The following is a 144179-nucleotide window of genomic DNA, read 5'->3' as shown; positions in this document are numbered from 1 at the left end:
TGTCACTTTTCCATGTGTTAGTTGTGTCTTCTGAGCAGTTTGTCAGCTTTTGGACACCTTTGAAGGTGTTTTCTATGTGTTTCTATGTATTTTTGTTTGCCTGCCATTGGTTTTAACGGTGTTCGAAGGTGTTCGACGAACAGTTCGGCGAACACACGGGTGTTCGACGAACCGAACCGAACTCGAACACTACGGGGGTGGCTCAACACTAATCTCTTCAACAACTGTTAAGAGGAGACTTTGTGCAGCAGGCCTTCATGGTAATATAGCTGCTAGGAAACCACTGCTAAGGACAGGCAACAAGCAGAAGAGACTTGTTTGGGCTAAAGAACACAAGGAATGGACACTAGACCAGTGGAAATCTGTGCTTTGGTCTGATGAGTCCAAATGTGAGATCTTTGGTTCCAACCACCATGTCTTTGTGCGACGCAGAAAAGGTGAACGGATGGACTCTACATGTCTGGTTCCCACCGTGAATCATGGAGGAGGAGGTGTGATGGTGTGGGGGTGCTTTGCTGGTGACACTGTTGGAGATTTATTCAAAATTGAAGGCATACTGAACCAGCATGGCTACCACAGCATCTTGCAGCGGAATGCTATTCCATCTGGTTTGCGTTTAGTTGGATCATCATTTATTTTTCAACAGGACAATGACCCCAAACACACCTCCAGGCTGTGTAAGGGCTATTTGACCAAGAAGGAGAGTGATGGGGTGCTACGCCAGATGACCTGGCCTCCACAGTCACCAGACCTGAACCCAATCGAGATGGTTTCGGGTGAGCTGGACCGCAGCGTGAAGGCAAAAAGGCCAACAAGTGCTAAGCATCTCTGGGAACTCCTTCAAGATTGTTGGAAGACCATTTCTGGTGACTACCTCTTGAAGCTCATCAAGAGAATGCCAAGAGTGTGCAAAGCAGTCATCAAAGCAAAAGGTGGCTACTTTGAAGAACCTAGAATATAAGACATATTTTCAGTTGTTTCACACTTTTTTGTTAAGTATATAATTCCACATGTCTTATTTCATAGTTTTGATGCCTTCAGTGTGAATGTACAATTTTCATAGTCATGAAAATACAGAAAAATCTTTAAATGAGAAGGTGTGTCCAAACTTTTGGTCTGTACTGTATATATAGTCATGGCTGAAAGTGTGGGCACCCTTGAAATTATTTCAGAAAATGAAGTATTTTCCCCAACAAATTATTGCAATTACACGTTTCATTATACACATTTTTGTGTGTTAAAAAAAAAAACCCTGGAAAAAAAGGCAAATTGGACATAATTTCATACAAAACCCCAGACAAAATTGTTGGCACCCTCAGTTTAATATTTGCTTACACACCCTTTGGAATAAATAACTGCAATCAATCGCTTCCTACTACAATCAACAAGCTTATTACAACTCTCAACTGGAGTTTTGGACCACTCTTCTCTTGCAAACTGCTCCAGCTCTCTCATATTTGGAGGGTGCCTTCTCCCAACAGAAATTTCAAGATCTCCCCGCAGGTGTTCAATGGGATTTAGATCCGGACTCATTGTTGGGCACTTTAGAACTCTCCAGCGCTTTGTTTCCATCCATTTCTGGTTGCTTCTTGAAGTATAGAGAAAAAGAAACAGAAATGGTTTAACCGCTTTAACGTGGTTACCAGGTAGACATGAATTGGCCAATTTATGCACTAAGATTTCTCATTTATTTCTATTTTCTAGAGCAGTCATGCTATTCAAATTTCATATATTTCATGGTCGCATACATTACGTTGCAGTGTGCTACTTTGTTTGTTATATATGGAGGTAGCTGCTCCTAGTAAGCACCTGTACACACCTATTTCTTGTTTTGGAAGTGCCGGACAGTTTTTTCTGTTTCTATGTATAAGCTTTGACTGAGCACTCTGTCTCTAGGCCACAGGTGGTTTTAATTGCAATTGCTTTCCCATACATAAGCAGGCTTATGTCTCTTAGAGAGGAGTTCACACAGGCAGGTTCCTGATATAACGAGAGACGCCTTAATGTGGCTACCAGGTACACATGAATTGGCCAGTTTATGCGCTAACATTTCTCATTTATTTATATTTTCTAAAGTATTAATGTTGTTCAATTTTCATATATTTCATGTTTGCATACTTAGCGCTGCAGTGTGCTACTTTGTTTTTTAGTTGCTTCTTTAAGTATGCTTGGGTCATTGTCCCGGTGGAAAACCCATGACCTAGGATGCAAACCTAGCTTTCTGATACTGGGCACTATGTTGCAACCCAAAATCCTTTGGTGATCTTCAGATTTCATGATGCCTTGCACACAGTCAATGTCGACGGATAGTTCGCGCTGACACTGATGCACCCTGAGCCTGCAGGACAGCTTGAATTTCTTTGGAACTTGATTGGGGCTGCTTATCCACCATCTGCACTATCCTGCGTTGCAACCTTTCATCAATTTTTCTCTGCCTTCCACATCCAAGGAAATTAGCTACAGTGCCATGGGTTGTAAACTTCTTGATTTATGTTTCACACCATGAACAAAGGAACATCAAGATCTCTGGAGATGGACTTGTAACGTTGAAATTGTTGATATTTTTCAACAATTTTGTTCTCAATTCCTCAGACAGTTCTCTTCTCCTCTTTCTGTCCTCCATGCTTAGTGTGGCACACATAGACACGAAATGCAAAGAGTGAGTCACCTTTTTCCTTTTTATCTGGTTTCAGCTGTGATTTTCATATTGCCCACACCTGTTATTTGCCACAGGTGAGTTTGAACGAGCATCACATGCTTGAAACAAAGTTGTTTACCAACAATTTTGAAATGGTGACAATAATTTTGTCCTACCCATTTTGGGGGTTTAGTGTGAAATTTTGCCTTTTTTCTCTGTGTTTTTTGTGTCATTCCAATACACACAAAGGAAATAAACACGTTTATAACAAAACATGTGTGAATATAATAATTTCTTGGGAGAAATACTTCATTTTCTGGAACAATTTCAAGGGTGCCAACACTTTCGGCCATGACTGTGAGTGCGTGTGTGTGTATGTATGTATGTATGTATGTATATATATATATATATATACAGTACAGACCAAAAGTTTGGACACACCTTCTCATTTAAAGATTTTTCTGTATTTTCATGACTATGAAAATTGTACATTCACACTGAAAGTATCAAAACTATGAATTAACACATGTGGAATTATATAGTTAACAAAAAAGTGTGAAACAACTGAAAATATGTCTTATATTCTAGGTTATTCAAAGTAGCCACCTTTTGCTTTGATGACTGCTTTGCACACTCTTGGCATTCTCTTGATGAGCTTCAAGAGGTAGTCACCGGAAATGGTTTTCACTTCAAAGGTGTGCCCTGTCAGCTTTAATAAGTGGGATTTCTTGCCTTCTAAATGGGGTTGGGACCATCAGTTGTGTTGTGCAGAAGTCAGGTGGATACACAGCTGATAGTCCTACTGAATAGACAGTTAGCTGCTGTTTTCTTGCCATAATACAAATTCTAAGTAAAGAAAAACGAGTGACCATCATTACTTTAAGAAATGAAGGTCAGTCAGTGCGAAAAATTGGGCAAACTTTGAAAGTGTCCCCAAGTGCAGTTGCAAAAATCATCAAGTGCTATAAAGAAACTGGCTCACATGAGGACCGCCCCAGGAAAGGAAGACCAAGAGTCACCTCTGCTTCTGAGGATAAGTTTATCCGAGTCACCAGCCTCAGAAATCGCAGGTTAACAGCAGCTCAGATTAGAGACCAGGTCAATGCCACACAGAGTTCTAGCAGCAGACACATCTCTTCAACAACTGTTAAGAGGAGACTTTGTGCAGCAGGCCTTCATGGTAAAATAGCTGCTAGGAAACCACTGCTAAGGACAGGCAACAAGCAGAAGAGACTTGTTTGGGCTAAAGAACACAAGGAATGGACATTAGACCAGTGGAAATCTGTGCTTTGGTCTGATGAATCCAAATTTGAGATCTTTGGTTCCAACCACCGTGTCTTTGTGCGATGCAGAAAAGGTGAACGGATGGACTCTACATGCCTGGTTCCCACTGTAAAGCATGGAGGAGGAGGTGTGATGGTGTCGGGGTGCTTTGCTGGTGACACTGTTGGGGATTTATTCAAACTGAAGGCATACTGAACCAGCATGGCTACTAGAGATGAGCGTTGTTCGACTCGAACTGTTCGCCAATCTCAAATTCGAGCTGTTTTGGGCGGTGTTCGAGCCGTTCGGCGAACACGAACGATTTGAGAAAAATTCGGCTGTTCGAGGTTATGTTCGATAACTGTTCGTGCACCAAAATCATAACTGGATTTTTTCTCAGTAATGATGAAAATTAATGTTAATACGCAGTTTGAGTGTACAGCGGGGTGGGGGGAGGGGCAGGGGATGGATCTCTGCAGGAATAATGAAGATCTCCATTTTTTTTTCTCTTTCCCGCATTTACAGTGGGGAGGTGCAATCTGTCAGTCTATCAGCAGCGCACACACGGAGCGAAGTGCTTTTTTTCACACAAGCAAGGGCATGTGTCATTGGCAGTGTATGTCACATGTCCTTGCCCTATAAGACCAAGCCATTTTCCCCGTCGCCACCATTTTCTCACTGCTGCAGCTGCGTGTTAGACGGCACCGCTGTTGCTGTGTGCGCTATACCTTGTTAATTTCAAGCCAATTTTCGCACAAATCTACAGATAGCTTGGGAGTAGGGAATAGTTGTGATTGCAGTCCTTTTAAGGACTAGGTTACAGCATTTCCTACGACTTTTATCAGGCAGGTCTGTGCTCTTAAATAGATAGATTGTGGGAGTAAAGACTAATTGTAATTGCAGTCCTTTTCAGGACTAGGTTACATCAGTTCCTATCAGTTTTTGCCAGGCAGGTCTGTGCCAGTGCTGTGCAAGTTTTTTTCACAGCATTGGGCTGAATCTAGCAAAGCTAATCCTTTTTGGCCTATTGCAGAGTGTGTTAGTCAGTGGAGTAGCCTATCTGTGTTGCAAGATATACCACCTGTGTATAGAATACCAATTTTTTTAATGCACCTAGTGAAGTAAAATCTTTTGGGCATAGCATCATTCTATTAGTCCATCTATACTGACCTCCATCAGGTTGCAAATTGAATATAATTTTTTTCTGCATCTAGCTCTGAAAAAATATTTGGCCTTCTAGCAGTGTGTGGGACTTGTTCTATTAGTCCATCTATACTGACCTCCATCAGGTTGCAAACTGAATATAATTTTTTTCTGCATCTAGCTCTGAAAAAATATTTGGCCTTCTAGCAGTGTGTGGGACTTTCTCTATTAGTCCATCTATACTGACTTCCATCACGCTGCAAATTCAAAATAATTTTTTGTCTGCATCTAGCTCTGAAAAAATATTTGGCCTTCTAGCAGTGTGTGGGACTTTCTCTATTAGTCCATCTATACTGACCTCCATCAGGTTGCAAATTAAAAATAATTTTTATCTGCATCTACCTCTGAAAAAATATTTGGGCTTCTAGCTGTGTGTGGGACTTGTTCTATTAGTCCGTCTATACTGACCTCCATCAGGTTGCAAACTGAATATAATTTTTTTTCTGCATCTAGCTCTGAAAAAATATTTGGCCTTCTAGCAGTGTGTGGGACTTTCTCTATTAGTTCATCTATACTGACCTCCATCAGGTTGCAAATTAAAAATAATTTTTATCTGCATCTAGCTCTGAAAAAATATTTGGCCTTCTAGCAGTGTGTGGGACTTTCTCTATTAGTCCATCTATACTGACCTCCATCAGGTTGCAAATTAAAAATAATTTATATCTGCATCTAGCTCTGAAAAAATATTTGGCCTTCTAGCAGTGTGTGGGACTTTCTCTATTAGTCCATCTATACTGACCTCCATCAGGTTGCAAATTAAAAATATTTTTTTGTCTGCATCTAGCTCTGAAAAAATATTTGGCCTTCTAGCAGTGTGTGGGACTTGTTCTATTAGTCCATCTATACTGACCTCCATCAGGTTGCAAACTGAATATAATTTTTTTCTGCATCTACCTCTGAAAAAATATTTCGGCTTCTAGCTGTGTGTGGGACTTGTTCTATTAGTCCATCTATACTGACCTCCATCAGGTTGCAAACTGAATATATTTTTTTCCTGCATCTACCTCTGAAAAAATATTTGGGCTTCTAGCTGTGTGTAGGACTTGTTCTATTAATCCATCTATACTGACCTCCATCAGGTTGCAAACTGAATACAATTTTTTTCTGCATCTACCTCTGAAAAAATATTTGGGCTTCTAGCTGTGTGTGGGACTTGTTCTATTAGTCCATCTATACTGACCTCCATCAGGTTGCAAATTGAATATAATTTTTTTCTGCATCTAACCCAGCCAATAGTTTTGGCCTAATACCACAGTTTGGCCACTCAGCTCTGCTCGGTTCCCATCCATTGTTTTTTTGTGCAAACAACTCCAGAGTTGTGAATTAGTTAACCACCAAAATGAGTGGAAAAAGGCCTGCTGCTGGTGGAAAGGGGAATAGGCGTGTTGGGAAGGGGAAAAAAGGTTGTGTCCGTGGGGTAGGTGTTAAAGCAACAGTAACATCTGCAGAAGAAAGACCATCTTCCAGCCAAACTAAAATGTCTACTTCTTTTAGCGGACAATGTGATAAGATCCCTTTCTTACGGCCACGCCAATCGCTACAAATTCCAGATGAGGCACAAAAACAGCAGGTGCTTCAACGGATATCAAGTGCTCCTTTAAGTGGGCTCTCCTCCACATCAACTTCAACATCACAAATACTCCAGTCCTCAAAGGTGTCACCCCAATCGCACTTGCATCCTCACAGCTCCCAAATCTCCAGCTGCCCTTCTGATTATGAGGTAGAACAGATGGTTGAGTCTGCAGAGCTGTTTACTCATACTATAGCCTGGGAATCAGAGGTCGACTCCAGCGCCTCTGTGAATCCAGACGAGGAAATGATCTGCACTGATGCCCAGAATCTTTATGAGTCGGATCCAGGACCAGACGCAGAAGGTTCTGACCATAATGTAGACCCTCGTTCCCAAACTGTAACTCCTGTTGGTGGAGACAATGAGGAAGACGATGATGAGACTCAAATACCTGATTGGAGCGACAACTTTAGTTTTTTGTCAGGGCAGGAACAGGTTGGCTCTGAGGACGACGGGTGTGATAACGCACAGGGTGATGATGATGAGGTTGGAGATCCCACTTACTGTCAACCCACAGTCAGCCAAGAGATGAGGTCAGCAGAGGAGGTGGAGGAAGATGCTAGTGACGACGAGGTCAGGTTGCGCCTTCCTGGACAGAGACGTAGTACTGGAAGCACGTCAACAACTGCATCCTCAAACACAACTCTGCCTCTCACCACAAGTCGTGGTGGCTCTTCAGGTCGCATGGGTGCTAAGCCTTGCATAGCCTGGGCATTTTTTCAGATCGATAAAGATGACCCAACTCGTGTTATCTGTAACATTTGTCAGCAAAAGCTAAGTAGAGGCCAAAAAATACATAGTTTGAGTACTTCATGCATGAACCGGCACATGGACATGAAGCATAAGTTGCAGTGGGAAGCTCAGTGTGCTACAATGCGGCCTAGCCGGCCGGGCCAACCACCGTCTGCCATATCTTGTGCATCTGCGGCCTCTTCATCCTCTGTGACTGGGGGGACAGCAGTCACACCTGTTTTGGGGCGCAGACCTGCCACCTCTTTACCCGCAACAGCCAGCGTGATTGGCAGGTCATCATTTTCTTTGGAGGTGGTAACACCAGCTGGTGTTGAGCGCTGTCCGACATCGATAGCACCACCTTTGGATCAAGGCAACCTAACATGTCCGCCTGAATCTTCCTCACAGACCGGCAGTTTGCCGGGGACACCCTTATCAACCCCGTCTAAGCACAATAGCCAGCCCTCGGTCCCTCAGATGTGGACAAGTAAAAGACCATTTCCTCCTAGCCATGAGAAAGCTAAGAGGTTGAATTTCACCATCTGCAAGCTCTTGGCTACAGAAATGCTGCCTTTCCGCCTGGTGGACACAGAGGATTTTCGAGACCTTATGTCCGTCGCAGTGCCCCAGTACCAGATGCCCAGTCGGCACTACTTCTCAAAGAAAGGTGTGCCTGCGCTCCACCAGCATGTCGCACACAACATCACTGCTTCTTTGAGAAACTCTGTGTGTGACAGGGTGCATTTCACCACAGACACTTGGACGAGTAGGCATGGACAGGGGTGTTACATGTCGCTGACTGGGCACTGGGTAACTATGGTGACAGCAGGACAAGGGGCTGCTGTCCAAGTCTTGCCGTCCCCACGAGTTGTGCGTCAATCCTCTTTATGTCAAAGTTCCTCCACTGCTTCTGCCTCCTCAACCTCCTCTCGGTCTTCCACCTGCACCCAAAGCCTGTCTGGTCATGCCACAAGCTTTCTAACTGCGCAGAAGGGATCCTGCACACCTCCTTACTATGCTGGCAGTATGGCTCAACGTCATCAGGCGGTTTTTACTTTGAAATGTCTGGGAAATGTGAGTCACACAGCGGAGGAGTTGTGGTCAGCTCTGGAGAACCAATTTCATGAATGGTTGTCTCCACTGGACCTGAACCCAGGGAAGGCCGTGTGCGACAATGCTGCAAACCTGGGTGCGGCCCTTCGCCGGGGCAATGTCACACACGTGCCTTGTATGGCTCACGTGTTGAACCTGGTTGTCCAGCAATTTTTAGCCCACTATCCCAGACTAGATGGCCTTCTGCAGAGGGCACGGTCGCTGTGTGCTCACTTCCGCCGTTCGCATCCCGCAGCTCAGCGACTTACATCTCTACAGAAGTCGTTGGGCCTGCCACTTCACCGGCTAAAATGCGATGTGCTTACCCGGTGGAATTCAACTCTGCACATGTTGCAGCGACTGTGGCAGCACCGACAAGCCCTGGTGCAATACGTTCTGACGTATAGCCTGGGCCAACGAGATCCAGAGGTGGGGCAAATCACGCTGGAGGAGTGGTCTCAGATCAGGGACCTATGCACCCTTCTGCACAGTTTTGAAATGGCGACGAAGATGTTTAGTGCTGACGATGCCATTATCAGCATGACTATTCCGGTGATTTACATGCTGGAGCACATGTTAAACAGAATTCGGAGTCAGGTGGTGGCACAAGAGGAGGTGGAAGAAGTAGAGGAGGAGGAGTTGTATGCGGAAGGGCTAACATCTGCAAGGTCCACACGGTCGGCATCACCAAGGCGGCAGGCATGTGAGGGTGGGGGAGATTGTTTTACCAGGGCGCATGGTAGCAGCCAAACTAGTGAGGAAGGTGCAGAAGCCCAGGAAGAAGTGGAGGACGAACTGATGGAAGACTCATCAGATGAGGGAGACCTTGATCACATTTCTGTTGTGCGAGGTTGGGGGGAGAGGACAGAGGAAGGAAGCATGATTGTTACCTCGCCACCAACACAACAGGGACTTGGTGCTCCTGGATGCGCAACACACATGAGTGCCTTCTTGCTGCACTACCTGCAACATGACCCTCGAATTGTGAGAATTAGAAATAATCCTGACTACTGGGTTGCCACACTGTTAGATCCCCGGTACAAAAGTAAATTTGCAGAAATTATTCCTGCCATAGAAAGGGATGCACGCATGCAGGAGTATCAGCAGAGACTGTTGCAGAATCTTACATGTGCTTTTCCACAAAACACCAGTGGTGCACGTAGTGAATCTCACAGTTCCAACTTGCCAACCGTGGGACCGTCAAGTGTTCAGCACTCAAACCGTAACAGAACCACAGTATCTGCTGGTAACATCAATTTTGCGGAATCATTTCACCACTTTTTTAGCCCATCCTTTGCAAGGTCACAGGAGACAAGAAGTCTGACACATAGTCAACGCTTAGAGACGATGGTACAGGAGTATCTCCAAGTAAACATTGAAGCCATGACTGTGTCACTGGACCCTTGCTCTTTTTGGGCTTCCAATCTGGATAAATGGCCGGAGCTAGCCACTTACGCCTTGGAGATCTTGTCATGCCCCGCAGCCAGCGTTCTGTCTGAACGTGTGTTCAGCGCTGCTGGTGGTGTGCTGACAGATAAGCGCACGCGGCTCTCCACTGATAATGTAGACAGACTCACGTTCATAAAGATAAACAAATCATGGATCCGAAACGACTTTTCTACCCCTGTGTCATCCTGGGGAGAGTAAAAGCTTGATGATTGGTTAAAATTACCCTACCAACCGTTTTAAGCTTTCAAATTACTAATCATGTTTATCTGTATCTTGGCTGGAAAATAATTTGGGCTTTGTAGCAGTGTGCGGCACTGATTCTATTAGGCCATCTATAATAAGCTCCACCAGATTTAAAATTACTAATCATGTTTATCTGTATCTTGACTGGAAAATAATTTGGGCTTTGTAGCAGTGTGCAGCACTGATCCTATTAGGCCATCTATACTAAGCTCCACCAGATTTAAAATTAATAATAATTTTTAGCTGCATCTAGTCCGGAAAATAATTTTGGGGCTCCGAGATGCGCAAGACACATAAGTGCCTTCTTGCTGCACTACCTGCAACATGACCCTCATATTGTCAGAATTCGAAGTAATCATGACTACTGGGTTGCCACACTCTTAGATCCCCCAAACTTTTCGATCAACCTTTTCATTTTAATAAAGACCAAAAAAATGGTCATTTTTGAAATTATAAGCATTAGCAGGTTATTAGAAACTGAAATCAAACAGTTTTCAACTCAAAACTTTATTCTAGGTGATGTTACATTTTCACATAGGACCCCTTGTTCGAAAGGAGCTTCTGAACTCTCTCGTCCATTGAATTTGTCAGGTTTTGGATGGTTTCTGCTTCAATTGTTTTGCATGAGGACAGAATACCCTCCCAGAGCTGTTGCTTAGATGTGAACTGCCTCCCGCCATCATAGACACTCCTTTTGATGATGCTCCAGAGGTTCTGAATGGGGTAGAGGTCAGGGGAGCATGGGGGTCACACCATAAGTTTGTCCCCTTTTATGCCCATATCAGCCAGAGATGCAGATGTTTTATGTGCAGCATGAGATGGTGCATTATCATGCAAAAAAATGATCTTGCTTTGAAATACACGGTTCTTCTTCTTGAACCATGACAGGAAGTACTGTTTGAGAAAATCCACATACATTATGGAGTTCATCTTTAGCGCCTTCAGGGATCCTAAAGGGGCCGACAATCTCTCTCCCCATGATTCCAGCCCAAAACATTACTTCACCTCCTCCTTGTTGGCGCTGTAGCCGTGTTTGCGTGGGGTGTCCATCAACCAGCCATCCTCCACTCCATCCATCTGGACCATCGAGCGCTGCACGGCACTCATCCGTGAACAAAACAGTTTTGAAATCAGTCTTCATATAATGTTTGGCCCACTGGAGCCGTTTCTGCTTGTGTGAAGTGGATAGAGGAGGTCGACAGGATGGCGTATGCACAGCTGCAAACCTCTGAAGGACCCTGCATCTTGTTGTTCGGGGGACGTTGGAGGCACCAGCAGCTTCAAAAACTTGTCTGCTGCTATGACAAGGCTTTTTTGCCGCTGCTCTTTTAACCTGACGTAATTGCCTGTAGGAAAGAGTCCTCAATTTGCCCTTATCAGCACGCACACGTGTGTACTGTGAATCAGCTACATACTTCTTGATTGCCAAGACACTTCATCCTGATCATCGCACAATGTTGATTGTAGTCATGCCTTGACCTAAACACTCCACAATTTGTTGCTTCTCAGCAGCCGACACATCCTTTTTCTTTCCCATTTTGGCAGAAAATGTAGGCTGCTTAATAATGTGAGACAGCCTTCTTAAGTAGTCTTGCCTTTCATTGGACACACCTGCCAAACTAATTAGCACAGGTGTCTGCAATTGCTTACAGTGATATAAAGAGCCCTGACACACATCACCATCAATGAGTTTAACTGACAAACAAACAAATTCTTCCCTTATCACTCCTAAACACTTTTTGCATAATAATTTGGAACACAGTGTACATGTGCTTTTCCACAAAACACCAGTGGTTCACGTAGTGAATCTTACAGTTCTAACTTGCCAACCGTGGTCTGTATGGAGTTGTTCAATAAAGGGCCCAAAATTAAGATAACATAGATGGGAGAGGTCTCTATGAATAGGAATTCCTAAGTATTTGATACCCTGTGAGGGCCAGGCAAAGGGAAAGTTGGACTGGATGGAATCCTATATGGATTTGGGGAGGGAGACATCGAGGGCCTCAGACTTCGCTGCATTGATTTTAAAATTTGACCATGTAACAAAGTGATCTATTTCAGCCATAACAGCATGGATGGATATATGTGATTGAGTGATATATACTAGGACATCATCAGCAAATAGAGAGCACTTGTACTCGATGCCTCCCACCTCAATCCACCTAATATTGGGGTTATGGCGAATTGATGAGAGCAGGTGCTCCGTCACTAGGATGTATAAGAGAGGGGACAGAGGACATCCCTGCCTTGTCCCATTGGTGATTGTGAAAGGTGATGAAAATGTTCTGATGCACCCCCTGGGCCTTGGGACACCCGGAGCCGGACCCTTTTTGGTGGATGCTGGTGGTTGTAGTCTTCGTGGCGGCGACCCGGTTCCGTGACTCAGGGTGGTCAAACCAGTGGCGGAACTATTTATGTGGTTTTGATGTTTAAATGTGCGACTACGCCACCCGTGGATTGCGGTCAGAGTAAGACCGCAGGGCAGACCGCTGAGGCTGGTGTTGTGGGTGCAGCAGAGCATAGCATAACTCCCCACGGGAGGAGTATAGCCTCAGGGCAGTGTATGCAGAGGATGGGGGTGATGGTGCAGGGCAGCAGCAGTAACGACACGGAGTCAGTGATGCAGTCCAGGGCCTTTACTCACAGTTCTTATTATCCAGACCACGTCTGCAGGTAACGGCTGCCCACGTCGTACTGTGCTCACCAGGTGAGGGGCTCAGACAACTCCCAGATAACTTTGGAGCGCTTCACAGGACCCCCTTTGTGTGTCCTTTGTCTGGCCTTTCTTACCAACCCTTCTGTCCGGCTGCCTCGGGCCTCCTCTTGGTAAACTTGGCGCCAGTTTCCCTGACCCTATGTGGTGCCTTCCTAGCGGGTGTAGCGAGGGGCTGCGCCACATAAAATGTCACAGCCTCCAGTTTCTAGCTGAGGGTCGTTTCCTGCCTCCACTAGTTTCGGGGACCGGTCTCCCCCTTTGGCCTGACCCCTCCACGCAGGAGGATTCGGGCGTGCGGTGGCGACTCGCCCGTCCGCACCCCTGGGATCCCTTCATTCCTCGTTCCTGGAGCCTTCTCCGCTCCTCTTTCTTCCTTCTCCCTCTTCCAGGCCTGGGCCTCTGTTACTAGGCCCGCCTCCGGAGCAGAGCTCATGCAGAGCCCCTGCTCCCTGCCACTTCTGCTCAGACTTCTCTGCACTGAACTAAGATGGTGCCCACCTTTTATACTCCCTTCTCAATGCACCCAGGAACTGCTTCCTCCCTGCTCCTGCACTACAGGGTTCCCCTTCCTCAGTGTTCCCTCCCCCCACTCCAGCCAGGGACAGGGACTGTCGTGCCCATCTCAGAGGCATATTGGTCGCCCTGCCCCACGGCAATGTGGTGTAATGCATGCAGGTGTCGGGTCCTGATCCACACTCCATCCTTACCTGAGAGTGAGATATCACACCTCTGGGTGAGGTGCAATACCTCTCTAGCAACCGAGCCCTCAGGGTGCTACAGTTCCATTTATCTTCAGCCTAGGTGACGTATTGTGATACAGGGCCCTGATTTTGGCTATAAAAGGGTCCCCTAGACCCCTACCCCAAGCTTTTTAAGAGAATCATATATGGCGTGCCAGGAGACTCTATGGAATGCTTTCTCAGCATCCAACGAGAGTATCTAATTACAAATTTTTAACTGCATCTAGCCCAGGAAATACTTTGTGCCTAGTAACAGTGTCTGCTAGTCAACGGATTATCCCGGCTGTTAAGCAAGCTACACTACCTTTAGTTTGGACACTTAATTTTTTCAAAGGAAATGCTTCGGGACCACGGGATACTCAGTGAAGAGCATCAGGAGGCACCCCAAGGCATAGGGGCTGGGACTGGCAGTAGGATGCCTTGCGGTGGACAGCCGAGCTCGATCCTTATAAAAGCTTTTTAACTGCAGCAGCTTTAGTGGACGCTACTGGAGCTGGAATTACGCGGCTGCTGGCATGAGACTTGCCCTCCAATAGATCCTTGTAAATGGATTTAAAGTGTATTCATTCAAATTAGAGAGACAATTTAAATGAAAAAGCTTAGAGCTGCCTCCACCACAGGGGGGCTCGCTCGACCCACCAGCGGACAGGCACCAGTATTGGGAGAGGGGGGCTGGCCGTCAGGGTTCACCGCGGCTCTGGCACAAACCCGGCGACACGGAGGTGGCACGGGCAGGAGCGGACTGAACGTGTCGGCTTCTCACTTTTTGGATTTTAGAAGGGCATGACATGCCTATATCTGTGTCTCCCCCTCCTTTTACTCCTCCACCTCTTTTCTTTTCGCATGACTATATGTACTTGTCACTTTTCCATGTGTTAGTTGTGTCTTCTGAGCAGTTTGTCAGCTTTTGGACACCTTTGAAGGTGTTTTCTATGTGTTTCTATGTGTTTTTGTTTGCCTGCCATTGGTTTTAACGGTGTTCGAAGGTGTTCGACGAACAGTTCGACGAACAGTTCGGCGAACACACGGGTGTTCGACGAACCGAACCGAACTAGAACACTACGGGGGTGGCTCAACACTAATGGCTACCACAGCATTTTGCAGCGGCATGCTATTCCATCCGGTTTTCGTTTATTTGGACCATTATTCATTTTTCAACAGGACAATGACCCCAAACACACCTCCAGGCTGTGTAAGGGCTATTTGACCAAGAGGGAGAGTGATGGGGTGCTACGCCAGATGACCCGGCCTCCACAGTCACCAGACCTGAACCCAATCGAGATGGTTTGGGGTGAGCTGGACCGCAGAGTGAAGGCAAAAGGGCCAACAAGTGCTAAGCATCTCTGGGAACTCCTTCAAGATTGTTATAGGACCATTTCCTGTGACTACCTCTTGAAGCTCATCAAGAGAATGCCAAGAGTGTACAAAGCAGTCATCAAAGCAAAAGGTGGCTACTTTGAAGATCCTAGAATATAAGACATATTTTCAGTTGTTTCACACTTTTTTGTTAAGTATATAATTCCACATGTGTTAATTCATAGTTTTGTTGCCTTCAGTGTGAATGTACAATTTTCAGTCATGAAAATACAGAAAAATCTTTAAATGAGAAGGTGTGTCCAAACTTTTGGTCTGTACTGTAAATATATTTGTTTATTATTTGGTATATTTGCTTTTTTGTTGTGCTTGTTCATTTTAATGATTACATAGTAAAGGTTATGTTTTAATAAACACATAATAGCTAATCAGTGAATTGGATAGACAAGGTAGACTGCAGTTTCAGCAGGCTCTCCTTAGTTCAGCACTCCTGGTAAGTCCAGTTTTATATAAAAAAAAGATAAGGTGGGCAACAGTATCAGTGACCTCATGTTACCTCAGCACTTCTAGTATCTCAAGTATTACATTAGAAAGACAGGGTGGACAGCAATGTGAGCAACCTCTTCTTCCCTCAACACCCCTGGTATTTACAGTATTTTATCAAAAAGACAGGATGGACTTTTTCTTACCTAAGAACTCCTGGTATCTCCAGTCTAAGGTTATGTGCCCATGTTGCGGAAATGAAGCATATTTTTTACGCTTCTCCCTGACAGGAAAAACGCATACGGATTTTACCTGCGTTTTTCCCGCCAGGTAGAAGCGTTTGTCAAGCGTCTTTGCATGCATTTCTGCATGCGGGTTATCAAGCGCTTTTCCAAGTGATTTTAGCATCACTTGGAAAACTGCTTGACAACTTGTTCACACTATATAAATCCATGCAACCGGCATGGATTTATAGTAGTGTGACCAAGTTAGTTAAAAAAAAAGAATAAAATGGTAAAAAAAAAGAGAGCGGACGCGGCGGAGAGAACACCGGGAAGACACCGGAAGGTGAGTATAAACTTTATTTTTTATTTTAAATTCTTTTTTTTACAGTTTCTATGGTACCTAGGTCTGGATGAGAGTCTTCTCTCCTCCAGACTTGGGTACCATCCGCACACAGTGTGATATCCGCTTGTGCACATGTAGTGATGCGGATGTCACGCGGTCCAATGCAAGTCAATGGCGGCGATTACGCTGCGTGTCCGCAAAATTAATGGACATGCTGCGGATTTTTGAGCGCAGCATAAACGCTGCGGAAAAAAACGCAGCATGGGCATTGACAGTGCGGCTTGTCATTGAGGACCATGGGGGGCGGATTACCATGCGTTTTTGAAGCGTTTACGTTGCGGAAATTCCGCAGCATGTACGCTTTTAAAACGCTACGTGGGCACATTGCTTTCCACAATTTTTTTTTCATATAAGGCTGTGTGAGCAACCTTGCTATTTTCAGTATTAAATCATATACACAGAGTAGACAGCAGTATGATCAGCATCTTCTTATCTCAACAACTCCTAGTATTTCCAGTTTTATATAAAAAGACAGTGTTAGATGTGATCTGAAGTACCTCTTCTTACCTGTGCATTCCTGATATATTCTGTATTAGCTCAAATAGACAGGGCAGACAGCTGTTTCAGCGGCCTCTTCTTATATCAGCTTAGCTGATATCTGCAGTGTGACTGGCCTCTTCTTACCTCTGGACTCCTAGTATCTCAAGTTTTAGATCCGAAAGACATCATGGACAGCAGTGTGAGCGGCCTCTTCCTACCTTAATATCCCTAATATTTCCATTATTACATCAGAAAAGCAGGGTGGACAGCAGTGTAAGCATTAGAAGACAATAGGGTGAGCAGCCTCTTCTTACCCCAACACGTGTGCTATCTCCAAAATGAGATTAGAGAGATATTGAGGACAGCAGGGTGAGCAGCCTCTTCTTGCCTTAGTACCCCTGCTATTTCCAGTATGAGATCAGAGAGACATGGAAGACAGCAGGGTGAGCAGCCTCTTCTTATTTCAACACTCACCCCTGGATTCTCCAGCATCAGATTAGAAAGACAGGGTGGACAGCAATGTAAGCAGCCTCTTTTTATCTCAGCACTTCTGGTATCTTCAGTGTTAGATCAGATTACTCACTGTGAGAACATCTTTATACACATGAAGGGTGCGGGAGGAGCTTCCTACTGCACATGCTTACTAGCACCTAACCTACAGTGATACCATTAGTGGCTGAGTCAGGGATTTTGGTATACACGCTGCCCAATTATTGTACCAATATGACATTCATCACCTCTAGAACTCTTTTCTACTGGTTCTATTTGCACAATGCAGTTTCTAATGAATGTGGGTGGAACAGTTTTCAGATCCTTTGGATAAAACGGTACTCTGCATAATAAGCAAGTGGGATTGAGTCCTTTCAGAGTCTCCTTCAAATGAACATATCATAATCCTCTTAAATTGTATTTACAGATGAGTGGATCCATCTGTGGAGGATTGAGTTTGAGTTGAATTTCCTGAAACTCGAGGTTTCACACAAGTTCAAACACTTTGAGGTTTGATTTACTGTTTACAAAAAAAACCTTGCCTGGCACCATTTCCTACACAGCTCAAGCATCAGACAGCATGCTAATGTCTTTTTGTGTGGCCACGTGGACTTCCCCATAATGCCCTGCAGCTATCACATTTTATGGATTATCATACCGTGTACATTGGTGGTCAGTACCTGGGCCATCACAGATCAGCAGTTCCCTATGGAGCGCAATTTGTACAGCAGAGTCATTTTCCATCTCCAGAGTCACTGGGTAAGTCTTTCTCATCAGTAGAGTGTAAGCTCTTATGGTAAGTGGGGTTCTCTCTCTACTTTTTCCTACGTGTTTTTTCTGAGGAATTCTAAGTAGTGATGGGCGGACCCATGGATGTTCGGGTCCATCTGGTTTGGCTGAACATTAAAAAAAAAGTTTGGTTTGGGTACCAGAACAGTACCCAAACTCAAACCTGAACCCAATTAAATGAATTGGGGGCCCCAAACATCCACCATTTCCAACGCTGTCATCTGTGTGACAGCGCGGGAAACACTGTCTCTGATCAGCGGTATGTTCCTTACTGCCGGTCAAAGCACTGTGATTCCCACACTGTCACACAGATGAGGGCGGTAAAAAAGTTACTGCCGGTCACAGGTGTTAGCTGATCAGAGTACTACTCTCATCATCATACACCTGGTCTTGCTGATAGCAGCGAGAGCAGGTGTACACTCATAAGAGTATTCCCCAGCCGGCGCCTGTACAATAAATAAATAAGATTAAAAAATGGCGTAGGTCCCCTCAGCCATCAGCTGTCAGGTTTATCTTGTCTGGTTATCAAAAATAGAGGGGTCCCCATGCCGTATTTTTTAATTATTGAAATAAATAAGATAAAAAAACGGCATGAGGTCTCCATTTTTCACTACCAGCTGAAAATAAAACAGGCAGCTGAGGGCTGATATTCTCAGATTGGGAAGGGATTTTTAGGCTGGCCCTCCCCAGCCTAAAAATAGCAGCCTGCAGTCGTCCCAGAAAAGGCGCATCTATTAGATGCGCCAATTCTGGCGCTATGCCAGTAGGCTCTTCTCACTTGCCCTGGTGCGGTGGCAAGGGGGGTAATATTTGTGGGGTTGATGTCAGCTTTGTAATGTTAGCTAACATCAAGCGCAGGGGTTAGTAATGGAGAGGCATCTATAAGACATCCCCATTACTAACCCCATAGTTAATAGCCAATTAACTTCTGTCTACTTTCTGATGTCAGCGTTTGTTAGAAAGTTCTCACGCAGGAAGCGCTGACGTCAGTAAGGTGAGCGAAGTTCATAGCCAATGTACTCCAGTCACCGCTCGGCACTGAAGCTGACTTCTCACGTGCAGCTCAGTGTCTCCTGGATGCAGGGCTGAGTGGTCGCACCACTGAGGAATGCATCCAGATGTAGCTGAGTTGGGCTCTTTGTGGGATATATGGATTATAAGTGAACAGGTGAGGAATACTGTGTTCTTTTATTTTTAATTGGAAAATAAATGGGTAAAAGAGGGTTGGGAAGTTTTTATTTTAAATAAAGGACTTTACTCTGTGTGTGTTTTTTTTAACTTAAACTTATGGGGTTAGTAATGGGGGTGCCTGATAACCACCTTTCTATTACAAACCCCTGGGCTTGATGTGAGCTGACATTACAAAGCTGACATCAACCCCAATACTATTACCCCACTTTCCACCGCACCAGGGCAAGTGGGAAGAGCTGGCATCTAATAGATGCACTTTTTCTGGGGCAACTGCGTGCTGCTATTTTTATGCTGGGGAGGGCCTATATTCATGGCCCCTTCCCAGTCTGAGAATACCAGCTTCCAGCTGTCTGCTTTAGATTGGCTGGTTAACAATTATTTAAATAATTTTAAAAAACAGCGTGGGACCCCTCTATTTTTGATAACCGGCCAAGATAATGCTGACAGCTGGGGACTGCAGCCCGAAGCTGTCAGCTTTACCTGCGCTGGTTAGCAAGAATACAGGGGACCGCAAGTCTTTATCTATTTTTTTAACTATTTTTTTTACACAGCTCTCCCGCCAATCACAGCTATGCGCTGGACAAGCTTTGTTTGAGCTTCCGAGCCCAAACAGTAACACGGACATCCTGGAGAAGTCCCTGTTCATGGTCTGCACACGGACACTGTGTTCGGTACGGACCCCAAACTTTACCGTTCGGGTTCGTCCATCCCTAATTATAATCTTTCCAGTATTGAGATTTGCACAAGTTTATTCACCACAAATCGAACTGTTTGGGAAAATTTGGCGAAGCTGATTAATTCAAATTTCAAATGATTTGCACATCTTTAATTGTATGAAGCAGCCATCTCCCCACTTTCTTGTGGCTCGCTATTGGTATGGAGTCAGTGACAAATACACTGCATTATGACTTTCATTCGTTTCTTGCTCTCTCGTTTCCAGTAATTAAACCTGATGGACCTTTTATAATTCAATGGAGGAATGGAAATGAATAACTGATCAGTCATCAATCTTGTTAAAACAAAAGTCATAATGCCACTGTAAACAAGTTAATAAAAGTAATAAAAGAAAAAACCACACAATAGTTCCATTAAAATGTATGCAGTCACAAATAAAGATATACGGTAGTTTGTAAGCTAATGAATGTTAACACTCATAAAAAACTATTGCTTTAGTGTTTTATGTTCTTTATTAGAAATGTTATTTCAAAACAACAGAAACCATGCATACAGAACATGATCTAGAACAATTCTACACTTTCTTTGCTGTTCTTAACCATTTCGTTTCCACAATATATAGTATACAAAGTACAAAATACATGAAAAATTACTATAGTGAATGAAGTGTTACAGCCATAATACTCAATACCATTGAATTAAAAAGATGGAGCGGAAGACTTCTATAAATCTAATGTTGCACACTGTTCAGACAGTAACATGATACGCACAAATTGTTCCCGTTTTATACACTGTTATCCTCCTAATAGACTTATTTTCCTGAATTTACTATGATAACCTGCATTTGACGATCACTGGCCGTTCTAGGAAGAGGAGTCCAGCTGTCCGGTCTTCTGTATTAGGTAGAAACCGGGTTTATACCAATGAGATGCACATATACACAGTATACAAATGTCTGGCATTGTTACCTATGTGTTAGAACATACACTAATGTAACATTAAAAATCTGGTAAGATTGTCTTTATTTGGTTACTTAGCATTGGTTAAAGGGGTATTTTGGCTTAGCGACGAGCTTCAGAGCTTCATCATTGTGAATAAAAGGGATTTTATGCAACATTCTAATTCCGTGTTTCTGCCCAGCAACACAATGACCTGTTAGGTTACAAAGAATTAACAGGATTAAAAAGCGATTTCCCAGCTTATATCCATACATATGTCTGCAACATATGTCCGTAAGGGGAAATGCCTGCAGAATTTATTACATTTTTCCAAAAACTATGATCATTAATGTAATGTTAATTCAGTGTGTATTATAAATCTGGAAGTAATAACTGTATTATGCCATCTTCAGGGTGGATACCTCCTTAGGTCATCTTTAAAATACCTAATAAGTGCTATGTACTATACATGATGGGATCCACCCTGTAACCCAAAGCCATATGACAGCTCATTTTGTGGATCCACTATGTTCCAAGGGTAATACAGCCTGAAGCTCACTTCTGTATTACCATCCATTCTCCATTTAGGTCCTTCATTCTTTTAACTGCCATGATCATACTCCACAAACTGAAATCTACACTTCTTGTGAGCTGGTATAGATCTTCATTATAAATTCTGCCATCTTCTAGAGTAAATTATAGTAGATCATTTTATTGGAGGTTGAATCCCCTCTGTTTTATAAAATATTAAATAATATTAAATTAAATTATATTTTAGGGGTCTAATTTATTTTCGGTTTTTCTTATGCAGAACAATAATAAGATAGTGTGCACGATCACTTAGAGCACAGATGATTTTATAATCAACCTAAATCAATGGAATTTTTATGAAGAAACATAAATAGTAAGAGAATGCTGTAAAGCAAAATGTAAAGAAAAACAATAAGAATAAAAAAGAATGAAAACTAATTTGCAAAACTTTGTTTTGTGCAAGCAGAAGTTTCTTTGAAAATCTAACACAATGCTTTTCCATTATACCGATGTTCAACTAAACAATCCACTAGGAATTTGTGACACTGGTGGAATAAAAAATAAAAAGGGGTATTTTGTACTGCAGCCTTGATCCAAGGTGCATTAAAGTAAAATGCACCAAATTAATAAAGAGGCGTCCACCTCATAAAAGGAATCTGTCAGCAAGTTTAATCTTCTCTTAAATGCGCAATTAGGTCATTGAAATATGACTGCATTGATACTTTTCTATTTGTTGTCCGTTGAGTTATTGTAGAGAATTCTATGATATTATCAATATGCAAATTAAGCGTTAAGTGCTCTGAGTAGGATGAAGCACCAAAACGAAAGTCTACCTCCCCCGGTCATTTACATCTTTAGCGCCTGCCTTCCTACACTGAAGGCAGGAAATCTCACACCTGCTCACATCGCTTTGTGAATGTGCAGCATTGATGCACGATTTATGCACAGTACCACACTGAAGTCAGTGCCTTCAGAAGGCCACTTAAAAGCACAGGTGTGAGGACTGCGGCGCTGTGAGCAGGCACAGCATTTCCTTCCTGATGTCAGCTATTGATCAGTATAGCGAGGCAGATAACCTGGGTCAGCAGACTTTCATTAGGTGCTCTGGATAGAAGGAACTAGAGATGTAGATGACCTGGGTCAGCGGGCTTTCGTTAGGTGCTTTGGATGGAAGTCGCCAAGGATGTAGATAACCTGGGTCAGCAGACTTTCGTTAGGTGCTTTGGATGGAAGGCGCTAAGGATGTAGATTACCTGGGTCAGTAGACTTTAACTAGGTGCTCTGGATGGAAGGTGCTAAGGATGTAGATAACCTGGGTCAGCAAACTTTCATCAGGTGCTCTTGATGGAAGGTGCTAAAGATGTAGATGACCTTGGTCAGCAGACTTTCGTTAGGTGCTCTGGATGGAAGGCGCTAAGGATGTAGATTACCTGGGTTTGTAGACTTTTGTTAGGTGCTCAGGATGGAAGGCGTCAAGGATATAGATTACCTGGGTCAGTAGACTTTCATTAGGTGCTCTGGATGGAAGGCGCTAAGGATGTAGATAACCTCGGTCAGCAGACTTTCGTTAGGTGCTCTGGATGCAAGGCGCCAAGAATGTACATAACCTCGGTCAGCAGACTTTCGTTAGGTGCTCTGGATGCAAGGCGCCAAGGATGTAGATAACCTCGGTCAGCAGACTTTCGTTAAGTGCTCTGGATGGAAGGCGCCAAGGATGTAGATAACCTGGGTCAGCAGACTTTCGTTAGGTGTTCTGGATGGAAGGCGCCAAGTATGTAAATAACCTGGGTCAGCAGACTTTCGTTAGGTGCTCTGGATGGAAGGCGCCAAGTATGTAGATAACCTCGGTCAGCAGACTTTCGTTAGGTGCTCTGGATGCAAGGCGCCAAGGATGTACATAACCTGGGTCAGCAGACTTTCGTTAGGTGCTCTGGATGCAAGGCGCCAAGGATGTAGATAACCTCGGTCAGCAGACTTTCGTTAGGTGCTCTGGATGGAAGGCGCCAAGTATGTAGATAACCTGGGTCAGCAGACTTTCGTTAGATGCTCTGGATGGAAGGCGCTAAGGATGTAGATGGCCTGGGTCAGCAGACGTTTGTTAGGTCTCTGGGTGGAACAAACTATCTAATGCCTCATTTACACATTGATAAAATCATGGATTTTTCCGGAATAAAGCAACTGATCGCAAAATGAAAGGTATCCATGCATTTATCTTTCAGTGACTTGCATGAGCATACAAAAGGTTAAGAGGGGTTAAACCTGCTGATCAGCTGAAGTGCCAGAATCAGAAAATTTAAACATTTTTGTCTTCATTTATGTCACTTTTGCAGCGTAAAATTGTGATGAATTTGGCGGGCATGCACGCCCACGCCTCATCACCATAAAGCTCTGCACCCTTTTGAAAAAGTTGATGAAATAACACCAAAAGGAGAAAAATTTTGCGTAACTATGAGCTGTGCAAACATTTTGTAACATTCCAAACAGTTTGATGTCACATTTCTGGCACAAAATGTTTGATGACTTAGCCTCATAGAGTCTACGTACTGTATAGGGGATATTTATAAAATAGTCTTAAAGGAAAACTGTCTTTCTCACCCATAGCAAGCAATCACAGTGTAGTTTTCAATTCTTTTTGTCCCCCTAAAAAAATTAAAGCTGTGTTGTAATTGGCTGCTTTAGTCAAGAAAGACAGTATTTCTGTTAGACAATCTTCTTAATGTTCCCCAATTGTTGTCATGTTTTGTCAAGACCACTGCTGTGATATGTACAGAGCTTTATGTATGATCTTCACGAGAGCCCAAAACCTTCATTGTCATTTGCCCATTCTGTAATACACAAATGGTGTCTTTGTACATTTTAGATGAGGGACTTGCATGGAAGCTAATTATGAACGAAATGTCAAATCTAATTGTGGACAATTTATAGGTCTTTATTTTGGTTGCTCTCACTAAGCTGCTCATAGGATAACTCAAATAACTAAGAGTTCTTTCCATTATGTGTGTATCTAAATTTATGTAGCCATCTTATGGTAAGTGATGCATGCCTCAGGAGACATTGGCTACTCAAGTGCTCGATCAATAAGTGCTGCAGTGATCATAAATAAAGGCTGCACATAGCTCCGGGTACTCTATATCACTTTCACTCATCAGAATGCATTGTATGACCTCATGTGCAATAATATATACCCTCATCCAATCCATAATAATCATTGATTAGCTGTTTCCTGATATAAAGTTCACCGTGTTATGACAACCATGTATAACCACCTAGATTAGAATTGTGGACATGTATTCTTCCCATTCACACACTCATGTCTCTTGATCCTTCCAGGAAGCACGAATTAGGCATGATAAAGTTATTTTTTTTACTTCACCTATTTATATACCTGTGGACTTTTTTATTCTGATTGTTCCGCACTGCTAAATAAAACAATGATTTCATAGTCCATGATATTTTACATACTGATAATTTCATAAGGGCAGGATATTATTTTTTGATGCATTTCTACACTACAAAATATATTGTTTAATATATTATGTTTCTATATTTGTGCCAAGTATTATGATGGGAAATAAAATATTAAGGTGACATTCATACATTGATATACATAGAATGGAGGGTGCCCCATTAGGGTGCTGGGATTCTGCCACCAAGGAGGGAAGAGTCTAGTGTGTGTTTCCCCCTCCACCTCCTTTAAAGAAGCACTCCCATCAAAGTAGAATTGTAGTTTTAATGATGACTCATGCAGGGAAAGGAGACTTCCTTTTTCTACATAAAGCTGAGAAGGATTCAGCTAGTCAGTATTTAATCACGTAATGTCATAGACCTAATGGAAAAGAGAAGAATTAACTGGGTAGAAAGGCAAAATGAGCAATTGTAAGTGCACAGTGCTATATAATATGATGATTGCAATATATTAAGAGGATATAAACCTTGATGAGAGTGCTTCTTTAAATTACCTTTAAGTCAGTTCACTAACCTTTCCTTACTAACAATTAAGTTGTTCTGGAAAGTGAATTCCTAAGGTCCCCATAAACATTAAAGGGAGTCTGTCACGTTGGATTATGCTGTTGACTTGAAGATATAGGGTTGATCTGTTGAATAATAATATTAGGAAGGCGCTCAGCTGCAGTACTGAAAGTGGGCACCCGGGAGAAAGTTAACTTTATTCCTCCGGGTTGCAGTCGGCGTTCATTTATATAGGTGTGCCAACGCGGCTACAGTCACCAGTCACAGCATTGTGAGCATGCATCGGCACTTTAAAGGGGTTGTCTGGTCAAAAGTGATAAGTCTGCAGTCACTCTGTGTGACTACAGACTTATGAATCCCCCCAGTGCACGCACTGTGCGCTGCAGGGATTCAACGGTATCAGACCCTGTAGCGGAGGGTATGTATGCATTATACATACCCCGGCATGGCCTCGCTCTTCATACACTTGTACTGAGCGAGGCCGTGCCTTCTAGTCGGAGATGCCCACTGGCCGTCCATGTCACTAGACAAAGCGTGGCCTCGCTCAATACAAGTGTATGGAGCGAGGCGGCACTGAATGGCCGGGGGTATGTATAACATATACATAGCCTCCGATCCCGGGTCTCATACCGGCGAATCCCCGCAATGCACAGTGCCTGCGCTGAGGGGATTCATAAGTCTGTAGTCATACAGAGTGACTGCAGACTTATCACTTTTGACTGGACAACCCCTTTAATTGATTGACTCGTTTTGCAGTGCATCTAATATTATATCTGCAGGTTAATATTGTTATTCAACGTAACTGGTTCCCTTTAAAGTCGGCCGAACCTACAGATTTTGACAGGATTGTCCAGCTATCTAATGTGTATTGGAATCTCCAAACTGTCCCCCGATAAGATTATGGATCAGGCAGGTGGAATGCAAATCCTTTTATTCGGCAGGGAGATAAACTGCTGCCAGATAATTCTGGCAGTGGCTCTCTCAAAGAGTACACAGTAATGTGTGGCCGAGCTAAGCACTCTTATGCATAAGGAAGTCAGAAGAGACAGTAGTCGGTCAACAATCATTTGGCCGACAGGTATCTATTGAGTATGACCACTCAATGGCAAAAGGGGCTCGAACTAACCAGAACTTGACTTCTCTCTCCAAGAGACCCATAGCAGCTGGCTCTATGGTATGTACAGTAATTCCTTACTTCTATGCAGGTCGGAGGAGGAGGTAAAAAAATATTTTTTTAATTGTGTTTGTTACAAACAACTGTTTTACATATAAATATTGCTGTCTGTAAGTGTGCAGAATATATTGCACCCTGCAGGCCCTAAATATGCTTCGCTTTAGCTACATGCCCATGATAAACAAATATAATGGACCAAGCGTGCTCCCTGTATCCATTAGATAATAGTAGTATAATGCATTGCATTGTATACTGGCCACATTACCAAAAAGGAGGTCTTTCATATCATTTAGATCTATAACAGACACCTTTCATGCATTGTCTATAGTTCCCCTGCTGTATAGTTATGGGATCATTGTAATGTTTATGAATAACTGCCTTTTGCAAGACTTTAAAAAGGTCTAAAGGCACAAAGTTACAGCAGAGGCGGAGAGGCGGTCTGTGATCTACTATCAGTGTGGCATCAGTTTTCTGTGTCTGGTTTTCAATAGACTGAAACCTAAAAGCTGTCTAAAAACTACATGCCTGCCTGCCAAAACCTGAATGTCAAGGTTAAAATCAAAGAGCTACTAAGCTTACTTAAGAATTCCAAAGACCCTCTATAATTCTTATTTGTCAGTATCTTAAGATGTGGATATGTTTGATCACAGATTTGTTCTAAATATTTGGAATCAATGCCTTTTGCTCTGATAGTGTACTAAGGCAGACTTTTCTGCTTCTCCAAATACGTATATTCATCTATGGCTATGATCACACAGAGATTGGTTTAAACAAATCTAATAATTTGAGTATTTAATGGATTTAATCATTTAATATCTCTGTCCGCATTTTCCACTCTTACTGTAGGGAATAGAAAGAAATAATGAAAAAAATAAATAAATACATTTATATAAATACCTAATTAACAAATCACAATTGTTTTTTTAAAGGACATAATCACTGTAGACCAACAAATTTAATGTTAAAGACAGGTCCTTTTGAGCATGTGCAGAAAGAACTTCTTCCCCCACCCATCATGTGTAGGACGTTGTGCTCCCAGTAGATAATTTTACCTAATACTGGAGACACCATGTCTGCTGAGGTAAGAAGAAGCTGCTCACACTGCTCTCTACCCTGTCTATCTAGTCTATTACTGGACATACCAGGGGTGCTGAAGTAAGAAGAAGCTGCTCACACTGCTCTCTACCCTGTCTATCTAGTCTATTACTGGACATACCAGGGGTGCTGAAGTAAGAAGAAGAAGCTGCTCACACTGCTCTCTACCCGGTCTATCTAGTCTATTACTGGACATACCAGGGGTGCTGAAGTAAGAAGAAGCTGCTCACACTGCTCTCTACCCTGTCTATCTAGTCTATTACTGGAGATCCCAGTGGTGCTGAGATAAGAAGAGATTGCTCACACTGCTCTCTACCCGGTCTATCTAGTCTACTACTGGACATACCAGGGGTGCTGAAGTAAGAAGAAGCTGCTTACACTGCTCTCTACCCTGTCTATCTAGTCTATTACTGGAGATCCCAGGGGTGCTGAGATAAGAAGAGATTGCTCACACTGCTCTCTACCCGGTCTATCTAGTCTACTACTGGACATACCAGGGGTGCTGAAGTAAGAAGAAGCTGCTCACACTGCTCTCTACCCTGTCTATCTAGTCTATTACTGGAGATCCCAGGGGTGCTGAGATAAGAAGAGATTGCTCACACTGCTCTCTACCCGGTCTATCTAGTCTATTACTGGAGATTCCAGAGGTGCTGAGATAAGAAGAGATTGCTCACACTGCTCTCTACCAGGTCTATCTAGTCTACTACTGGAGATATCACAATAGGCAAGCTTCCTGATGCACATGCTTGAAAGTACCTGTCCTGTTAACATTTTAGGATTTGATTATCTCGTTGAACAAAACAAGTCTTTGTTAATTAAAGGTATTTAGTAATTTGTTTATAACATTTTCTTTCTTTCTTTCTCTTTCATTCTTCTTTTCTTCCCTTTCTCTTCCTTCCTTCCTGTTGTTTTTCTTCCCTCTTTCCCTTTCTCTTTCTTCCTTCCTTTCTTCCCTTTGTCTTTCTTCCTTCTGTTTCTCTTTCTTCCTTCCTTTCTCTTTCTTCCCTTTCTCTTTCTTTTCTTTTTCAGGTCACTTTAATGTGAGGAATCTGAGGGAGTTAATACCCTCCTAAATGTTGTAGGCATCAGGAATCCGCTAAACCAGGCAGAGCAGTCAATCCATGTAGGTTATATTCTCTGATATTACTGCTGAAACTAACTTTTTAGTGTCACAAAACATTCACATTCATACCACCTTGTTTTTCTCCTTTTCTGTATTCTATAAATCATATTACTAGTTCTTGGCAACACAAAACAATTCACTTTGAAGGCTGAGCCCACCTTATATATGCTCAAGGTTGACTGTGACTTTTGACTTTGCTATCAAGAACAATGTAATTCGGTTTTTCCTGTGTATGGTATTGTAATAATGAAATAAAAAAATAAGGAAAATTCAAGAAATTATATAACAGTAAAAAATGGTATAAATGACATTTAATATGAATATTTTGTGAAACAGAATAATATCCAGTGGAGAAAAGTGAGACTTGTTTAAGGTCACATTTTAGGAGGTGTTAATGCAGAACTGGATTCTGCAAAGGAAACACAATCTAGTCTACCAACTGCTGCCAAGACAAAAAAGATAATTCTGCCAGAGATGAAGTCGGCGTACAGTTGTTATAATTTACAAAGACACCATTCGGCCAGAAATCTGAATATTTATGATTATAAAATGTGAATAACAGAAATATGTCAGAATAGTATTAATAATGGAATTAAATACAGCTGTCTACACAAAAAAGCAAAAACGTGAGGTCTGATTATTAACCTGGCCAGAGAACCGAACCACAACAAAATGTACTTTAATCTTCCAGGTTAGTACATATGGGAAATAGTAGTGTTCATGCTACACTTTTTAACAGGTTGGATTATTTTAATGTACTGAACTAATATTCTGTTAGAATATTACTCAGGCCTCCAAAATAAGTGTTAGCCATTCAATAGCAACACTGTCCATATCCTAGACATGTACAGTGAAGGAAATAAGTATTTGAACCCTTGCTGTTTTTGTAAGTTTGCCCACTGACAAAGACATGAACAGTCTATAATTTTAACATTGAGAGACAGAATATCCAAAAAAAATCAAGAAAATCACATTGTATAAATTAGATAAATTTATTAGTATTTGATCCCTCTGGCAAACAACACTTAATACTTGGTGGCAAAACCCTTGTTGGCAACACAGCAGTCAGACGTTTTTTGTAGTTGATGATGAGGGTTGCGCACATGTCAGGAGAAATTATGGTCCACTCCTCTTTGCAGATCATCTCTAAATCATTCAGATTTTGAGGCTGTCACTTGGCAACTCGGAGCTTCAACTCCCTCCATAAGTTTTCTATGGGATTAAGGTCTGAAGACTGGCTAGGCCACTCCATGACCTTAATGTGCTTCTTTTTGAGCCACTCCTTTGTTGCCTTGGCTGTATGTTTTGGGTCATTGTCTTGCTGGAAGACCCAGCCACAAACCATTTTTAATGTCCTGGTGGAGGGAAGGAGGTTGTCACTCAGGATTTTACGGTACATGGCTCCATCCATTCTCCTATTGATGCGGTGAAGTAGTCCTGTGCCCTTAGTAGAGAAACACCCACAAAACATAATGCTTCCACCTCCATGCTTGACAGTGGGGACGGTGTTCTTTGGGTCATAGGCAGCATTTCTCTTCCTCCAAACAGGGCAAGTTGTTTGTCTCATCTGACCACAGCACCTTCTCCCGATAACTCACAGAATCATCCAGGTGTTCATTGGCAAACTTCAGACAGGCTTGCACATGTGCCTTCTTGAGAAGGGGGAATTTGCGGGCAATGCAGGATTTTAAACCTTTAAGGCGTAATGCGTTACCAATGGTTTTCTTGGTGATTGTGGTCCCAGCTGCCTTGAGATCATTAACAAGTTCCCCCCGTGTAGTTTTAGGCTCATCTCTCACCTTCCTCATGATCAAGGATACCGCACGAGGTGAGATTTTGCATGGTGCCCCAGATCGATGTCGATTGACAGTCATTTTGTATTTCTTCCATTTTCTTACTATTGCACCAACAGTTGTCTCCTTCTCACCCAGCATCTTACTTATGGCTTTGTAGCCCATTCCAGCTTTGTGCAGGTCTATGATCTTGTCCCTGACATCCTTAGAAAGCTCTTTGGTCTTGCCCATGTTGTAGAGGTTAAAGTCTGACTGATTAATTGAGTCTGTGGACAGGAGTCTTTTATACAGGTGACTATGTATAATAGCTGTCTTTAATGCAGGTAACGAGTTGATTAGGAGAGTCTAACTGGTCTGTAGGAGCCAGAACTCATAATGGTTTGTAGGGGATCAAATACTTATTTCTCACTGCAAAATGCAAATAAATTTATCTAATTTATACAATGTGATTTTCTTGATTTTTGTGGGATATTGTATCTCTCAATGTTAAAATTAACCTACCCTTAAAATTATAGACTGTTCATGTCTTTGTCAGTGGGCAAACTTATAAAAACAGCAAGGGATCAAATAATTATTTCCTTCACTGTATATACGGAGGAGATTTATACAGAGCAACACAACTTGCAACTCCATATCTTCGGATTTTGATAAGAGTTGAAAAGTCAATCAGTAATTTGGAGTTTGGAGAGGGGTGAAATGCAAAGCTCATAACCTTGGTCTTCAATCGTGGGGATGGGCATTTAAAGACCTTGTAACCGTTATAAAAGTACGTAGTCATACACTAAATACAGACAGACATGCTATATCATCACTTAAGTGGACAAATCACACTTTACCAGAAACCGATATAAAAATCTTAATACTCCGTATTATTAATGGCTGCATTTAACTATTTCCACAAACCTTTATGAACTAGAGACAAAGTATACTAGTAAATCCCACTAATAAGCCGATACCAGTTAATAGTTACCACCGCTATATAAATACTCTCTAGTTGCACATTACTGCCCTACATTCACCAGTAGTCACCTTCAAAGACACCATTTGGTTTTCCTTCACATAAACCAGACAATAGTGATAATTTTTTTTACTATACTGCCACAATTACAGAGTACAACACCAAAGCATATACCATTAACGGTCATTACTTTCTTCATAAAACATCGTCCTATACGTCCATATCATGATCCAGTTCCATTTTATCTTCATTTCTATTTTATTTTTGTGTTTTTCAATCCAAAATGCTTTTACTGTGTCATGCATGCCAAAATATGTCCATCTTTGATTAGAATGTATATATACAATTCTACAAACTAACAGCTTGTAATGGTGAGGTAGCCAAAACTTGAAAAATTGAGTTTTCTTTATTTTTATGGGAAACATGTAACACAACCCCTGAGGGTATGAAACACATAAATGGGAGGTAGAAAGAACAAATGATTGTCATGTCCATTGATCCCAAAGATTTAATATTTAAAACTGTACAGTATTAATTAAATTAGGTTATCCAAATATATATTTCACTTTTTTCCCATTGATAACGGTAGTATAATGCATTTATTTAAATTGTTGTAAATGATTATTGCTTGAAAGTGCGTATTTCAGAAAAGTGTACCCTGTAATGCAAATCTTAGCAAAGGAGAGCAATGTATCCCTGCATGATATACAACATTATCATTATGGGAAAGAGAATAGTGTGATTTATTGTGATTTTGTATTGTGGTGATGTCTACAGGAGAGAACTGGTCTACATGATTCAATAGGGAGAGAATAACAATCACTCTAAAGCAATTGTGAATTTCCTAAAACCATGTACCATAAGTGCTTTCAAGCTTCAGGTTCACTAAAGCAATGGATGGTTTCCTAGGCTTCTCCATTTGTAAGCTCTGCCACTTTTGGAGCTCCCAAAGATATAATTGGAAGAGCTGTGCATGAGCGATCTCTCCGTTCCTTGGATAGATCGGGCTTCCAGAGGTGGAACCTGCATCTATCAGACATTTATGTCCTATCCTGTTGATACGCCTTAAGTATACCAACGTTCATGTTTCTGAATTCTAATTAAGAAACATACCCACTTACTCACTATACGGTATGGAATATACAAAGTTCACCTACAATGATTAAACTATGGAAATGATCCAGTAGGAAGTGTTAGGTCTGGTAATGGCTTATGTTCCTTCTGTAAAGAGTCTAAATATGTCATGGCACATACAATCCTAGGGTCATTATAGAACATTGGGACAACCCTCCTTGGTGGAGACGATAAAATGGATGATAACCCACTGGAGTCCACTGCTGGGACACCCAGTAATTAGCAGCGATATCTGATAAATTATTCTGTAGAGCCACGGCACAGAAAATGCAGTATTACACAATGCGCTCATTTCCAGAATTAAACAAAAATTCAACATAAAACCTTTATCAACTTGCTAAGTTTTAAAGGTCGTTTATATAATGAAGAAATATAGCAGAAGATTTTGATGGAGGAAGTTCTCTTCCGAAACTCATCCAACTACACTCACAGCTAATACGATGGAGCGTGACCCTGTGCTTTTTTGGCAATAGTGGTCTCAAAGTGATTTTACAGGGCTTTTACCAGAAAAATTAGGGTAATAAATAGTTGTATTATGCCAGAACTACTGCACTTATCCTTGGTAATGAGTCTGTCTATGTCTTGGTCCATGCATTTAATATGACCTTAAATCTCCATGCAGATGGGAGCTGAGCTTTTTATTGGCATTCATGCGTTTGTTCTATACCTATAACCTTTTTTTTTGAAAATTCATTTACTTTTTATATTTACTTTAGCATTACAAGACAATTGTATGGGACTTCTCCTATTGCTAGATAATTATCATCTATCTTTTACTTAACAATGGTAGATCATTTATTACTAAAAAGAAATGAGCCCATGTATGAATGTACTAAAAAATAAATGTCCTAAGCAAAGTTGTTAAAACTAGATATATTCCAATATTTCATCAAGATATACAGACTACTGCTAAAGCAATGGATGGTGGTGTTCGCCTAAAAGAGTGTAATGATCATTCATATATTCTGCCTAACCTAGTGCATCCCTCTATATCACTGTATTTTACTGACATATCTGCTGATTTATCTTCTTTTTTTTTCCAAGACTTTTAGAAAAAATAGATGGAGCCAATGCTCATTATTCCATGATACAAATATGAAGATATGAAGGAGATGCAGCGCTGGTATATGGCTGAGTCCCCTTTCTTTTTTTTCCCAAGAATTTTTTGGCCCATCCCAGAGATCAAATCCCCACCATTCATAGCAGTGACATACCCTAAAAATATGCACCGTTTAAAGGTAATCTGTGAGGAGTGGTTTACCACCTAATCTGAGAGAAGCATAAAGTAGTGACAGACACTGATTTCAGCGATGTGTCACTTACTGGGCTGTTTTATAAAATCACAGTTTTATCAACAAGAGATTATCATTAGAGGACTAGTAATCCTGCTTCCAGGTAGTCATCCATATTAATGAGCTCTGTTAAACCCCACCACCAGTGATTGGCAGCTTTCTGTGTATACTGCACATAGGGAGACAGCAGCCAATCAGTTATGTGGGCGGGGTTATACAGAGCAGATCTGTAGCAGAGAAAACTATGATTTTATCAAAACTATAGTAAACAGCCCAATAAGTGATACATCGCAGGAATTGGGGTCTGTGTCTACACTATGCTGCTCGCAGATGATCCTGCTGACAGATTCCCTTTAAGTTCTTCTGGTGGAATAGGCTAGGAATATACCAATGTTTTATGTAAATGAACTGAAAAACGTGGATATGTTTTTGCTTCGTAAGGAGTGGCGGACAGTAGTGTATATCTAGCACCCCAGGATTAGTCAATCGCTCCTGTTGGCTGCACTGCTATAAAATCATACAATGGCTAGGAAAGTTATTCTATTTTTAGTCTGATTTGTACATTTTTTGATGATGATGATGGGCTACCCTGCAAGCTGCGATTATAAAAAATTAAAACCTTATAGTGTTATAACGTATCATTCAATATTGTATAATGACAGCCTTGAAATGACTATTGATGAATAAAATGAACAGCCAATGAAGTCACCAAGCAAGATAAGAGTTGAAGAAATAAGCCTGGCTATACATATTAGAGACCTGTTGGCCAAATGCTTCTTCTGACTGTAGCCATCTCTCTCGAATACCCCATACTTATGATTGCATGTGCTCTCATTAGGAAGAAGGCCGGGCTTATCTCATGGAGAACAAATATATCTGGTGCCCAATCTTTCCCAATATCTGTTGTCATGGGAGAGTTAGGATGACCCTATACATATTCTAAGGGTTTGACTGATGTGTATGACAAGCTTAAGAATGTTCTCAAGCTTAAACGTAGCAATGTCTGATCAGTAGCTTCTATTATTTTTGGGAAAGAGGTAGTAAAAGTCTATTAGAACAGTCTATTAAAGGGTTGTCCTGTTCGGACAGACCTAGCTCAAACATCCTGATCCATGCAGGTTTGAGTTGCTGGGAATCCCAGTGATCAGGACACCAATTCGTCATTAACGTGTGTCTATTTTGTAGTAAAGTCTCGTCAAGCGGAGGACCCACTTCTAGAAATTCAATAAGATAAGACCGAAGAAGACATCCCCTATAAATATTCCCCCTTCACAAAAAAATAAGAGGTGATTTGAATGCCCATGTGAATGAAACTAGTTTGTTCCCAACATACAGGTATACAGACACATATAATATAAACAATAATGTATGGCGATTTATGAAATAAAATAAAAGTTAATTCAAATTAAACATAAAAAGGTAAATAACAGTATGAACAAAAACAACAAGCCATTTTTTGTAAGACTGTGCATAAAAAGTACTTTTATTAAATGAAGAAATCATAAAACTAAAAATGAAAACCTAAAATTATATAAAAATGAAATAGTATACATTGCATAAATCTTAATATGAAAGGACTTGTTATAACACAAAAAAAGATGAAAATGTAAGTAATACATGCAAAAAAAAATTACAAATTATAACTATACAAATGACTCCTAACTTAGGATCACTTTATTATTTTTACAAAAACATCTTAAACTGCAAAATTATAACTTTTATCACCCAAAAGGCAGAAATTCAAGGATATATGCAAAAAATTCAAGTTTATATCAAAAGTATACAGGTATACTGTACAGTGCTGATGAGTATGTATAGAAGAGGGATTTGGCTTTATTGAATTTGTATATATATAGGGGGGTAATATATTCATGATAAAAGGAGGGGATTTAACAAAATGGTTTATTAGACCTAGTTAGATTAGTAAAACATTGTGAATTTCTTCTGCGCTGATTCCCCAGTAACAATGGGTATAACGTATGCTGTTAGTAAATCATTCCCAAGTGTAAAAATAATTAATTTGGCTTTATTCATTTCTAAGCATAATGCCCATATAGCAGAAAACCAATATGTATGTTTTAATTCAAATAGTATGGATTAAACTTTTTTTTTCTTTTTATGATGTCCAGCATTGCATGGATCCAATTTTATGTGTTTTAGTTTGGTGCATTGTTACTGTTGTTCACTATGATTTTATCTTATTTTTCCCCCAGTTCACAGTCAACTGTTTCTGTGATGGGAAGAGCCACATTACAGTCTTTAAAGGATCAGACCGTCTACATACAAAGTCATTTATAGTTCTCCATTATATATCAGAACCTAATGACTCTTTGCTGCCATCTCTGAAATCAGTTAGACTTTATAGTTATCATCCGATGGAAGAATATTCATGAAAATATTCAATGAAACGTGTGTATCGAGTTATTGAGATCATTTAACTTTCTTGTCATCGAAGGTTAAAGTGAAGCTCCATCTGATCATGGCAGCCTATGTATACATTGCATAGAGAAAAAACAGGCTGTCATAAATAGAGGACAGTAATCCTGTTGACAGATCCTCCAGGTTGACAATGGGAAATACCCGGTAGCCCAGGATTGCTCCCATCGGAGATTGAAGTTATTCCTATTATATTAGGGTTTTACCTAAAAACTCTCAAATGACCATGGTATCCTAACACTAAAACCATTAGCCTTACACTTGACTTTAAAGCTTTTACTTGAAATTTGTCTTTTCTTTCTTAATACATGTAAAATCTGCTTGATTGTCCAGAAATTTGTGCATTTTTTATCTTTTTACCACTAGCCGTAAATATCCCTATAGGCTTATTAGCCAGGGTTTCCAAGATTATAATTAAACCTTAATACCAATAAATGATATTTAAAGGGGTTGTCTCATCTTTTACATGGTTTAAATTGCAAAGTGCTTGTTGAAAAAAGCATATTGGCACTTTACCACTTGGGGTTATGCGGTCCTTGTGAATCTTCACATTGTGAATATTCTCCGGTGTGGGTGGACGCGTGGCCGAAACTATGTGATTTGCATACATGCGGTCTTGTGCTGACTCGATGGGCACAGCCTCGCTCAATTCAAGTGTAGTGAGTGAGGCCAGACACAGTCTAGTCGGAATGTGGCCGGAAGTATGCAAAGCGCATACCACCCACTGCCAGAGCTAAAGAATCCTCACAGCATGCAGTGTGCGCGCTGCGAGGATTCACAAATCCACAGTCACATAGAGTGGCTGCGGACTTGTAGCTTAAGAAACCCTTTAAAAACCCTCTCCTATTAATTGTATAGTTTACTGCTTGCTGCATGGGTTACCAGCCTCCTCTGAAGTCTATCAGCTGCGGGTGGGCTTCTAGGAAACCAGAACCAGCAAGTGCTGCTCTGGAGCTGGCCAGATTGCCGAATCCAGCCAGCTTCAGTGGCCCTGCACTTCTCTGATGCAAAGATGCCTCTGCATGCAGTATCGGAGAGCCCACAGCTCAGGTCAGACGCTTAACCTTTAGTCCAGACTGTCAATCATGAAGATCACACCATTTCTGGACGGCTGGCAACCCTGGGAGGGGATCAGAGTGCACCTGAAGATGTGACAAACCCTTTAATGAGGCCTTAAAGACATTCTGATATGTACCTTTATGATGCTGTACGGATAGCTGCTTTGCAGAAAATCTTAATGAATTGCTTATTAAACACATTTTTTAAGTGGAGTTACTCTCATTAGATATATGACTTAAGGCCCCCATACACTTTAGACTAATGTCAACTGCACCCGTTGATATCGACTAGTTCGGTTAACACTAATGTGTAGGGGGCACCGGCCAACTGATCATTGGGGGGAGATGTTGATCAGGCATGTCCGATTTCGGATTACTGATCATATTGATTTCCCAGAGATGAGCAGAGGTGTCTCTCTCATAGAGAATACAGGCGCGCTCCTGTTATGGGAAAGACTGCCGAGATGGCCATTAGTTGAACAATTGGCCAAAGCATCGTTCAGCAAACAGTCATCTAATGTGTATGGCCAGCTTTAAAGTGAACCTGTCATGCTGACCTCCTTCTTATCTGCTGTCTGACCCCATTCCCAAATTTGCAAATTTTACAATCTGTAATCCGCTCATGGGTATAGTTGTAGGGGTGCAGAAGCAGAGGAAGACCCCATTATTACATATGACACATTGTAGCTGGGAAAACAAACATTTTATGCATTTGGCCCAGAAATGTCCAGTTACAAGTTTGTAGATTTACCAGCTCAATAATATGCTGCCCACGTTTAGTACAGCACTATTAATGTTATGGGCTTACTTTATTGGGTAGCTGGGGAAAGCTTGAATTGCCATTGCTCCCCAGACCGGCCTGGAGTAGAATTGGATGGCTCACATAGCTAATGAGAGTTACTCAGTAATCTATAAAATAGTCTCCTTACCAGAAGTACAGTCTGTGTACTCGTTATATACGTGAAAAGCGAGAAGCTAAATTCAAGTGATGAACCTTTTGAGTTAAATATTCCGCCAAATAGCCCATACATTGTTCTTAAAGGGGTTGTCTGCCCTCGTGATATTGATGATCTATCCTATGGCTCTGTTCACTGTGTAGTGGCCGTTTATAAAACCTGCAGCTCAGCTCTTATTCCATTTAGTAGGAGCTGAGCTGAGCAATGGCCACCACACAGTGAACAGAGCTGGGCTTTTCCGCCACATCCAGGCAGAAGTCATAACAGGTGATCGGTGGAGGCGCCAGGAGTCAGACCTCCACTGATCTGTTCTGATGACCTAAGCTACGGATAGGGAATCAATATCCTGTATAAGGCCGGACAACACTTTTAATAGAGTTTTACAGAACTGCTTCCACAGAGCCTGTTATAACGCTATGGACAGCTGTAAGGCATTCTGCCCTGAAGATATATCCATATTTACGCCTGTGGGGACAACAAATTTAATGGCATAACAAAGGGTTCTTATAGTGAAGCCCACAACTATATATTACAGGACAAGGACTGTTTGATATTATTGTCCACCAAATATGAGATTAGGACTGGTGGTGGGGGGTTCCCAAATTTAGCATTTCTGACCTTTCATGTTGTAAGTAAAACGGATTGAGTCTACAGTTAAGACCATCGATGATCTCAAGAATGATGGAGTCATGAACCTTGTTTTTTACTGTAATTACAGTTTCTTCTATCTCGTGGAGGATTCATTATGAAAAGAGGGCATCTATTAGATGCTATAATTCTAAAAAGCCAGATAGATACCCCCTCAGTAACTATATTATTTTGGTCCACGTGGACCAGAGTAGTGCTAATTGTATGGTAGACAAGTTTCAAATATGTATGAGATGTCCACTGGCTCTGCCAATCTCTTACAGTGGCATAACAATATGGGGTACAGAGATATCACTCATACCCAGGCTCCTAGGCCTGACAAGCCTACCAGGCTCTTTGCTACATAACAGAACAGTAGTACTTTAAGTGGGTGGTGTAGTCCCTGAAAAAATGGATTTGTTACCAGGTTGTAAAAGTGATCAAACTAATTCTAGGAATGTGTACAACATTGTGCTGAAAAAACCCTATTTCTCAAGTGCTATGGAATCCAGAAGGAAGAAGATGTGCTGGAGGGTTCTCAATATCTCCAAGTAAACAATATATACAAGGTATAGTCATTACGAAAGATCTGAGATTACTGTATTTATGTACTTGAATTTCCTAAATCAAGACAGTAAAATACAAATACTGTATATGTCGGTTGTGTTTAGGCAATAAAGGGATAGATGGACTACATTTTAGATGCTTCTAAAAGGGAGTGTTTTCTTCAAACCTCCGTAGTCGGCACCCTGATCTCTACACCAGTAGTCAATCAGGCTATTAATTTCTTTATGGCAATGGTGTGAAATAAAAAAAATAGTGATTGAGCAGTCGAATGACTAGTTCTAGAAGGTGGTATGGATGGTCCACAATCTACCGCATGATTGGAGCATGTTGTAATTTTTTTTTTTACATGGGACATCAATGTTGTATTCCGAACAGCCCCACAATCATGGGATTTTTTTAGGATCATGACAAGGCAACTGTTGAAGCCAACAGTGTCCGCTGTGTTCCTGCAGTCTCGAGACCTGCCAATAAAGCGACTGTCTGCTTTAGTTATCAGATCAATATCGCCTATATATGCCCGACCGGGGCATATATCTAGTAGAGAGGTTTATTTTGTAAATTACCCCTTTAAGAAATGATTTCATCTATGAAAGATCTTTTTTTTCTTCTGGAGTAATATTGCACTTATGGATTTCTTTGAAAATATCATATTAGACTGTTTAAACTCGATAGGATGACTGTATCGACCAATCAATCTATCACTGTGGTATGCTTACCATCAAACTATGTACACATCCTATATATGGATTCATTTGTCATTATCCGATAGAAAAACAGGTAGAATTCTGCTAAAAATTACCTATATATTTCACAAACATTTCTGATGACATTTAACATTACTGTGCCTACTGCAAACAACGCTTTTTTTTTTTTCTTACAGATTTATATAATGCAAAACTACAAGCCTTTCAAGACAGTCACTGACGACCTAAATAAGTAAAGAGGAATGTCTTTTACTATATATATGTAAGAACCCAAACTAGAACATCAACAAAAAAAGAAACCTAAAATGCTACACATGCGGCTTCAATGCAAGACTAAACCAGAATATTGTTGATGCCTTAAAATAAGTACTTCTTAAAAAAATTAATAATAATAATAATAATACACAAGTATACATATATTTTCCCTGCATGCAATATTCCCTGTCTGTTGGAATGTCATATAGCCACATACATTTTGCTACCACCATGGTTCACTGCTTTAGACAGACCTAACAGCTCCCTTTTAAAGAGACGAAACAAACGCAAACCGTTAACAGGAGAAATACTGCTGGAAAAATAATCAAAACAGTAACTTAGAATAAATCACAAAAAAAACCCATAAAAAAACCACAGCAACTTATCTTATAATAAAACAATCTGTATTAAAAGGAAGGGATAATAAGAGCGAGATTGCACAAATTGCCTGCTTTGATAAATACAAATGGAACCTGAATGCCCAAATATAAAGTCTATGGAATGCTAGGTATCAATGCCCTAATATTGGTTATTTATTGTTTCTTTGTAAAATATCTCTCTTTAGAATTGCTTTATATACGTAAAATGGCCACTCTGCAGAATATTTCACTTTCAAAGGAAAAAAAAAAAGGTTATACATACTTTACAACATATATCGGCATGCAAGTTAGGGTTTCTTACTTGTAAAATATACATTTTTACCCCTAAGGGCCCTTTAAGAGAAGCATTTATTTAGATTGAGTGGTAATACTCAATGAAATAAAAGAAAATCAAGGTAAATATATAATCGGATTATTACAGCCAGCGACTACATCTATGTCCAGTGCTCAAAAGAGCAACTTCTGGAAAAAATGCTGTTCCAAAAGAGTCCCAACAATTGGGTTATAAGGGTATTTTTCACTTGTTCAATGCAAATATTACATTTTTTATTTATATTGAACAAAATTTCCCATGTGACGAGTGGGATAGTAAGTTCACGTTATGCCTATTTTCTGGCATGTACATGCATAGAACGAATATGGAGAAATTTTATTGGACAAAACTCATATGGCTTTATTAATACAGACCATGTTGTGCGCACCCAAAAAACACACCTATAAATAAGTTTAGACTTTTGTCTTCATTTCCTGATGGACTCATTTTTGTTTTACAATAAATAGGTAGAACTGCTGTACTTTGTGGACTAAACCATTTTTTGGGGTCAAAAACAATTGAACTAAGGTTAATCAGTTAAACTACACTAAGAAAAAGTCAAGCATTGTTAAGTACGATGTTCAGTCAGGGCTCCAAAATAAATGAATTACCTGTAGGTTGCAAACCGTAAAATGCTGATAATTTATGCCAAAACTAGATTCATCCATATTAGTGGATCCGTCTGTGGCTATTTTATTTCTACTGGTGCAACTTTTCATTTCGGAGCCTTATTGATACATTTGATGTGTATGTTGGGACCTTTCCCGGTGTGTACTACAAATGTAGGGCTTAAAGAGGTTGTCTGATCTTGTCCTCACATTACGCAGTGATTCTCTGGTGTTGGGAGTGGCGGGAGCATGATTGCAAGTATGAGATTTACATACATGCGGTCGTGTGCCAACTAGACGTGAGCAGCCTCGCTTAATGCAAGTGTATTGAGCGAAATTGGGCACGTCTAGTTGGAATGTGGCCGGAAGTATGCAAATCGCATACTTGCAGTCACATGACTGACCGCTCCTGGTGTTGAGGGTGACTGCAGATTTGTACACCAAGACCAGGTAACCCCTTCAGACCCAGAGTAAATAGACCTTTAGTCCATCACTTTGCTATCGCAGTATACTGATGAACAGTAGTAATAAACAGGTCTTATAGGAGACCAGTGCTACTACTAACTGTAAAATATTGGTGACTATTAAGATTTATAAGGGAATGTTCACATTGAGTTTTTAGAGGAGTTCTTTGAATCTGATCTGCTCCAAAATCCTCCACCAAAACCGGTTTCAGAAATGCTTGCAAACTCTTCGTATTCATTTCTATGGGAATTTTACTTTGCTATTCATATTTGGAGTATTTTGAGCATTTTTTTCCAGAAGAGGTTTTGAAAAATGCCTGGTGAAGAAAAAGAAAAGTTCATGTCACTTCTTTAAAGTGGATTCCTGATGGAATCTGCGACAAACTAGGCGCTGTCTAGTCAAAATACTGCAAAAAAAATCTTCAAAACTGCTTCAGGAAAAGAAAACTCCTCCTAAAACTCTTCTGTTCAGTGGAGCTGTTGAAAAACTACACAGATTTTTTGTCCACCTCCAAAAATTCTGTGCTTTGCATTTGTGAGCAGTTCGATTTTTGGAAACCTAAAAGTACATGGTCTCCTGTTAAATTTGGGTGTGAATAAAACACCAGGTATGGATTAAATCAGCCAAGAACTTTGTCAAAATTTCTAAGTGAAGATGAGGTCAGGTATGTACAAGCATGGGGTTTCTCATCAATTCTGAAATATGGTACTGACGAAAAGTAAATTATTGCTAAATTTGAGATTTTATTAAAGAAGCTTGTTCTAGTACTGTCACTATTACTATGGTATTGGTACTACCACTATGGTACTAAGCGAAGAGGAGAAAATCTAAGGCAAATGTAGGTTAAGGTAGGTCTGGTATTCCGAACTGTGTTATTTTTTTTGTCTCAAGCATTTCAGATAATAAACCCCCATACCTGTATATAAAAAATATTCATTCAAGTAGAAGTCGGATAATTGTGTAAAATATCTCTTAATAATCAGCTAAGATTTATCGGAAAATCTTTAATTATTTGTCTTCTTGTTTTTGTTGGTAATCCACTTTGAAAGATATATTCCCAAAATCGAAGATTATCCCATATCCATATAGAAGATAACTTACTGACTGCTGGGGAGCGGGATCCGACCCTAGGTCGCCCAAGGATCCCACCCTAGGTCGCCCAAGGATCCCACCCTAGGTCGCCCCAGGATCCCACCCTAGGTCGCCCAACGATCCCACCCTAGGTCGCCCAACGATCCCACCCTAGGTCGCCCAACGATCCCACCCTAGTTCGCCCAACGATCCCAATCCCACTCTAGTTCGCCCAACAATCCCACCCTAGGTCGCCCAATGATCCCGAGAACGGGGCTCTGCTGAGAAAGCCCAGTTCAGAACTTGGCTATTTCTGGCAGTCTTGGGATCACTGAGGGTCCAAGCGGTCAGACCCCCATGGATAGGGGATAACTTTAGACTATGAGAATACCCTTTACATTTGCTATAGTAGACGTCCATTTCATTTCTGTGCGACTATCCGTATAGTCTTAGCGATGACATAGTAGTATGTACAGGAATGGTGAAACATTTTGGATACATTACAACGCTGTGATTGATAATATGTGTTCCCTGCACCCAATACACAAATCACAAACATCTCCAACAATAAGACATTAAGGCTCGACGCATTTCACATGATCTATAGATTAGTTTTTATACTTTTTCTACCACATTATAAAACAAACATAAAGTGAGCTCCTGATTTGTTAGACTACAGAGTGGTAAAATGCAACGGGGTAAGAGAAAACCAGAGAAGTAAAAGTGTGGCTTCATAGATCCTGCTACAAAACCATATTGCAGTTTACTGTTGTATAGATATGTATAGATTTATATAGATTTATATATATTTATATAGAAACACACAAACACACTCAAAAGCCCAAAGTGCAATACCTATTAGTAGTGAAGCTGAAGCAGTTAAATGCATATAAACCATTCGAGACAGAAGTAATCAGCCCTCGGCTAATCTGTAGGGCCCGGGCTACATAACTTGTTCTGGACAAGTGGTTGCGGGAGGTTGGGGTCCAGACTCTTACATCCCACCACAAGACGCAAGTGACAACCACTAGCAGGCGATATTTCAGCCAACGCCATTCAGATCTACAGATGGGGTGCCCCATTGTGCAGTAGCATTTCCAGATGCCACCTGATGCCATGAAAACATGTAGCCCGGGCCTAGTCCAAGTAAAGTCCACATAATGATGCCCGCCTTGTGTAAGAAAGCACTGCCTGCGTCAGTACACTGATGCTCCATAAGTGCTGCCTTCCTTGACACATTTGATTACACTTGTGAGTAAGCAGCACTACTTTGTGAGATAATCTCATACCAATCAGGTACTGTGTAGTCTTCTAAATGAATGGCATATACAGAAAGCAATCGCAATCATAACATCCAATCAGCAGGCGGCAGCTCATAAAAATCAGACTTGTCGCCACATTCGCTGGACTGATAGGATTGCTTAGTAAGGGCTTGTTCACACTGTGCTGCGTTTTTTTTTAGTTCAGAAAAAAAGGCAGCAGTTTACAGTAGCTTCAAAATGAATGAGATTTCCAAATCTCATTCACATAGTGCGTTTTTTTCTTGCATTTTTTTGAGCTCCAGTGCTTTTTTTTAAAACTGAAGCATGCCATGAGCTTTTTGCTGCTTTTTTACCCATTCAATTGAATGCACAAAAAACGCATCACAATGTCATCACTGCGTGAAAAAGCATCAGAAACACTTGAAATGTATGCAGAGTTTTTTATGCGAAAAAAAAAAATGCTGCAAAAAAGCACTATGTGAATAAACCATTAAGGGAACATGTGACTCATTGAGAGCAGCATTAAGTAGTGACAGCCACTCCGATTTTAGCCCTGTATCACTTATATGCTAATTTTAAGTAGTTTTAAGTGGAGTAGATTACTCCTTAATCCTTGCTGTGTGTAGCCAGATTGAAGTCACACTTATTCTTGAGCTACCACTCAAGGGACAGCTCACAAATAAGCATTACTCTTCTCTGGCAATGTACTGCAAGTATTAAAGAGTAGCTGCTCTTAAACTACTTAAAGGTTCAGAGAACAGTAGGGGCAGAGGCCCTGATTGCAGTGATCTGTCACTTACAAGGCTGTGTTTTGCTGTTTCAATAAAATCAGTGTTTTATCAGCAGAAGATTATCACTAGAGGACTAGTTATCTTGTGCCTTCTGGTCCAACCACACCCCCACCACTGACTGGCAGCTTTCGGTGTACATTGTACATTGACAGAAAGCTGCCAATCAGTGGTGTAGGCGGAGTTACACACAGCCCAGCATTTACAACTGCTGCACCCAGTAATCGAACTGGAGTCAGGGTCTCTGTCCCTACCTCATTCTGCTGTCAGATTACCTAGCAAAAACCTGCTGACAGATACTTTTTAATGGGAATCCATTGGCATAAAATGACTGTTCAAACCAAGCATTGTTGCCCAGTGCACCCTTGGCCGGTTTAGTGAATCTTCCCACAAGCTTGTTTTCCATCTATATTCCCTCATCTATGGCTCCTGTAAAATCAGAACTGTCAATTAAGGTAAAAGTGGGTGGAGATAAATGGAAAACAAATAGGAGGGAAGGTTCTCTGAACTATTTGGCTCTGCCAAGGGTGCAATCAGCATCTGCTTGGTTTGTACAGTCATTTTGTGCTGACAGACTCCTTTTAACATTAATACATAAGTGGTAGATCACTGAAATCAGATTGTCGCTTTTTTATGCTGCTCGAATTAAGGAGTCTGTTTAAAAACAAAACTCTGTCACATTGTAAATGATTTTGCAGTTGACTAATACAATTGACTTTTCTTTCTGATTTTAATGTTGCCAGAGGTATTTTATACAACAATTATTAATTAATCATTGTATCATGAAAACTTATGAACTTTCTAATATCCCTTGTTTTTCCTGTTCTTCACCATTTTCAAGATTTTTGCTTGCATGGGATGAATGGAATCACGGTCTGCTCTGCCGTCCAGACAATCGTGTATAAAGCCCCCCATACACATTAGACTGATGTTGGCCGAACCCACTGATATCGACAGGATCGGTCAACACTAAGGTGTATGGGGTCTCCGGCTGACTGATTGTGATCTTGATTGGGCATGTCTGATTTTGCACTGCCGATAATATTGCTTCCCTGGAGATAAGCCGTCGACAGAGATTTCTGGCAGTGGCTTTCTCATAGAGAACATAGGAGATCGGCCGAACGGGCGCTCTTGTGTATGCGAGAGGCAGCCAAGCATCATTCGGCGAACAGCCATCTAATGTGAATGTCGGCTTTAAGCTAAGCACAATAGCGGCACAAGTCTGCTTCCAGTATAGGGCTCTAGGCTTATGGCCATTACCCTATAACAAAATCCAGCTCTGTAAGACTAGGGCTGGCTGGATGTTACTACCTCTGCGTGTAAGCAATGAGGTTTCCATTTACCGTCAGCAAGCAGAAATCTGAAAATGGTGATACGTTGAAGCACAAAGTGAGTTAGAAAGTTGAAAAGTTTGTTATTAAAACTTGATTATGTTTTATTCATATAACTTTGGGCAACATCTTATATCTGAAATACAGTGGGACCTCTCCGAAAGACCACTTAGCCCATATTTTCAGTTCCATTATATATTTTGCATACGGACCATCTCCTTTGATGAGACCGGGGCTCTAGAAGACCATTTTCAGATGCAATTATGGGTGGTTGTCTCAAAAACGTTTCACTGCATTTATAACAATGTGAAAAAGAGTTAAAGAAACTAAATAGTGGTGTGTGATCGGGAGGATCAGCCACAAATCCACAAGGGCGGTGCTGCCAGTAAATCAGCTGACGGCCGGCACCAATGTGGCTTTCCTACCGGCAGTGCTGCTTTCTCAGGCACTTATCACTAGTGACTTGGTAAGAGGCTTTATTTCTTTATGACCCGATGAGAGGAAAAAAAGTGCACGGAATCTAAGAATCTGTAAAACATAATGCTCGTGTCGAGATTACAGTACAGCCCTTGAGCATTAAAATTAATATTTTTGTAGAAAATATTCAAGCGAGACCGATAACGATACATTGAACGAAATCCTCCACACAGGACACATACTGTATATATATATATATATATATATATATGTGTGTAAAGTGTGGACAGGACTGGGAGTGACGTACACAGAACGGCAATGTAAGACAAAAGAAGAATTACCACAACACAAAATGGGCACGGTATCCTACGACTGGCACTTCCCATTTGTGCACATACGAAATGAAAATCTGAGTGCAAAAAAAAAGAAGTAGGACCTCACACAGTATAAGGCTGCAGGAAAGGTGTGACTTCATTGTACTCTTAAAACCAATGGACAATCCCTGAGAGGGGGCAATATTGAAGAAGAGGTGAGAGTCAACATTGTAGAACTGCAAGCTGTAGACCAATGCTCTTGTGCAAGTATTCGGAGTCCTGAGGTGAAGAGAATCATTTCATATACCATTCTTTGTCCTTTTGGAAGAATATATTCAGCATTTGATGAATTTCAGACAAACATGAGATATAGCAGATAAGAATGTGGGTTGTAAGAAATGGGCTTTGGAGATATTCCACGTAGAAAAAAAAAAAAAAAAGAGTTTAGAACTTGTACAGAGACTAATAGCGGTGGACACAGAGAAGGTATGAGATTATAGGTTCATAGAGATACGAATATAGTATAGTATAGAAAATTTATGGAAATCTGGAGGTAGACAACTGAGGAAGTACTGAATTCTGAAGATCCAGGACAGAGTAACCTGTATAATTCTGGAGATCCAAAACAGATTTGTTAAGAGAATTTTGGAAATCCAATAGAAAGGCAGCCAAGAATGTTTGGAAAGGTAAGAGTAAGGAAATCTGGAAGTTTATCCTTAGATTTGTAACTGGGGTTTGTTCTAGTCATCTTAATTAAGCCATCTTAAAACCACTTATAAACGGACAAACACAAAATAATAATACAAAAAAAAAAGTTAAATGTTGGTAAGAAAAAGTTCATTTCCCAAAGTGTTCCACATTAGCAGAAGCAAAGTGCTAATGTCCAGTGCAAGTAGTTTTAAGGGGAGCTTGCTGGGCTTATAGCAGGGCTGGATGCATCAGAACGGCTGTAGTCGCTGACGGAGCCATTTCTGGAGCTGATACCACCTCGCCCTTTAAGCATGCTGGGCTGGAAGTTGGCATGGCGTCGGGCATGCTTAGTCAGGTGGTCACTGCGCATGAAACGCTTTTCACAGATAGGACAGCCAAACTTCTTCTCTCCGGTATGAGTGCGGTAGTGTCTGGCGAGCTCATCTGACCTGGCAAATTTCTTGTTGCACTCCTCCCAGCTGCACTCAAAAGGCCTTTCACCTGAGGAAACAAGTAGAAGGATGTCATTACTATAGAGAAACACTATCAGGCTCAATCTACATAATGTCATACAGAATTGCACATTATACATTCAACTGAATTCACAAAATTCTAATCAGTCATCACCACTGAAGACATGCAACCAACTAAGATTCATGTATCCGATCTGATGGGCACATCAGCGTACAGGCTGCTAACTACCCTCTAATAAAAGGTTCACAATGCTCAGAGCCCGGCATACAAATAGTACACTTTCGAGTGGTACAAGGAGTAGCAATATTTACCTTGATCCCCTGTCACTTCCCGATCCTCTGCTGTTCTCCGCTTTCTGCTGCAGAGAACATTCCATTACAGGGACATGTGATTGCTGCAGCCAATCACTGCTTACAGCGGTGACCCACCACAGCCAGTGTTTGGCTGCTTTAATCACATGTCCCTGTGAGGGGACTTTATGGCTGCAACAGGAAGTGGAGACCGTCAGGGGACTGGGCTGTACTTGAACTGGACGGGCAGGTGATCAGTAAAGTGAGTATTGCTTCTTTTTATTCTTTACACAGTCTATACATTTTACAAAAAAATCACTCTCCAGACAACCCCTGTACAAGTATATGTGGGGCTTGTGAAGGTAATTTTAGCAATTGTTCCATACAGTTGAATAGAGCTTGTTGAAATCCGTGTACGCAAGGCAGAAACAACCCCATGGAATAGATTTCTCAATCTCAGAAATTTCTGCAACAAACCTGCCATGTGTGAATTTACCCTTAAAGAGGTATTCTCATGTTTGGAAATTATCCTGTATCCATGAGAGAGTGGATAACTTCCCGACCACTGGGACTGTGACCCCCACAATCCTGATAACTGGGGCTGTGAAGGGCCCCGTGTAAATGGAGTGGTAGTTGATCATTCGCGCTGCCGCTTTAATCATTCTTAATGGGACAGTCGGCAATAGGACTGCTGATTTTTGATACTCCCATAAGAATAAATGGAGCAGCAGTGTGCATGACTGACCACAAGGGAAGTGCCCCAGTTATCGGGATTGGTGAGGGTCCCAGCAGTCAGACCCTCAGTGATGGAGAAATTATTCCACCTCCCATGGATATGGGAATAACTTCCAAACTTGAGAGAATACCCATTTAAGTTGAATAAATAGGTTCATTCTACTCACAGTAATAAAACTGTGAATGCTTTGTAGGGGTTCATGCTCTCAGGTAGCCTCTTGGATACACGTAGCACAGGAGTTTATATCAAAACAACATGTAGTTTATTGTCCGTCATAAAAACATTCTTCAGCATCAATAGATAACATAAATGTAGCAGCCTCACCAACCTCGGTATTCCCAACAGCAGCTCACACTAGTATTCAACGCGTTCACCAAACAAACACCTCTCTGGCTCTAGCGCACCTCTCTTTGCAGATCAGACTAACCAGCAGTACGGCCTTTCCCCAGTCTCAACACACTCCACACTGCTGAGCTATCCCAGCTGCTGTTAATAGGTCTGTAAACCCCAGGTTGGATCATAGGGTAGACTTTTCCCAGTCAGGTTCTTTTGGTTACTCAAAAAATCCAGACCCCAAATCCAGTCACATTAAACCCTCTCAGTAACCTAATGTTACTGGTCACATTACTGACACATATCTACCATCCAGCACCTTACCTCCTGCTTTCCTACAGATTATATTTTATTTACTAATTTTCTGAACAGGTAGAAAGACTGAGCCACAAGTGACATACTGTCAACACATCGTAGCACTTTACTATGTCATCATTTATTATAGTCATAGTCTAAATAAAAAATGATTTTCTGTATTTTTAACTTTGGCGCTTGTGCCATGCCACAAGTGAACACGAACACACCTTAAGGAAACAACCTCATCTGCTGACTGCACATTCTGCCCTTTCTAATGACCATGAATAAATCTCTTGGTATAACACCTAAGCAAACACATTATGCAGTCTTGGGTAACTCCTATCCGGTTCTGTTCAGTTACATTTGTAAACATAGGTGAGATGCCAGGAAAGCAGATTATTAGGTGGCATTTAAGAAATATGTCAGATCCTCTGCATTCAAAGTACCCGTGCGACTTCCTATAATGGTACAGATAGCACTGACTGTCTCTAAAAAAGGATGTGGTTTCAGTTTACTATCAAAGTTTTCTCTAAGTTTCCCCATATCACTAACTGTAATTGCTACAACTGAAAAGTACAAAATGTAGAAATGCCACTTAAAAGCAATAAGATTAAAATATTGTTAGGCCTCATTCACACGTCAGTATTTTTGCATCAGTGTTTGTATGTCAAAGCCAGGAGTGGAAATTAAAGAGAAAAACTATAATTAAAAGGTTGACACCTGCTCTGTGTTTTGGAGACACTCCTAGTTTTGGCATAGAAATACTGATGAAATACTGATCCAAAAATACTGATGTGTGAATGAGACCTCAGACACTGATCACACTGAATTTTGAATGCAGAAAAGGGTCCAAAAAGACCTGAAAATAGAAGTCTTTTTATACTATCCGAATAGCACCAACAGCTCTGGGGCAAAGAGGAGAAAAAGAAATAGCCGTTTCCCTGCGAGATTAAGTGCAGCAAAACAATGGAAAGACTGCTCCGGCACAAGGTTGTGGCGGTTTTCAATTGCAGCGTGACCACTACATGTGAACACAGCCTGGGAATTTGCATCTAAAAATGAAGCAAAAACATATATGATGCCTGCCATTTTCTTATCCAAAAAACAAAAATGTTGTTTTTAATTTAATTTTGCCTGTTGATATTAGATTTAACCCGGGCCATTCCATTTCCCCTAATATTGGGAGATATAGATTGGCCCCATTCAGACTTTTAAGTGGTACCTGCATGGCAATCTTTTAAGTCAAATTCTCTCTATGATATCACCCCAAAAGGTAGAGAGGACAGGATATGATCAAGTCATGTGTACAAAATTGCCATGGTGAATAACCCGATGAGTGCAATTTGAAGATTGTACTCCGATTTTATGTACTGTAAATAAAGTAGAATATTAAAGTCTGTGTGTAAGTATAAATGGTCACTGTCTATGATCCAGGGAGGGTGAGATCATGTGAATTGTCTCCAAAATTCCCTCCTACTTTTCATTGGTGAATCTCCACGCATCACGTTCCTAGTGGAGTCTAAATTTAAAGGGAACCTGGCAGGAGATTGATGCTGTCTGAGCCACAGGCACTGGCTACTGCTGCCTTGTATGTGTGCTCTGGACTATGTGTCTCGGATGACTAGTCAGAGTTAGGTCCCTGGTGGTTTCTCCCTGTGCCTCTTCCTGAGAGAGGTCTCTCCCTATAAAATACTTTTCTCTCCCCCTCCAAAAAATGCAAAAAAACCAGCTAAGTGCGGTTTGCTCCCCTAGGGTATGTGCACAAAAAGTCTTTCAGGCGAGTATGTCCCTGACTACAAAAGGAGAATTTAAAATTCAGTCCTAGTTTCCGCAAAATCTTAAGAACAGTGAAGGCATATAATAATAGGGCACGAGGTAGACAACGTGCAGGACATGCTCCAAGACACAGCTGTTGCACCCTTCAACTAAACTTCCATTTTTTTCTACTAGATCGGGATTGGTGGAACTCGTAGACCATGTCAATTAGCGAGAATGCAGCTGTTTCTATCATCAATTCCAGTAGCCGTTCAGAGGCCATGAAATATACATTAACTGGTATTCATGCATATTCCATTATCCATGTGATCTAATGATGCCATAACTGTGTCAAGAAGAGTTATTTGCTGGACAAGCTCACTGTGGATACGATACAGTGATACATTTCTATGTGAAACTCCTTGGCAGCAGTAAAGGCTTGGCAACTTAATTAGTTCTCCTCCGGCCGTAGGCAACTTAGGAGACAATAGCTCCTTATTTGGGAGATTTGCTGCTGCAATTATGTATCAACGTGATCACTTGCTATGTCTATAGGGCTCGGGCATACTCTGCAAATGCACAGCTGGTAAAGCAATATTACACCATTTTCATAAAAATGCTAGTGAGATTTTATTGTGCAACCCGCGGACTTATAGGTTGTACTGGAGAAAACTACACGGAAATTGACAAAAGTCTATAAGACGTGTTTGTTCAGCGGATCTACAGCTAATAATCATTGTAACAGCACTCTTCATGTATTGTAAACTAGAATGTTCCATGCAAAGACATCAATCACAGATCCCTAAATATCGAGGATTCAAAACAAAACAAAAGTCCAGTTTTACACATCCATGAAATGCGGACCATTCTGACATCAGAAGACCCGGCCAGACCGTTGAGTCTCCTGACTTAAAGGGAGCCTTTCACCCGGTTTCTGCTATACAAAGTCAGGCCAGCACCTGTAAGCCCTCTGTTACTGCATTCTAGAATGCTGTGTATATGTCCTCAATGTGTCCTGCATAAGGCCACGTTCACACATTCAGTATTTGGTCAGTATTTTACATCAGTATTTGTAAGCCAAAATCCAGAGAGGAACAATCAGAGGAAAATTGTAATAGAAACGTGTACCACTTCTGTATTTATCACCTACTCCTGGTTTTGTGTTACAAATACTGATGTAAAATACTGACCAAATACTGAACGTGTGAACGAGGCCTCACAATTTTTTTTTACTATACTCGGCTATGCCACCGTCCGGTCCAATGGGCGTTTTTGGTTTTAATCCAGCACCTCCTCTCTTCTTGAGATCGGCGTCCTCCTTCTTCCTTTGTGTGGATGACTCGTCCTACATCATCCACACAGTGTCCTCCATCATGCTCCTGCATCGGCGCCCTACCTAGGGCAGAGCACAGTGCTGTAGTGCGCATGCACCGACTCTTTGCCTTTTCCTCGCGCATGCTCATTACAGTACTTTGCTGTGCCCTAAGGTTGGGCAGAGAGAAGCAAGCCTGCGCAAACTGGAGGACAATGTGTGGATGACGTAGGACATGTCATCCACACAAAGCAAGAAGGAGGACGGCGATTATAAGAAGAGAGGAGGCGCCGGATCAAGACCAGCAACGCCCGTCGGAACGGATGGTCCCGTAGGCGAGTACAGTACAAGCTATTTTTTGTGTCATGCAGAGCGGATTGGAGACATATATACAGCATTCTAGAGTGCTGTAACAGAGGGCTTACAGGTGCTGCATGTAATTTATATGGAAAAAAATCTGGTGACAGTTGCCTTTAAGCTCAATACTTTATATATGCCTATGAACCAGTGCGCTTAGGTTTGGGTGGTTCTATCAATGAGAGAACAGTACACCAATGTGGCCTAATTTGAAGCTGCAAATTTTATTAAGGGGTTATCCAGTACTATTTTTTTTTCCAATGGGCCTAAGAACTTACAGAATGTAGCTGCTAACTACCTGCCTGTTGTGCCCGGTGCTGATCTCTGCCAGCTCGGAGCGGTCATGGACCACCTGCTGTTAATTCTGCAGTTTCCAGTGATGCCATGATGACAGAGCAGCTGCTTCTCTTTCACTCTGCTCTCTTGACGGGACGTGACTGATGACGTCATGCTGATTGAAAGCTGGCTGGTGAGAGGTAAAAATATCTAAATTCGGAGTGTTTCTTTAAAGGGAACTTGTCAGCGGGTTTTTGCTATGCAATTTGAGAACATCATGATGTAGCAGCTGAAACACAGATTTCAGCAATATGTCATTTATTAGGCTGTGTGCTGTTGTTTCCAGACAATGAAGGTTTTATCAGCAGGACATTATGACTGCCAGGACTGGTGCTCATATGAGCAGTTGTCCGACCACGCCTCCTCCTCTGATTAGCAGCTCACTGTCAATGGAAAATGTACACACACAAAAGCTGTGGTGTGGGCAGGGTTAGCTTTCTCAGCTCTGCTACATGCTACATCTAAAAACTCTGCATTACAACTGCTACACCCAGTAAGCTAAGTGATGCATAGCAGGATTCGGGGTCTCTTTTCCTTCATTATGCTGCTCTCATATAAATATGGACATTGTAATGAGCTACACAATTTGTCACCTTATGGCTACAATGTTTCTCAGCAGATCATGAAATCCAGCTTGACTGTATTACATAAAAGTGGAGGAAGAATAAACGCTGTCCCTATTTGACACCAAGTCAGCAAATTTTTAAATAATTCAGTCCACGTGTAACTTCAGACTATGTGTAAAATGTCTGTATACCCCTCACCATTTCAAGTGGCTAGAAAGGACACTTATTGTGTATCAGGCACCGGGTGAGTCTTGGCAGACGTTCAGATGTGAGATAATATGAAATCAATCTTCTATTAAAACTGCAAGGGGAACTCTTTTACCAGCAATTTATCAGGGAGCAGATTATAATGGAATTTCTACTTTATAGAGCAGCAGTTGTAGTCCTGACAGATTTTTATCTAATGTCTAAAAAGATACTTTAAAAGCCGCCGGGGACCAAGCTGGAGACTAGTCAGGCAGGCGGGTCCCTGGTGGCTTCTCCACGCGCGCTTCCCTGGAGTGACAGGTCCCTCCCTATACATGTAATCCATGGCAGCGGGTGGGAAGAAGCTTGGAACCTGGCAGCTTTTAAAGTATGCTTTTTCTATGAAATGTTGCAGCATTTCACAGTCAAACATACCTGGCTGAGATCGTACAGCCAGTGCCTGACACATGCGGCCCATGGATTGGGCACCATATATCAGCTGTAAGGACTGAGTCCAGAATTTGTTTGGAAGCTCTGAAATCTTTTGACCCCCTTCATGCAGCTACATGTATAGAAGAAATAACTTCAGGAATTGTTTAAAAGTATCCTGTTCCTTTGAGTATACTTTAGTGCAATAATACCCCAAATTTTTCCTTCAATACCCAAAGCCATTTATAAGAAAGTAAAAAGTTTTGCCCCCACATCTGTAATCTAGTAGGAGCTTGTTGGGATCTCAGCTGCCATATACAGCTGAGGACCTAAGGGTTTATCAGTGTTTCCGTCCTTTCTTTCCAGACGATATAGCGCTCAATTAGGGCTAAGTAGTGAAAAGATCCAGGCAATGATTGCCAGGTACCTTCTTAGCATAGGAGGGCTTAGCAGACCCAGATCAGCTCTGTCAATGACTTACGCCATGGCAGAGGGTTCATTTTTTCTCTATAACTGGGGTTCCCCGAGAATTAATAAATATATATAAAATATATAAGTAAAAATATCTAATAAAGCTAAGTAAAAAATACAGTACAAATTTGAAAATTCATTACAGCCTATCTAAAAAATACAAAAAAGGATCATTTGCACATATATAATAAATACATAAATAAATAATAATATATTAGAGGAAAACAAAAAAACTCTGCAGATATTAAGTAAGTTAACCTGTTTAATTGATTCTTCGGGTTTTATTTAGTGTTAAAAGTAAACAGCATAAAAAAAACAACTAAATAATACATATTTTTTATGCATTTGCATTCTGAAAACAATTGTATGTATGTCACAGAATAATATATATAAGTACCCCCCAAACTGTGTGGAAAGATAATATAATTTCTCTCCCATAAAACTAGGCCTGATACAGTGATGTCTGTGAAAAAATAAAAAGGTTATTCATGTTTGAAAGGCAGAGAGGCAAAAAAAAAAAGTTTGGTCGGTAAGCTCCTTTGTGTCCTGGTCAATAAATTAATGGAAATGCCCCTGTTGTGACTGGGTCCCTGTATTGTTACTCAAATGAGAAAAGAACTTTTAGCCAATTTTGGTGTAATTTTACCTAGGCTCGAGAAACACAACTTTAGTGTATGATCTATTATATCTAAAAAATGTTACAATAATGCATAAAACATAATGCGTCAGCGACGACTAATGTTGAAACTAGTAACTTTTCACGTTAAAGGGTAAGCGATTGAAAATACACAAAACGATGGATCCAAAATTTTGTGTAAGGAGTTCAGCAAGCATTGATATTGTCTCCTAAATATGCTGAATCATTAAGAAAAATAACAGTAACAAAAAATATAATGTGATTGTAATTAATCTGTTGTCCAGTAAGACATCTGGGCTCTGGAGCGGGTGGATCGCAATATTTTCACAGAATACTGAAAGCTGTGGCCCAACAAGAGCAGTGAAGACATGGAGCCGGCGCGTTTTAGGCTGTTAAGTGCCATGCTGCTCACATGAAGCATGTGGTATTTTTATTGCACTTTTTATGCTCATGGAGCAGTGATTGATGTTCTTCACACATTTGCTTCATTTATGGAATGCTTTATTGCGGAGCTAAGCAGACATCATGTGCCTTGTGCAACGCCAATAATCCCAGGATTATGGGGAGCTCTATTAATAAGTATATAAAATAAAAAAAGTCATTGTCACAGGGACTTAAAGCTCCTGGTGAAAAGTAAGTTTTCTTTATTGGTTACCAGTCTGCACACTAAATAACTTGTTCAGACAAGAGCCTGAGCCACAGGGAAGACATTACACAACACGGGGGACTAAGTTACCAACCAAGCGAATACTCCACAGCATACATATAGGTAACGAGTCGACCTCAACACATGTCTTTATACATCCCCTCCTTCAGATTTTAGAGATAGTACATGTAGATGAAAAGTACTTCTAGATCATACTTTTAAGAATCTCTTACACAAAGTCTTAAAGGGGGTTATTCTCATGTTCGCAATGGGTTAAAATCACAAAGTGATTGTAAAATAAGGCAACTTTGCAGTTTACTTCTTATTAAAAATCCTCCCTATTCTCAAAAACGGGGGGATTTTTAATTGTATAGATTACAGCCCGTTGCCTCAGCAGTGGCCGGTTTCCTAGGCATGGAGTCCACACTGGAAAGTTATTTGCTATAAAACTTGCAAGCGCTCAAAAGCTGTCGTGATCACTGGATCCGGCCAGCTTCAGAGTCACAGTGCTTCTTTGAGGCCACGTGCACACGCTGAATATTTGGTGAGTTGGCGTGCACGTAACCGGGGGTGCATGGCAGTGACGTCATGCGCACCCATCGCACGCTGAAGTCAGCTGCTGGCTTCCGAAGAGGACACCACGCGGTGGGGGAGCGAAGGGAAGGTGAGTATTTATTGATTTATTTTTTTAACTCAGTGGCCATACTACTATGGAGGACTATGGGCTGTGCATTATACTTTATGGAGACTATGAGCCATGCATTATACTTTATGGATGACTATGGGCTGTGCATTATACTTTATGGAGGACTATGGGCTGTGCATTATACTTTATGGAGACTATGAGCCATGAATTATACTTTATGGATGACTATGGGCTGTGCATTATACTTTATGGAGGACTATGGGCTATGCATTATACTTTATGGATGACTATGGGCTGTGCATTATACTTTATGGAGGACTATGGGCTATGCATTATACTTTATGGAGGACTATGGGCTGTGCATTATACTTTATGGACTATGGGCTGTGCATTATACTTTATAGAGAACTATGGGCTGTGCATTATACTTTATGGAGACTATGAGCCATGCATTATACTTTATGGATGACTATGGGCTGTGCATTATACTTTTATGGAGGACTATGGGCTGTGCATTATACTTTATGGAGACTATGAGCCATGCATTATACTTTATGGATGACTATGGGCTGTGCATTATACTTTATGGATGACTATGGGCTATGCATTATACTTTATGGAGGACTATGGGCTGTGCATTATACTTTATGGAGGACTATGGGCTGTGCATTATACTTTATGGATGACTATGGGCTGTGCATTATACTTTATGGAGGACTATGGGCTGTGCATTATACTTTATAGAGGACTATGGGCTGTGCATTATACTTTATGGATGACTATGGGCTGTGCATTATACTTTGTGGATGACTATGGGCCGTGTATTATACTTTATGGAGGACTACGGGCTGTGCGGTATATTATATGGAGGACTATGGGCTGTGCACTATATTATATGGAGGACTATGGACTGTGCGGTATATTATATGGAGGATTATGGGAAGTGCATTATATTATATGGAGGATTATGGGCTGTGCATTATATTATATGGAGAACTATGGAACGCATTATACTGTATGGAGGAGTATGGGGAGCGCATTATATTATATGGAGTACTATGGACTGTGAATTATATTATATGGAGTACTATGGACTGTGCATTATATTATATGGAGGACTATGGACTGTGCATTATATTATATGGAGGACTATGGACCGCGCATTATAATATATGCAGACTATGGAATGCATTATACTGTATGGAGGAGTATGGGGAGCGCATTATATTATATGGAGTACTATGGACCGTGCATTATATTATATGGAGGACTATGGACTGTGCATTATATTATATGGAGGACTATGGACTGTGCATTATATTATATGGAGGACTAGGGACTGTGCATTATACTGTATGGAGGAGTATGGGGAGTGCATTATACTTCTGCTATGGAGCCCCAGGACTTCTATGTTCGCCCCTGCTGAGTATAATGTTTGTTTTTTTCTATACAGTAAAGAACAGCAGCAGAACAGGGGACATATATACCAGGATGGGGCCTCGAATAAGGGACAAATACCAGATGGGGCCAGGATGAGGGACAAATACAAGATGAGGCCAGGATGAGGGACATCTATACTAAGATGAAGGGCGCATATATACAGTTGAAACCAGAAGTTTACATACACTATATAAAAAGACACATATGCATGTTTTTCTCAATATCTGACATGAAATCAGAATAAACCTTTCCCGTTTTAGTTCAATTACAATTACCATCATTTTTAATATGTGCCAAATGCCAGAATAATGAGAGAGAGAATGTTTTAAGGCATTTTTATTACTTACCGCAAAGTCAAAAGTTTACATACATTTCATTAGTATTTGGTACCATTGCCCTTAAACTGAATGACTTGGGTCAAGCGTTTGGGATCTTCTTCCACAAGCTTCTAACAATAGTTGGTCAGAATTTGGGCCCATTCCTCTTGACCAAACTGATGTAGCTGATCCAGATTTGTAGGTCACCTTGCTCGCACCTGCCTTTTCAGCTTTGCCCATAAATTTTCAACAGGATTGAGATCAGGGCTTCGTGATGGCCACGCCAAAACACTGACTTTGTTATCCTTAAGCCACTTTGTTACCATTTTTTCAGTATGCTTCGGGTCATTGTCCATTTGGAAGATCCATTTCCACCTAAGCTGTAACTTCCTGGCTGATGTCTTGAGATGTTGCTTCAGTATTGCCACATAATCTTCTTTTCTCATGATGCCATCTATTTTGTGAAGTGCACCAGTCCCTCCTGCAGCAAAACAACTTCACAACATGATGCTGCCACCCCCATGTTTCACAGTTGGGATGGTGTTCTTAGGCTTCCAAGCTTCTCCCTTTTTCCTCCAAATGTAACGATGGTCATTATGCCCAAAAAGTTAAATTTCAGTTTTATCAGACTACAGGACAAAACATTTTTTTTTCTCCAAAAATTAAGGTCTTGTGTGCATTTGCAAACATTAATCTGGCTTTTTTATGTATCTTTTGGAGTAATGGCTTCTTCCTGGCAGAGTGGCCTTTATGCCCATGTTGATACAGTACTCGTGTCACTGTGGTTATTGACACAATCTTACCAGCTTCAGCCATCATCTTCACAAGGTCTTTTGCTTTTGTCCTTGGGTTGATATGCATATGTCGGACCAATGCACGTTCATCTCTGGGACACAGAACCCGTGTCCTTCCTGAGTGGTATGATGGCTGGACATTCCCATCTTGTTTGTACTTGCATATAATTGTTTGTACAGATGAACGAGGCACCTTCAGGTATCTTGAAATTGTACCCAAGGATGAGCCAGACTTGTGCAAGTCCACAATTCTCTTCCTAATATCTTGGCTGATTTCTTTAGATTTTCCCATGATGCTACACAAAGAAGCAGTGTGTTTCAGGTGTGCATTAAAATACATCCACAGGTGTGTCTCTAATTAACTCAGATGTTGCCAAAAAAACTATCAGAAGCTTCCAAACACATGACATCATTATATGGGCAGTCCAGAATTGTTTAAAGGCATAGTAATCTTAGTGTATGTAAACTTTTGACTTTGCAGTAAGTAATAAAAATGCCTTAAAATATTCTCTCTCTCTCATTATTCTGGCATTGGGCAAATATTACACATTATGTTAATCCTAATTGACCTAAAATGGGAAAGGTTTATTCTGATTTCATGTCAAATATTGAGAAAAACATACATATGTGTCTTTTTATATAGTGTATGTAAACTTCTGGTTTCAACTGAATTTTTTTTTTATATTCAGGATGGGGGTGGGGGGCGGTCTAAATCTTGCACCAGGGCCCATGAGACTCTAAAGTACGCCACTGATACTGAGGTAAAAATCTCACCAAATATTGAATGTGTGCACTTGGCCTTATGCTGCAGAGGCAGTTCAGACTAGCAGCTCAGCCATGCTGTCGGCCTGAACTGTCAATCTTCAGGAACATACCATCCTCCCCGGGAAGCAAGAAGAAGGAGTGGCATGCCTCTGAAGAACAAACATGAGACAACCCCTTTAAGATTTATTGTGCATTATTTCACTGCTTATCTAATCTAGTGAATATACCACCGCTCCACCATACCGCTGCACGACCAGCCCTACCCTCAGCTACTGTATCCTCACCCATCCCTTGTAGACTGTGGCCCTCGCGGGCAGGGTCCTCTCTCCTCCTGGACCAGTCTCTGGCTTGTATTGTTCATGATTATTGTACTTGTTATTTGCTATGTATACCCCTTCTCACATGTAAAGCGCCAGGGAATAAATGTTGCTATAATAAATAATAATACCTGCTGTTTCATTACGGATTTTCTACTGGACTGATTTCTTGGAAATCAAGGACCCTGCTCACATTATTCTTTATCTGTATTAGGTGATGAGCTATCTCCCACGTCTACCCAATGTTGTAGTGTAGTGGGTTTTTACAATTATACTTATAGTTGTGCACCAGATCTGATTCACACTATCCACGGTGACAGGTTCCTTTAGGGTACATTCTCAGGGGCATTCCCACACCCTATGAATTGCAAAGGGTGATATCCACGGGAACAAATCCAAAGTGCGGATTAAAGCTATGGTCCCAAATTGAGCTTTTGGTTAGTTTTTGATGTCGCATATATTTTGTGCACCTACTAAGTAAATTAGTAAAAAAGGGCAGCAGTATTTACCTGCCCAGGTCTCACAACTAATGCACTATTAGGATGCAGTAAACCCATATATTAAAGATGGCGGCAACACAGGTGCAAAATACTGATGAGACAACCACTCACAACATACCAGTTCATGGAAGGGGTGATTGCTTAGTATTAGGATTGCACACACAAAAAAGCTACTATAGGGCACTGGTCACACACAGGTAATGCAGTGTTTGACTTACTGCCTATTAGTGATGCCCATACTATTAGATTAGGCGGGCTGTCAAGCACTATATAAGACTTTTTGTTTTTAACTTCATTCAAAAAATAAGAATTCTAACTGCTTTTCAACCAAAAATGCTGACAAAACACTAAAAAAGACGCCCAAGCATCTTTTGAGCCTTCCCATTAACTTGTATTGTAAGTATGGAGTGCTTTTTTCAAGCAGAAAATGCCAGAAGAATGGTAAGATGACTTCTTTTAACCGCTTGGTATTTTTGGAAACCTGAAGGGGGTAAAGGACCCTCCAAAAGCTTAAATGTTTAAATAGATATGAATCTAAGGGGTAACATTTTTGCTTGTGGAGAGGGACAAGCCAGGCCTGGCATGTCTGAGTGAGTAGACTTATATGCCATGCAATGCTCCTCTGCGAAAATAAATATGCAAATTGCCTCTTCAGAGAGGAAGCGGACCAGATCTCTAGTGCCACCTATTGGAAGTAGCAATCCTAAAAGTCAATATCGAGCCTTGCTATATGACTTAGGATAAAAGCCAAACCAGAATCTCAATTTGCAGACACAGTGTTTCGGGGTTTTGCCCCTCGTCAGTGCAAAGTATGAGATCTGATTTGGCTAGGTGAGAGGCTTAAGACTGGAATCTAAGAGGTAACGTTTCTCCTTGTGGAATAGATATGAATACGTTCATTATTTTGAGCATTTTCTGTGTGCATTTTTAGGAGGTTTTTGGGGTTGACCTGCAACAAATGCACCTGAAATAAAGATTGTATGAACATGCCCTAACTATTCCAAGCTGTATCAGTAACTTTGAGTTTGCTGCAGTTTTTACTTCAGTTGGAAAACAAACTGTGGCATTACACATGAGCATTGTGTAGCTCCCGCTGCGCTGTCAATGCTGCGGAAATGTGAGAGATTTTATCTTGGTAAAACGGACCTCTGCAATGGCACCAAGGGCTGAAGAGAGTTCATTTTTACACTCACCCAATTTATTTCTTCTTTTTTTTAGGAAGGGTTAAACTATTTGCGTGGAACAAGGAAAAATAGAAGAAAAAAAACAACATAACCTGCTGAACTAGAATGATGGACACATTATATCAACACAGAGTTTCTAGCTAGGTCTGGTCTAGATCTCGCTCCCATTCAACTCAGGAGTTTTTTTTTTTTTTCTGTGGGGGAAAGGGCTAGACAGACAGATGGGACAGTGAGAATAACTGCAGAAGGTGGGGGAGGGTAAAACAGACAAGGGTGGGGTGCCTTTCCTCTAAAAGCGAAATGCTTCAACCAAGAATAAAAAAGAGAAAGAACAAGCTGCTGTCTGATTTCAGAGCCCCGGGACTGTGGTTTGCATAAGTGAGTCAATAGTCTGTCAACAGGGCCCTCATTGTGCAAAACCTATACGTACTCCAAAGAAGATGACTAACAATATAAAGGTATAAAGCAGTATACAGCAGCTGGCTCCTAGAACGGATGGACGGCTCTGAAGAGATATTCATTCCTAGCTGGTAGTTACTACACACCGCCTACTTATCTGCTAGATATCCTTGTTACTCTTGACAATTGCATGAACAGCCATTCCCCAATGTAATGAAGTAGAACCTCAAATTAACCTTTTATTTTCTAATTTGAATATATTTTTGTCTAAAAAAAATGTTTGCAAAAACTCCCTAAAAACCTCATTATGAATTAGTCCAATGCAATGTGCCTCTGCGGCATGCGTACAGCCCCATGTAAGTGAATAGGGTTTCACAAAACGTCATCCACACACGGCAATTAATTCAGATTTGAGGGTGACTTTATTAGTTGCTATTTTTTTTCACAAATTTTGACCACCGCTACAGCGTTTGAAAAGAATACCCCTATAAACAGTCCTCCCCATACTCAATGCTCCATTCAGAAAGTGGAGCCATACGTACTGCCTCATAAACAATGAAGCAGTCAGGAAGTGGTCCCATAAACAGAGCCCCATCAGAGAATACCCCTGTGGGACAGAACACCGGTGGTAAGCTTTGGAGTTGATTTTTCTTGAGCCGTATCGGAAAAAAAAGGATAACACAAGGATGGCTCATTAATGAGAAAGTCTGTCTTCACTGAACACAGATTTTATCTCAGAATTGAGAATTTTGGCAGAGAAAGAAGATTTTTCTGATAAGATACAGCGGGTGAAATAAGTATTGAACATGACACCAATTTTCTAAGTAAATCTATTTCTAACAGTGGTACTGACATGAAATTCTCACCAGGTGTCGGTAACAAGTCATACAATGCAGAGACAAAGAAAATGACGGCACTTCCACTTCAAAGACTAGGTGTGAACAGGTGCTTACTAAGAGCAGCTACCTCCATATATAATGAACTAATAAAGTAGCACACTGTAACACTGAGTATATAGATATGAAATATGAATAGCATAACTGCTGTAGAAACTAGAAATGAAAAAAAAATTCACATTGATAGGTCCTGACATCGAGAAACGCCTTACCGCGGCTGTCAGGTACACATGAATTGGCCAATTTATGCGCTAAGATTTCTCATTTATTTACAGCAGTAATGCTATTCATTTTCCATACTTCATATTTACATGCGCTAAAAAAAATTTTCAAAATTTTTTTTTCATTTCTAGTTTCTACAGCAGTTATGCTATTCATATTTCATATCTATATACTCAGTGTTACAGTGTGCTACTTTATTAGTTCATACAATGCAGAGAGGCAAAGAAATCAAACCATAGTTGTCCATAAATTAAGTTGTGTAATAATGAGAAATGACGCAGGGAAAAAGTATTGAACACGTTTACTGAAATTTAATTAATACTTCGTACAAATGCCTTTGTTGGTAATGACAGCTTTAAGACGCCTTCTGTATGGAGAAACTAGTTGCACACATTGCTCAGGTGTGATTTTGGCCCATTCTTCCACACAAACACTCTTCATATCCTGAAGGTTCTGTGGGCTCCTTCTATGAACTCTGAGCTTTAGTTATTCCCATAAATTTTCTATTGGATTCGGGTCAAGTGATTGGCTAGGCCATTCTAGCAGCTTTATGTTGTTTCGCTGAAACCAATATTGAGCGTTTTCTCAGTTGTGTGTATGGGATCATTCTCTTGCTGAAATGTCCACCCACATTTCATCTTCCTCATCCTGGTAGATGGCAGCAGATTTTTATAAAGAATGCCTTGGTACATTTGTCCATTCATCCTTACTAAAATCACATGGCGTTTGCCAGCACCATCTGCTGAAAAACAACCTCACACCATGATGTTCCTACCTCCAAACTTCACTGTTGGTATGGTGTTTTTGGAGTGATATGCAGTGCCTTTTGGGCTCCAAACATGGTGTGTATTATGGCATCCAAAGAGTTCAATTTTGGTCTCATCTGACCAGAGTATATTCTCCCAGTATTTCACAGGCTTGTCTAAATTGCGTGGTGAGAGTGAATACGGGCCATAGAGGTTGAGTGCATTACTTATAGTTTTCTTTGAAACACCTGCTGATTCCAGGGCTTTCTGTAGCTTTCCACAGGTGGTCCTTGGACAACTCTTCTGATAATTCTTTTCACTCCTCTGTCTGAAATCTTGTGGGAAGCACCTGGTTGTGGCCAGTTTATAGTGGAATGATGTTCTTTCCACTTCCGGATTATGGCCCCAACAGTGCTCACTGGAACCTTCAATAATTTAGAAATTCATCTGTAACTAAAGCCATCAGTATGTTTTGCAACAATAAGGTTGCAAAAGTCTTGAGACATCTCACTGGATTTAACCATCATGATGATTCTTGTGTGGCACCTTGGTAATGAGACACCTTTTTATACGCCATCAGTTGAACCAGCTGATATTATTTTCACTAAGTGGCAGGATTGCTTTCTAATTACTGATAGATTTCAGCTGGTGTCATGACTTCTCATTGCTTTTTCAGCCTCTCTTTCTTCATGTGTCATTTCTCATTATTTCACATAACTTAATTTATGGATATCTATGGTTCAATGTCTTTGCCTATGTGGATTGGATGGATTGTTACCGACATCAGGTGAGAATTCCATGTCAATAGCACCTTTAGAAATATACCCCTATTTTTCGGACTATAAGACCGGACCATAAGATGCACCTAGGTTTTAGAGGAGGAAAACAGAAAACAAATTAAGCAAGAAATGTGGTCACGACACACTGTTATGTGGTGGATCTGCTGCTGACACTGTTATAGGGGTAATGTATCCCAATTCTGTACTAATATCCCCCATCCTAGTATATATATATATGTATGTCCCCATCCTGGTATACATGGCCCTCCATCCCAATCCTGGTATACATGGCACTCAATCCCCATCCTGGTATACATGGCACTCCATCCTCATCCTGTTATACATGGTCCTCCATCCCCACCCTGGCATACATTGGCCCCCCATCCAGGTATACATGGTCCCCTATCTTGGTCTACATGGCCCCCATCCCCATTCGGGTATACATGGCCCTCAATCCCCATCCTGGTATACATGGCCCCCATCCTGGTATACATGGCCCCCATCCCCATCCAGGTATACATGGCCCCCATCCCCATCCAGGTATACATGGCCCCCATCCCCATCCAGGTATACATGGTCCCCATCCCCATCCTGGTATACGTGGTCCCCATCCCCATCCTGGTATATGTGGTCCCCATCCCCATCCTGGTATACGTGGTCCCCATCCCCATCCTGGTATACGTGGTCCCCATCCCCATCCTGGTATACGTGGTCTCCATCCTGGTATGCGTGGTCCCCATCCCCATCCTGGTATACGTGGTCCCCATCCCAATCCTGGTAAACGTGGTCCCCCATCCCCATCCTGGTAAACATGGTCCCCCATCCTGGTATGCATGGCCCCCTCATCCCCATCCTGGTGTGCATGGCCCCCTCATCCCCATCCTGGTGTGCATGGCCCCCTCATCCCCATCCTGGTGTGCATGGCCCCCTCATCCCCATCCTGGTGTGCATGGCCACCTCTTTCCCATCCTGGTGTGCACGACCCCGTTAGAATCTATGTTGTGGTTTCCTGGCTTCTAGTCTTTTCCTCTGGTGCTGGGTTTCTTAGTCACGTGATCTCTGGACTCTTTATTACCCAGCACCTGGCCCCCATTCCCTGCTGGACATAAGTGTTGTAACGCTCGTGCTCTGGCTAAGTAGCCTGGTTTAGTTCTTCTTGCTTTGGACTATTGTTATCCTGGGACTTCTTGTTCCACCAGTTTTGGTTCCTTTAATTTTCGTTTCTGCAACTAACTTTTCTGTTAGGAGGTCTCCTGCTTTTGCTCCCAGTCCTTAGATCTTTTAGGGACCCCTTTCCCTTTCCTACAGGTCTTCGTTTGAGTTCAGTGCAGGAGTTTTGGTGGGGCTATTCATAAGGAATAGGGGACCCACTCCAGCGTAGGGTAAAGCTGAGTCTCAGTGCAGGGACAGCTTTTCCCTCCTATTCCTTAGCTCTAAGTTGCAGAACATAACACCCCCTCATTCCCATCCTGGTGTGCATGGCCCCCTCATTCCCATCCTGGTGCGCATGGCCCCCTCATCCTCAAATGCATGGCCCCTCATCCCCATCCTTGTATGCATGGCTCCTTCATCCCCTTCCTTGTATACATGATCCCTCATCCCCATCATCCCCATCCTTGTATGCATGGGCCCCCCATCCTAATCCTGGTATACATGGCCCCCCCCCATTCTGGTATGCCTTCCCTCTGCTCCAGCAGCGTCCTGTTCTGATGCCAGCAGCTGATCTCAGCATGTAAACAGCGCATAACGTCACTGCCATACACCCCTAAACGCCGAGGTCAGCTGCCGGAATATTCACTGTTCCCCACGCCCGGGACAATGGGAGTGGAGAGCAGTGAATATTCATTTTCTTTAATAGCACACACACCGTTAGCCGCAGCCGCAGGCTCCTGCAGCTGCTGAGCGATCACGTGTGCCCGCTATTAAAGAGAATGAATATTCACTGCTCTCCACTCCCATTGTCCAGTCCACCTCTTGGCACCGACTTCAGTGCATAGAGCTGGGTGGGACTATGGGCATGGGGAGCAGTGAATATTCATGCTCTTTAATAGTGGGCATATGTGATCGCCAAGCCGCTGCAGGAGCCGGTGGCTGCGGCTAACAGTGTGCCCGCTATTAAAGAAAATTAATATTCATTGCTCCATATGCCCACAGTCCCTCCCATCTCTCGGTGCTGGCTTCGAAACATAGAGGTGGGAGGGACTAAGTGCGTGGGCACACGTGAGCGCCCAGCCGCCGGCTCCTGCCCTCAGTGGCCCGCTCCTCTGCCACTTCCCTACCATCCACAGCCACAGCCGCACTATTATAAGACTATAAGATAAGGTACATCCGGATTATATATTTATGAAATCAGAATTAAAACGTTACTCTTTAACAATTTTCAGAAAAAAAAGCCTTCATAAGAGACTTAGATTTTGACGTTCTGTTGTAAAAACATGGGTTACCATGCCAAAATGGCAAAATAATGTTTTTGAAGGCACATTGGTTTCTCATTTGTCATAAACCAGAATGTTTTTGGAAACTTATTAAATGCAGATGTGGTTAACCAGGCAGAAACTGAAGTTCTTCTTGACTTCTTCGCTGTATGTAATCACTTTGTCTGTAAGCCCGCTTTATATTATAGTACTGATGCCTCCTACACATATAACTACTATCTGCATTCTTTTACATTACACCATATAATTAAATGTAGTTGATTACAAGATCATTTTTCCTAAGTAGAAAGTTAAACTATATATACATACCCCTCCCTCAATTAGACACACACCCAATAATTATTTACCTAATGCTCTCAGCTTTGAATTTATATTCAGTAACTTTGCAGGGACAGGAAATTTGTTTCTTTCACATCAAAATAAATTCCTTTTTGATGCTTCTGCACCCTCATCATCACTGCAACCAGTCCCTCATTTCATATAAACTCTATGCCAGGTACTGCTGAACCATCATCATCACTGCAAGTCCCTCACACCATCTAATCCCCACACCCAGCACTGCTGAACCATCATCATCACTGCAAATCTCTCGCACCATCTAATCCCCACACCCAGTACTGCTGAACCATCATCATCACTGCAAGTCCCTCGCACCATCTAATCCCCACACCCAGTACTGCTGAACCATCATCATCACTGCAAATCCCTCGCACCATCTGATCCCCACACCCAGTACTGCTGAACCATCATCATCACTGCAAGTCCCTCGCACCATCTAATCCCCACACCCAGTACTGCTGAACCATCATCATCACTGCAAGTCCCTCGCACCATCTAATCCCCACACCCAGTACTGCTGAACCATCATCATCACTGCAAGTCACTCGCACTATCTAATCCCCACACCCGGTACTGTTGAACCATCATCATCACTGCAAGTCCCTCGCACTATCTAATCCCCACACCCAGCACTGCTGAACCACCATTATCACTGCAAGTCCCTCGCACCATCTAATCCCCACACCCGGTACTGTTGAACTGTCATCATCACTGCAAGTCCCCTGACAACAAATCTAAAGATCTTTCACTGGATTTTTTCCATTTAAACTGAGTGTCTCCTTCAATTAATGCTATTCCACTAATTGTGGAACAGTTTTTCTTTTTTTTGTCTCTATGCTTCTCAGCCCCAAAGTTATGCCCGCCGGTAATAAAGAAGCAAGTTTTCCATTCCCGTATAGCACAGAACGCTCTGTGGATGCTGCCGTGTGTCATACAATGATGAGAGTAGCAGTCCAACAATACTACAGTATTCAGAATGGAGTTCCTGGAGCTCCCGACACCTACACAGTGCTGAGTCAGGAAACCAGATTGCAGCCGGTGTCATGTACCCAGCCCATTGTGATACTACTGTAGAATGCCAGCAGGACTTTGAAATTGATAGCCTATCCTATGGATAGTTAATCAGTATAAAAATGGTGGGGATTCCACTAGGAGCACCCCCCAATCGACTGATTGATGGAGCCTCAGTACTTCAATAAGCTGCTAAAAAGGAGGGCTGAGAATAGTTTCCCCTGTCTTGTGTTGATGTCCTATCTGGAGGAAAATATTACAATTTGAGAGTCCTCAAATGATACGTTTTAATGGCTAACTGAAAAGATGGTAATAAATAGCAGCTTTTGAGACTATCTTGTCTATCTGGAGGATATATCAAGCCCTAGAAGACCGCTTCAGGACACTTCTGAGTGTAAACTGCACAAGTTTTAAGGAATGGATGAGCACCTGAGAAAGCACAAGGTCCGTATCTTCTTCTATTAAATACAAGGGTGTGGAAGTGCTGATATTACACATCAATGTGCATCACTAGCCTGTATGCAATACACACGTCACCGGCAGCAGCATGCTTTGTCTCACATGGGAAGCTCTTCCTTGTTTCTACTTACCATTGGCGTAATTGTAGCACTAAAGATAAATGACTGATAATGGCTTATTGGTGTCGTGTATATGGGCATATAAAAAGATCTCAAAATCCACAAGCTGAACACAGCTATAAAATAGGGCCATAGTGCACTTCCGTATGCATCTGGGAAAAAATATCTCCACATCATACCACCTAAGGATCTGTTTACACCTGCCTAGCGGCGGCACTAAACGTCTGCTGATCAGCTACTTGTCTGCCGATCGGCCGTTGTTTAACTGCATGTTTACATAGGCAGATCGCGCTTCCGACATTAATGATAGAGAAGACACAATTAATAGTGTTGTTTCTATTTCTGTAGCTAAAACAAACTATGTAGTATAGTGAGGGTTATGGAAAATGTTCATAAGTTACAAGCTGACTTGGACATACTGAATGTTGGGGCATCCACTTGACGGATGAGGTTCAATATGGATAAATATAAAGCTACGAACCTGGTCACTATATGCTGCACCATATATGTTCTAGAGCAGTGTTTCCCAAACTCCAGTTCTCACGGACCCCACAGGTCATGTTTTCAGGATTTCCATAGTATTGCAGAGGTGAGAGAATTCCTGATGCCTTGATGATACTTCCATCACCTGTGCAATACTAAGGAAATCCTGAAAACATGACCTGTGGGGGGTCCGTGAGGACTGGAGTTTGGGAAACACTGTTCTAGAGGAAGTAAAACTAGGAGAGTCACTAGTAGAGGAGGATCTGGGTGTACTTATAGATCACAAAACTAAATAACAGCATACAATTTAAATTAGCTTCTTCTAAGGCAAGCATGATATTATCATGTATTAAAAGAGGTATAACTCGCGTACAAAGACATAATACTACCACTTTACAAAGCGTTAGTTCAACCCTATCTGGAATATGCAGTTTAGTACTGGGCATCAATTCATAAAAAGGATGCCTTGGAGCTAGAAAAAGAACAAAGAAAAGCCACAAAACTGATACGAGGCATGGAGGATCTTACTTATGAGGAAAAATTAAAAGAACTAAATGCATTTAGTTTTGAGTAGAGATGACTAATACAAGTACATAAATGGCTCGTACAGAAAGTATAATCAAAAGCTGTTTCATGTAAAGCCCCCTCAAAAGACAAAAGGACACTCCCTCCGCCTTCAGGAAGAAAGGTTCAATCTCTAGAGGAGACAAGCATTCTTCACTGTAAGAACTAATCTGGGAATAGTCTGCCTGAGGAGCTGGTCACAGCAGGAACCATTGATGGTTTAAAAAAAGGAGTGTATGCGATTTTAGAAGAAAATAACATTAATACAGTATGTAAATGTGTAAAGCTGTTTTCTGAATATTTGGTCCAGAAGATCAACAATTAGGATCAAGAGGGTAAAATTACCTCTTTTAGGTCAGACTGCATCATGCAATATGGTTGACGATTTACTCCTTCCTTTTACAATTTCCCATCCCTAGGTTGAACTTCATGGACATGTGTCTTTCTCTATTTGTACTAACTATGCAACTATGGATCATGTGCACTGAACAATCCATAAGGCTATGTTCACATGTTGTGTTTTTTATGCAAATTAAAAGCTGTTTTTTACAGTACCAGCAAAAGCTATGAGATTTCAGAAATCTCATGCACACGCTTGTTTTTTTCTGACTGAATTGGAAAACTGCTACGTTTTTAAAAACGGCAGCATGTCAATTCTTTCAGCATTTTTGCAGCGTTTTTTCACCAATAAAAAGCAATGAGTAAGTGGAAGAAAACAGCAAAAACGCTATCAGTTTTTGCAGCGTTTTTGGTATAAAAAGAAAGCACGTACAGCAGGATGTGAAACCCATTAATTTTTGTGATTTTCCAATGTTTAAATCATTATGTCTTGGTGTCCTCACATGAGAAGTGATGTTAGTATTAGTACAGTTTAATTAAATTAGTGATATGTGTAAAAGCAAACAGTGCCCTACCAATGTTAAAATGTAAACAATGCTCTACCAATGTATGAATGTGAACAATGCCCAACCAACTGAATGCCCTACAAATGTGATAGGTAAACAATGCCTGACCAATTCAACTTTCTCTGCTGTTTTTACATTTGTACTTGTTTTTTTTCATGAACTCATGTAACCTTATTTCACAGCTGTGCTTCATTCATGAATCCAGCTTTTTTTGTTCAGAATAGTCACTATTTTTTCAGACATAAAAACTTTTTCCCTTAAATAATTTGATTAAATTGCCCTTTTTACAAAAATGTTTCACTTGCATTAGTGGCCTAACACCTTTGCATTGCTCCTGCTTACAAGTTGGAAGCAAAGCTGAACTTTGGTATCCTGAAAAATGCAGCAAAAAACGCAACAAAGCCTCCCCCAGCAAAGGTTTTGCTTGCAGACAAAAAGCAGCAAAAAAAGCAATGTGTGAACATAGCCTAATAGTTTGTTTCAGTGTAATAGATTGTTCAGTGTATTCACTCCTTCAGTGTGCATCGTCTACCATTGTTCTTGGCAATGCAGGTCCTGTTTACACAGGATGGTGTGCTTCCATGAAAGATGATCACTGTGCAAAGCAAAAAATCATTTCACGAGACGAATGAGAGTTTTGTTTGTTCGATGGGTGATCGGTAGCTTGTTTAGACTGCATGAACACTTGTTCATGATAATCGTGCAGTAGAAATGGACCACTGTTTACACTAGCTAACCAGTGACCCTAAAGACTGCTGGTCAGCTACTTGTTTGCTGATCGGTGTTCACTTAATAGCCCATTTACACAGGCAGACCCTGCTTCAGAGGCACATTAAATGATCTGTAATAGATTGTTCAAAGTGCATAAGCCATTTTTTCAGCAACGTGAGCCCTGTTTACACAGGATGATGCACTGCCGAGAATAAAGATGTTTTCTGCAGCACAAAAAATTATTTGATGAATGAATGTCTTTCCTAATTTTTCACGTCATCAGCAGCTGGTTTAGACTCCATGATTATCATGAAACAAGCATTTTTAGGAGCGCTAGTTCAAGATAATCTTGCAGTGTAAATACATGTAAAAACTATACCAGACTGTTAAAAGTAAACATCAATGATGTAATACATTTTCAACAATCTAACCTTTCCCATAGTCATAAAGATAATTATTGTACTTTCCAAGAATTGGCTTTAGAAGGAAAAAAGGCAAAATGAGGGTTTAAGTAAAAAATCCATTTTATGGTAAATATACAGTAATTTAAACATAGTTGTCCATTAGCCAAAAAGAATTCCTTGCTGTCTATGCATTTTTTTAGATTGCTGCAGCCTGTCTTGCCTATCGTGAACTAAATGCATAACATATAGCCATTACCTATTACATAATGTCCTTCAAGTTCATGAAAATAGCCTCAATTTTCCTGGAACAGCTGTTGGGTTATATTTGACTACTGCGGCACGGTAAATAGTGCACATTTGTAGGAATAATCATTGCCAGATGGGGCAGTTAAAGAGCTTTGGAGAATGGGAGACTAAGGAGAAATGCCTGGGAACATAAGGAGGGATAGGTATGTGATGGGGGGAGCAGCGTCGGGTTAGGGGTGGTATTTTATACAGTATTTAGCCTGTGTGACATTTCAGGAACAAGGTTGTTAACAATTAGTTTCTCCGCTTGCCAAAATTAAATTTCACCAGCTTATACAAGCAATCCATACATAAAGCAAGCGAAAGGGCTTGTTTTCACATTCATAATGAATGCCAAATGTACAGGTATCAAAAGGCTACTAAGGAACGCCGGTGATCATAACTATAATAATAACTATAATGTGGGTTTATTTTATAGCTATCATAACAACCAGCTCACATTCACATGAAAACAAATCACTGGATCATTGACTCCGGCTTACCTAATCTACCCTACTCAGATCTGTGTGTATAGATGGCTATCGATGTAAATGTTTGTAAAATCGCCAGAAATTGCTACTTCATTTTTAGGGATCTTATTTTAAACTCACCTATAAGTAATTATATTGCCAAGCAAAATCACCTCAATCTCCAAGGCCTTGTAAATAACATAAACATTTTATTAAAAAGGAATTTCTCAACTTCTATCTACTTTTTTATTTAATTATCCTCCAGGCATTGCAAAGTTATAGAATTCAGTATTATGTATTACCTTATTTTGCTACCTTCTCTCCCAAACGCTATGGTGCAATGCTGTTTCAATACACAGTTCAGGCTCTTTTAGTAGTTCTTGTCAACTGCTGCTCAGCAAACATCCAAACACTACATTCAAACAATCAGAGTATTGCAATTCCCCTGTTTAATTATTAGGTTGAGGACCAGAGAGGCTCAGACAGGGAGAGTACTGTACTCTATTGTTTGAATATAGTCTAAGGATCTTGATAAGTAGCAGTTTAAAGCATCTTCTAAAGGAGTCTGAACTGGGCATCAAAATAGTATTGCAGCTTAGTGTTTGGGGGGAGAAGGAAGCAAAACTGGGTAATGAAGTTTATTACATACAAAAATTAATAACTTTGCAAAGCTTTGAAAAAACTAAATAAAAAAAGAATACTCTCCACAGGTACTGGCCTAGCCACATGACTGCTAGTGATTGATTGGCTCAAGTGACTAGATGTCATGGGATCAGTTGCTGGAAAGCTCAAAAGCCTTCAGGGGACTGGGAAGCATCAAAGCTTGAACAGCTGCGGATTAGTGACTTTTAGATTTATTTTATAACAGTCATAGGTCGGTTTGGGGATTCCATCCAGTGACCTGTTGTTAGCTCGGTTTGGGGATTCCATCCGGTGACCTGTTGTTAGCTCGGTTTGGGGATTCCATCCGGTGACCTGTTGTTAGCTCGGTTTGGGGATTCCATCTGGTGACCTGTTGTTAGCTCGATTTGGGGATTCAATCCGGTGACCTGTTGTTTCGTGGTCGGTTTTCTGTCTGCTGGGCTATTGCCCTTTTCTTCCCTGTCCAAATGCGATTATTCCTATTGTCTTTATTCTACCTTTTTGGTTTACTCCTCTACAGGTGTTTTCCATTTTGTTTTGCCATATCACATTCTGGGTGGGGCTTTATATATTATCCCTTCACTGCACTTCCTTGCTGGCTATACTTCAAGGAGGATTTGTGCTGAGGAGTTTCCAGCCTTCAGTTTCAGGATTTTCCCTGCTAGGCAAACACTGTTTGTATTCCTGCTGAGTGTCTGATTGTCTACCTTTCCAGCACCTTTTCCTTTAACCACAGTTAGGGTTCTAGGAGGTTATTCTTGTTTCATTTATTTTTGGTTCTCCTTAGTTTTCCCTCTCTCCCCTTTTTGAACATGCTTTAAATTTTCTTACCCTGGGTCTTAGTGTCCACCTGCAAACTTTCCTCTCCCCTTGTTACCAGTGTAGCGGCCTCCCCTCTGGTTCCACAGGCGATACGAGAAACCCCTTGACGGCCTTTTAGGGAGTCAGGTCAGAGGTGGTGTTTTTAGTTGAGGCTAGGGATTGTCTAGTCTGTACAGGGACCAGTAGGGTGTGGGTGCAGCTTCTCTCTGTAATAAGTCTTCCTTGTTCCTGTTACTCATGTATGAGTGTGTCATGTTCATGACAATACCATTCTAAGATGGACAACCCCTTCCTTAAATGTATCTGAAGATTGTCATACATCTACAGCAGCTACGCCAGCTATTCAACTTTCTCCATAAGCATGCATGCTTAGACTTGCAGGTTTATTATAACAGGGAAAGGGAAAAAAAACTCAACTTGCTCCATGCAGTAGCAGGTTATTGCCCACAGAAACAAATGATTCGGTCTGCTTAAATCCAAAATGTCCAAATCTTTCAGCACTTCAGTCAAACAGCAGCCAGTAATTGAGGGCAAATGGAACCTATGTGATGCACTTTGTTCTACCAGTTAAATACTTACAACGAGAAATGATTGTACTGGTAGTAAATTAGTTCACAACTATTAACAAGATATTCAGCAGCTTCCATAGCTCCTGTAGACTTGCAGAGGGCAGGCTGAATGCATAATCAGCCATCACTCCATACCAATTCCCATAAAAATCATCCTCAGGAAAAAAAACAGGGGTTGCAGTAGTCAAGACACCATATGATGGTAACAGTATGAGCAAAGTAAAACTGAGGAGGTATCTCCCATATAAGTTAATAGGACTCGTCTTAATCTAAATGTGAAATATAACATCACAGGTTTACTATGTTTTAGGTTTATCCATAAATGTATACTTTCTATAGTAGAAGGGACATCACATCCCAATTCATACATTTGTATAGTAGAGAGGACATCACAATTCTGACTATATTATAGTGTGGATTTCTCAAGTTTTCTTAAGAAAGGTCAAGAGGCAGAGAACAGTTCTAATTTGAGTGAAACCAAGGCTGTAATGATCCGGGACAATGAGATGCAGTTGCTGCCTGAAGCGGACACAGATCCCAGTGTGCTGTGAATTAGTAGCCCACAATAAAAAGCTCTTGGCATGTCTCACTCCCTCACTCCTAGCAAAACATGACATTTGCAATTTGTGAGGAGAGCAGGACGTGTCTGGACTGTTCGCCCCTCCTTGTACTCGGCTTTTGTTTTGTCTTAGGCAGGTAGGCTTGTTTTCTTTGGGTTTCGGGTTATGCAATAACAAAGCATTTTATGAAATATTACAGAACGTATCCTTTTGTTCTTAATAAAACATTGACTTTTTAGTATTTTAAACACAGTATTCACATTCACAACATGCACTTTAATCCAGAATTATCAGCCCCACTGTGTGCTTTTCTCCATTCTAGGCCTCATTCACATGTGCGAGTGCTATTCCTGCTTTTCACAGATAGCACTTGTACCTGTACTTGTAACAGTCTATGGTGCTTTTTTTCTCAGATTGAGAGCTCAATGCAAAATTGCGGCGACATGTCTGATATTGTTCACTGACTAATAGATAAGAGAAGGTGGAGAAACTTTTTTTTTCTCATCAAAAAACGGATGAAACTTGCAAACATCTTGCAATTGTGCACTCCTTACCTAGGAAAACCATCACTGCTACTATGATACAATGCAGGGTGGTCGGTAACCTAGGAAACAAGCTGTAAACAATAGAAATAAAAATCCCTTTGTTCTTGAGAACAGGGAGGATTTTCAATAAGAAGTAAATTGCAGAGTTGCTCGTTTTCACAAGCACTTTGCACCATTAATGAGCATAAGGCATCCCCTTTAAAACACCCTTTAATAATAGAAAATATCAATAAATATTTCTTATGTATATAGAAGGAGTGCTTTACTTGCTGGTTTATTTTGATATTTGCATAATAAGGTTTATTTGGGTATTAATTCTAACCAGTGTACTCATCCCACCGACCCGCTGGTGTGCCATACTACAAGTTAGCAACCGTTATACATTTTTTACATAGCTAATTTTGCTTACTGTATGGTTTTTCAGAGTTACCAAAGTTTTCACCTGTTTAGTGTATAAGGCTATGTTCACATATCTGATTGAATTTCTGTTTTTATGATGTTTGGAATTTCAGTTACAGGACCCATTTTTAGCTTTATCGCACCAATATTTATTTGCTACCTTACTATCTGCTGTTTTTTTTGATGGATAAAAAAGAACAATCTGCGCAACCTTTTTTGAATGGTACAAGGTAAGGACACTTCCTTTTTTTGTTTTTAAAGATCCAGCTGATCTGTTTAAAAACAAAAATTTTTGGTTTTCATTTGCATCTGTTTTTTTTAACATTTCCATATTTTTACCTGGATCCATTACAAACCGACCCCAAATAGACATGTGGATATAGCTTAAGAGGGGTTATCATCATATTCCATCTCACATAGTAGGAATATGGGTTTTTATGGGTGTAATGCTATTATTACCATCTATGTATGCTTTGTAAATGATGCATATATTGTGTTGTACCACACTATGAACCTAATAGTTCTTGCTTTGGTGGACTTGTGGCCACAGCAGTCACCATAGAGGTGTACTTATGGTGTGACTATATGAGGTGCATGAAGAACCTGCTGTTGGCCTGTGAGCGCAATAGGTCTAGGCTCGTCTATTGAAAAGTGTCAAATGTCAAAATGATATCACATACGCCAAAATGTTGTCACAGAGGTGAAAATGGTGAGTTGGCAGAGAGAAACTCTTACCATTAAGAGTGGCGTTCTGCAAATGAGAGTGGTCTGTGTAAAGTTAATATTGACCGGTGCAAAGTTACTTGCACTACTGCATGGCTACTGCAGGCTGATGGTGAGCCATCCTCTAAGAGGCAGTAGGCTTGGCCTACAAGGACTGCGTTTATGACCATGCTGACCACTTTGTGCTCTGGACCGTAGTTCTCTTGCGCAGGGAGCTATGCATCATGCAGGTTAACAGCTGAGAGTGGTTGGGAGTTGTTCCATGAATGGTAGTGGCCTTAGCAGTCACAAAGAAGCTGAGAGGAGTTATAGACCATTTTAACGCCTAGGCTGGGCACGCTGTGGCAAGGAATAGACAATTGTGTCACTGAAGTACTGGCAAAAGCCAGCAGCCACTGTAAGTGCAACCTGACAAGTGATCATATATCACACAGTTCCCCAGCCCTAGTACAGGACGCAACAAAAGTGAACATAAATTTAGGTTCTGTAACTTTCAAGTGTATTGTATCACCGTGTGTGACCTGCAACTATCAAGTTCATTGTGCCACACTGTTTATTTTAAAAGATGCACAGTCTAGTGGTTACTTAAAGGCTATGTGCCCACGTTGCATTTATGAAGCAGAAAATTTCTGCTGCATAAATGCAAGTCCTCTCCCGGAAAAACGCATGCGGAATTCCGCACGCGTTTATCGCGCGTTTTTCGCGCGTTTATCACGCGTTTTCCACATGCGGAATTGCCTTGCGTTTTTTATGCATTGGACAAAGGCAATTCTGCTTGCGGAAACGCAAAATTAATTGACATGCTGCGGATTTTTGAACGCAGCATAAACGCTGCGGAAAAATCCGCAGCATGTGCATAGAACTTGCGGAATCCCATTGGGGACCATGGGGTGCGGGTTACCAAGCGTTTTACAAGCGTTTCCGCTGCGGAAATTCCGCATCAAAAACGCTTGAAAAACGCTACGTGGGCACACAGCCTTAATATGGGACCAATACACCACACCCAACAAGTGGACTATAAACTTTACTTCCCCCAGGCAGGAGCAGGCATATCTGAATAGGACGTAAAGCAGGAAGACCATCACCATCAGCGATGTCAGAGGAACCTTATAGCCTAATGTAGTTAATGGTTATATTATTTCCTATATTGACTCCAGAATTGCAGAGCTGCTATTGTCATGGGCAGGCCGGACTTCAGTGGCAGTTCAGCAGAGGACAGTGACTGATCTCCAGGACTAACCCTATCCAGGAAACTGAAACTTTAGGAAACAAGTAGAGCTCAATAAGTCAAAAAAAGAAGTTAGAGCAGCATTCTTCAGACCAACACCCGTAGTGTAAGCCGCATAGAAGAAAAGATTTGCATATACATTGACAGAGTCCTAAATCACCACTTTTATATATAGAGTGCCCCATACTGTAAAATAACGACATTATATTTATTTAAATGCCATGTGCTTATATTATTACGATGGCATTACCACTTTAAGGAAGTGTATATACCGGTACATTAAGATGCCCACCACAGTGTTTTAAGTACTTACAAAGCAAAACTACAATTACAAACAATGTACCCCAAGCCATAAACATATAATCAGGGACATATCTTTGGTGGAACTGCACAGGGGATAAGAGGTAAGGGGGCCACCATCACCTCCAAAGCAGGTAAAATTGTGCATTATGATGAGCTATTAGACTGCATAGGGCCATATATTGTTCTTGCACAGGGGCCTCTTCTGTCTTTGCCCGTTGTTGCATAAATTAAACCTATCCAAAGTACAGATACATATTGCTACGATACACTCCTTTGGGCGAACCAAACTGACTACTAGCATCATTAAAGGGAACCTGTCACTAGAAATAACGCTATTAACCTGCAGATATGGGGTTAACCTGCAGATATGGGGTTAATTTGCAGGTTAACCGCGTTATAATGCTGCCCGGCGCCTGCATGCAGCCAAACTTTAGTCTCCCCATCAGCATTTGGTTTCAGCCATGGGGCCGGGGGTGTCGTTGGTTCAGTCACCGCTCTGAGTATACAGAGAGTGCACTGTAACCACGCCCCTGGCATTGACTGACAGACGGCCATAATGCAGAGGGAGTATCAGCCAGTGACGGGGGCGCGGTTACAGGCAGTGACCAAATGCTGGTGGGGAGAATAAAGATAATTTCCTCCCAGCTGCATTTGGCTGTATGCAGGCACCGGGCAGTATAATAACGCTGTTAACCTGCAGATTAACCGCATATCTGCAGGTTAATAGCGTTATTTCTGGTGACAGGTTCCCTTTAAGGCCAAACTGACAGTATAAATTAAGCACATAGCCTCGTAAGGCCTTAATCAGAAGTCTATGATTTTTCACATACGCAAAAAATGGTCCTAGTGTCAGTTTTTACCATCAGATTCATCAGTGAATTTCACACATGAAAAAATAAATGACAAGCTTCTCCTATTTGAAGGTGAACAATGGACTGCTCATTGATGCCATCAGTATTTTTCACAGACCCATAGACTTACATGGGTAATTTTGATCCGTGACTTCAATCAAAAACAAATATCTCTGTGATTATTTATAGACAGACAGTGTGCAAAAAAATACGGACATGTGAACAGCTCAATAGATTATAATGGGTACTTGTTCTATGCATGGAAATCACATACAGAATACATACGTGATTAATGGATGTCTAATGAGGCCTAAGGGATATAGCCTCTATACAAATCCCACCTAAGTGCTGCCACCCTTCTGGAGAAACTGAAATTTAATCAAATATGCTAATTATGGTGTTAAGTGCACATAGGAGCATGCAAAACTAAATGTTGGAATGGTGCACTGAGATCTTTATCCACACCATGGGAGCACGGAGAACCCTAATTAGCATATTTGATTAAACTTCTGTTTCTGCAGAAGGAAGGCAGCGATTAGAAGACCAAAGGTGCAATTTTTACAGGGGCTTTATCCCCTACAAGGCTATGTGCTTAGTCTATACTGTTAGTTGGGGCTGGCAGACTTCATTTAAGAATGAGCTCCCTTTATGTAAAATGTTTATATTAATATTTAAGTATTATATTTTTAGAAGTTAAATTTCTATTACTGTACAAAGTAAAGTACTGTGCAAAACTTTTAGGTAGGGGTGGAAAAAGTGTTGAAAAGTAAAAATTGTTAATAGTTTATTTTTAGCAATTAAGAAAATGTGAAGTGTATGAAGAGAAATTTAAAGCAAATCAATATTTGGTGAGACCAGAATTTGCCTTAAGAACAGCATCATTTCTAGCTATACCTGCACACCGTTTTTGTACAAACTTGGCAGGAAATTTGATCCAAACATCTTGGAGAACTAACCACAGATCTTCTGTGGATGTCGCTTATACAAATTCTTCTTTCTCTTCATGTAATACAAAACAAACTTGATGATGATGTTGACATCAGTGCTCTTTGGGGTCCATATCATCACATCCAGGACTCCTTGTTCTTCTTTACACTGGCTCTATGGGGTTATTGTCCTGCTGTAGAATAAATCTGGAGCCAGCTGGACACCTCCCTGATGCTAGTACATGATGGATTAGTTTAGGATTGAGGACAAAATCCTAATCAAATTCCAGAACTCCATTTTCTGAAATGTAGCCCCACCATGCTTCACTGCTGCCAGCAGACACTCACTATTGTACTGATTTCCAGCCCTTTGGTGAACAAACTGCTTTCTGTACAGCCAAATATTTCACATCTTGACTCATTAGTTAAGAGCACCTGCTGTGATTTTTTTTTGCAGCCAAGTTCCTATGATCTCGTGCATAGTTGAGTCACTTGGCCTTGTTTCCATGTGATAGATATGGATTTTTGTCCACAATTCTTCAATGAAAACCATCTTCTGGACAGAAATCTCAGAAGAGTAGATGGGTGTAGCTGGGCCCTACTGGTTGCCGCCAGTTGATGACACTATTGGACACCAGAAGACCTATCAACGCTGATACATGCCTTCATAACATCTTGGCTGGCTGACTGTAAAGTCGTATATAAAGGCCTTCCAGGCAAAGGAATACATCGCTTTCAGGTAGTCCAAAATGCCACGGCTAGGTTACTAACCAATCAACCTCATCTTGCCTCAATAACATCAATTCTTCATGCACTGCATTGGCTGCCGATAAAAATCAAGAATAAGTTTTAAAATTTGCCCTATGGACTTAAAAGCCATTAACACCTTAGGTCCCAGCTCTTTGAAGGATCTCCTAAAACCTGATACTCCATGCCGACCGCTCAGATCAGCAGGCGGGAATAAACTGCCCATACCAAGAATGCAGCTTACAAAGTAGAGCTTTTTGTTACATGGCCCCACTCTCTGGAACTAGTTACCTGGATCAATCAGAGAAATATCATACGAGGACACATTTAAATCATGACGCATCTGTTCAGTTTGGCATTTAAAGACAAATAATACGCCTGTACTCTATAACGGAAATTATAAAACACGGACTAGTTTACTCTCCAAATGCGCTTTGAGTCCATTGTGAGAAAAGTGCAATACAAATGTTTGTTGATGTTAATATCTTCCGATTTGGAAGGGACGTAAGCATGATGTGTCTTTCATCCGTTGCACTAAGTTTCCTTGGCCGACCACTGCTTCTACAGTCCTCGACGTTGCCCATTTCTTAGCGCTTCTTCACAGGAGTTTGTACAGCCCATAATGAAACCCCAGTCGGCTTTTAAATCTTTCCTGGGAAAGAGTCTGCTGATGCAGTATAACTACCTTGTGTCTTGTTGCTGTGCTCAATCTTGCCATGGTGTATGACCTGTGATATGAAACTGTCTTCTACAACCTCACCTTTGTAGCAGAGTGTGGCTGTTCCCCGCCCAGTTTTAATTCTCCTACACAGCTGTCTCTGTTTCAGTTAATTACTGTGTTTCAACCTACACATGAAAATGTTGATCATTAATGTAACTGTTTGGTATAATTGGGTTTCTCATACATCTGACCATAATCCTACAAAATCCCTAGCTTTGTACAAGTGTACCTAGAAGAATTGATGCTGTTTTGAAGGCAAAGGGTGGTCACACCAAATATTGATTTAATTTCGATTTCGCTCTTATTAACTTTGCATTTTTCCTAATTGACAAAAAAGAAAATATTAACACTGCTATTAATAAAAGCATTCTTATTTTACAACACTTTTTCCACCCTTGCCTAAAACTTTTGCACAGTCCTGTATATAAGTCTTTCTTTACGCACTTGAAAATTCAGTAATGCTACAGCACAGGGAATAGGACTTGGATAACACAAGCCACTCCAGTATATGTACTGTACATTCATGAACAGTATCCAGTAAGATAATCCACGCAGCTTCAACTATGGGAAACACATAAAACTAATTCATAACGTATGTCCTTTCGTGCCTGCTACAATGCAGCTCATTATCTGTTCTCCTTACGCTCCTCCGTATATCTCAGATGTTAAATATATATTACGATTTGTTCGTTTTGGCCATAAGACACCAACATCTGTGGTGAAATTGTGGTTTTCCTTCCCAAAATCTACCCTTTGAGCTTAGCAGGTGTAAAGTGCCAACTTCCAGACAGCCCAGCTGTTTAAATAAAATGTTATAATATTGGAACGGGCTGGAAAAATGGGTTCATGTAAGGTAAACCTCTAGTTGTTTCTTTGATTTCCACAGCTTATTTCCTTTGGCAAAGAAGAAGAAATATTGGGGTCTTTACGTTAAGGCGAATGTTGTTGCAGAGAATGTTGCCAAATGTTACTCGAGCCTTTCTCAATGGAGTATGTGTGTGCAGAAGTATGTATTTCTAGGTAAAATAAAAACCTAAACAACTGCTAAAGAAATCAAATCATTAGGAACGCCTGAAAAGCCAAACCCATCCCAATAACACACTCCATCCATATGGAAAATCTCATAATCTATCACCCACTGGATTACCAGAATTAGCCACATGTATATAAAACAGGACAGATTTTTGTGTAAATCTGGATTTGCACATTTATGAACCAAGTTTTTACTAATTTAGTTTTTTTTTTGCTTTGAATATTCCCCAAATTTATATGGCATATTCAACCATTTCCCAACAGGAAAAAAAGACTGGGGCGTTTTATGACCGGTCAGACTGGGATTTTTAAACATTTTATTCATTTTGCAATATATGTGTGTGACATTTTATGGTTTAAGTAAAAAAAAAACTACACAAACAAAATCCTCATTTATATACAAGCTATAGAACACTATGGAAAATATGAACATGTCCAATAAAAAGAAACATCAAAGAGGCCCTCCACCTCGGTACTATAAATTTCTCATGGATAGCCACTATGCCTGGGCCATCCATTCGCCCTCTGGTGCATCCCCCACTGAGACCATCGGCCCGTTCCTCCTGCATCCAGTATGGCCACCGCTTAGCCATGGGGAGTACAGTGGCAAGCCTAATCTACACTTCCCATGCATTTCCTATCCCATAGGTCAGGAAAGGCTGGGCGACGCATGGTTTATACTTACCAATTGTTTTCCCACGATACTGTGGAGGTCATCTTGGATGCAGGAGATATGGAACGTTATTCTAAGCATCGAGGAGGCAGCAAAAGGTAACTGGAGGGCAGCAGGTAGGGTGACTATACATGAGAAATGTATAGTGACTTCCCAGTCCCAGGGTGGAAGATTGCAAGTGGTTTTATAGGCTTGGGACAAAAGCTTGTAGTCACTCTGTGACTGCAGAATGCTAAACTGTCACAGCATGCGGGTGCACACATTGTCATGACTGCCTGGTATTCCCCATGCAAGTGGGTGTCTACATAACTACATATATGCGATTCATGTATTTGGGGTCACATACCGACTAGATGCGTTCAGCTTCTTTCAAAAGAAGAGAATTGAGAGAAGCTGGTTGAGACTAGACAGTACATGACCGATTGCACCAGGAATACCGAGGAATCATGACCATGTGTGCACTGCGCACTGTGACGATATGACAGTCTGCAGTCAAATAGAGTGACTGCAGACTTTAGTCCCAAACCTGGACAACCCCTTTAAGGTGCATATTATACATACTGTACTCCATAGTCTATCCATATTATTGGAATGTTATAAATGAATATGTGCCATCTAATAACTTTTCATGCTTCCATTTCATAGTAGAGATTCCACATTGTACAGAGCATAATAAGCACCATGATATGAACTACGACTTTTATGCACTATATGAAACATTTACCAAATCCAAGCTTAATGTTATTTTTATGTCCGTATAATACAAAAGGCTTCAACTTTCTAGTCTATCTTGTGTTTTAATGTCAAGCTTTCAACATCTCTGCTTGTTGTCAGTGGACAGTCTACATTCCTGATCCATCATTCTTTTCATACTTTTTATTTTTCAACAAAAAATACGATTTTTAGGCTTTATTATTTTTGAAGCAAAATGGTTGCATCTTTTGACCATTGTTAGGCTAGTTTTTTCAGCCCTCATCATTATGGGGGGTTTCCCCGACAATATTTTCTTTGTCCTGATGTTTCCGGCTAATTTATCATTTGAGACTTTTCAAAATGTCACACCATTTTTGAGCAGTTATACTTCTGTACTCCAAGGGAACACAAAATCTGTCTCATTTTCCTTTTTTGCATGGTTGAAAACTAACATACATTTTAAAATTTATTGAAAGGTTGAGTAACATTTTCTCCAAAAAAGGCACAAATAGAGGAAATGGCAAAAAGAATAGCATTTTTTAATTTGCAGCATACTTGCCATATACATTATTGGAAATAGATAAACATCCAAAAAACTATAGACCGATAAGATTGAAGACTATGGGAAAGCTTTATCATTGCATTTGGACCTTTTTTGTCTACTTTTTGGTGTTTTTTTAATACGTTTTTGAACTATACCAAATTCTTCTTTAATTTGAGCCTTTTTGAAATCTATTTTCTGTGTATTTGCTTGTCTTTTTTACATTCGCCAATGTGGCCGTGGTTTTTCTTTTCCATATTTATTAATTGCAACTTTTACAAACATTGCTAAATTTTGCACAAATGTAACCCAGTCTTCCCCTGGAGAGATTTTTTATTTAGCCCTTAAGTTTTCCAGAAATAATGCTACATTTTAGCAGAACGTGTAACTTTTTGCTCTACAAAAAGGTGCAAAAAGTTAAAAAGCAAAAAAAAAGAGCATTTTTTGATTTTGCACAAAATCTTCAACCACGTGAACCATTTTGAAGAATTAATGAACCGGAGCTTATGGAACCAATTCATCAAGACAGGTGCACGTCTCCACCTGTACTACAGATTCTGAAACCTATGCCAGCTGTGAGTTGGGCTAGATTTCTGGAGAACATTATAATGGATGTGTCGGGCCTTTTCTGTCCATGCCCCTTTCACTACTTTCTAGAACAAGTGCCAAGGCTGATGCAAAAAGTCACAAAATTATTATTCAGACATGATAAAAAAAAGAGCAAAAGACCTTATTTAAAGTGAAACTGTCACCAGAAATAATGCTGTTAACCTTCAGATATGCGTTTAATCTACAAGGCTATTAAGCTGCCCGGCGTCTGCACGCAGCCGAATGCAGCAGGGAGAAAATTAACTTTATTCTCCCCACCAGCATTCGGTTTCATGGGCGCAGGGCAGTGCTGGTTCAGTCACGGATCTGAGAAAACAGATCGGACGCTGTAACTGCTCCCCCGGCCCTGACTGTCACTCCCTCTACATACTGGGAGGCTGTCAGTCAGGGCCGGGAGCGCAGTTACAGCGGCTGCTCTGTTTTCTCAGATCCGTGACTGAACCGGCGCTACCCCCATCTCCATGACTGAATACCAAATGCTGGCGGCCACAATAAAGTTCATTTTCTCCCCACTGCATTCGACTGTGTGCAGGCGTCCGGCAGCATAATAACGCTATTAACCTGCAGATTAACCGTATATCTGCAGGCAGGTTAACAGCGTTATTTCTGGTGACATGTTCCCTTTTAATGAATCGCCAACTTTACGTTTCATTTTTTTCCCATTTGAATTGTAATAAGAAGAGTGTTATAACATTTTTGCAGCCTGTGGTTCTCCACCTTTTGGAAAACTACAACTCCCGGCAACCATTTCATTTCCGTATTAAAGGGTTTGTTCTGTTTCAGACAATGTGTGGCTCCGGTTGCAGTTTGATGGAACAATAACAAACCGCGCTGGTATCCCCTTATCTGGGGCCATCGGTGAGTCTCCGCTGCTGCTTATGGTGTCTGGCATTGGCTGCGGTGCGGTCGACGAGATGTCAGACATCGGGAGCAGTGGGGAGACTCACCTGTGGCCCCCGAGAAAGCGAGTATAGTGCAGTGTGTAATTTTTTTTAACAAACTGCAGTCGGAGCCACACATTATCTGAAAGGGAAGGTGCCCTTTAAGTTTTCCAATAATTTTTCTAGTTTATTTTTCTAACTGTAGGCTCAATTAATGGCAATTACTTTCTTGGGGGAAGAACAGGTGAAGCATTTTACACTTTTTTTGTGGGGGGAATATTCTGATGTTTGTAATTTCTAGTAGGGGTAACGTTTCTCCTTGTGGAGAGTGACACGCCAGCTCTGGCATGTCAAAGTGAGGAGGCTTATTCGCCATGCAGTGCTCCTCTGGGAAATTTAATATGCAAATTGCCTCTTCAGAGAAAAAGAGAACTTTAACTCTATAGCACCACCTATTGGAAGCAGCAATCCTACAAGTCACAATCGACCCTGAAGAGGCAATTTACATATTAAAATTCCCAGAGGAGCATTGCACGGCGAATAAGCCTCCTTACCTTGACATGCCTGAGCTGGTGTGTCACTCTCCACAAGGAGAAACGTTACCCCTTAGACCTCAGTCCAGAGCCTCTCACCTAGCCAAATCAGTTCTCATACTTTGCAATGATGAGGGCCAACAACCCGAAACACCGTTTCTGCAAATTGAGATTCTGATTTGGCTTTTATCCTAAGTCATATTGTGCGACTTGTTTTAAGGTCGACTGTGACTTGTAGGATTGCTGATTCCAATAGGTGGCACTATAGAGTTCAAGTCCTCTTTTTCTCTGAAGAGGCAATTTGCATATTAATTTCCAGTAAAAATTGGATTTTTTTTAGCATTTTCTTTTCAGTAAGGCCACATATATTTCCAACTCTGAAATTCTGAGATACACGGGTTTTTTGGGGGCACAGAGGTTTCTTTGTTAAGGAGCTATGTAAACTGACATTGTGAGTTAACATCTACGTGACAGGCTGTTAACAAAGGTGGCTGCTTTCAGTAATTGTATAAATGCATGGGCCTGATGGGCAGATTCATTGAAAAGGGATAGCAAAGGAAAAATGTTTGAGTTCTCAATCAAGACTCTGAATTCTTTCCTTACAATAAGATCCAAAGATCAGTGAGCACTCCTGCGACTAACACACAGGCAGCTACAGGCTAGAGGTACGTCCACATACTCAAGAATGCCATACACGCATATAGCTGTACACTAAAATACCGTAGAGGGGGAAAAAAGATCTATTGCTAATTGTTTCGCAAATAAGCCTAGCAAGCCAATTATTTGTTGTTTTATGATAATTTTATGCAAGCAGAGGACAGTCCTTGCCAGTCATCATTAGCATTGCCTGGCTAGTGAGAGCCAACCTCCTGATTCTTTGATCTCTCGCCATTGAGTAAAACTTTAGAACCTCTGTAGGTATCAGATTATGGGCAGAATTTACCTAAATTGCCAAAAATAGAAGACAATTACCTGCTGTTGGTAGTTTTAATAGGTTTTTTTATTCTTAACCCCTTAAGCCCCGAGGGTGGTTTGCACGTTAATGACCAGGCCAATTTTTACAATTCTGACCACTGTCACTTTATGAGGTAATTACTCTGGAACGCTTCAACGGATCCCCCTGATTCTGAGACTGTTTTTTCGTGACATATTGTACTTCATGATTGTGGTAAAATTTCTTCAATATCACTTGCGTTTATTTGTGAAAAAAATGGAAATTTGGCGAAAATTTTGAAAATTTTGCAATTTTCAAAATTTTAATTTTTATTCCCTTAAATCAGAGAGATATGTCACACAGAAGAGTTAATAAATAACATTTCCCACATGTCTACTTTACATCAGCACAATTTTGGAACCAAAATTTTTTTTTGTTAGGGAGCTATAAGGGTTAAAAGTTGACCAGCGATTTCTTATTTTTTCCAACAAAATTTACAAAACCATTTTTTTAGGGACCACATCACATTTGAAGTCACTTTGAGAGGTCTTTAAGACAGAAAATACCCAAAAGTGACACCATTCTAAAAACTGCACCCCTCAAGGTGCTCAAAACCACATTCAAGAACTTTATTAACCCTTCAGGTGCTTCACAGGAATTTTTTGAATGTGGAAGAAAAAAATGAACATTTAACTTTTTTCACAAAAATGTTACTTTAGACCCAATTTTTTTTATTTTCACAGGGGTAACAAGAAAAAATGGGCCCCAAAATTTGTTGTGCAATTTCCCCTGGGCACGCAGATACCCAATATGTGGGGAAAAAACACTATTTGGGCGCACGGCAGGGCTCGGAAGGGAAGGAGCGCTATTTGACTTTTTGATTGTAAAATTTGCTTGAATAATTAGCGGACACCATGTTGTGTTTGGAGAGCCCCTGTGTGCCCAAACATTGGAGCTCCCCCACAAGTGACCCCATTTTGGAAACTAGACCTCCCAAGGCACCTATCTAGATGCATAGTGAGCACTTGGAACCCCCAGGTGCTTCACAAATTGATTCGTAAAAATGAAAAAGTGTTTTTTTTTCACTTTTTCATTTTTACGAATCAATTTGTGAAGCACCTAGGGGTTCCAAGTGCTCACTATGCATCTAGATAGGTGCCTTGGGGATCTAGTTTCCAAAATGGGGTCACTTGTGGGGGAGCTCCAATGTTTGGGCACACGGGGACTCTCCAAATGCAACATGGCATCCGCTAACAAATTGAATATAAAATCGGCTCAAATTGTTAGCGGACACCATGTTGCGTTTGGAGAGCCCCTGTGTGCCCAAACATGGGAGCTCCCCCACAAGTGACCCCATTTTGGAAATTAGACCCCCCAAGGCACCTCTCTAGATGCATAGTGAGCACTTGGAACCCCCAGGTGCTTCACAAATCAATTTGTGAAGCACCTGGGGGTTCCAAGTGCTCACTATGCATCTAGATAGGTGCCTTGGGGGGGTCTAGTTTCCAAAATGGGGTCACTTGTGGGGAAGCACCAATGTTTGGGCACGCAGTAGCTCTCCAAACGCAACATGGCGTCCGCTAACAATTTGAGCCGATTTTCCATTCAATTTGTTAGCGGACACCATGTCGCGTTTGGAGAGCCCGTGATGTGCCTAAACAGTGGAGCTCCCCCACAAGTGACCCCATTGTGGAAACTATACCCCTCAAGGATTTTATTAAGGTGTATAGTGAACATTTTGAACCCAGAGGTACGACACATAATTTGTTTACATTAGGTCATCATATTGAATAAGTTGTCATTAGTCTTGAGCGCAAGTGCTCGCTACTTGAGTTTGCATCGGGTACTCAGGTATGCACCATGTACAGCGTGTGCTCGAGTGACATGCTCGAGTCCCTGCTCCGCATGTTTCACGGTTATTAGACACCCAAAAAAAAACATGCGGGGATCGCTCGTGCATGGCAGGCAATCCCCGTAAAGTTTTTTTGGCCGTGAAGCATATGGGGCAGAGACTCGAGCAGGTCACTCAAATACCCACGATACTCAATGCATACCAGAGCACCCGATGCAAACTCAAGTAGCGAGCACTTGCGCTCAACACTAGTCGCCATATCGTCATCTTTTTTTCTTACTTTTGAAAAAAATCCCAACCCCATCACAACCCTAACCCCAACCCCAGCCCTAACCCCAACCCCAGCCCCAACCCCAGCCCTAACCCTAGCCCTAACCCTAGCACAACCCTAACCCTAGCACAACCCTAATCCTAGCACAACCCTAACCCCAAACCCAGTCCTAACCCTAGCCCAATCCTAACCCAAGAGTTTATTTTTGACGCCGTTCCTCGTGCGGTATAAGTGATTAGACGACTTTATTCTTCGGGTCGGTGTGATTACAGCAATACCAGAATCATATGGGGTTTTTATGACTGACAGCTGTCACACACTAAAAGACGCATTGTTTGTAAAATCTAGTTTTTGCATCGCCATATTTTGAAAGCTATAATTTTTCCGTATTTTGTCAGACAGTCATTTGACGGCTTTTTTTTGCGGGATGAGTTGACGTTGTTATTGGTGCCATTTTCAGGCACGTGACATTTTTTGATCGCTTTCTATTCCGATTTTTGGGAGGCAGAATAAACAAAAACCAACAATTCAGGAATTGTTTTTTTTGGTTTTTTTTATTCTGTTCCGCGTGTGGTAAAATTGATAAGGCAGCTTTATTCTTCGGGTCAGTACGTTTACAGTGGTACCACATTTATATCGTTTTTCTATGTTTTGCACTTTTACATAAAAGCAATTTTATAGAAAAAAATATTTTTTAGCATAGCTTTATTCTGAGAGCTATAACTTTTTTATTTTTCGGCTGATGGAGCTGTATGTTGGCTTGTTTTTTGCGGGACGAGATGACGTTTTCAGCGGTACCATTTTTATTTATATTTGTCTTTTTGATTGCGTGTTATTCCATTTTTTGTTTGGCGGTAAGATGATAAAGCATTGTTTTTTGCTTCGTTTTTTTTTTTTTTTTTTACCGTGTTCACTGAAGGGGTTAACTAGTGGGACAGTTTTATAGGTCAGGTTGTTCCGGACGCGGCGATACCAAATATGTGTACTTTTATTGTTTTTTTTTTGTTTTTTTTCATAATAATATTTATTGATGGGTACATTATATTTTTATTTTTGGTGGATTATTTTTTTTTTTTTCACTTTCTGAAAGTTTATATACTTTATTACTTTGTCCCACTCTGGGACTTTCACTTTTTTTTTATCTGATCGCCTGCATGGCACAGGAATGCAGCACCATCCCTGTGCCATGCAGGCTGTCAGCGCTGGACTGGGAGAAGATTGTTTGGAGATGCACTGCGCATGTCCAAACAATCTTCCTGCTGTCTGGTGACCCGGATGTTATCATGACGACATCGGGTCGTCATGGCAACACCCGGGAAGCCTTTGCAGACAGCGCTGGAAGCCGGAAGAGGAGGTGAGTATCTGCAATCACCTCCCCTTGCCCCCGCAATGCTGCGATCGACTTCGATCGCAGCATCGCGGGGGTTAATGTGCTGGGAGCGGTGCAGGACCGCTCCCTGCACATAGTATCGGGTGTCAGCTGTGACAATCAGCTGACATCCGGCGGCGATCGCGCCCACACAGCCTGTGTGCGCGCGCGATCGCCATGACGTACTAATACGGGTCTGGCTCTTAAGTCCCAGGGCACAGACGCGTATTAGTACGTCAGATGTTGTTAAGGGGTTAAAGTGTAACTGTCGTTTTAAGTTTTATTTCATAAATCAATAGTACATACGAACATAAGATATATTACAAATTTGCTTATCAGCAAAATCTGCTTCTTTCACTTTCAATTCATGGGTAAAATCTGTATGCAGTGAAGACAGATTTTCACATTACTGAGATAGGAGATGGCAGTTGGTGCTCAGAATATTTTATGAAGAGGGTGGAGCTAGAGTGAAAAACACACATTCTACTGCAAGATCCATTGAACTTTAGGAGCACCAACTGTCATCTCCTATTTCAGTGCTGCGGAATATTTAAGTGCTATATAAATAAAAATTATTATTAATCACTGAATACAAATTTTACCCAAGAATTGAGTATTTTGAGAATGAACAATCAGTCCAGGAGGAGAAAGAAGCATTTTTCTCTGAGAGTTATTACAAAGCTTGTTTTTCACGTGTACTATTGGTTTATTAAAAAAAAGTAATAAAATAAGATTAAGCCACGTTTACTCTTTAACAACTATTCATGGGATGGATAACATTTATAGGAGAAAGAAATGTGGTCTTCCAGCGGATCTTCGATAAAATTAAGCTTTTATTAGGAACATATAAAAGCAGCCATGTCACAAGCACAATACACAGGATACAAGGACACAAGACATGATAGTCCCAACGCGTTTCAGCTAAGTATTAGCCTTAATCATGGGATGATTAAGGCTAATACTTAGCTGAAACGCGTTGGGACTATCATGTCTTGTGTCCTTGTATCCCGTGTGTTGTCCTTGTGACATGGCTGCTTTTATATGTTCCTAATAAAAGCTTAATTTTATCGAAGATCCGATGGAAGACCACATTTCTTTCTCCTGTTCTCAAAGAGTGCCTGGAACCAGGGCTATACCGTTGTCAGATCAACTCACACAGAGCCTCCAGCTGTTAACGATCGGGTGAGCTGATTTTTTTCTCCCCTTCTCCCTTTCCTTGTTTGTCAAGACTACTGCGGATAACATTTATAGTCCTGTATTCCCTGGCAATAAAGAGCATTTTAACACTTGACAATCTTGCTGTAAAATTTTGTAATATCATCAAATAAAAGTTAACAATCAATCGCCAGTGTAAATATATTTAGATCAGTAAGATATTGTCTATTTGTCAATGAACAAATCTTTTAAGATGGCCTATCTTTTAAGATCATGCTCAAGAACAATCTATCAACAGGACAGATTAAACTGGCAAATAAGGGATATGGTTAAAAAAAATGGACTTACTCATACAGTAGTACCTAATGACCGGCCGAGTTCTGTTGACTATGCCAAATATGTGCCGTTTGAGACAATGGTGAAAAAAATCTAGCCTGACAGATCTCATTTTGGCAGGCACAAGTCTGTTGTCGGCCACCGCAAATGATCATTTATGTTAAATTGGACAGTGATGGTTAATAGAAAGGGTCAAAATTGAAGTCTACAAACAAATGGAAAGAGGTGGGAAGAGGTCTGTAAACATCAGACAGAAGTCAGCCAACCCTACTGATTTCAGCAGAATCAGCCAACTATCGAATGTGTATGAAAGCCACCAGATTCCCCTTCTAATACATCTCTGGGGAAAAAGGTAGTAAGCGGAGGGGTCAATGGCTTATTCCCCTCTCAAGAGCCTGGTATGCTAATATCGGGGCAGGGAGAAACAACTGTTGGCCAAATGGCTGACAATTCTTTAATGTGTATGGCCAACCTGCTAGCAGGGAAGGTCTCAGAGCAGCTACAGATCTGCTGGCCTTAGGCCAGGTCTACATGCTACCAAGATGAAATATGAGATTGGGTGGTTGTCATGACTGACAATGACTGTACAGAGTGCACACATCAAGTTTCAAGTTGATTTGTTTATAACATTAATCAGGAAAAAAATATAGGTAGACACAACAGGATCATGAATTGTGGCATGTCAGATTAGCTGAAAACGATCACTTCTGGTCAAGTTAGACAGGACTCGCTAACAATCTGGCATCTTTGACGAAACACAGTCTGTTCTCCTTTGTCCCCTGTCAGGTTATACACTAATGCCACCTATGCACATTAGACTAATATCGGCCTATGCCGCCAATATAAACGAGTTTTGATGACACTCTAATGTGTATGGGAGCACCCGCCAACTGATTGACTGCAGAGGTGTCAATCGGATATGTCTGATTTTAGACTGCCGATCGCATTGTCTACCTGAGATAAGCTGCCACCAGAGATGATTGTCAACAGAGGTATTTGGCCAAACGAGTGCTCCTGTGTATGGGAGGGATGGCCGAGACGGCGGTCAGATGGACGATCAGCCAAAGCATCGTTATGCCAACAGGAAGCTAATGTGTATGGGGGGCAGGTTGGATTTTTGTTGTTTCACTTGACATATGCTAGAAGTTTCTGGTCGTTCCAGATCTCTTCCTCTATTGTGGAAGTATTATATGTTATAAGGTCAAAAACATTTTTGGTTGAAAAATAGGTGGATCAAGCCATTTTATATCTATGCCTTGTTAAAAGACTTAGGAAATGCTGGAATGATCATTTGAAGGCATGTGTGGGTATGGCTCAAGATACAAAGAAGCAAACTAACTGATTTACAGTATGCAGATTACAGAGGTTATCTGAAGCTGCAGACAAGGAAGATCACTGGCATAACAGGACCCTATGGTACAGTCAGCAAAATCCAAATACCTTATCTTAACATCACATGTAAGGCTCTTTGAGGTGCACAGATGAAAGGAAGTCATAACTAGGCAGTGTACCGATTAAAGAAGCACTCCCATTAAGTTACTCATCAGGATATGTGCCCACGATCAGGCTATAGCAGCACTTTGGACGCAGAGTATTTTCGCTGCGTCCCATGACGCAGGTAAATCCGCATGTGTTCTTTGCTCTCTATGAGCGAGCTGCTGCCAGTCATGGCTTATCTCCGGAGAACAGAAGGATCAGCAGTCCAAAATCGGGGTTTTCATCTCCCCTGAGAATCAATTATCTGGACCCTGTATACACATTACCGTTGGTTGCCGAATCCGTTCAAACCAGTAGGTTCAGCTGACATTAGTGTAATGTGTCTGAGGCCTTAAGAAAAGGATTAGAGGAAAGAGACGTCAAACTGCTAAATGCAGTCTGTGAAATCCTACCATTCATCATGACTGATATAAGATGTCTTTGCACTTTTATTAATAAAATGACAATGCACTGTAATGTCTGAAAACAACTTAAAGGGGTTGTCCGGCCTTGGAGTACAAGTTTACAGTCACTGTGACGATTGTCTCAAGCCGGCGCCGGGAGCTCGTGTTTGAAAGTATGCGATTTGCATACATGCGGTCACATGCTGACTAGACATGCGCAGACCCGCTCAATACCAAGTGAAATGAATGAGGCCAGACATGTCTGGTTGGAATGTGACTGAAATATGCAAATTACATACTTGCAGTCACATGACCTCCCGCTAAATCCTCATAGTGAACAGAGCTCTCGCCGTGAGGATTCACAAGGCTTCAGTTACATAGTGTGACTGCAGACTTGTACCCTGAGACCGGACAACCCCTTTAAAAAGCTAAATTTAGGGAATTTACCTGACGCATCCACACAAAAATACGTACAGTGGGGTCATTTAATACATACTTTCCTCAGTGATGTGAAATAGCTTCAGGTATGCAGTCCCCGGCCAGGTGCCATTATCACATGCCATCTATGGGGTCTTTTCACAGATCAGTGGCGTGCTTAGGCTGTGACACATTGCACACAACCACAACATAACGTCTGAGATGATTCTACAGGGCAGGAATTCTCAATCCTCCGACTAGACGCCTGGCTGAGTCCTTACTATGAAAGGAGAGCAAAGGTCAATTAGAGGGGAAAAGTAATAACGTAGCCTGATGAGGCATCTAGAAGCTTTACTCTCTGGACTTGGACGCACTTTCTTTTAGGGAAGCTGCTTTAATACATTATAAAACGCATCCGCAGCTTTATCTTTCTACATGGAATGCTGGACCCTGTGGTTTCTAGATAGGGGGTTGCCATGTTTTTAGGCCTCCTGCAGTACTGCACACATTTCTTATAACATGAACTCTAGTGTTGAGGGAGCACCAAAATGCTCGGGTGCTCGAAGCTCGGGCCGAGCTCGCCGTGATACTCGGGTGCTCGACCCGAGCAACGAGCCCAATGTTAGTCTATGGGAGACTCGAGCATTTTTGCGGTGGCACCCCCGGCAGTCTTTTAAAAGCCTAACAAGTGCCCAAAACGATAGTGACCGTGCTCAAATGACATGGGGACAGCATGGGGATCGCCCCAGGAAGCATTTCTGACCCCCAGGTCACTGCTGTCAACAACGTGGTCAGAGGTATTAAGCCACTTTTACAGGCTCACAATAAAACGTTCAAAAACGAAAGTGAAACTTTTTTCCTGTGAAATATGTTAAGGAACATCCTTTCCAGGGTAAAGACTTGTGTATAAGTTAAAATAAATGACCAAAAACAAAAATACTCCTCCACACCTTTGGCTATGTTCACAAGTAGCATTTTTTATGCGTTTTTGCACTTTTGTATTGCTTTCAACTATGACAAATGCATTCACCGTGAATTGTCATTTTAACATTTTACAACCTTATCTGGCCATGTGCTGTGTGACACATGCATAAAGTGCTGAAAAGACAAGGGAACAGCATGGGGAAGACCCCTGGAAGCATCTCTGACTCCCAGGTCGCTGTCTAAAAGTGTGCCCATCATAAGTGATCCTTACCGCATCAGAAGATGCAGACTTGCAACTATCCCCATGCAAGTTCTAGTCCCAGGGCAGTGTTCAATTGTACCTCCCCCATTCCTTGCAATACAAGCTCAAGTATGCAGCCTGCCACCCACCCACCCCCAGGCTGCAATACCATACTGCTTGCTTGCTTGAACTTGAAATTGGGCCTTTTAGGCATGTGGAGTCGGAATCTGGCCACCACGTCATGGCTGTGTTGGCAGCCTGGAATCCATACTCAGTCCCCAGCCGCCCGGCGGTCGGGTGTCCATACTCGGTCCCCAGCCGCCCCGCGGCCGGGTGTCCACACACGGTCCCCAGCCGCTTGGGGGCAGCCGGGTGTCCATAAACGGTCCCCAGCTGCCCCTATTTCTCCTTGGAACATCCCCCCACACACTTTTCTTAGCCCGGCCTGCTTTAGGCAGCATTGGACGAGCCCACCAGAGAACCAGACTCCTCCGGTGGGCCCTGACTTCTCCATCGGTGGAGTTGAGAGTTCCAAGGTGAGGAGCATGATGATGATGACAGAAGTTAGCATCTGCTATGTTTTCTTTTAATGCAAGTGTAAGTGTGCAGCCTGCCACCCACCCACCCCCAGACTGCAATTCCATACTGCTAGCTTGCACTTGAAATGGGGCCTTTTAGTTTGGAGGAGGCCGAAGCTGGCCACTACCTCATGGCTGCTTCGGCAGCGAGGTATCCATACTCAGTCCCCAGCCGCCCATATTTGTCCTGGTGTGCCTTATACATAAGATTAAGCGCGTATACCAAAACATTACCTGTGCCCTCCCCAGTGCATTTAGTGGGAAGGAGAGCCTATTCCGCTGTAGTGTGTGCATGCCAAACCCCTGTTCATGGTACATGCGAAGATGCCTCCCACCTTGCACCTGTCATTGCAGACTTGCAACTATCCCCATTCAAGTCCTTGTCCCAGGGCAGTGTTCAATTGTACCTCTCCCATTCCTTGCAATGTAAGCGCAAGTATGCAGCCTGCCACCCACCCACTCCCAGGCTGCAATACCATACTGCTTGCTTGCTTGCACTTTAAATTGGGCCTTTTAGGCATGTGGAGGCGGAATCTGGCCACCACGCCATGGCTGTGTCGGCGGCCTGGTATCCATACTCAGTCCCCAGCCGCCTGGTGGCCGGGTGTCCCCGCTTGCTCCCCAGCCTCCAGGGGGTGGCCGGGTGTCCATACTCGGTCCCCAGCCACCCCTATTTGTCCCGGCAACCTTTCCCACACTTTTCTTAGCCTGGCCTGCTTTAGGGCAGCATTGGCCGAGCCCACCGGACTATCAGACTCCTCCGGTGGGCCCTGGCTTCTCCATCAGGGGAGTTGAGAGTGCCAAGGTGAGGAGCATGATGAGGATGATAGAAGTTAGCATCTGCTTTGTTTTGTTGTAATGCAAGCACATGTATGTAGTAGCGGCTAGGCCTGAGGTGGTCAGCGTTTTGGCGCATATCCTACCTCCTCCGAGGATTGCTGGATGTTTTCCTGCTACTATCCAAGTTCTATGACTCCCGTTAAAACAAAGCTTCAGGTGATAAATGATGGATGAGGTAGTGGCAAAGGAGAAAGAGCAGGAGGAACAGGGACCATTCACATCAATATCAGGCCAGTCAACCAGATATGTCTTGTAGGATATGTTTCTGTAACAAAAGGAGCGGTTCGGCTACACAGTTATAGGGCATACAGTGAGTGCAATGCCTACCAAAAATTTCGAGACACTCCAATGCCCCTTGGAAATGACATGGAGGTCAGAGGGCGTTAACTAAACCTTTTTTTCCATTTATAGCAACTGGGTCTCCCGTGCACTGTTGGCCTAAGCAGTGAATGGAAGGCTTTCCAAAAATTATGAGGAACTGCAATGCCCCTTACAAGAGCCATGTGTGGCACCCCAGGGGTCTGGTCACCACAGTAATAGAGATATTACGTCGGAGAGCAAGTGGGAGGTTTCCTGGTCAGGATCCCTTAAACATGCAACATCCTCCTGCCCCAATCCTGGGAGGGGAGAATTCTGCCCTTATAAACTGGATCTGGGGCGGGGTTGAGTGAGTCAGAGAACAGTCAGAGTCAGAGTGAGAGCAAGGGAAAGTAACAGCAAGGAGCTCTGTAGGAGCTAGGAGCTAAAGACCAGGGGCTGGAAGCTGAGCAGAGCTCGCCCTGGCAGAAGACAATAGGAACCGGACACAGGAGTCCGAAGCTGTGAGGACTTATATATCCAGCAGCAGAAACCAGCCGGCAGGGGATTTCAGGTCCTCTGGCCATAGAAGCCCGGAGGCTCAGTCACAAGCAAGGGACCAGCACCGCCGTCGTGGAGCGGAGGCTAACAGAAGGCCCCAAGTCACCAGCCATACGGGTGAGCACTACACGGTACACTCAGGGACGTGGGCTACTTCTACCCGCTTACAGCAAGGTAGCCAGGAAGAGTGCAGACAGACGGGGAGGCCTACAACTCCACCTGGCCAGGGGAACTCCTGCTTGCTCACAGACTGACCAGGCCTCTTATGCTAGCCAGTACTCCCGGGAGGGTCTACCTTATAATCATCAGTAAAGACCCTGAACTGCACTGCAAAGACTCTGAGTCATTCCTGCTGCGCTCGTGCACCATCACCCCCATCATCCACACTCACTGCCCTGAGGCTATACTCCTCCCGAGGGGAGTTATCCCATTCTATGCTGCGCACACAACACCAGCCTCAGCAGTCTGCCTTGCAGCGGTGGTACTCCCTGACCGCAATCCACGGGTGGCGCAGTCGGACAATTAACCTCAAAACCTAAGAAAGACTGCCACTGGTTTGACCAGCCTGAGCCACGGGACTGGGTCACCGCCACGGAGACTACAGACCCCAGAGACCCGGCACCGGGTATCCCACACACGTGTACACACGGCCCAGGGGGCGCATCACATGCAGTACAGCATATTACAAACATAAGTCCCATTATTGGGGAGTGGGGGTCCCATGGTATTTGCTTATGCTTTCCCAGCAAAAGCTGCCAAAAATTAGGACGGAGCAACTTGTAATGCCCCTTACAAGAGCCATGCAGTACAGCATATTACAAACATAAGTCCCATTATTGGGGAGTGGGTGTCCCATAGTATTTGCTTATGCCTTGCAAGCAAAAGCTGCCAAAAATAAGGACGGAGGAACTTGCAATGCTGGCACCCTGGTGGTATAGTGGTGGTGGAGGCTGAGGATAAGGAGAAGAAGATTAAACAGCCGAAACGAGGAAGCGTATACCCATGTGTGGGTGTGAGCGGTGCATGTGAATACACCTCCCGAAATAACACAGTGGATTTGACTTTATGTTACTCTGCTGTCATTTGGTGGTGATGAGAAGTCTGACCCAATCCAGCCCTTGTTCATTTTGATAAGGGTCAGCTTGTCAGCATTGTCAGTTGACAGGCGAGTGCGCTTATCAGTTATAATTCCCCCAGCGGCACTAAAAACACGCTCCGATAACACGCTGGCGGCAGGGCAGGCCAGGATCTCCAAGGCATACAGAGCGAGTTCATTCCAAGTGTCCAGCTTGGATACCCAATAATTAAAAGGCACAGAGGAATCACGGAGGACGCTGGTACGATCGGCAAGGTACTCCCTCACCATCTTTCAAAACTTTCCACTCCTTGTGAGAGTACCCCGCGCCTCAGGGCCAGTAAGCTGGGCGGGTGTCAGAAAACTGTCCCAGAACGTTGACAGTGTTCCCCTGCCTCTGCTGGATTGGAGTTGCATCTCTCTCGCCTGTACGCCTTGGTTGGGCAACGAAATGTGACCTCTGCCGCTAGCATGTTCAGATGGGAATTTTTTTAAGAGTTCTGCAGCAAGGGCCTTCTGGTATTGCCCCATTTTTGTAGACCTCTCCACCTCAGGAATAAGAGAGTGAAAGTTCTCCTTGTAGCGGGGGTCTACAAGTGTCACCAACCAGTAATGACTGTCACCCAACATTTTGACAACGCGAGGGTCACGGTTAAGGCAGCGTAACATAAAGTCAGCCATGCGTGCCAGACTGGTAACGGGCAAGATTTCCGTGTCCTCACCAAGATGACGACTGACCATGCTCTCCTCCTCCTCTTCCTCCTCCCCCCTGTCCTCAGGCCACCCACGCTGAACCGACGGTATGACACTTGTACAGGTACTACCGTCTACAACGCATGATAGCAGCTCCTGTTCTTCCTCCTCCTCCTCCTCCTCTCCCTCATTGTCCCCCAATGCACGTTGGGATGAGATGAGGCTGGGCTGTGTGTAATCGCCCGCTACGGCTTCTTGATCCATCTCATCATACTCTGGCTGCAATGCCTCCTCTTTAATTCTCTGCAGAGAGCGTTGCAAAAGACAGACAAGTGGGATGCTGACACTAATGATGGCGTCATCGCCACTCACCATCTTGGTGGCCTCCTCAAAGTTTGTCAGGATGGTACATATCTCAGACATCCAAGTCCACTCCTGAGGTCTTATGTGTGGAGTCTGACCTGAATATCGACGGCCTTGTTGCAGCTGGTACTCCACAACTGCTCTCTTCTGCTCACAAATCCTTTGCAACATGTGGAGGGTAGAGTTCCAAAGTGTGGGGACATCACACACCAGTCGGTGTGCCGGAAGCTGCAACACAGCAAGGGCGGCGGAAGCTGTAGCCGACTTGCGAAAATGAGCTGACAGGCGGCGTACTTTCACGAGCAGATCTGGCAACTCGGGGTACGATTTAAGAAACCGCTGAACCACGAGGTTAAGCACATGAGCCAGGCATGGTACGTGTGTGATCTCACCTCGCCTCAGAGCCGCCACCAGGTTACGGCCATTGTCACACACGACCATGCCGGGATGTAGGTTCAGCGGTCTCAGCCACAGATCTGCCTGCTCTTTCACAGCTGTCCACAACTCACAAGCAGTGTGAGGTTTATCACCTAAGCTTATGAGTTTCAGCACAGCCTGTTGCCGCTTGGCGGAAGCAGTACTGCAATGCTTCCAGCTTGTAACTGATGTGGTGATATCTGAGATGGAGGCTGAACATGAGGAGGAGGAGGAGGATGCGCAGGAGCTGTACACTGTGGGGGCAACTCTGACTGACATAGGGCCCGCAATCCTCGGTGTGGGGAGGATGTGTTCCGTCCCAAGGTCCGACTGGGTCCCGGCTTCCACTATGTTTACCCAGTGTGCCGTCAGAGAGATTTACCGTTCCTGGCCACAAGCACTTGTCCACGTATCCGTTGTCAGGTGGACTCTCCCAGTAACTGCGTTGTTGAGGGCACGGCATATGCTTTGGGACACGTGCTTGTGTAGTGCGGGGATGGCACACCGGGCAAAATAGTGTTGGCTGGGGACCGAGTACCGAGGGACGGCCACCGCCATAAGATTGCGGAAGGATTCCGTCTCCACCAGCCTAAAAGGCAGCATTTCCAATGCAAGCAGTCGTGAAATGTGCGAATTTAGGACTGTGGCCTGTGGGGCGTTAGCTGCGAATTTCCGCTTTCGTTCAAAGGTCTGGGATATGGACAATTGAACACTGCGGTGGGACGTGGACGTTGATGCTGTTTCTTGAGAAACTGCCATAACAAGTGAAGACTGAGAGGAGGGGGCATCTTTACATGCAGTATGGACAGGGGATTGCCTTGCACACACAACAGGGGGTTCTATTGCACGCACAACAGTGGAAGAAGCAGTGGTGACACCCGCTGACACTGGTCGTGGACCCTGGGTTTCGCCCCACAAAGTCGGGTGCTTTGCTGCCATGTGCCTGATCATGCTGGTGGTGGTCAGGCTGCTAGTTTTGTCACCCCTGTTGATGCTGGCATGGCAGGTGGAACATATGGCCTTTTTGGGGTTATCAGCAGAGTCTATAAAAAAAATTCCAGACTCTGGAAGACCTACCGCTTGTACTGGCAACGTCCCTCGTGTTGGTGTTACGGGGAACGGTTGCCTGCCTTCTGTCTGCAGCCACCACACTGCTTCTTCCTGCCTGTTGGGGTACTCTGCCTCCCTCCCCCTGTGTGCTGCTGGCCTCACTCTGCATGTCCTCCTTCCACGTTGGGTCAGTTACTAGATCATCCACCACCTCCTCCTCTTCCACTTGCACACCACGATCCTCCTCCTCACTTCCTGGCAATTGTGTCTCGTCCTCGTCCACCTCTTGTGACAGATTGCCAACGTCGACTTCCTGTGGCCGTGGCTGTTCAAATATTTGGGCATCGCAACATGGGATCTCCTCTTCCACCACTTCAAGCGTATCAGGCGAGGGGCCCAAATATGGAAATGGACCATTGAACAGCTCTTCAGAGTGTCCAAGTGTGGGATCACTTGCTGTCTGACGACACTCGGCATGGTGGGAGGAAGGAGCATCAGGGTGAGGAGGAGTATGCGGTCGAGACTCACGGCTACTAAGAGTTGACCGTGTGAAAGACAGACCGGAGGTGGTGGTGCCCAGGTAACTGGAAGTATTATCTGCTATCCAATTAATAACCTGTTCACACTGATCAGTTCTCAATACTGGTGTTGTTCTGTGCTTCCCTAGTAATTCGGTCAAGAAGTGGGAGCGAGAAGATGTGGCTGTTGGTTGTGGCACATTTTCACCTTGGCCACGGCCCCGTCCTCTGCACGAACCATCACCAGAACGTCCACTTCCACGTCCCTTGCCACGCGCCTTGCCCATTGTAAATTAAGTAAAATAGCTTACACTTGCACTATCAATGGAAAAAGGGTAATAAAGAGTAGATTAGAACCGTGGAAGAGGAAAACCACAGTTATTGTTTACTGGGGTATACCACACTTTTTTAAATAGAGATATTTGCGGCTGAACAGTGAGCGACACACTCAAACTGCTTTTTTTTTTAGATACCAAAGGCCCAAAACTGGATAGTACAGCGATTTGACCCGTGGAACTGCGAAACCACACTGGGATGTTGGGCCTACACAAGACTATTTTCAACAGATATATTTTTGTGTCACAACAGTCAGGAGACACTACTGTTTTTCTTTACGGAAAAAACTACCAAAAGCTGAATAATAGAGATTTTTTACCGTGGGATGGCAAAACCACAGTTATTGTTTACTGGGGTACACCACACTTTTTTAAATAGAGATATTTGCGGCTGAACAGTGAGCGACACACTCAAACTGCTTTTTTTTTTAGATACCAAAGGCCCAAAACTGGATAGTACAGCGATTTGACCCGTGGAACTGCGAAACCACACTGGGATGTCGGGCCTACACAAGACTATTTTCAACAGATATATTTTTGTGTCACAACAGTCAGAAGACATTACTGTTTTTCTTTACGGAAAAAACTACCAAAAGCTGAATAATATAGATTTTTTACCGTGGGATGGCAAAACCACAGTTATTGTTTACTGGGGTATACCACACTTTTTTAAATAGAGATATTTGCGGCTGAACAGTGAGCGACACACTCAAACTGTTTTTTTTTTTAGATACAAATGGCCCAAAATGGATAATACAGAGGTTTGAACCGTGGAAGTGCAAAACAACACTTCTGTTTCTCTAGCCTACACCAGACTATTTTCAACAGTTATATTTGTGTCTGAAAAATCAGAGACACGCTTTTTTTCAGGGGGGGGGGGGGGGGGGGGACAACAAAAGGTTAATAAGACGGGTATTTGTACAGTGTGAAGGAGGAAAAAAAAAGGAGGATTTAGATGAAAAAAAAAGGATTTTTCCTGGCCCCCGACACCTGGTGCTAAGTCCAGCAATTTCAGCAACAGGAGCACACAGGACTGTAATGCAGCGTTTGCTGGTATAACCACTGTGTCTCCTATACAGCCTGCCTGCCTGATATCTGGGATGGATATTAGTCCTGAGAAGGACTGTTTGTTTGATCTGGCAGCCTTTACAGACCCTGCACTAACTATTTCGCAGTTTATATCTCCCCCTAAATCAGCAGCGCTGTCCCTACACTGTCTAATCCGGAGCGACTGTGTCCAAGATGGCGGCGCCCCGTTTTAAATACTCGAGGTGACGCTGTGCGGCCAGCCAATCACTGTAATGCCCACAACCAACATGGCTGCAGCATTACAGTGACTGGCTGGCAATCCCTGCATGTTCATTGGCTCTGTAAAGAGCGCCAAACATGCAGGGCGGAGACCCGAGCTCCCGCCCGAGTAACCCGGAAATGCTCGGTGCTCGCCGAACATCCCGAGTAGCGTGATGCTCGGGCGAGTACCGAGCAGTGTCGAGCATGTTCGCTCAACACTAATGAACTCCCTTGTAGACTGTGGCCCTAGCGGGCAATGTCCTCTGTCCTGTACCAGTCGGTGACTTGTATTGTTCAAGATTACTGTACTTGTTTTCTATTATGTATACCCCTTTTCACATGTAAAGCGCCATGGAATAAATGGTGCTATAATAAATAATAATAACTGGGATTGGTTATGAAAAGAATAGAAGTGCTTCATTTAATGTTCTTCTTTCTATAGGATCCACTCTAGGTTAATCCTGTGTAAGCCCAGCATTGGCACGTATAACTAATTATTGATATTAATCTGGGAACCTACAACTTTCTGATAGCTTTTTATTGCATTTTTATGGGAAGGAATGTTTTACATTTTTTTTACATCTTATAATGCATGGGTTAATTACTTTCATATTTTGATAAATGTAACTTTTATTTTTTTATTTCTTGTTTTAAACTTTTTACCTTATTTTGTAGACTTCTTAGGGGACTTGAGACTACAGTCATATGATCACTTAAAATTGCAGTAGTGAAAATCTTGGTGTCCTATGAAGCTCAGCACTTGGCTGAGCTTCACAAGAGTACCAAGATGGCAGCAATGGTGGCTTTCAGCAGATCCCTTGCTGCCATGATAACCTATTGTTGCCCCGCAATCGCATGGGAGACTGATGGGAGCCAGTGCATGTGAGCATCGGCAAGCGCTCCATTTAAATATGACTGTCGGAGATTGACTACAACATTTAAATGGTTACCAGCAGCGATCAGAGCTCAGTTCTGGCTGATGCTGATAGACGCAGATGCCTGTTGTGAAATATAGCTGGCATCAGCAGCATGAGGAGAGAGCTCACTTTATGGGCACCCCAGTAATCATGTACATGTACGTCATTATGCATTAAGGGGTTAAATGATGTTTTCTACTTTCAAGAAACTGGTGCCCAAACAATCTGGGCAAAACAACACGAATCGTACTCATCCTACCCAGGTCCAATGTCTGCTCTGGCCTCATTACTAAAGTGCACCTCACCACTGCAGCCAATCACTAAGCTCAGCAGCTTTGCTGATGTAGATGGCATGAGCAGCTGAGCTCAGTGATTGGCTACAGTGGTGATGTGTGCTACACTTGGGATGTCACCGCTACGCCCAATACACAGTGACCGATGCTGCAGCAAGGAGTCGGCGAGGAACCTGGGGAAGATGAGTACGATCTGTGTTTGATGTTTTATAAGAATGCAATTGCTTGGGCCTCAGTTTTTTGAAAGTGGAAAACCCCTTTAATGTGCTTTTCAGCGTCTGTCATAACTTGTAGATAAAGGGGTTGTCTAGCTGAGGAACCTCTAAGGACCAGATGTTTTCAGTCATTTCTCTAAATGGCAGCCAGTAATATTACATTATAAATTATAGGACCAAACAAAGATTCCCGCAGGGGTAAAAGCAATGTTTTGTTTCGCTGTGTACCTCCGTAATATAACATCACAGCCTCCAGAAATGGACAAGCAGTTCTTGCACAGTTCTGTTACAATTCACAATGCTGAAATAAAGTAACTTCAGTATCTTAGATAATATAATGTCGGCAAAGAACCAGTGTGCCGTGCGTGTCTGAAGGATTCATTGTTTCCAAATAAGCACTCGAGGGAAATTTTAAAAAGAAGTGTTCAGCGAGGTTTCATAAAGAGGTGTCCTCAAATAACCTGCCGGAGCGGAGGAGGCCCAGACTGGAGAACGCTTCACATTTCCATATATGCTGTACATTTGCTTCACACACAGTGTGTAAATCAGGTCAAAGACAAACGCTGGGGATTGGACCAGACTAAATCGTTACTTTGACAGATATTTTTTTTGTATAATTTCTCTTGACAATTATTCACTATGTAAAAAAAAGCTAAACTGTGATCTTACTGTTGTAAATAAGAATCAACACCCAAAAAGCACAGTAAAAGCAATTGTGGGGTTTTTTTATTATTAAAATTGCTCTAAGCAATGTTCCTTCAAGCTGAGCAGACATTATAAGTGCACATGTGGTTTTTATGTGCGGTTTATTATTTTATTGCTATTCCCCAAATATAGATAATGGGTAAATAACAGAATAGAGTGCTGTGCTAGGATCCTGCCAGTATGTCGGCCGGCCGCACTGCTAAACATCCCGACTCTAGGTGGATTATTACTGCAATACACTCCAAATTCCAAAAGTTGTTAAACTTGCCATATATCATGTTAAACTATTTCTACAAGGGTCAACAATCATTTTCTGTGACAAATATTACGGTCTCTCAGGCACATTTGCGGTCTGTGGTCTACTGAGTACATTGATTTTTTCTTTTTCTATAATGCTTTAGTACATGTAGAAGAATTCATGGGGAGCACTCAGGACTGCACATTTTACCTGGTAGAATAGTTAATAATATCTGATTAACGGGAATCTGTCAGGTCATTTTAGCGTCCCCTACTAAGGCTGCGTGTCCACTATGCGTTTTTTAAGCGTTTCTGCAGCGTAATTTCCGGCGTGGAAACGCTTTAAAAATGCTTGGTAGAAGGTCTGCCATGGTCCCCAATGATAATCCACATGTGCAGTGCCAATGCTGCGGAAATATCCGCTGCGGGTTATCATTGCGGAAAAATCCGCAGCTTGTCCATTAATTTTGCGTAATCGCGACGTTCTAGCCGCCATTGACTTGCATTGGACCGCATAACATCCGTTTGACTACACGTACACATGCAGATATTATGCGGTTCAATGCACAGATGGTACCCGGGTCTGGGGAAGAGGAGACTCTCCTCCAGACCCGGGTACCATAGTACCTGTAGTTAAAAAATAATTAAAATAAAAAATAAACATATACAACCCCTAGCAAAAATTATGGAATCACCAGGCTCGGAGGATGTTCATTCAGTTGTTTAATGTTGTTGAAAAAAAGCAGATCACAGACATGGCACACAACTAAAGGAATTTCAAATGGCAACTTTAGGGCTTTAAGAAACACTAAAAGACATCAAGATAAAAAATGTGGTACTCAGTAAGGGTAATTTTTTTCATACCAAGCAGAGGGAAAAAAATATGGAATCACTCAATTCTGAGGAAAAAATTATGGAATCACTCAATTCTGAGGACAAAATTATGGAATCACCCTGTAAATTTTCATTTCTAAAACTAACACCAGCATCAAATTAGATCTGCTCATTAGTCAGCATCTAAAACGGAGTGATCACACCTTGGAGAGCTGTTGCACCAAGTGGACTGACATGAATCATGGCTCCAACACGAGACATGTCAATTGACGCAAAGGAGAGGATTATCAAACTCTTAAAAGAAAGTAAATCATCACGCAATGTTGCAAAAGATGTTGGTTGTTCAGTCAGCTGTGTCTAAAATCTGGACCAAATACAAACAACATGGCAAGGTTGTTAAAGGCAAACATACTGCTAGACCAAGGAAGACATCAAAGCGTTAAGACCGGAAACTTAAAGCAATATGTCTCCAAAACAGGAAATGCACAACAAAACAAATGAGGAACGAATGGGAGGAAACTGGAGTCAATGTCTGTGACCGAACTGTAAGAAACCGCCTAAAGGAAATGGGATTTACATACAGAAAAGCTAAACATAAGCCATCATTAACACCTAAACAGAAAAAACAAGGTTACAATGGGCTAAGGAAAAGCAATCATGGACTGTGGATGACTGGATGAAAGTCATATTCAGTGTTGAATGGCGAATCTGCATTGGGCAAGGTGATGATGCTGGAACTTTTGTTTGGTGCCGTTCCAATGAGATTTATAAAGATGACTGCATGAAGACAACATGCAAATTTCCACAGTCATTGATGATATGGGGCAGCATGTCAGGTAAAGGCACTGGGGAGATGGCTGTTATTATATCTTCAATAAATGCCCAAGTTTACATTGATATTTTGGACAGTTTTCTTATCCCATCAATTGAAAGGATGTTTGGGGATGATGACATCATTTTTCAAGATGATAATGCATCCTGTCATAGAGCAAAAACTGTGAAAACATTCCTTGAAAGAAGACACATAAGGTCAATGTCATGGCCTGCAAATAGTCCGGATCTCAATCCAATTGAAAATCTTTGGTGGAAGTTGAAGAAAATGGTCCATGACAAGGCTCCAACCTGCAAAGCTGATCTGGCAACAGTAATCAGAGAAAGTTGGAGCCAGATTGATGAAGAGTACTGTTTGTGACTCATTAAGTCCATGCCTAAGAGACTGCAAGCTGCTATTAAAGTCAGAGGTGGTGCAACAAAATACTAGTGATGTATTGGAGTGTTCTTTTGTTCTTTTGTGTGTTTGTTTTTCATGATTCCATAATTTTTTCTTCAGAATTGAGTGATTTCATAATTTTTTCCCTCTGCTTGGTCTGAAAAAAATTACCCTTACTGAGTACCACATTTTTTATCTTGATTTCTTTTAGTGTTTCTTAAAGCCCTAAAGTTGCCATTTGAAATGACTTTAGTTTTGTGCCATGTCTGTGATCTGCTTTTTTTCAACTACATTAAACAACTGAATGAACATCCTCAGAGACCGGTGATTTCATAATTTTTGCCAGGGGTTGTACTTACCTTCTGATGGCCCCCTGTCTGCTCCCAGTGGTGCTACTGGCTCTTCGGCTGCTCGCGGTGGTAAAAGGACCTTCCATGACGTCATTTAGTCATGTGACAGGTCACGCGACCGCTGACGTCGGCGGTCGCGTGACATGTCACATGAGTAAATGACGTCATGGAAGCTCCTTTTACACCACCGCGAGCCGCCGAAGACACCAGACGCACCGGAGAAGGAGACCGGGGGCCATCGGAAGGCGAGTATAATGTTTTTTTTATTTTTCACCATTTTTATTCTTTTTTTAACTATTGATACTGCATTTGCAGCATCTTAACTTGGTCACACTATATAAATCCATGCCGGTTGCATGGATTTATATAGTGTGACCAAGTTGTCAAGCACTTTTCCAAGTGATGCTAAAATCGCTTGGAAAAGCGCTTGACAACCCGCATGCGAAAAAGCATGTTCAAAACGCTTGACAAACGCTTCTACCTGGCAGAAAAAAACGCATATAAAATCCGCATGCGCTTTTTCTGCCAGGGAGATGCCGAAACGCTCAGGAAAAATCCACAGTATTTCTGCATCGTGGGCACATAGCCTGAGGCTGTGTGCCCACTATGCGTTTTTCAAGCGTTTTTGCTGCGGTATTTCCGCAGCGTAAACGCTTGCAAAAAGCTTGGTAATCCGTGCCCCATGATCCCCAATGAAAATCTGCATGTTCTGTGCCCATGCTGAGGAATTTTCCGCAGCGGATTTTCCTTGTGGAAAAATCCGCAGCATGTCCATTATTTGTGCGTTTCGGCATGCGGATTTGAGGTCCCAAGGCATTTGAAAAACGCAAGTCAAATCCGCATGTAAAAACGCGTGTAAAATCCGCAAGCGTTTTTACTGCCAAGAACATGCAGAAACGGTGCAGAAATTTTCTGCTTCATTTCTGCATCGTGGGCACATAGCCTAATAGTATCCCGAAATAGGTCTCTGGCAGCCCTTTCAGGATATGTAACGGTTATTGATGTACGTTGCCCCGTTGTGTTACTGTAAGCCCCTGAAAATTTATTGTCTGTGCCGGATAATCAAACGTATGTTAATGCAAAATGCTTATCCACCCCTTCCCCCGCCCATAATCCTGCACACCCCTCTCCACTGGCATCACTGATTGGGTGCAGTCAGACTATCATATTACTTGGCCAGGATCGCATCGCAATCCTCGGACTGGCTGTCGGCTATCCTAACTTGAGCGTGACAGCATGTATTTCTATGCAGTTGTCATGCTCAGGTTAGGAGAGCAGACGGCCAGTCCGAGGATTAGGATACAGCAGTCTGACTGAATGACAGACACCAGCACAGAGGGGTGGGTGGGATTATTGAATATTCATTTTGCATTAACACACATTTGACTAGCCGACGCGCGAATATACATTTTCCGAGGTTTACTGCAACGCAACGGGGAACATACAGCAATAACAGTTACATATCCTGAAAGGGCTGCCCAAGCCTTATTTCTGGATACTATTAGTAGAGTACGCTAAAATAACCTGACAGATTGCCTTTAATGCGCCGTTTGTTGGTTACCATATATCCATTATTTCTGCTTTGTCATAGGTGCAGTTCCTGATTCCTGATGGATATTTTATCCAGTGGTAAAATTATTTAACCCCTTTGCTACTTGGCAATTTTTTATTTTTTCCCCTTCATATCTTTTCTACTTTTCCATGGATGTAGCCACATGACGGTTTGTTATATGGGGGGGGGGGGGGGGGGAGAGTTATAGTTTTTAATGACACCATTCATTTTACCATATTATGTACTGAAAAAAAATTGTAAAATATTCCATTTGGGGTGAAATTGGGAAAAAAAATGCATTTCTGACATTGCTTTTTGGATTTTGTTTTTAAAGAGTCCATTGTGCAGTAAAAATTTCTAGGCAAAATGATTCTTCAGGTTAGTACATTGACATTGCTACCAAAGTGGTATTTTTCATATTTTAGAAAGGAAGAAAAAAATCTGAAATTTGTTGAAAAAAAAATGTTATTTGCCGCCACTCTTCAAAGACCCCCAAATGTTTCATTTTTCTGTCAATTGAGCTGCATGAGGGCTTATTTTTTTCTGTGTCGAACTATAGATTTCACTGGTATAAATTTTGGGTTAAACGGACCTATTGCTCGCTTTTATTAGATTTTTTGGGGGGGTTGGGGGTGAATGGCAGTGATTGAAAAACAGCAAATCTGGCGTTTCGTTTTAATCCTATTTATAGGGATGTTAATCGATTATACTATATACTGCAATACTAGAGCTGCTCCCTATACACATGCCACGTCGTGCATGGACGGCAGGGTGTGCAAAGGGGTTAAATATAAAGTTAATTTTGCAGAGTTAAAATATGAGCCTGCCGGAAACGGCTTGTATAGTTTGGATTCTCATTCACAAATCAGTTCGATCAGTGTAATAAAAGTGGCTCCCTCCCGACTTTGAAGTTATATTATCTTAAAGAGCAAGTAAAATTTTATTTTATTTTTTAATAAATGGTACAAGCAAAGATAATGAACATTCTAATCTGCCTCATTAGAGAAAAATGCCTCTTTCTCCAATCAGTAACTTCTGGATGATCATTAACGTTTAATAAGTGCTCAAATCTGTCTACAGTTCTGTCTTCAGTGAGAGATCAAATTACACCTGCTGTCTATATAAGTGTGTTGCAGGGGAGACACTACAGGTAGATAAAGCCTGAGCAGTGCAGGACATAAGTCATATAATGGATGAAGTAGTGTTATTCCTCATTTACACATGACAGATTCTGAAACATTTCCTGAAAGTGCAGAGATCTAAGGGGTAACATTTCTCCTTGTGGAGAGTGACAAGCCAGGCCTGGCATGTCAGAGTGAGGAGACTTACAAGCCATGCATGCTCCTTTGGGAAATTAAATATGCAAATTGTCTCTTCAGGGAGGAAGAGGATTAGAACTCACTGCTTCCAATAGGTGGCGCTAGTGTTCTAGTCCTCATCTTCTCTGAAGAGACATTTTGCATTGAGTTCTAGTCCTCATCTTCTCTGAAGAGACATTTTGCATTCTGAAAGTGCAGACAAATTTATTTGAGCTTAATAAATCACCAAACTAATAATTACAATAATTGCATGTATTTGTCATACATTTACACATAGACACTCAAGGCCATGTCACAAACCTTCGTCATGGAGTGCAAAATCAGTGCTTAATAAGTAAACTAACAGATTATGTCCGGAAATTAGAGCACATCAAGGTCTCATTTCAGCTTTACTGATTTGAAGATGTTGTCCTTTTTGGAAAGTTCCTTGACCTATATAAAATAGGTTTAATCAAACAAGAACCCTTTTTAGTAGTCTGGTGTCCCCATGATTCTTGTATTATGTGTGACATTACTGCAAGTTGTTAGTGACCTGAACGTTTGGGAAAGGAAGGTGCATGGAAAAATATATTATTTATTTCCAGGTTGTTTGCAGCTTCCCTTTTTGAAGTCACCGATGAGTCACAGTAATTTTGTGCCCCTCTGAACCCCCAGTCTTAGGACCAGGCATATCTATATACAGCTTCATTACCCACCCCCCCGCCATGTTTATGCCAAAGACCTGCTGGCAGGAAAAGGGTTTCCCAAATTGCATATCCTCAATTCTTTGATGTATAATTGATCATCTCAAACACTATAATGTTCTCAGATGTTGCATAGTGTCCACATTTCTACCTTCTGAGAACTTCATCAGTTCAGTCACAAGACTTTTCGCTTCTTTAATGAGGACCTAAATCTACCCTAATTTTATGCCATGGTACATATGATGTCATAGCACCATTATCTGATTATATCAGTGTTACCCCATGAACCGCACCCAGTGATGTAAGGAAAGCTCTGGGGCACAGCTGCTTTCAGTTACACGTAGTAGGATTTTGAGCACACGACGGTCATACTGTTTTCAGTTTATTCTTCAGCTAATTACAATGTGTTCTCTAAGTGACGCGTGTACAGACTGACTCCTAGCATCCATTCTACAGGAGTGCGGAAAGCAGAGCTGGTACTTGGCTAGCTTTTCTTTTTTTACTGATTAGAAAAATGCATATTTAGTAGGAATGGTATTTCAACAAGTTTCATACAAGCTGTCCTATTGTAAAAGCCTGTATATTCATATCTGAGACTTGTAAAATGGATTCACAAATGTCTCGGTAACACAAACAATTTGTATTCTAGAACATTCATAATAGTAAGTTGTGGAAAAAAAAACTGGTCATCATCAAGAGTAGGACCTGATGACCATGTTTTGCTCCCTGCTCCTCAATGTCATCTCTCTCTCTGTAGAGGCAATGACCGTTCCTGTCAGACAGATAAGCACATATCCGCTCTCGGCAGACTCGTGTCCATACTTAAAGGGGTTGTCCACTATTAGGATAACCCCGTCTTGATCAAAATGTTTGGCCCTGATAAAATAAAAAAGCCTATACTCATCTCCCGTGCCGGCGGCGTTCCCGCGGTATCAGCACTTGCGGTCCAGGGGCTCCCGTGCTGTTGTTGTGACACGTGAAGCTGGCCCCTAATCAGCGCTGGAGTCACTGTCCCCACCTTTGGACAAATCGAACAAGAAGCGGAAGCCCAGGCTGCGACTGATCTCAGACTTCCTCTTCATGTTCAATTCGACAGGAGGGGACAATGACGCCAGCGCTGATTGGACGCCGGTGTCACAAAAACAGCACGGGAGCCTTGGGGACAGCGAGTGCCGACACCGCGGGAATGGCGCTGGCATGGGAGGTGAGTATAAGCTTTAGTATTTTATCGGGGCCAATCGTGGGGTATGACAAGAGGTTGTCCAAGTAGTGGACATTGACAACATTACTCTTTGCATATTAGGGACATTTACGTTCTGCCACCAGTCCCACCCAGAAATGTCCCCAAACTGTGCAGATACATGCTGCTTTGTCTGGGGTATATGTAAGTCTGCCCATTTTGGGCCTAGACTATACCACATTTGCAGGGATTGTATCTGAAGAATTGGGGCAGTTACTCAATTGTTGTGCAAATCCAACCCTATTGTGTATTATTGCTAGAACCAAACTTTGGGGACTGGCTGGTAGGCAAATACTAAGCATGTCAAGGTGAGGAGACTTAAACCGCAATGCTCCTCTGGGAAATATGCAAATTGTCTCTTCAGAGGTCTGATGCCTCTAACTCAGCCAAACCATATCTCACACTTTGCACTGACGAGGGGAAGTACCCCGAAACACAGTGTCTACAAATTGAGATTATGGTTCTGGCTTATATCTTAAGTCATATGACAAGGCTCGTTAAAGGGTCCATATTGACTTTTAGGATCGCTACTTCCTATAGGTGGCACTAGAGTTCTAGTTCTCTTCCTCACTGAAGAGACAATTTGCACAGTTTAAGAATACCAATCAATTAGGTGTTAACAGCCAATGAGGTGGTACTTCGGCTACCTGGATTCTCGGTTATGTCTGGTGCAGGGTTAATCGTTAAAAGAGAAACTAACAGGGCTCCGCCATACCGGTCAATAGGCTTTTATTTACACTCTGATGTTACAGCTTTAGTTGTGTTGCCTCCATTGTGACTGTCTGACCATCTGTCTGAAAGCACTAAACAGATATTTTCACACACTCAGAGCTGAAAAGAAGCTTCTCAATTCGGGATGGACAGTGTGAAACGGTAAATGCTCTTCATACCATCAATTATTCACTGTGACATTTATGATAAATCACTGCCAATGAATTTTAATGAATATTTTTTTTCTAAATAATGGTCTGCATTAAATCCCTACAAATTGACACATCTGAATTTTCTCTGAAATGGTCTTGTATCTGCTTAATTCTATCACTTGTAGGGGAGCATTGAAAGAGAAAAGACAAAGAGAAAAATACTTTTATTTAAAGATTTATATGGTAGTGGCACAAGAGAGAACAAATACCAAAGTCAGCAGAAATGAACAATAGTTGTGAAACCTGCATTGCGTAGGATCTGATGGAAAAGCCAAAACTGAACAAACACAAGAAAGAGGAACCAGCGCTCATGAGAAAATTGGTGCCAGGAAATCTAATAGGAAGTCTACTGCATTTCAAAGCTAAGTCCCTTTATATACAAGGTAGTACACAAAGCAAAGTGAAGCCATCTAGGATTTATATAGTGTTCTTCTTGGCTCATCTGAGGCACATGATTCTGCCGAAAGCATTACACTGTTAAATATAGAAAAAAATATGTTTTAAAAGGGAAGCTGTCACCTCCAGAAATGCTATTTATCTACAGATATAGAGGTAATCTGCAGGTAAATAGCGTTTAAATAATACCTTGCCAGCTACCTGGAGCAGCGGCTACTGGGAGAAAATGAAGTTATATTCTCGCTGCACCCACTCGCTTCTTGTCATCGGAGTAGGGTCGGGGATTGTTATAGTCACAGCTCACTATACAGTGAGTGGGGAAGAATAGAACTAAGCAACAGCACACATGAAAAAGACTTGGGTATACTAATAGATCACAGACTACACATGAGTCAACAGTGTGATGCAGCAGCAAAAAAGGCAAACCCCGTTCTGGGATGTCCTAGGAGGAACAGTTAAAGGATCTGGGAATGTTTACCTTGCAAAAAAGAAGGCTAAGAGGAGACTTAATAGCTGTCTACAAATATCTGAAGGGATGTCACAGTGTAGAGCAGGGGTGGGGAACCTCAGGCCCGGGGCAGCCCTCGATGACCTTTAATCTGGCCCCCTGGGCAGGTTCTCGGGACTGCAGTGCTTGGGCCATCAGTCAATGTACCAGGGAATGATTACAGCGCGCTTAGTCATTGCTCACTATACAGTAACTGCTCCATGCACCATCCTGGCCACATAAGTCATCAGCTGCAGGGAGAAGAGGACTTCATTTTCTCCTTGTAACAGCACTTCCAGTAAGCTATTTAGATTTGCCATACATTACTAGATAAAAACTCGATTAACAACTATGTAAAGGTTTACATAAATTTCTGATGAGCTTATTCCAAAGGCTTAAATACTATTTGGCTTAAAGTAGATGCACCAAGACTGCAACTTATTACATATCCACAGCTATAAACCCTTTCCATCCTCAAAATTGACATACATCTGCATTGAGTTTGTCTTTTGCATGTCTTTGAACAGAAAGACAGTGCGAAAACTCTGCTGCCACACCATACTACAGCCCCACATACACATCGGACTAATGTCTACCAAACCTGACAATATTGATGTGTACAGGAGCCCTGGAAAATTGATTGTCAGTGATGTTAAGTATCCAGCATGTCCAATTTTGGATTTTGATCCTTTTGTTCTTTCTGAGATAAGCCGCCACAAAACATGTCTGGCAGTGTCTCCCTCATAGAGAACATATGAATGCTTGGCAATATGAATGCTCATGGTCTGTGTAGTGGTCAGTGTGATCATGCGCTTACACGTTGCATGCATACCAACTTAAATTACAGTTCATCTCCTTAGGTTTTTGAACTCTGTGCAAATAAGAGCGTGGCCTCCCTTTTCTTTGAACTGGACATTATGTTTATATAGCTCCCCATGGCTGTGTGTCCATTAGTCAGGGCCTTGGTCCTTCTCGACCCTTATTCACAATTGTGTCATTTGACATATGGTAAGGTTTTAATACTAGAGGTTAGGACAGTCCCGAATAGGTTCTCCATGATGTGGTGGGATGGCTTTTATGTTTCTTTTTATCAAAATTATGTTAACCAAGTACCCCATGTTATTTTCATGCACTATTGCTATTTATTTATTTAGTGCAGGGTATTTGCTCACTTTGTTCTTATCTTAGGTTTTGTCTGTTTTGTGGTCAGTGTGGTCATGCACCTACACGTTGCATGCACACCAACTTATATTCCAATTCATCTCTTTAGGTTTTTGAATTCCCTCTTTGAAGAGACAGACAGTGCGCATACTCTGCCGTCACACCATACCACAGCCCCCCATACACATCAGACTAATGTCTGCCAAACCTGCAGGGGCCCTGGAAAATTGATTGTCAGGGATGTTAAGTATCCAGCATGTCCAATTTTGGCTAGTTGATCGTTTTGTTCTGAGGTAAGCCCCCACCCAACATGTCTGGCGGTGTCTCCCTCATAGAGAACATAGGAACGCTCGGCCATACGAATGCTTCTGTGTATGAGAGCGCTGGCCAAGATGGCTGACAGCCAAATGGTCGTCTGAAGTCTTTCAGCCACAGGCATCTCATGAGTATGGCTGGCTTTAGTCCATGGGACTCACATAGAGAGTGTTGGGCACTGTAGTCAGCTATCTTCATTTTCCAGCAGCCATTTCTACCTACTTATGATAAAATTGTAATAAGCTGCTGCCAGAAAATATCTCCCGCAAGAACAAAGGATCTTGCATGTTGAAATAAAAAATGCCTGATGCCTATCTGCCATCAAGAGAATATTGGCCAACAGATGCTAAACCTGCTAAACCTACTGATTAGGGTGGGATTGGCTAAGTTATCTAATGTCCACAGTACGGCTCATAAGCCAAATTTCTATCAGTATGTCTCTAGAATGTGGGTGGTTACGGAGTACTTAGAGAAAACAAAAAAGCATGGAGAGAACATTCAAACTCCATGCAGATGTTGTCTTTGGTTGGATTTGAAGCCCTGCAAAGAAAAAATACTACTACACGGCCCCAGAATAACACTGGAAAATGTACACCGCTTGGGAAAAAAAAAGTCCAAAAAACAAAGCACACAACAGGATGGATGTAGAGGTTTTCTTTTGCCTCTATGTTTCACTGAACTCTACCACATACACGGCTAAGTGAAATCCAATGTGTCCAATCCCCCTTTCCACAAATCTTCTTTTTCTGTAATTATTAACCTAAGAAAGCTAAAATGCACATAAAGCAATAGAAAGCACATAACAAAAATAGTAATTCATATTTTCAGAAATTCTCTGCACCGTCTTCAATAACTCCTATTAGGTAAATGTCTGTTTGTTGCTACAACATGAGGCATCAATTGGAATTTTCGTTGCTAAATGAGGTTCCGAGTCTGGTTGTGGGCAACATCTGCATGGACTTTGTATGTTCTCCATGTGTTTTTACATGGGTAATTCTAGTTTACTCCAATATGTCAAAAACATACTGAGCAGTTATTTGTCCTTCTATAAAATTGGCCTTAACACATCCGTGCTTCATGGTCCGTACTCAGACCACAATGAATGGACTTGACCGCAGGTTTTCCAACCTAAACATACAGCCACGTAGACACATAGAAGGCTGTAAGTTTGGGTTGGTAGACCCCCGCGGTCAGGATGGGCAGTGCGGTCTGTATACGGACCGTGAAATACGCCTGTCAGAAACCGGCTTTAGTAAGTCTGACAACTTAGATTGCGAGGCCGGTGGGAACAGAGAATGATGTGAATCATGACAATTCATTTACATTGCCATCAAAAAAATTTGATGCTATATAATCAATACAAAAAGAAGTAAATCAATCAATATAATGATAATATGATACCTTGGACAATTTCTCTAGAATTATGTGTAAATCTTTAAGACATTGAGAAAGCCTGCAAGTCACCTAAAGAAGATTAGGAAATCTTATCTTAAGCAATGTAACCACAAGCTCTGGGTGATTCTGGGGAAAATATGCTGACACCTGTGTATCACAACTGAGTGTGCCAACCTCTATGATGGGAGGTCAGCAAACGGCATCACTAATGTGCAAGATCCAGAAGGGCTGCATTCATCAAACTCCATTAGGTCTCAGCCATCTTGCCTGTAACTACCATTCACGTCAATAGGATTTACAGCCACATTAACACGTAACCGAGTTTGATGAATCTCTCCCACTGGAAAAGCATGCCATTTTCAAAGTTGGCTGTGGTTTTCTATTGCAATAGAAGGCGGGTTTCTATTACGACTTGATTTATGAGCCATCTGATATGCTGGCACTAAAAGGATTACGTTTTTTGTAACTCTTCATAAAAAAAAGAGAGAGAGGTTTGGGGGAAACTCTTGAGAATTTCACCTGCAGAAGACATTGTGGTGTGAGATATAAAAAGGAGGCACTATCAGGATGGCTGCATCTCTAGTATTATATGTCTGGCAGACTATTTGACACTGTGCCAGAGTGGAGTAAACCCTAATCCTCCATTTAATCTAAGATGAGGTCTGCTTTCAGTAAGACTCAACAGATAATAGAGAAGTAGGAAGCAAACTTGGCAGCTCACATACTTGGCAGAAAAATGATGTCTTCAGTTGACCCATATTAACAAAAAAAGGGCTGGCAAACCATTAGTGTATGGAAGAAAGCAACCTGCTCTAGCTCTTAACTTCTAATATTACACTAAATATAGGCTCAGGATTTTTTAATTGAATAAATCCTCTATGGGACAATAATTAACATTTTAGCTGATCATAACAGCGGTGGTTTTCCTCAGGACATTCACAATTGTGAGAGTTATAGTTTAGACACCAACACTCGTACCCCATGAGAACATATGCTAAGGAAGTTGGCAGTGTGTACTCAGATTCTGAATTTTTTATGTCATTTGTCAAAGATCAGCCATGGTGGATTTAGGCTTTTTGAACATTTTTGGGGACTTTTTTCTTTTACTGAAATGCATCGAATTTTAGCTAAAAATAATTTTTCAAAATGAGTTACATTAAAAAAAATGTTCAACGATTTGGCTTCAGCAGCTTCCACTTATCACAATACATGGCAAGATGCAGAATGCTGTTCACTGACAAATTTGTCTGACGACTCTTGTCTTCCAAACGATCATCTAAGCTCAATTATGATCAAATTAAAGTTGAAGATATGATTATAATTGAACTCAGATGATGGTTCAGAAGAGAGGAGCTGCCAGGAATTGAGCAGTCAAAGACGCTGATTGACATGATTTCACAGTGAACAGCATTCTGCAGCCAGCCGTGTATTATGATATATAGTAACTGCAGAAGGTAATCAGTTAAAAATTTGTAATAAATGCAAAAATGAACTCCAAGATGCATGATCCTCTTCTCTGTGGAGGTCTTCATGAAGATCACTAACGAAAACTAGATTTACATACAACAATGACCGAACCATATCTTGGAAACAGAAGGAACAAAAAAGAACCCCAAAAAACAGCAGTACCAAAAACAAAAGGGCTGTGATATTTAGACCAAGCAAAGTAGTTACATATTAATGACAAGAGACAGGTCTTTTTCGAGAAAACCTATCAACTTTACTGTTTGAGTAAATGTCTGTATTACCCAATTTTGGCGTCACCTACAACTCTGTATTGTGTCATTCCTTTGCTATTTCGCTTACATTCTTATAAATAAATTAACAACTGGATGTGTCCCTGAACACTGTCCAATCAATGCTTACAACGGGAGATTGTGAAGGCAAATGCCTAGTTGTCAATTTACCGTATTCACAAATCTCTATGAAAAATAACAAAGGATTGACACAACAAGGAGTTCTGAGAAATGAAGTTTCAGAAAAGATATTTCGTAGGAAATACAATTATGTACTAAACCAGACATGTCAGGAGAGCAGATCCTTTTTGTAGGAGGAAGCAAAATTTATCAACATCCATGGGATAGGCAATAAATATACAGTCATATGAAAAAGTTTGGGCACCCCTATTAATCTTAAGCTTAATGTTCTATAAAAATTGGTGTTTTTGCAACAGCTATTTCAGTTTGATATATGTAATAACTGTTGGATACAGTAATGTTTCTGCCTTGAAATGAGGTTCATTGTACTAACAGAAAATGTGCAATCTGCATTCAAACAAAATTTGACAGGTGCATAAGTATGGGCACCTCACCAGAAAAGTGACATTAATATTTAGTAGATCCTCCTTTTGCAAAAATAACAGCCTCTAGTCGCTTCCTGTAGCTTTTAATGAGTTCCTGGATCCTGGATGAAGGTATTTTTGACCATTCCTCTTTACAAAACAATTCCAGTTCAGTTAAGTTTGATGGTCGCCGAGCATGGACAGCCCTCTTCAAATGATCCCACAGATGTTCAATGATATTCAGGTCTGGGGACTGGGATGGCCATTCCAGAACATTGTAGTTGTTCCTCTGCATGAATGCCTGAGTAGATTTGGAGCGGTGTTTTGGATCATTGTCTTGCTGAAAGATCCATCCACTTTGTAACTTCATATTTATCACTGATTCTTGAACACTATTGTCAAGAATCTGCTGATACTGAGTGGAATCCATGCGTCCCTCAACTTTAACAAGATTCCCAGTGCCAGCATTGACCACACAGCCCCAAAGCATGATGGAACCTCCACCAAATTTTACTGTGGGTAGCAAGTGTTTTTCTTGGAATGCTGTGTTTTTTTGCCACCATGCATAACGCCTTTTTGTATGACCAAATAACTCAATCTTGATTTCATCAGTCCACAGGACCTTCTTCCAAAAAGAAATTGGCTTCTCCAAATGTGCTTTTGCATACCTCAGCCGACTCTGTTTGTGGCGTGCTTGCAGAAACGGCTTCTTTCGCATCACTCTCCCATACAGCTTCTCCTTGTGCAAAGTGCCTTGTATAGTTGACCGATGCACAGTGACACCATCTGCAGCAAGTTGATGCTGCAGCTCTCTGGAGGTGGTCTGAGGATTGTCCTTGACTGATCTCACCATTCTTCTTCTCTGCCTTTCTGATGTTTTTCTTGGCCTGCCACTTCTGGCCTTAACAAGAACTGTCCCTGTGTTCTTCCATTTCCTTACTATGTTCCTCACAGTGGAAACTGATAGGTTAAATCTCTGAGACAGCTTTTTGTATGCTTCCCCTGAACAACTATGTTGAATAATCTTTGTTTTCAGATCATTTGACAGTTGTTTTGAGGAGCACATGATGCCACTCTTCAGAGGAGATTCAAACAGGAGAACAACTTGCAAGTGGCCACTTTAAGTAGCTTTTCTCATGATTGCATACACCTGGCTATAAAGTTCAAAGCTCCATGAGGTTACAAAACCAAAAAAAGTGCTTTAGTAAGTCAGTAAAAAGTAGGTAGGAGTATTTAAAACAAGAAAATGATAAGGGTGCCCATACTTATGCACCTTTCAAATTTTGTTTGAATGCAGATTGCACATTTTCTGTTAGTACAATAAACCTCATTTCAAGGCAGAAACATTACTGTGTCCAACAGTTATTACATATATCAAACTGAAATAGCTGTTGCAAAAACACCAATTTTTATAAAACATTAAGCTTAAGATTAATAGGGGTGCCCAAACTTTTTCATATGACTGTATGATTTCTATCAATTTTCACAGTTGGGACCCCTATGTATGAAGCTGTTTTCATACATTCTATAAACAATGAATGGCAAAGTAGCAAGCATGCACTTTCAAATGGGGGACATGGGATCCGGGTTCTTGACAACGTAAGGTAAAACAGTGCTAAACAGAGGTTTTTTTTTCTCCAAATAATAGTATGTGTGAAGTTACCCTTAAAGGGGTTGTATCAAGTTTGGGAATAACTTCCTGATTGCAGGGGCTCTGACTATTTGGACACCTACCAAGCTCGAGAATGAGACTAACAGCCTCGTCGGAATTGAGCGTAGGTCAAGTGTGTACACCTCCTCTCCATTCATTTTCAATGGAAACACCGGAGTTAGTCAAATTTTACCCAAAGATGTACAGAATGGCGTTGATCTCCTAATAATGAACCTTCTTTCCTAACAAGGGAAATTTAGAAAAATTTCTACATACTGTGGATGGCCAGAACAGTAAAATTCCAATTCTGGCCCCTCCTCGCCCCCACCATCTGTTCAAACACAGATGCACTGCGGCACTTTCCAGCACCTGTGCACAATGAACACTTTGCAGTGTGTAAGCTAACACAACAATGTCCAGGCTGACATATGACTTGTCATTCCTCCCATCTATAGACAAGCTGCAAAACTGTCCAAGCCAATGGCAGAGTAGTCAAATTGTAGATGGGAATGAGCCTCACTTATGCATAACTGGGGAGAATACTAATCTTTTATTATGATCTTCCCCGGCCGACTTCATTGTAAAACCCTCGTGTCTGACTCTGTAATTGAGATTGTCAGTGGCGGGCCTACATTTTCTGTATGAGAGGAGAGGTGTGATTTATTGGTAGCAAATATCTCATAATAATATATTACCTGCAGCCGCCGTGCCATACAGAAGGCACAGTGCTGTATTTTTAATATAATGTGCAAGCCAGTCCCAGGTTTCATATATGTAAGACATCTGTATTTATGTGTAAATCTTTTATTGCAACCTTCACAATATTCTTATATTCTTAATGCTGTGGTTCACCGGCTTGTAATAGTGTATGCAGCACAGCGCTATACAAGCATTGCCTTTTATGTCCTCTCTTACCTAACACAATGTACTGTATAAAAGGCAGCACGCAAAACACAATAGAGCTAAGGTGCCTGACTGCAGTAAATGTCAGATTATTACACCACTTGACACAGAATAAAGTCCTAAGTGACTGCTTCAAAGTACTTTTCTTTCAAGCAGAAGACAACGTTCATGTAAGCATGTGGCTTGTTTTGTTTTTTTAAGAGTAACCACCGTTTCAATTCCCCCCCCCCCATAAATCTATAGTAAAAGTCAAGATAAAAAACTTTGCAATGTATCATATTAGAGCAATCTGCTGCTTTTTCCTCCTTGACTGACCATTTCCTATCCAATTCACCGATTGATAAGATGACCGTTGTGGTTTATGAAATTCTCTGGAGAGGGAGGAAGAGGGAAGGGCCAGAGGGAGACTCAGAAGCAAATATACATGAAACCATTACACTTCAAGAGCCTTTGTCCCTCAATATAGCCCAACCCCATAGCGGTCAGCCAGCTGAAAAAGATGGGATCAAGAGGAAGGTGAAGTTTTCCACACACATTCGACTTTGTCAGGATTGATATCGACCAAATGTGTATAGAGGCAGCCTGACAGTACTCCAGCATCGGAAATGGAGGGGTGACACAGGCGAAAAGTCTAGTCAGAGATGTTTGAAAACGATTTTCTCCCTTAAGAACATACCCTCTTAGCCTATGAGAGTTCGCATGTCTATGGGGAAATCTGTAGAAACATATCTTGTGTATTGCTGGCTTTAAGGTGGAAATACACTTTCATTTAGTTCATACTTGCCAACATTTAGGTTTGATCTTCCGCAAGGCATGTACCGTAAGCGCCATGTCCAACCTACCTCTGCTTTTACAGGTCACACCTTGAAAGTGTGTCTGAACGTTGGGGCTCAGAGGTGTATCTTGAAACTCGTTGGCGCCAATACAAAATCTACAACAGCGCCCCCAACTATCACAGTTCTTTAATAGTATTGGGTCAAAGGGACCTTTTGGTCCCTTCTAGGCTCCAGGGCAGACCTGTGACTACAACCCTGAAGCCACAATAATTACACCTCTGCTGGGCATCATCTTATGATGAAGCATCCGGACATTACACACAAGAAAGCATTACTTTCAGGGAGGCCTCAATGTGTGTCCAGAATTCTTGCCAGCTCTTCTGTGAGTCCGAGTGGTCACAACGTTATCCAAATAGCTCCTGGATATTCTCAGAGAGTTGGGTTCGGCTGACACTCCCATGCACAATTACCCAAAGAAGAACATGTTTTCCTTGTAGTGAGGGGAATAAGACAACTCTAAATTACAAAGGATTAGGCATGCTGAAATCAAACATATCTATATTTCCCCCAAATTTTACTATCAGATGAACACCATCATAAATACATTAGATCAGGGGTCTCAAACACGCGGCCCACGGGCCGCATGCGGCCCTTCAGGCAGCTTCATGCGGCCCGCAGGCACCATAGACCCCGATCGCGGCCCGGTCCAGGAGCTGCCAGCAGCTGTGCTTCAGTTCAGTGTATTGCAGCGCAGAGACCGGCTCTCTGCACAGGAATACCAGTGCCAGCCGCCGGCCTATTAGTGACGTCATACGCTGCTGCGCTGGGACGCAGATGTCAACTGCTGGCCTCTGATAGGCCGGCGGCTGCCACTGGTATTGCTGTGCGGAGAGCCGGTCTCTGCGCGGCAATTCAATGAACTGAAGTGCAGCTGCCGGCAGCTCCTGGACCGGGCCGCGATCGGGGTCTATGGTGCCTGCGGGCCACAGGTGCAGAAAGGACGCCAAGGGAACGGAGGACAGGTGAGAAGAATCTTTTTTTTTTTTTCTCTTGTATGTGTAGAACGGCACAGGGGACAGTCCTCCAAGATGGGGACCAGGCTGGGGACAGTCCTAACAGATGGGGACCAGGCTGGGGACAGTCCTAAAAGATGGGGACCAGGCTGGGGACATTACTACAAGAGGGGGACCAGGATGGGGACATTCCTAGAAGATGGGGACATTACAACAAGATGGGGACCAGGATGGGGTATTACTACAAGATGAGGACATATCTACAATATGGGGACCGGTATGTGAAATTACGACAATATGGGGCCCAGTATGGTTATATTATGACAAGATGGGGACAAAGATGGGGGACATTACAAGATGCAGACCAGGGTGGGGCACGTTACTACAAGATTTTGGCAGAAAAACTTCAAAATAAAGCATGAAAAAATATTTTGCCACTAAAAATGCTGCCTTATATCTAAACTAAAGTAAACAAAAAAAGTGCATGTTTTATTATCGCCACATCCATAACGACACAAGCTATAAAAAATAAAACAGCAAAAATGTTCAAAAGGTGTATAGAACAAAAAATGGTATCACCAAAAATGTCACTTTGTCCTGCAAAGAATGCGGCCCCCCAAATTAAATTTTTTTCTGTGTGCGCCCCATATACCCAGCCGAGTTTGAGACCCCTGCATTAGATGGTCAGTTGGCAAGTTCCTTCAACATCATGAACCTAATCTGTTTAGGATCCTGTTGGTATGGTCACATTTAGTTGATACTCCACCCTCTTCCCATACACATTAATGTTTGATTTGGACAACTGTGATTGTATGGTTGATCGGGAGAATAAATAATCCAAAAACATGAAAAAAATCATCATGCGTGCCGAGATCTAACTTACCAGACCCTCTGCTTCCCCCCTAACCCCCGACATCTGGCTTTGAGGACAGTCTGGTTTCTGACAGCTGCTTACTACCCTCTTCCTATTAAGAATACATGGCTTGACCAAGCTGTGCGTACATATGTATTGGTGAAGGGTCTGGGGGCATATTAGCGCTCAGGTCGAGGGCTATGTAAGGTACATGGCAACCTTTGCTCTGCATAGCTCTACTGCTATCTGCAATTGTCTGCTCTCCAAGAATTGCAGCAGTAAACAGATGAGATCATGGTATGGGAAAGCCATTGAACTCTCCAAGCGTGTGCTTCTAATGGACGTTCTGAGGACTTGCTGAGTGTGCAGGGCAGGATGTGAGTGTCTGCACTAAGTTTTCACTCAAATGACCTCCATTGTTTGCTAACAATGCAAGGCTCCTATCTGGCGTGTCCTGTGATTTCAGCAAACTAAAAAAAAAAAAAAGTCCAGTAACACAAAGACAAAAAATAGTAAAGAAAACAACCCACTCTGCTCTCCCATATTTACCTAACGGATCTAAATTTGGAGGGTGAAATAAGGTTTTTGGCACTGTAAGACGTTTCCACTTTCCCAAAACAGCTGATTTACAACTGGAAAGAAAGAAAACACATGGCTTCAGTCTAAAAACAGAACCAAAACCACATGGCACATCTACTGGACTTCCAAGTTTATTTTTGACTTCTCGGAGATCCTATACTTTTTCTGTAGCCAAGTAATAATACACTGTAATCCTCATATTTTATAATGTATACCTCGTAGCTACAAAAAAGCCTGTCGAGGCCAAAAATAGAAAAAAAAAACCTGAATAAAATGACTATTCAAGAAGGAAACTGTATGACTTTATGTATAGTGAGCCATTTTGTAAAATGAATTTACTTTGCTCATTACGGGGGTCTTGGAAGTACAGACCCCTATTGTACTGTACTTGTGTTTGCTTTCCTCTAGTCGGGCAATTGGGAATTCACAAACAGAATAGAAAGTGTGCCCGTGCGGGCAACAATGTGCAGTCCTGTTCTGCCTAGTTTACACTACATCAGAAAGCAGTAATATGAGAATGGCGGAGGTGGTGAGCAAACCATAATGGGGCCAGCAACCTCAGCAGCAGTCATATGCCAAGACCCATTTAGGGTTTTCCAATAAGTGTTTAAAATGTATTTTCATATCATGAGGGGAGTCTGTATTTGGTCAGACACCAGATGAAACCAAACTAATATTCCTGTTAGCTGAGGTTACACATGAGCAGCAGTGGCACGGTGTGAGGTCTGTGCAATCTGAGCTGATATTGTGCTATGGACAGTCTTACAGTATGTGTGCACCACGTCTTCTTCAGGCAGGATCCGATCCGAAAACTGCCTGCTGCGACTCGTATACACGTCCAATTTTCTCGTATGACTGATATCCGTTGTTGTCACCATGTTATTCTATTGGGCTGTGCACGTCTGATTTTTTCCTTGGTAGGAGGAAAGTATTGGTGACAAGTCTGATTTTAATCCGAGGGTCAAATCAAAATAGGCAACGCAAGCACATGGGTCTGTTACAAAATAGGATTGGCACAAAGGAGAAGGATGGAGAAACTCTTCTTTTTTTTCTCTCCGCGTACAAAAAAACCTGACGACATTCAGACCACACTTTGATCACAGGTTGAGGGCTTGCTCACTTCACCGTATACATCTGATTTTTATTCATTGGAACAGTACTGAAACACGATTTTTTTTTTACCGACAGAATCTGTCCGTGAAAAAAATTGCAGCATGCTGAAATTTCACTTGGAAATCGGATGCCACTCATCCATTCTAGTCTATGGTCACGTGGAAAACATTGGACTGCACTCGGATGGCATCTGAGTGCAATCCAAATTCCGCAGACTCACAGAATGGAGAAATTTTGTTCTCCATCTTCTCCTCACAAGATAGTCAGATCATTCGGATCAAACTCTGATCAGAGTGTCATTTGCACAATCGACGAGACAATCTACGGTCATCTGACCGTAGCCTGATCAGAATAATCAGTCCCTTTTTCTCATATGTGAAAAATACTGACGTCTGAATGAGCCCAAAAAGCTCCAACTAAATACTCAAAACAATGAATATATGCAGTTCTATATAAAAAAAATTGCTGTTCATATGTTCAGTCTTTGAGCGTCTTTTAAGTGCTTCAGGCTTCCAAAGACACCAAGTGGCTAACAGAAGTGACCTGACCAAGCGCTTACCGCTTTAAAAATGGTTTATACTTTATAATTCACCTGCCTGAAAAAGATGTTGTGTGTAGTGTTGAGTGAGTATGTTCTGTTAACCCTTTCGCCGAGTATGCTCGGGCCGAGCTCCGAGTATTTATAGCTGCTCGGTGATATGGTTAAATCGCTCCCGTCTGCATGGTTTGCAACTGTTTGACAGCTTTATTACATGTGAGGAATGTCTATTTCTTACACATTCCTCACATGTAATAAAGCTGTCAAACAGTCACAAATCATGCACACGGGAGCGATTCAAACATAACACCGAGCAGCTGTAACTACTCGGTGCTCGGCCCGAGCATACTCGGAACAGAACATACTCGCTCAACCCTAGTTGTGTGCACATACCCTTATAGACATGGGTCTGTATGACCCGCCTAAAGGCCCTTTATAGTGGCACTTTATCAAGGTGGCAGACAGACAGTTCACTGCTGTGTGGGGGAAGGGAAATGACAACTGTAAAGAAAATCTATAATCAGATGAACAGCTGACATATACATGTGTATAAATGGGAGCAGCGCTGAATTTTTAGGTCCATGCAGCAGATTTCTTATTTTCTTAAAGGGAACCTGTTGGCAGGTTTTTGTTTGCTATGTAATCTGACAGCAGCATGATGTAGGGACAGGGACCCTTATTCCAGTGATGTACCACTTAGCTTACTGCGAGCAGTAGTTATGATAGGGTCGCAGTTTTTTCTGCTGTCCCACTCATACACAGCTTTCTGTGTATATTGTATAGTAACAGAGAGCTGCTAATCAGTGCTGGGGGCTGGGGTTAGACTAGGAGGCAGGAGGTCAGTTGTCCTGTAGTGATAATCCCCTGCTGATAAAACACTTATTGTATTGAAACAGCAAAACTGCCCAGTAAGTGACACATCGCTGTAATCAGGGCCTCAGCTCCGACATTATGGTGCTCTCAGATTATATAGCAAAAACCTAATGACAGATTTCCTTTAAAGCGGATGCATCCTTTGGGCTGTGCCTTTTTTTTTTTTACAATGGTTTCAAAAATGATAGGCTGAAAACACTTGAAAAATGATTAGAAAACACTTGAGAGATTTTTCCACTTTGTTTTTATATAGAAACAATTTGCTTGTTTATACGTTCACCCTTTTGAGCATCTTTTAATAACTTCAAGTTTCAGAAAACTCTGAAAAGCGGTTAAAAGAAGTGAGCGACCATTCTTCTGGCATTTTCCGCTAGGAAGATGCTCCATACTATACTATAAGTGACTGGGAAGGCTAAAAAAACACCTGGAAGACACATAGGAATTTTGTCAGTGTTGTCACTTCAATTGCTTAATAAATATAAAAAAAAACCTTCCAAAACAGCCCCAAAATTCTAAAATAAAAGCGCCAACAAAAATGTTAACATAACGCTTCAGGAAATTATAACAAAAGCGAATCAGGATGGAAAAACACAGGCGTTTCCAGAAGCGGGTTCTGCTTGCAAACTTTGTCGCCTTCATCCGACTCAAAGATCATCGAGTAAATATACCCTTAAGGGGTTCTCCAGGAACAGCAAGAAATAACTGAAAGAAATGTCATTAGAAATAAATTCCTAAATACATTTAATTAGCAAATCACAATAGTTTTGTCTAGGGAGGGAATCACTATAGAACTAAAATGGCCGCCGCTTGTTTCACTGACAGGAATGTTAGGACAGCGGCCTGTGAGCATGGGCAGTAAGAAGCTCCTCTGCTGTGACCTGGAGACACTGATATTGTTATTCAGAAAGACAGAAGTGTGAGCGGCCCCTTCTACCTCAGCACCCCTGGTACCTCCATTATTATTAGTGGAGACCATCTTCCCACCCATGAAGGAGGGTGCAGCTTCTTACTGCCCATACTCACAGGCCACTGCCCTAACAGTCTAGGACAGGCTTCTCTCAGTGAAACAAGGCGGCGGCCATTTTAATTCTATAGTGATTCCCTCCTTAGACAAAACAAGTGTGATTTGCTAATTAAATGTATTTAGGAAGTTATTTAAACCCTTAGTTATTTTATCCATCCCAGGAGAACCAATTTAATAGCCACTGTCAATCATTGGCTGCAGCATTTAAGTGGCATGATCAGGGTGGCGCGCCAATTCAGGCCCTCATGGCTGCCATCTTTGTGCTCCTATGAGCTCAGCCATGGTGACGTACCAGCGGCATGCAGGAGACCTTGGCCACATGACCTAGGACACGGTCAGAGTCGCCATATAGCCCCATCCTAAATGTCACTAGGAAAGGTCAGAAATCCAAAGAAATTCCCTTTAGTTCAACCTGAATGACGACTAAAGCATTATGTCGTCAGGACGGATTACCCAGACATTTCTTCCCACAAAGAAGTCCTTCTGCAGCACGTACATGGGTTTCTTAAGGCGAATGTGAGTCACAGATATTTCTGCAACAAATTTGTCGTGTGTGAATTTTAGGTTTCCAACTTGCAAATAGAGAGCAAATCTGATGCGAATTTGGAAGCAGAAAATCTGCTGCATAGACGGGACCAGCGTAGTAGAAGGCTTCTCATCCACGCCCAGAGGTGAGGACCTGACACCCCCAGCCTCCACTGCCTGAGGCAGATAGTTACTGAGGATTTTACCCTTCCTACTGATAAAAACATACGATTTGCTGCGTTTATCTTGGCACTGCAGAAAGTCTGCAGCAGATCAGTCAGTCCCATGTGGACGAAGCCTCCACGTTCCTTCCCTCTTCTCTGAAAAGACCCTCCTTATAATGCACCAAGCACACATTTTTGTGAAGGGCTGTGCACTGGAGGCCCCTCTATGGGGGCCATCCATCCCTTAATTGGGAGAAGGAAAGAGTGAATCACTCAGACAGAAGGGGCCACGGGTGAAGCAGCATTTCACAGGCAGGAGCACACATACTATAATGCTCCAACAAGAGCAGCAGCAGCATACAGCGCCCACACAGGAACCAGCCCGAGTGCCATTCTGAGGAGCGATACCTTTACTGCCCCCACAGATGGCATTATAAGGCCAGATTCACACATCAGCATATCATCATGCCCCGTACCATAGGGCATAGTATGTACTAAATGGACCAGACACCAGTCTCCAGACCTGAACTCAAAAGCCTTATGGCCGGGTGCATAGGAGACTGTGGGGTAAAGGGCAGGAGACCCGCAGCTGGTCCGTACATCCGAACTCAGACTGTGATACATGGGTATGTGAAACTGGCCTAAGCCATCCAGTGCCCATGTACAGAGAATATGACACCTCTAAGTGCCACCAACCCTATGGCCCAGTAGGCGCATACGCTCATGGAGAAGGCAGCATCAGTGAACCCGGGTAATGCCTCACTGATGGCACTAAATCTTGTGCCCATATTACATCACCAGTCCTGGGCCAAACACAGCCACATAATCACCTCATCCAGACATCACAGTTCTGATCTCACTGGTACAATGCTCGGCTCAGGGGTCACATAGAGAAGGAATTGGCATCTTCACTCTATTCTCATGGGACATTACAAATCCTGATTCTTTGAAAATGCAGGGGACTCAAAGCCAGACCCCCACCAATCTGCATGTCACTTCCTATTCTTTGAATATGTGTTAACTGTACATTTTGGCAATAACCCTTTAAATTGTCGGTGCTGTCTTTACATGGAGATGGGAGTGTTAGGCGGCCCATACACCTAGTAACCAAACTGTCTGAGTTAGATGCACACCTCGGGTTACAAAGAGGACCCGACGCACACCTCGGGTTACACAGAGGACCCGACGCACACCTCGGGTTACACAGAGGACCCGACGCACACCTCGGGTTACACAGATGACCCGACGCACACCTCGGGTTACACAGAGGACCCGACGCACACCTCGGGTTACACAGAGGACCCGACGCACACCTCGGGTTACACAGAGGACCCGACGCACACCTCGGGTTACACAGAGGACCCGACGCACACCTCGGGTTACACAGAGGACCCGACGCACACCTCGGGTTACACAGAGGACCCGACGCACACCTCGGGTTACACAGAGGACCCGCCGCACACCTCGGGTTGCAGGGGGCCCGCTGCACACCTCGGGTTGCAGGGGGCCCGCCGCACACACCGGGTAGCAGGGGACCCGCCACACCTCGGGTTATGGAGGATCCTCCGCACACCTCTGGTTATAGAGGACCTGCGACACCTCGGTTTATGGAGAAACTGCTGCACACCTCGGGTTATGGAGGACCTGCTGCACACCTCGGGTTATGGAGGACCTGCTGCACACCTCGGGTTATGGAGGACCTGCTGCACACCTCGGGCTATAGAGGACCTGCTGCACACCTCGGGTTATGGAGGACCTGCTGCACACCTTGGGTTATGGAGGACCTGCTGCACACCTCGGGTTATGGAGGACCTGCTGCACACCTCGGGTTATGGAGGACCTGCTGCACACCTTGGGTTATAGAGGACCTGCTGCACACCTCGGGTTATGGAGGACCTGCTGCACACCTTGGGTTATGGAGGAGCCTGCTGCACCCGCTATACAAAGCATTTGTATTTTCAAGTAATAATTCTGGAGCATTTTTAACTCTGCATTGCACTGTTCCTCTGTTATTCTTCCTGGAAATGTATGAATTAATAACTAGGCTTATCCATTTTTTTCTTGTTAAAGGGGCATAATCCTACACTATCTGTCAATACTCATTGGCCTATGACATTGTGCAGGGTCACACCCCCAACCGGTAACATCCAGTTGACAATTTATTCATTATTCATCTATGTCCAGAGCAATGACAGAGGAGGCACATTGCAAAGGAGGAAAAGTGATAGTTACTAGATAATATCTCTTTCTTCTGTGTATATTAAACATAACAGAACTTTTTGCAAACAAATCTGCAATGTGTGGATATATGGCCCAGCACCTCGCCCTATACCACTAATGACACAGCACTGTAGTGATGCTGTATCACGGCACAATCCCATGTATCTGTGGTGCCTCCTCCTGCACAGTCCTGCAGCCAGCAGCATCAGGGCATTAGTGTGCAGCTACCTGTCCTCAGCAGAGACCACCTGCTGACAGCCGGGCACAAGCTGCCTGGTCTGCGATCCCTTAGTGATGTCTGTTGCTGGCCAGAGAGGAGGCTGCCCCGCACAGGGCGAGGTCATGTGACTGAGGGGGAGGGGATGCGGCCTGAAGGTTATAGTGGGCGTGGTCGATGGGCGGGGCGTGTCACAGGTGGGCGTGTCACCGTATAACAAAGACGCTAACAAGCTTCTGTGTGAGTCATGTCCTCACCTGCCATCACCGCACTGGGACACCTGGCGGCCGGCGCGGAGCGCAGGATGGCAGCACACGGCCTGCCAATGGCTGCCCAGGGGTCATCTGAGGTGCTGGCCTTCTGTGCCTGGGACACGCTCCTCCCAAGTCTCCATACTTTACAGTGATCGGGACTCCCCTGCACAGCCTCATGTACGGCACCGAGGACTGCCCTATCCACAGAGCAGCTGCAGCCTCACACCCACCCTGGAAACACTGACACACGCAGAGCTGCACCCACCCCAGTGACTGCACCCTGCTGTCACACAGTGCCACCTCCGCTCACATGTGCCGCCTGCTACATAGTGCCACCTTCACCCGTGGGCGCCTACTCCTCTGTGCACCCACAGTGCCACCTCCGCTCACATGTGCTCGATCACATCTGCCTGGTAGACATAGTGCCACCTCCACTCACATAAGCCTGGTACATATAGTGCCACCTGCACCCGTGTACGATTACTCCTCTCGGCACCCACCCGGCCAGCTCCACTCGTGCCCGGTCACACCTGGCTGGCAGATGCAGTGCCACCTCCGCTCACATGTGCTCGATCACACCTGCTTGCACATAGGGCCACCTCCATTCTTGCCCGGTCACACCTGACTGGCAGACATAGGGCCACCTCCACTTGTGCCCGGTCACACCAGCCATCACACATAGTGCCACCTCCACTCGTGCCCGGTCACACCTGGCTGCACACATAGTGCCACCTCCACTCGTGCCCGGTCACACCTGGCTGGCACACATAGGGCCACCTCCACTCGTGCCCGGTCACACCTGGCTGGCACACATAGGGCCACCTCCACTCGTGCCCGGTCACACCTGGCTGGCACACATAGTGCCACCTCCACTCGTGCCCGGTCACACCAGCCTGCACACATAGTGCCACCTCCACTCGTGCCCGGTCACACCTGCCTGCACACATAGTGCCACCTCCACTCGTGCCCGGTCACACCTGCCTGCACACATAGTGCCACCTCCACTCGTGCCCGGTCACACCTGGCTGGCACACATAGTGCCACCTCCACTCGTGCCCGGTCACACCTGGCTGGCAGACATAGGGCCACCTCCACTCGTGCCCGGTCACACCTGGCTGGCACACATAGGGCCACCTCCACTCGTGCCCGGTCACACCTGGCTGGCACACATAGGGCCACCTCCACTCGTGCCCGGTCACACCAGCCTGCACACATAGTGCCACCTCCACTCGTGCCCGGTCACACCTGCCTGCACACATAGTGCCACCTCCACTCGTGCCCGGTCACACCTGCCTGCACACATAGTGCCACCTCCACTCGTGCCCGGTCACACCTGGCTGCACACATAGTGCCACCTCCACTCGTGCCCGGTCACACCTGGCTGCACACATAGTGCCACCTCCACTCGTGCCCAGTCACACCTGCCTGCACACATAGTGCCACCTCCACTCATGCCCGGTCACACCTGGCTGGCACACATAGTGCCACCTCCACTCGTGCCCGGTCACACCTGCCTGCACACATAGTGCCACCTCCACTCGTGCCCGGTCACACCTGGCTGGCACACATAGTGCCACCTCCACTCGTGCCCGGTCACACCAGCCTGCACACATAGTGCCACCTCCACTCGTGCCCGGTCACACCTGCCTGCACACATAGTGCCACCTCCACTCGTGCCCGGTCACACCTGCCTGCACACATAGTGCCACCTCCACTCGTGCCCGGTCACACCTGGCTGCACACATAGTGCCACCTCCACTCGTGCCTGGTCACACCTGGCTGGCACACATAGTGCCACCTCCACTCGTGCCCGGTCACACCAGCCTGCACACATAGTGCCACCTCCACTCGTGCCCGGTCACACCTGCCTGCACACATAGTGCCACCTCCACTCATGCCCGGTCACACCTGGCTGGCACACATAGTGCCACCTCCACTCGTGCCCGGTCACACCTGCCTGCACACATAGTGCCACCTCCACTCGTGCCCGGTCACACCTGGCTGGCACACATAGTGCCACCTCTACTCGTGCCCGGTCACACCTGGCTGGCACACATAGGGCCACCTCCACTCGTGCCCGGTCACACCTGGCTGGCAGACATAGGGCCACCTCCACATGTGCCTGGTCACACCTGCCTGCACACACAGTGCCACCTCCACTCGTGCCCGGTCACACCTGGCTGGCACACATAGGGCCACCTCCACTCGTGCCCGGTCACACCTGCCTGCACACACAGTGCCACCTCCACTCGTGCCCGGTCACACCTGGCTGGCACACATAGCGCCACTTCCACTCGTGCCCGGTCACACCTGCCTGCACACATAGTGCCACCTCCACTCGTGCCCGGTCACACCTGGCTGGCACACATAGGGCCACCTCCACTCGTGCCCGGTCACACCTGGCTGGCAGACATAGGGCCACCTCCACTCGTGCCCGGTCACACCTGCCTGCACACACAGTGCCACCTCCACTCGTGCCCGGTCACACCTGGCTGGCAGACATAGGGCCACCTCCACATGTGCCCGGTCACACCTGCCTGCACACACAGTGCCACCTCCACTCGTGCCCGGTCACACCTGGCTGGCACACATAGGGCCACCTCCACTCGTGCCCGGTCACACCTGCCTGCACACACAGTGCCACCTCCACTCGTGCCCGGTCACACCTGGCTGGCACACATAGCGCCACTTCCACTCGTGCCCGGTCACACCTGCCTGCACACACAGTGCCACCTCCACTCGTGCCCGGTCACACCTGGCTGGCACACATAGGGCCACTTCCACTCGTGCCCGGTCACACCTGCCTGCACACATAGTGCCACCTCCACTCGTGCCCGGTCACACCAGCCTGCACACATAGTGCCACCTCCACTCGTGCCCGGTCACATCTGGCTGGCAGACATAGGGCCACCTCCACTCGTGCCCGGTCACACCTGGCTGGCACACATAGTGCCACCTCCACTCGTGCCCGGTCACACCTGCCTGCACACACAGTGCCACCTCCACTCGTGCCCGGTCACATCGCCTGCACACATAGTGCCACCTCCACTCGTGCCCGGTCACACCTGGCTGGCAGCCCCTGTGCTTTGTGTGGCCGGTCCCCCCGGCAGCGCTGTGTCCGGCGGGCCGGCACTGACCTGTGTGTGTCCTCAGATGAGCCTTCAGGTGGGAGGACTTGCCGTAGACTTTCTCGCAGGCCGGGTAGGGGCACTTGTGCTTCTTCAGGGGTGACTCGGGGTCACCTCGGCTTTTCCCACGTCTGCCTCTTTGTCTGCCGCTCGGCTCCGGCAGGAGGGGAGCAGCGGCCGCACTGTCTCCACGCTTCCCGGCCACAGTGTCGCCCCCGGCCGTCACCCCCGTGCTTTCCTCGCCCTCCTCCACATGATCGGGGACTTGTTGGTTGAAATCAGCCAGGATCCGGGCGACCACAAACAGGGAGGCGTTCTCCCGGCCAGTCCTGTCTTCCGTGGGGGCCGCGGGCTCCGGGACGTCGTTCTTGTGCCCGCTGCTGTGTACAATAGCCCGGCTGGACATGGACACCAGGCACTCCGCCGCGAAGTGATCCACGTAGGCCACTGTGGACATCTTCCTCTGCGGGATTCCGGCACGTCTCAGGCCGGGGATGTAGGGCTGGAGCTGCTTAGCTGACACCAGATTGCACTTGGTCCATACAGATCACGCCCAAGTTGCATAGAGAAAGCGATCCATGTGAGTGAGCGAGGAGGGGGCTCCTGACACTGACAGCTGCCAGAGACCCGCACCGATCCCAGGGTTTCCCTCTCCTCCGGATCTACATGTTGTGGACGTGCCCGCTCCCCTGGATTAGCTCTGCTGCAGCGGGCGCCGCGCGATGTGTCCCACGTGGGGGCGTGGCGTGCAGAAACATCTGTGAGTGACGTCACAAGAAGCCACATCCTGGGCAGATTGCTGTTCTGGAGGGGTCCTCATCCTCATCTGCACCAGCCATTGGCTCCTGGCAGGGGCCACTCATGTCAGCCTGGGGCCCCATCATCATCCTCATGTCTCCAGCATCCACAATCAGCACAATGCCTGAGATTTTCCACTCTGCATTCCCCGTGACAATAGATTACTGGGGGTCTCCACATTCCAACAGTGGGTTTACCAGTTCTGCATAATGTGATTAGAAGCTGCTGCGGAGGGATCAGTGGGGATAATGGAGCAGATGCCTCCCTGCCCAGCTCCTTACAGCTTTGTCCCTTCTTATCTCCCCCAGATACAGGGGGATTCAGCATAATGATAGTCTACAGGCTGTGCCCATCATCCGCAGGCTGTGTGTAGCCATACGCAAGTGCTGTAAACTTCCCCCAGAATGTGGATCTTACTGCTCTGCTCCATCAGTTACTCCTGTGCCCTTAAAGGAGATACGAGCAGCGAGATTCCTATAATACCCGACCCCAGGATAACTGGAAGGCATCAGGAACTCTGCACCCTCACAATGAAACACCAGAGTACAACACAGGCGGCTGCCCGTTATCCCGAAGTGTCCGGAATACTGAAATAACAACTCCGGAGCATCTTTTCTTGGACCTGGGTGTTAGGATGTTCCTCTGTTACACCTCCTCGAAGTTTAAAAGTAAATTCAGGGATAGGCGTGGGGGGGGGGGTGGCATGATCCAATCAGGGACACCCCCCCTTCCTCCGACAAAGGTAACGGTAACATCCAGTTGTTAATTTACTCATAAGGAGGAATAATAGAGGAATGACACAACAGAGTTACAGTGCTCAGCATAAATGAGTACACCCCCTTTGAAAAGTAAGATTCTAATCAATATTTCAACGGACACCAGAACACTTTCCAAATTTTTGACAAGACTGAGTTTCATGGAACTTTTTTTAACCCATAACAGGAAAGCCTCACTATCAGTATTTGGTCAGTATTTTTTCTCAGGAGTGGGAGCCAAAACCAGGAGTGGGTGATAAATGCAGAATTGGTGACTTGTTTCTATTATACCTTTTCTCTGGTTGTTCATCTGGTTTTAGTTCCCACTCCTGAGAAAAAATACTGACCGAATACTGACCACATACTGATAGTGGGGCCCTGATTTAGTTGATACAAAAATGAATCCACCCCACATCAATAACAACTACATCTAGTATTTTGGACAACCGCCATGATTTTAAGGACAGCACCAAGTCTTCTAGGCATGGAATGAACATGTTGGGGACATATTACAACATCTATCTTTTCCACCCTTCAAGAACGAGCTCTTTTAGGGTGTGTGCAGACAATCCAGAGCCGCTGCGGGTTTGACGCTGCGGACTTATGCAGCGCCAAACCTGCAGCGGCCAGATGTTACAACATAGGGGATGGGATCTGTAGAAATCTGATGTCTACTATGCGTCTCTGTGCATTTGCAGAAACTGACAAGCGGCGCGTCTTTCCAGACCGCAGCATGTCAATTTCTCCAGCGTGACCGCATGTGGACTTTCCCCATAGAACTAACCTCTATGGGGAAAGTCCGCATGTGAAAAAAAAAAAGCCCGCTGCTCATTTGCATAAAATGAGCAGAAGCCGCAGGCAGCTCTTCCGCAGCATCTGGGCCGCAGGCCGGGACGCATTGTGAGCACATACCCTTAGAGCCTGGATGCTGGATGGAGATTGATGACCTCTCGTCTCTTCAGAATGTTGATAGATGTTATAATATGTCACCAAATTGTTTATTCCATGCCTAGAAGACTTGGTGCTGTCCTTAAAATCATGGGGGGTCATACAAAATACTAGATATAGTTGTGTTTGATGTAGGGTGTATTCATTTTTGCATCAACTAATTGGAAGTTATATTATTAAAGGGAATCTGTCAGCAGGTTTTGCTACCTCATCTGAGAGCAGCGTAACTAGGAAAAGAGAAACTGATTCCAGCGATGGATCACTTACGTTACTGGGTGCAGCAGTTGTGACATAATCTGAGTTCTTAGATGTAGCAGAGCTGAGAAAGCTAACCCCGCCCACACCAGGCTCTCTATGTACATACAGTAGTCTATAGACCGGTGCTTATCACAGGAAGGGCAGAATCAGAAGTTGATACACATCATAGCTGGCAGTGATCATCTCCTAGTGATAAAGCCTTCATTGTAAATAAACAGCACACAGCCTGATAAGTGACACATCACTGAATTCTGTGTCTCAGCCCTAACTCACGCTGTCCTGAGATTACATAGCAAAAACCTGCTGACAGATTCCCTTTAACCTTACTTTTATGTTATTGGTTAAAAGGGTTAAACAATTGTTCTATGAAGCTCAGTTTTGTCAACATTTTGGAAATTGTTCTTGTGCTCAGTGAGATATTATTTAAAATCTTACTTTTCAAAGCGGGTGCAATCATTTAGCTGAGTACTGTATAAGAAGTGATTGGTATAGATAGAATTGTTATTTCAATGGAGATGGAAGAATTTACTTATACACTGCTCAAAAAATAAAGGGAACACTTAAACAACAGAATATAACTCCAAGTAAATCAAACTTCTATGAAATCAAACTGTCCACTTAGGAAGCAACACTGATTGACTATCAATTTCACATGCTGTTGTGCAAATGGAATAGACAATAGATGGAAATTATTGGCAATTATCAAGACACCCTCAATAAAGGAGTGGTTCTGCAGGTGGGGACCACAGACCACATCTCACTACCAATGCTTTCTGTCTGATGTTTTGGTCACTTTGGAATGTTGATTGTGCTTTCACACTCGTGGTAGCATGAGACGGACTCTACAACCCACAGAAGTTGCTCAGGTAGTGCAGCTCATCCAGGATAGCACATCAATGCGAGCTGTGGCAAGAAGGTTTGCTGTGTCTGTCAGCGTAGTGTCCAGAGGCTGGAGGCGCTACCAGGAGACAGGCCAGTACACCAGGAGACGTGGAGGGGGCCGTAGGAGGGCAACAACCCAGCAGCAGGACTGCTACCTCCGCCTTTATGCAAGGAGGAACAGGAGGAGCACTGCCAGAGCCCTGCAAAATGACCTCCAGCAGGCCACAAATGCACATGTGTCTGCACAAACGGTTAGAAACCGACTCCATGAGGGTGGTATGAAGGCCCGACGTCCACAGATGGGGGTTGTGCTCACAGCCTAACACCGTGCAGGACACTTGGCATTTGCCACAGAACACCAGGATTGGCAAAGTCGCCACTGGCGCCCTATGCTCTTCACAGATGAAAGCAGGTTCACACTGAGCACATGTGACAGACGTGACAGAGTCTGGAGACACCGTGGAGAGCGATCTGCTGCCTGCAACATCCTTCAGCATGACCGGTTTGGCAGTGGGTCAGTAATGGTGTGGGGTGGCATTTCTTTGGAGGGCCGCACAGCCTTCCATGTGCTCACCAGAGGTACCCTGACTGCCATTAGGTACCAAGATGAGATCCTCAGAACCCTTGTGAGACCATATGCTGGTGCGGTTGGTCCTGGGTTCCTCCTAATACAGGACAATGCCAGACCTCATGTCCCTGGAGTGTGTCAGCAGTTCCTGCAAGATGAAGGCATTGAAGCTATGGACTGGCCCGCCCGTTCCCCAGACCTGAATCCAATTGAGCACATCTGGGACATCATGTCTCACTCCATCCACCAACGTCACGTTGCACCACAGACTGTCCAGGAGTTGGCGGATGCTTTAGTCCAGGTCTGGGAGGAGATCCCACAGGAGACCATCCGCAACCTCATCAGGAGCATGCCCATGCATTGTAGAGAGGTCATAAAGGCACGTGGAGGCCACACACAATACTGAGCCTCATTTTGACTTGTTTTAAGGACATTACATCAAAGTTGGATCAGCCTGTAGTGTGTTTTTCCACTTTAATTTTGGGGTTGACTCCAAATCCAGGCCTCCATTGGTTAATAAATTTGATTTCCATTGATGATTTTTGTGTGATTTTGTTGTCAGCACATTCAACTTTGTACAGAACAAAGTATTCAATGAGAATATTTCATTCATTCAGATCTAGGGTGTTCCCTTTATTTTTTTGAGCAGTGTACCTACATGTATAGGGTGAGTTTGGGGCTGACAGGTAAACCTTAGACTACGTTCCCATGATGAGTACTTGGTGAGTTTTTGATGTTGCCGATTTTTTGCAGCATTTCTGCACCTACTGGGCAAATTAGGTTACTTGCAGGTTTTTTTACATGCGTTTTTATCGCGTTTCTGTCTCTTGTTGGTGTATCATTCTTCAAATAATGCTGATTTGTATTTGATACTTCCTGTTATTTGGTTTTGACATACAGTGCCTACAAGTAGTATTCAACCCCCTGCAGATTTAGCTGGTTTGATAAGATGCAAATAAGTTAGAGCCTTCAAACTGCAAACGAGAGTAGGTTTTATGAACAGAAGCATAAATCTTACAAACCAAAAAGTTATGTTGCTCAGTTGAATTTTATTAAATTTTAAACATAAAAGTGTGGGTCAATTATTATACAACCCTTATGTTTAATATTTTGTGGAATAACCCTTGTTTGCAATTACAGCTAATAATCGTCTTTTATAAGACCTGATCAGGCTGGCACAGGTCTGTGGAGTTATCTTGGCCCACTCCTCCATGCAGATCTTCTCCAAGTTATCTAGGTTCTTTGGGTGTCTCATGTGGACTTTATTCTTGAGCTCCTTCCACAAGTTTTCAATTGGGTTAAGGTCAGGAGACTGACTAGGCCACTCCAACACCTTGACTTTTTCCCTATTGAACCAGGCCTTGGTTTTCTTGGCTGTGTGCTTTGGGTCTTGTTGGAAGATGAAATTACGACCCATCTTAAGATCCTTGATGGAGGAGCGGAGGTTCTTGGCCAAAATCTCCAGGTAGGCCGTGCTATCCATCTTCCCATGGATGCGGACCAGATGGCCAGGCCCCTTGGCAGAGCAACAGCCCCACAGCATGATGCTGCCACCACCATGCTTGACTGTAGGGATGGTATTCTTGGGGTCGTATGCAGTGCCATCCAGTCTCCAAACGTCACGTGTGTGGTTGGCACCAAAGATCTCGATCTTGGTCTCATCAGACCATAGAACCTTGAACCAGTCTGTCTCAGAGTCCTCCAAGTGATCATGAGCAAACTGTAGACGAGCCTTGACATGACGCTTTGAAAGTAAAGGTACCTTACGGGCTCGTCTGGAACGGAGACCATTGCGGTGGAGTACGTTACTTATGGTATTGACTGAAACCAATGTCCCCACTGCCATGAAATCTTCCCGGAGCTCCTTCCTTGTTGTCCTTGGGTTAGCCTTGACTCTTCGGACAAGCCTGGCCTCGGCACGGGAGGACACTTTCAAAGGCTGTCCTGGCCGTGGAAGGCTAACAGTAGTTCCATAAGCCTTCCACTTACGGATGATGCTCCCAACAGTGGAGACAGGTAGGCCCAACTCCTTGGAAAGGGTTTTGTACCCCTTGCCAGCCTTGTGACCCTCCACGATCTTGTCTCTGATGGCCTTGGAATGCTCCTTTGTCTTTCCCATGTTGACCATGTCTGAGTGCTGTTCACAAGTTTGGGGAGGGTCTTAAATAGTCAGAAAAGGCTGGCAAAAGAGATCTTTAATCCACACATGTGAAGCTCATTATTCTTGGTGCCTGAACTACTTCTTAATACTTTAGGGGGACCAAACAGAATTCT

General features: G+C 42.9%; 1 protein-coding gene across 1 annotated transcript; it reads right to left on the bottom strand.

The window, feature by feature from the left end:
• Nucleotides 1–23553: 23553 nt before the first annotated feature.
• KLF13 (KLF transcription factor 13) lies at nucleotides 23554–138479 on the bottom strand. Its single transcript, XM_073652913.1, has 2 exons — nucleotides 137706–138479; nucleotides 23554–48444 (listed from the first exon to the last, which is right to left on the bottom strand). The coding sequence occupies exons 1-2, from the start codon at nucleotides 138151–138153 to the stop codon at nucleotides 48152–48154; spliced, it is 741 nt and encodes a 246-aa protein (XP_073509014.1). The 5' UTR covers nucleotides 138154–138479; the 3' UTR covers nucleotides 23554–48151.
• Between the last annotated feature and the right edge of the window lie 5700 nt (nucleotides 138480–144179).

This window comes from Phyllobates terribilis, unplaced genomic scaffold, assembly GCF_046119375.1.
Source record: "Phyllobates terribilis strain yellow unplaced genomic scaffold, ASM4611937v1 Scaffold_11__3_contigs__length_659146591, whole genome shotgun sequence".
Classification (NCBI taxonomy): domain Eukaryota; kingdom Metazoa; phylum Chordata; class Amphibia; order Anura; family Dendrobatidae; genus Phyllobates; species Phyllobates terribilis.
Note: the sequence above shows the minus strand (reverse complement) of the source record. Positions and strands in the feature narration are given on the sequence as shown.

Coding starts and splice junctions, on each gene's coding strand:
- KLF13 (XM_073652913.1), bottom strand. CDS start 138,153: ATGTCCACAGTGGCCTACGTGGATCACTTCGCGGCGGAGTGCCTGGTG. Junction 48,445..137,705: donor TCATCTGAGGACACACACAG/GTCAGTGCCGGC, acceptor TTGTTTCCTCAG/GTGAAAGGCCTTTTGAGTGC.